Genomic DNA, 144,179 nt, shown 5'->3' with positions numbered 1-144,179 from the left:
GCTCGTACAGTGCGCCAAGCCATCGCGCCACTGTATGGACTGAGATATTAGCTGGATTAACTAATACTTACAGCTCCCCGTGTAGGCACTTGCTGTAAAAGATCGGCAAAAGACGTCATCACCCGGGGTTCGAACCACGGATGCAAAAGAGAGTCTCGATCATCAGCTCGTACAGTGCGCCAAGCCATCGCGCCACTGTATGGACTGAGATATTAGCTGGATTAACTAATACTTACAGCTCCCCGTGTAGGCACTTGCTGTAAAAGATCGGCAAAAGACGTCATCACCCGGGGTTCGAACCACGGATGCAAAAGAGAGTCTCGATCATCAGCTCGTACAACGCGCCAAGCCATCGCGCCACTGTATGGACTGAGATATTATCTGGATTAACTAATACTTACAGCTGCCAGTGTAGGCACTTGCTGTAAAAGATCGGCAAAAGAAGTCATCACCCGGGGTTCGAACCACGGATGCAAAAGAGAGTCTCGATCATCAGCTCGTACAGTGCGCCAAGCCATCGCGCCACTGTATGGACTGAGATATTAGCTGGATTAACTAATACTTACAGCTCCCCGTGTAGGCACTTGCTGTAAAAGATCGGCAAAAGACGTCATCACCCGGGGTTCGAACCACGGATGCAAAAGAGAGTCTCGATCATCAGCTCGTACAGTGCGCCAAGCCATCGCGCCACTGTATGGACTGAGATATTAGTTGGATTAACTAATACTTACAGCTCCCCGTGTAGGCACTTGCTGTAAAAGATCGGCAAAAGACGTCATCACCCGGGGATCGAACCACGGATGCAAAAGAGAGTCTCGATCATCAGCTCGTACAACGCGCCAAGCCGTCGCGCCACTGTATGGACTGAGATATTAGGTGGATTAACTAATACTTACAGCTGCCAGTGTAGGCACTTGCTGTAAAAGATCGGCAAAAGACGTCATCACCCGGGGTTCGAACCACGGATGCAAAAGAGAGTCTCGATCATCAGCTCGTACAGCGCGCCAAGCCATCGCGCCACTGTATGGACTGAGATATTAGGTGGATTAACTAATACTTACAGCTCCCCGTGTAGGCACTTGCTGTAAAAGATCGGCAAAAGACGTCATCACCCGGGGTTCGAACCACGGATGCAAAAGAGAGTCTCGATCATCAGCTCGTACAACGCGCCAAGCCATCGCGCCACTGTATGGACTGAGATATTAGGTGGATTAACTAATACTTACAGCTCCCCGTGTAGGCACTTGCTGTAAAAGATCGGCAAAAGACGTCATCACCCGGGGTTCGAACCACGGATGCAAAAGAGAGTCTCGATCATCAGCTCGTACAACGCGCCGAGCCATCGCGCCATTATATGGACTGAGATATTAGGTGGATTAACTAATACTTACAGCTCCCCGTGTAGGCACTTGCTGTAAAAGATCGGCAAAAGACGTCATCACCCGGGGTTCGAACCACGGATGCAAAAGAGAGTCTCGATCATCAGCTCGTACAGTGCGCCGAGCCATCGCGCCACTGTATGGACTGAGATATTAGGTGGATTAACTAATACTTACAGCTCCCCGTGTAGGCACTTGCTGTAAAAGATCGGCAAAAGACGTCATCACCCGGGGTTCGAACCACGGATGCAAAAGAGAGTCTCGATCATCAGCTCGTACAGTGCGCCAAGCCATCGCGCCACTGTATGGACTGAGATATTAGCTGGATTAACTAATACTTACAGCTCCCCGTGTAGGCACTTGCTGTAAAAGATCGGCAAAAGACGTCATCACCCGGGGTTCGAACCACGGATGCAAAAGAGAGTCTCGATCATCAGCTCGTACAGTGCGCCAAGCCATCGCGCCACTGTATGGACTGAGATATTAGCTGGATTAACTAATACTTACAGCTCCCCGTGTAGGCACTTGCTGTAAAAGATCGGCAAAAGACGTCATCACCCGGGGTTCGAACCACGGATGCAAAAGAGAGTCTCGATCATCAGCTCGTACAACGCGCCAAGCCATCGCGCCACTGTATGGACTGAGATATTAGGTGGATTAACTAATACTTACAGCTCCCCGTGTAGGCACTTGCTGTAAAAGATCGGCAAAAGACGTCATCACCCGGGGTTCGAACCACGGATGCAAAAGAGAGTCTCGATCATCAGCTCGTACAACGCGCCAAGCCATCGCGCCACTGTATGGACTGAGATATTAGGTGGATTAACTAATACTTACAGCTCCCCGTGTAGGCACTTGCTGTAAAAGATCGGCAAAAGACGTCATCACCCGGGGTTCGAACCACGGATGCAAAAGAGAGTCTCGATCATCAGCTCGTACAACGCGCCAAGCCATCGCGCCACTGTATGGACTGAGATATTAGGTGGATTAACTAATACTTACAGCTCCCCGTGTAGGCACTTGCTGTAAAAGATCGGCAAAAGACGTCATCACCCGGGGTTCGAACCACGGATGCAAAAGAGAGTCTCGATCATCAGCTCGTACAACGCGCCAAGCCATCGCGCCACTGTATGGACTGAGATATTAGGTGGATTAACTAATACTTACAGCTCCCCGTGTAGGCACTTGCTGTAAAAGATCGGCAAAAGACGTCATCACCCGGGGTTCGAACCACGGATGCAAAAGAGAGTCTCGATCATCAGCTCGTACAACGCGCCAAGCCATCGCGCCACTGTATGGACTGAGATATTAGGTGGATTAACTAATACTTACAGCTCCCCGTGTAGGCACTTGCTGTAAAAGATCGGCAAAAGACGTCATCACCCGGGGTTCGAACCACGGATGCAAAAGAGAGTCTCGATCATCAGCTCGTACAACGCGCCAAGCCATCGCGCCACTGTATGGACTGAGATATTAGGTGGATTAACTAATACTTACAGCTCCCCGTGTAGGCACTTGCTGTAAAAGATCGGCAAAAGACGTCATCACCCGGGGTTCGAACCACGGATGCAAAAGAGAGTCTCGATCATCAGCTCGTACAGTGCGCCAAGCCATCGCGCCACTGTATGGACTGAGATATTAGCTGGATTAACTAATACTTACAGCTGCCAGTGTAGGCACTTGCTGTAAAAGATCGGCAAAAGACGTCATCACCCGGGGTTCGAACCACGGATGCAAAAGAGAGTCTCGATCATCAGCTCGTACAACGCGCCAAGCCATCGCGCCACTGTATGGACTGAGATATTAGGTGGATTAACTAATACTTACAGCTGCCAGTGTAGGCACTTGCTGTAAAAGATCGGCAAAAGACGTCATCACCCGGGGTTCGAACCACGGATGCAAAAGAGAGTCTCGATCTTCAGCTCGTACAACGCGCCAAGCCATCGCGCCACTGTATGGACTGAGATATTAGGTGGATTAACTAATACTTAGAGCTGCCAGTGTAGGCACTTGCTGTAAAAGATCGGCAAAAGACGTCATCACCCGGGGTTCGAACCACGGATGCAAAAGAGAGTCTCGATCATCAGCTCGTACAGTGCGCCAAGCCATCGCGCCACTGTATGGACTGAGATATTAGGTGGATTAACTAATACTTACAGCTCCCCGTGTAGGCACTTGCTGTAAAAGATCGGCAAAAGACGTCATCACCCGGGGTTCGAACCACGGATGCAAAAGAGAGTCTCGATCATCAGCTCGTACAACGCGCCAAGCCATCGCGCCACTGTATGGACTGAGATATTAGGTGGATTAACTAATACTTACAGCTCCCCGTGTAGGCACTTGCTGTAAAAGATCGGCAAAAGACGTCATCACCCGGGGTTCGAACCACGGATGCAAAAGAGAGTCTCGATCATCAGCTCGTACAGTGCGCCAAGCCATCGCGCCACTGTATGGACTGAGATATTAGGTGGATTAACTAATACTTACAGCTCCCCGTGTAGGCACTTGCTGTAAAAGATCGGCAAAAGACGTCATCACCCGGGGTTCGAACCACGGATGCAAAAGAGAGTCTCGATCATCAGCTCGTACAGTGCGCCAAGCCATCGCGCCACTGTATGGACTGAGATATTAGGTGGATTAACTAATACTTACAGCTCCCCGTGTAGGCACTTGCTGTAAAAGATCGGCAAAAGACGTCATCACCCGGGGTTCGAACCACGGATGCAAAAGAGAGTCTCGATCATCAGCTCGTACAACGCGCCAAGCCATCGCGCCACTGTATGGACTGAGATATTAGGTGGATTAACTAATACTTACAGCTCCCCGTGTAGGCACTTGCTGTAAAAGATCGGCAAAAGACGTCATCACCCGGGGTTCGAACCACGGATGCAAAAGAGAGTCTCGATCATCAGCTCGTACAACGCGCCAAGCCATCGCGCCACTGTATGGACTGAGATATTAGGTGGATTAACTAATACTTACAGCTGCCAGTGTAGGCACTTGCTGTAAAAGATCGGCAAAAGACGTCATCACCCGGGGTTCGAACCACGGATGCAAAAGAGAGTCTCGATCATCAGCTCGTACAGTGCGCCAAGCCATCGCGCCACTGTATGGACTGAGATATTAGGTGGATTAACTAATACTTACAGCTCCCCGTGTAGGCACTTGCTGTAAAAGATCGGCAAAAGACGTCATCACCCGGGGTTCGAACCACGGATGCAAAAGAGAGTCTCGATCATCAGCTCGTACAACGCGCCAAGCCATCGCGCCACTGTATGGACTGAGATATTAGGTGGATTAACTAATACTTACAGCTCCCCGTGTAGGCACTTGCTGTAAAAGATCGGCAAAAGACGTCATCACCCGGGGTTCGAACCACGGATGCAAAAGAGAGTCTCGATCATCAGCTCGTACAACGCGCCAAGCCATCGCGCCACTGTATGGACTGAGATATTAGCTGGATTAACTAATACTTACAGCTCCCCGTGTAGGCACTTGCTGTAAAAGATCGGCAAAAGACGTCATCACCCGGGGTTCGAACCACGGATGCAAAAGAGAGTCTCGATCATCAGCTCGTACAGTGCGCCAAGCCATCGCGCCACTGTATGGACTGAGATATTAGCTGGATTAACTAATACTTACAGCTCCCCGTGTAGGCACTTGCTGTAAAAGATCGGCAAAAGACGTCATCACCCGGGGTTCGAACCACGGATGCAAAAGAGAGTCTCGATCATCAGCTCGTACAACGCGCCAAGCCATCGCGCCACTGTATGGACTGAGATATTAGCTGGATTAACTAATACTTACAGCTCCCCGTGTAGGCACTTGCTGTAAAAGATCGGCAAAAGACGTCATCACCCGGGGTTCGAACCACGGATGCAAAAGAGAGTCTCGATCATCAGCTCGTACAACGCGCCAAGCCATCGCGCCACTGTATGGACTGAGATATTAGGTGGATTAACTAATACTTACAGCTCCCCGTGTAGGCACTTGCTGTAAAAGATCGGCAAAAGACGTCATCACCCGGGGTTCGAACCACGGATGCAAAAGAGAGTCTCGATCATCAGCTCGTACAACGCGCCAAGCCATCGCGCCACTGTATGGACTGAGATATTAGCTGGATTAACTAATACTTACAGCTCCCCGTGTAGGCACTTGCTGTAAAAGATCGGCAAAAGACGTCATCACCCGGGGTTCGAACCACGGATGCAAAAGAGAGTCTCGATCATCAGCTCGTACAGTGCGCCAAGCCATCGCGCCACTGTATGGACTGAGATATTAGCTGGATTAACTAATACTTACAGCTCCCCGTGTAGGCACTTGCTGTAAAAGATCGGCAAAAGACGTCATCACCCGGGGTTCGAACCACGGATGCAAAAGAGAGTCTCGATCATCAGCTCGTACAACGCGCCAAGCCATCGCGCCACTGTATGGACTGAGATATTAGGTGGATTAACTAATACTTACAGCTCCCCGTGTAGGCACTTGCTGTAAAAGATCGGCAAAAGACGTCATCACCCGGGGTTCGAACCACGGATGCAAAAGAGAGTCTCGATCATCAGCTCGTACAGTGCGCCAAGCCATCGCGCCACTGTATGGACTGAGATATTAGCTGGATTAACTAATACTTACAGCTGCCAGTGTAGGCACTTGCTGTAAAAGATCGGCAAAAGACGTCATCACCCGGGGTTCGAACCACGGATGCAAAAGAGAGTCTCGATCATCAGCTCGTACAACGCGCCAAGCCATCGCGCCACTGTATGGACTGAGATATTAGGTGGATTAACTAATACTTACAGCTCCCCGTGTAGGCACTTGCTGTAAAAGATCGGCAAAAGACGTCATCACCCGGGGTTCGAACCACGGATGCAAAAGAGAGTCTCGATCATCAGCTCGTACAGTGCGCCAAGCCATCGCGCCACTGTATGGACTGAGATATTAGCTGGATTAACTAATACTTACAGCTGCCAGTGTAGGCACTTGCTGTAAAAGATCGGCAAAAGACGTCATCACCCGGGGTTCGAACCACGGATGCAAAAGAGAGTCTCGATCATCAGCTCGTACAACGCGCCAAGCCATCGCGCCACTGTATGGACTGAGATATTAGCTGGATTAACTAATACTTACAGCTGCCAGTGTAGGCACTTGCTGTAAAAGATCGGCAAAAGACGTCATCACCCGGGGTTCGAACCACGGATGCAAAAGAGAGTCTCGATCTTCAGCTCGTACAACGCGCCAAGCCATCGCGCCACTGTATGGACTGAGATATTAGCTGGATTAACTAATACTTACAGCTGCCAGTGTAGGCACTTGCTGTAAAAGATCGGCAAAAGACGTCATCACCCGGGGTTCGAACCACGGATGCAAAAGAGAGTCTCGATCATCAGCTCGTACAGTGCGCCAAGCCATCGCGCCACTGTATGGACTGAGATATTAGCTGGATTAACTAATACTTACAGCTCCCCGTGTAGGCACTTGCTGTAAAAGATCGGCAAAAGACGTCATCACCCGGGGTTCGAACCACGGATGCAAAAGAGAGTCTCGATCATCAGCTCGTACAACGCGCCAAGCCATCGCGCCACTGTATGGACTGAGATATTAGCTGGATTAACTAATACTTACAGCTCCCCGTGTAGGCACTTGCTGTAAAAGATCGGCAAAAGACGTCATCACCCGGGGTTCGAACCACGGATGCAAAAGAGAGTCTCGATCATCAGCTCGTACAGTGCGCCAAGCCATCGCGCCACTGTATGGACTGAGATATTAGCTGGATTAACTAATACTTACAGCTCCCCGTGTAGGCACTTGCTGTAAAAGATCGGCAAAAGACGTCATCACCCGGGGTTCGAACCACGGATGCAAAAGAGAGTCTCGATCATCAGCTCGTACAGTGCGCCAAGCCATCGCGCCACTGTATGGACTGAGATATTAGGTGGATTAACTAATACTTACAGCTCCCCGTGTAGGCACTTGCTGTAAAAGATCGGCAAAAGACGTCATCACCCGGGGTTCGAACCACGGATGCAAAAGAGAGTCTCGATCATCAGCTCGTACAACGCGCCAAGCCATCGCGCCACTGTATGGACTGAGATATTAGGTGGATTAACTAATACTTACAGCTGCCAGTGTAGGCACTTGCTGTAAAAGATCGGCAAAAGACGTCATCACCCGGGGTTCGAACCACGGATGCAAAAGAGAGTCTCGATCATCAGCTCGTACAGTGCGCCAAGCAATCGCGCCACTGTATGGACTGAGATATTAGGTGGATTAACTAATACTTACAGCTCCCCGTGTAGGCACTTGCTGTAAAAGATCGGCAAAAGACGTCATCACCCGGGCTTCGAACCACGGATGCAAAAGAGAGTCTCGATCATCAGCTCGTACAGTGCGCCAAGCAATCGCGCCACTGTATGGACTGAGATATTAGGTGGATTAACTAATACTTACAGCTCCCCGTGTAGGCACTTGCTGTAAAAGATCGGCAAAAGACGTCATCACCCGGGGTTCGAACCACGGATGCAAAAGAGAGTCTCGATCATCAGCTCGTACAGTGCGCCAAGCCATCGCGCCACTGTATGGACTGAGATATTAGGTGGATTAACTAATACTTACAGCTCCCTGTGTAGGCACTTGCTGTAAAAGATCGGCAAAAGACGTCATCACCCGGGGTTCGAACCACGGATGCAAAAGAGAGTCTCGATCATCAGCTCGTACAACGCGCCAAGCCATCGCGCCACTGTATGGACTGAGATATTAGGTGGATTAACTAATACTTACAGCTGCCAGTGTAGGCACTTGCTGTAAAAGATCGGCAAAAGACGTCATCACCCGGGGTTCGAACCACGGATGCAAAAGAGAGTCTCGATCATCAGCTCGTACAGTGCGCCAAGCCATCGCGCCACTGTATGGACTGAGATATTAGGTGGATTAACTAATACTTACAGCTGCCAGTGTAGGCACTTGCTGTAAAAGATCGGCAAAAGACGTCATCACCCGGGGTTCGAACCACGGATGCAAAAGAGAGTCTCGATCATCAGCTCGTACAGTGCGCCAAGCCATCGCGCCACTGTATGGACTGAGATATTAGGTGGATTAACTAATACTTACAGCTGCCCGTGTAGGCACTTGCTGTAAAAGATCGGCAAAAGACGTCATCACCCGGGGTTCGAACCACGGATGCAAAAGAGAGTCTCGATCATCAGCTCGTACAGTGCGCCAAGCCATCGCGCCACTGTATGGACTGAGATATTAGGTGGATTAACTAATACTTACAGCTGCCAGTGTAGGCACTTGCTGTAAAAGATCGGCAAAAGACGTCATCACCCGGGGTTCGAACCACGGATGCAAAAGAGAGTCTCGATCATCAGCTCGTACAACGCGCCAAGCCATCGCGCCACTGTATGGACTGAGATATTAGGTGGATTAACTAATACTTACAGCTGCCAGTGTAGGCACTTGCTGTAAAAGATCGGCAAAAGACGTCATCACCCGGGGTTCGAACCACGGATGCAAAAGAGAGTCTCGATCATCAGCTCGTACAGTGCGCCAAGCCATCGCGCCACTGTATGGACTGAGATATTAGGTGGATTAACTAATACTTACAGCTCCCCGTGTAGGCACTTGCTGTAAAAGATCGGCAAAAGACGTCATCACCCGGGGTTCGAACCACGGATGCAAAAGAGAGTCTCGATCATCAGCTCGTACAGTGCGCCAAGCCATCGCGCCACTGTATGGACTGAGATATTAGGTGGATTAACTAATACTTACAGCTGCCAGTGTAGGCACTTGCTGTAAAAGATCGGCAAAAGACGTCATCACCCGGGGTTCGAACCACGGATGCAAAAGAGAGTCTCGATCATCAGCTCGTACAACGCGCCAAGCCATCGCGCCACTGTATGGACTGAGATATTAGGTGGATTAACTAATACTTACAGCTCCCCGTGTAGGCACTTGCTGTAAAAGATCGGCAAAAGACGTCATCACCCGGGGTTCGAACCACGGATGCAAAAGAGAGTCTCGATCATCAACTCGTACAACGCGCCAAGCCATCGCGCCACTGTATGGACTGAGATATTAGGTGGATTAACTAATACTTACAGCTCCCCGTGTAGGCACTTGCTGTAAAAGATCGGCAAAAGACGTCATCACCCGGGGTTCGAACCACGGATGCAAAAGAGAGTCTCGATCATCAGCTCGTACAGTGCGCCAAGCCATCGCGCCACTGTATGGACTGAGATATTAGGTGGATTAACTAATACTTACAGCTCCCCGTGTAGGCACTTGCTGTAAAAGATCGGCAAAAGACGTCATCACCCGGGGTTCGAACCACGGATGCAAAAGAGAGTCTCGATCATCAGCTCGTACAACGCGCCAAGCCATCGCGCCACTGTATGGACTGAGATATTAGGTGGATTAACTAATACTTACAGCTCCCCGTGTAGGCACTTGCTGTAAAAGATCGGCAAAAGACGTCATCACCCGGGGTTCGAACCACGGATGCAAAAGAGAGTCTCGATCATCAGCTCGTACAACGCGCCAAGCCATCGCGCCACTGTATGGACTGAGATATTAGGTGGATTAACTAATACTTACAGCTCCCCGTGTAGGCACTTGCTGTAAAAGATCGGCAAAAGACGTCATCACCCGGGGTTCGAACCACGGATGCAAAAGAGAGTTTCGATCATCAGCTAGCACAGTGCGCCAAGCCATCGCGCCACTGTATGGACTGAGATATTAGGTGGATTAACTAATACTTACAGCTCCCCGTGTAGGCACTTGCTGTAAAAGATCGGCAAAAGACGTCATCACCCGGGGTTCGAACCACGGATGCAAAAGAGAGTCTCGATCATCAGCTCGTACAACGCGCCAAGCCATCGCGCCACTGTATGGACTGAGATATTAGGTGGATTAACTAATACTTACAGCTCCCCGTGTAGGCACTTGCTGTAAAAGATCGGCAAAAGACGTCATCACCCGGGGTTCGAACCACGGATGCAAAAGAGAGTCTCGATCATCAGCTCGTACAACGCGCCAAGCCATCGCGCCACTGTATGGACTGAGATATTAGGTGGATTAACTAATACTTACAGCTCCCCGTGTAGGCACTTGCTGTAAAAGATCGGCAAAAGACGTCATCACCCGGGGTTCGAACCACGGATGCAAAAGAGAGTCTCGATCATCAGCTCGTACAGTGCGCCAAGCCATCGCGCCACTGTATGGACTGAGATATTAGGTGGATTAACTAATACTTACAGCTCCCCGTGTAGGCACTTGCTGTAAAAGATCGGCAAAAGACGTCATCACCCGGGGTTCGAACCACGGATGCAAAAGAGAGTCTCGATCATCAGCTCGTACAGTGCGCCAAGCCATCGCGCCACTGTATGGACTGAGATATTAGGTGGATTAACTAATACTTACAGCTCCCCGTGTAGGCACTTGCTGTAAAAGATCGGCAAAAGACGTCATCACCCGGGGTTCGAACCACGGATGCAAAAGAGAGTCTCGATCATCAGCTCGTACAGTGCGCCAAGCCATCGCGCCACTGTATGGACTGAGATATTAGGTGGATTAACTAATACTTACAGCTCCCCGTGTAGGCACTTGCTGTAAAAGATCGGCAAAAGACGTCATCACCCGGGGTTCGAACCACGGATGCAAAAGAGAGTCTCGATCATCAGCTCGTACAACGCGCCAAGCCATCGCGCCACTGTATGGACTGAGATATTAGGTGGATTAACTAATACTTACAGCTCCCCGTGTAGGCACTTGTTGTAAAAGATCGGCAAAAGACGTCATCACCCTGGGTTCGAACCACGGATGCAAAAGAGAGTCTCGATCATCAGCTCGTACAACGCGCCAAGCCATCGCGCCACTGTATGGACTGAGATATTAGGTGGATTAACTAATACTTACAGCTCCCCGTGTAGGCACTTGCTGTAAAAGATCGGCAAAAGACGTCATCACCCGGGGTTCGAACCACGGATGCAAAAGAGAGTCTCGATCATCAGCTCGCACAGTGCGCCAAGCCATCGCGCCACTGTATGGACTGAGATATTAGGTGGATTAACTAATACTTACAGCTCCCCGTGTAGGCACTTGCTGTAAAAGATCGGCAAAAGACGTCATCACCCGGGGTTCGAACCACGGATGCAAAGGAGAGTCTCGATCATCAGCTCGCACAGTGCGCCAAGCCATCGCGCCACTGTATGGACTGAGATATTAGGTGGATTAACTAATACTTACAGCTCCCCGTGTAGGCACTTGCTGTAAAAGATCGGCAAAAGACGTCATCACCCGGGGTTCGAACCACGGATGCAAAAGAGAGTCTCGATCATCAGCTCGCACAGTGCGCCAAGCCATCGCGCCACTGTATGGACTGAGATATTAGGTGGATTAACTGATACTTACAGCTCCCCGTGTAGGCACTTGCTGTAAAAGATCGGCAAAAGACGTCATCACCCGGGGTTCGAACCACGGATGCAAAAGAGAGTCTCGATCATCAGCTCGTACAACGCGCCAAGCCATCGCGCCACTGTATGGACTGAGATATTAGGTGGATTAACTAATACTTACAGCTCCCCGTGTAGGCACTTGCTGTAAAAGATCGGCAAAAGACGTCATCACCCGGGGTTCGAACCACGGATGCAAAAGAGAGTCTCGATCATCAGCTCGTACAACGCGCCAAGCCATCGCGCCACTGTATGGACTGAGATATTAGGTGGATTAACTAATACTTACAGCTCCCCGTGTAGGCACTTGCTGTAAAAGATCGGCAAAAGACGTCATCACCCGGGGTTCGAACCACGGATGCAAAAGAGAGTCTCGATCATCAGCTCGCACAGTGCGCCAAGCCATCGCGCCACTGTATGGACTGAGATATTAGGTGGATTAACTAATACTTACAGCTCCCCGTGTAGGCACTTGCTGTAAAAGATCGGCAAAAGACGTCATCACCCGGGGTTCGAACCACGGATGCAAAAGAGAGTCTCGATCATCAGCTCGTACAGTGCGCCAAGCCATCGCGCCACTGTATGGACTGAGATATTAGGTGGATTAACTAATACTTACAGCTCCCCGTGTAGGCACTTGCTGTAAAAGATCGGCAAAAGACGTCATCACCCGGGGTTCGAACCACGGATGCAAAAGAGAGTCTCGATCGTCAGCTCGCACAGTGCGCCAAGCCATCGCGCCACCGTATGGACTGAGATATTAGGTGGATTAACTAATACTTACAGCTCCCCGTGTAGGCACTTGCTGTAAAAGATCGGCAAAAGACGTCATCACCCGGGCTTCGAACCACGGATGCAAAAGAGAGTCTCGATCATCAGCTCGCACAGTGCGCCAAGCCATCGCGCCACCGTATGGACTGAGATATTAGGTGGATTAACTAATACTTACAGCTCCCCGTGTAGGCACTTGCTGTAACAGATCGGCAAAAGACGTCATCACCCGGGGTTCGAACCACGGATGCAAAAGAGAGTCTCGATCATCAGCTCGCACAGTGCGCCAAGCCATCGCGCCACCGTATGGACTGAGATATTAGGTGGATTAACTAATACTTACAGCTCCCCGTGTAGGCACTTGCTGTAAAAGATCGGCAAAAGACGTCATCACCCGGGGTTCGAACCACGGATGCAAAAGAGAGTCTCGATCGTCAGCTCGCACAGTGCGCGGAGCCATCGCGCCACCGTATGGACTGAGATATTAGGTGGATTAACTAATACTTACAGCTCCCCGTGTAGGCACTTGCTGTAAAAGATCGGCAAAAGACGTCATCACCCGGGGTTCGAACCACGGATGCAAAAGAGAGTCTCGATCGTCAGCTCGCACAGTGCGCGGAGCCATCGCGCCACCGTATGGACTGAGATATTAGGTGGATTAACTAATACTTACAGCTCCCCGTGTAGGCACTTGCTGTAAAAGATCGGCAAAAGACGTCATCACCCGGGGTTCGAACCACGGATGCAAAAGAGAGTCTCGATCGTCAGCTCGCACAGTGCGCGGAGCCATCGCGCCACCGTATGGACTGAGATATTAGGTGGATTAACTAATACTTACAGCTCCCCGTGTAGGCACTTGCTGTAAAAGATCGGCAAAAGACGTCATCACCCGGGGTTCGAACCACGGATGCAAAAGAGAGTCTCGATCGTCAGCTCGCACAGTGCGCGGAGCCATCGCGCCACCGTATGGACTGAGATATTAGGTGGATTAACTAATACTTACAGCTCCCCGTGTAGGCACTTGCTGTAAAAGATCGGCAAAAGACGTCATCACCCGGGGTTCGAACCACGGATGCAAAAGAGAGTCTCGATCGTCAGCTCGCACAGTGCGCGGAGCCATCGCGCCACCGTATGGACTGAGATATTAGGTGGATTAACTAATACTTACAGCTCCCCGTGTAGGCACTTGCTGTAAAAGATCGGCAAAAGACGTCATCACCCGGGGTTCGAACCACGGATGCAAAAGAGAGTCTCGATCGTCAGCTCGCACAGTGCGCGGAGCCATCGCGCCACCGTATGGACTGAGATATTAGGTGGATTAACTAATACTTACAGCTCCCCGTGTAGGCACTTGCTGTAAAAGATCGGCAAAAGACGTCATCACCCGGGGTTCGAACCACGGATGCAAAAGAGAGTCTCGATCGTCAGCTCGTACAACGCGCCAAGCCATCGCGCCACTGTATGGACTGAGATATTAGGTGGATTAACTAATACTTACAGCTCCCCGTGTAGGCACTTGCTGTAAAAGATCGGCAAAAGACGTCATCACCCGGGGTTCGAACCACGGATGCAAAAGAGAGTCTCGATCATCAGCTCGCACAGTGCGCCAAGCCATCGCGCCACTGTATGGACTGAGATATTAGGTGGATTAACTAATACTTACAGCTCCCCGTGTAGGCACTTGCTGTAAAAGATCGGCAAAAGACGTCATCACCCGGGCTTCGAACCACGGATGCAAAAGAGAGTCTCGATCATCAGCTCGCACAGTGCGCCAAGCCATCGCGCCACTGTATGGACTGAGATATTAGGTGGATTAACTAATACTTACAGCTCCCCGTGTAGGCACTTGCTGTAAAAGATCGGCAAAAGACGTCATCACCCGGGCTTCGAACCACGGATGCAAAAGAGAGTCTCGATCATCAGCTCGCACAGTGCGCCAAGCCATCGCGCCACCGTATGGACTGAGATATTAGGTGGATTAACTAATACTTACAGCTCCCCGTGTAGGCACTTGCTGTAAAAGATCGGCAAAAGACGTCATCACCCGGGGTTCGAACCACGGATGCAAAAGCGAGTCTCGATCGTCAGCTCGCACAGTGCGCGGAGCCATCGCGCCACCGTATGGACTGAGATATTAGGTGGATTAACTAATACTTACAGCTCCCCGTGTAGGCACTTGCTGTAAAAGATCGGCAAAAGACGTCATCACCCGGGGTTCGAACCACGGATGCAAAAGCGAGTCTCGATCGTCAGCTCGCACAGTGCGCGGAGCCATCGCGCCACCGTATGGACTGAGATATTAGGTGGATTAACTAATACTTACAGCTCCCCGTGTAGGCACTTGCTGTAAAAGATCGGCAAAAGACGTCATCACCCGGGGTTCGAACCACGGATGCAAAAGCGAGTCTCGATCGTCAGCTCGCACAGTGCGCGGAGCCATCGCGCCACCGTATGGACTGAGATATTAGGTGGATTAACTAATACTTACAGCTCCCCGTGTAGGCACTTGCTGTAAAAGATCGGCAAAAGACGTCATCACCCGGGGTTCGAACCACGGATGCAAAAGAGAGTCTCGATCGTCAGCTCGCACAGTGCGCGGAGCCATCGCGCCACCGTATGGACTGAGATATTAGGTGGATTAACTAATACTTACAGCTCCCCGTGTAGGCACTTGCTGTAAAAGATCGGCAAAAGACGTCATCACCCGGGGTTCGAACCACGGATGCAAAAGAGAGTCTCGATCGTCAGCTCGCACAGTGCGCGGAGCCATCGCGCCACCGTATGGACTGAGATATTAGGTGGATTAACTAATACTTACAGCTCCCCGTGTAGGCACTTGCTGTAAAAGATCGGCAAAAGACGTCATCACCCGGGGTTCGAACCACGGATGCAAAAGAGAGTCTCGATCGTCAGCTCGCACATTGCGCGGAGCCATCGCGCCACCGTATGGACTGAGACATTAGGTGGATTAACTAATACTTACAGCTCCCCGTGTAGGCACTTGCTGTAAAAGATCGGCAAAAGACGTCATCACCCGGGGTTCGAACCACGGATGCAAAAGAGAGTCTCGGTCGTCAGCTCGCACAGTGCGCGGAGCCATCGCGCCACCGTATGGACTGAGACATTAGGTGGATTTACTAATACTTACAGCTCCCCGTGTAGGCACTTGCTGTAAAAGATCGGCAAAAGACGTCATCACCCGGGGTTCGAACCACGGATGCAAAAGCGAGTCTCGGTCGTCAGCTCGCACAGTGCGCGGAGCCATCGCGCCACCGTATGGACTGAGATATTAGGTGGATTTACTAATACTTACAGCTCCCCGTGTAGGCACTTGCTGAAAAAGATCGGCAAAAGACGTCATCACCCGGGGTTCGAACCACGGATGCAAAAGCGAGTCTCGGTCGTCAGCTCGCACAGTGCGCGGAGCCATCGCGCCACCGTATGGACTGAGATATTAGGTGGATTAACTAATACTTACAGCTCCCCGTGTAGGCACTTACTTTAAAAGATCGGCAAAAGACGTCATCACCCGGGGTTCGAACCACTGATGCAAAAGCGAGTCTCGGTCGTCAGCTCGCACAGTGCGCGGAGCCATCGCGCCACCGTATGGACTGAGACATTAGGTGGATTAACTAATACTTACAGCTCCCCGTGTAGGCACTTGCTGTAAAAGATCGGCAAAAGACGTCATCACCCGCGGTTCGAACCACGGATGCAAAAGCGAGTCTCGGTCGTCAGCTCGCACAGTGCGCGGAGCCATCGCGCCACCGTATGGACTGAGACATTAGGTGGATTTACTAATACTTACAGCTCCCCGTGTAGGCACTTGCTGTAAAAGATCGGCAAAAGACGTCATCACCCGCGGTTCGAACCACGGATGCAAAAGAGAGTCTCGGTCGTCAGCTCGCACAGTGCGCGGAGCCATCGCGCCACCGTATGGACTGAGATATTAGTTGGATTAACTAATACTTACAGCTCCCCGTGTAGGCACTTGCTGTAAAAGATCGGCAAAAGACGTCATCACCCGGGGTTCGAACCACGGATGCAAAAGCGAGTCTCGATCGTCAGCTCGCACAGTGCGCGGAGCCATCGCGCCACCGTATGGACTGAGATATTAGTTGGATTAACTAATACTTACAGCTCCCCGTGTAGGCACTTGCTGTAAAAGATCGGCAAAAGACGTCATCACCCGGGGTTCGAACCACGGATGCAAAAGCGAGTCTCGGTCGTCAGCTCGCACAGTGCGCGGAGCCATCGCGCCACCGTATGGACTGAGATATTAGGTGGATTTACTAATACTTACAGCTCCCCGTGTAGGCACTTGCTGTAAAAGATCGGCAAAAGACGTCATCACCCGGGGTTCGAACCACGGATGCAAAAGCGAGTCTCGGTCGTCAGCTCGCACAGTGCGCGGAGCCATCGCGCCACCGTACGGACTGAGATATTAGTTGGATTAACTAATACTTACAGCTCCCCGTGTAGGCACTTGCTGTAAAAGATCGGCAAAAGACGTAATCACCGGGGTTCGAACCACGGATGCAAAAGCGAGTCTCGGTCGTCAGCTCGCACAGTGCGCGGAGCCATCGCGCCACCGTATGGACTGAGATATTAGTTAGATTAACTAATACTTACAGCTCCCCGTGTAGGCACTTGCTGTAAAAGATCGGCAAAAGACGTCATCACCCGGGGTTCGAACCACGGATGCAAAAGCGATTCTCGATCGTCAGCTCGCACAGTGCGCGGAGCCATCGCGCCACCGTATGGACTGAGATATTAGTTAGATTAACTAATACTTACAGCTCCCCGTGTAGGCACTTGCTGTAAAAGATCGGCAAAAGACGTCATCACCCGGGGTTCGAACCACGGATGCAAAAGCGAGTCTCGATCGTCAGCTCGCACAGTGCGCGGAGCCATCGCGCCACCGTATGGACTGAGATATTAGTTGGATTAACTAATACTTACAGCTCCCCGTGTAGGCACTTGCTGTAAAAGATCGGCAAAAGACGTCATCACCCGGGGTTCGAACCACGGATGCAAAAGAGAGTCTCGATCGTCAGCTCGCACAGTGCGCGGAGCCATCGCGCCACCGTATGGACTGAGATATTAGGTGGATTAACTAATACTTACAGCTCCCCGTGTAGGCACTTGCTGTAAAAGATCGGCAAAAGACGTCATCACCCGGGGTTCGAACCTCGGATGCAAAAGAGAGTCTCGATCGTCAGCTCGCACAGTGCGCGGAGCCATCGCGCCACCGTATGGACTGAGGTATTAGGTGGATTAACTAATACTTACAGCTCCCCGTGTAGGCACTTGCTGTAAAAGATCGGCAAAAGACGTCATCACCCGGGGTTCGAACCACGGATGCAAAAGCGAGTCTCGATCGTCAGCTCGCACAGTGCGCGGAGCCATCGCGCCACCGTATGGACTGAGATATTAGGTGGATTAACTAATACTTACAGCTCCCCGTGTAGGCACTTGCTGTAAAAGATCGGCAAAAGACGTAATCACCGGGGTTCGAACCACGGATGCAAAAGAGAGTCTCGATCATCAGCTCGTACAGTGCGCGGAGCCATCGCGCCACCGTATGGACTGAGATATTAGTTGGATTAACTAATACTTACAGCTCCCCGTGTAGGCACGAGCTGTAAAAGTTCGGCAAAAGACGTAATCACCGGGGTTCGAATCACGGATGCAAAAGAGAGTCTCGATCATTAGCTCGTACAGTGCGCGGAGCCATCGCGCCACCGTATGGACTGAGATATTAGGTGGATTAACTGATACTTACAGCTCCCCGTGTAGGCACGAGCTGTAAAAGATCGGCAAAAGACGTCACCGGGGTTCGAACCACGAATGCAAAAGAGAGTCCCGATCATCAGCTCGTACAGTGAGCCACGCCATTTTTTTCCTCTTTTATTGGGAGATGAGCCCACTGGCTCACCCATTGACAATATTATTTTCAAGGGTAATTTTTACAGAATTTAAACTTAAGTATGATTTGATTCAACTAGAACATTAATTAATAATTACCTTAACATTTACCCATGTTTAGGTTAAGAGAAAACTAAAATACTAAACACCACAGACATAAGAAATTATATACAAAAGACAACAATGTCTAAAGCAAAGTCAAAAGACCAGACCCTGATTACGTCAACACGTATTGTATACAAATTAACCTCTATCCAGATAGTAAGTATAGCTGTTCGATTCTTTCTTAGAGAGCACAATATCGTTCTGTGTAAATATATTAAAAAACCGTGAGGTATTGTATTTGTGATAGTACACATCAAAAAGTAACCGAATTTTCTTCTTGAGTACATTGTGAAAAACTTTTTCAGTATTACAAAGATAGTTATTATTGAGGCGGGATATTCTGCAATTCCAAATTGTACACTTATATGTATTGAAGATGAAGTCACACAAAATTCCTACAATACAGTTGTTTTTACGGCCAAAAATGACCCAGAAGGGACAACCCCTTCCATTCATCAAAATTAACTACCGGTTGTAAAGTATGCAACTTATTAACCAAAAAGTGCCATACATTTTCGACTTCAGAACACTCAATAAAAAGATGAATAGTACTTTCGTGCGTGGCTTTGCAAAAGGTGCAGTAAGGAGAACCGGTTAATCCAAACTTGTACAATTTGTCGTTAGTGTAAAGAATATTATGTAATACTTTGAAGTCGATATCGGCGTCAAAAAAACACTTTGGAGAACGATATATGTTACTCCATCTATTAGAAAAATCAAGACTGGGAAAATGCTGCTTCCAGTATTCTTCGCCCTTGGGCGATGTGTTAAGATTGTCACGCAAAAGGCGTGAAGCTATTCTGCACGAAACTGAGGAGGCATCTATAATGTTTTTGCCATTTTGAAATTTTACAGTAGGATTATAGTCAATTTGCGTAGATACAATTGCATCAGAAGAAAATATATCACCTAACCAGTCAGAGGGGAAGGCGTGGAGAATGACATCGATATAATTTTGTTAAGCTGTTGTACGCTTTTTGGAAGACTTCCTTCACACTGTAAATTTACACGTGAAAAACAAATAAATCAAATCAAATCAAAATAATTCTGAACATCGGTTACTGTAAGGGGATTATCAGGATTAGCAAGCTCAATGCACTCATGCACGGCCTTGGCTGGCAGAGAAGTGGGTATAATCTCATACATCAGAACACTTACAGAAACGATACCACCTTTAATGAAGTGACGATTAAAAAGTGTTTGACTATCATTGTCAACAATCAGGGTATTACTAAAGATAGGTTGATTGAGGATGTCTTCTCTGGTCTCTTGGTAGCCAGAAACGGCCTTGAATTAGCCGATCCCATGCTAACATGAGTTCACATGTGTAATACGGGCTTAGCTTATGAACAGACTTGCGGTTAGGAGTAATTTGAAAGATACCACGCCCAAGGCTCATATCTTCATACATATTAAAAAAATACAACATTAATTTTTGTAATTTAATATTAATGTTATTGCTTAATATCTGACTACAAAATTTAATTCTAAGAGCATCGCTTGTTAATTCAATGTCGCTCAAACTGAATCCCCCTCTGTCGATTGGTAAAAGCAAGTTAAGATACTTAAAAGAAGGTTTTTTACCTCTCCAGATAAAATCGACTACACTCTGACGTAATGTGGTGATAAACCAATCAGGGACTGGTAAAACAGTGGTCAAATATACTAAGCGAGTTACGATGAGCGAATTTATAATGAGAGATTTACCCTTAAAAGATAATTTAAAAGGTATTTAAAAGGTAAAAAGGTATTTAGTAATTTACGGCAGGAGGTAACTTTTTTCTCCCAATTTTCGTTTTCGATTGATTTTTTATCGTTACCAATAGCAACACCTAATACTGTAATGAAATCTTTCCTCACAGGGAAGTCGAAATTGCTGGGATTAACATGGCTGCACCCAATGCTAAGTAATTTAGTTTTATCAATATTACAACTAGAGCCAGAAGCACGTTCATACAATTTAATGATGTTAAAAATAGAATAAATACTTGTGATACTAGACACGAAAAAGGTAGTGTCGTCCGCGTGCTGAAAAATTTTGGCTTCGACTTCACAAAATTTAATACCATGAATATATGGACAATTAATTATAGCTCCAAGAAACGGTTCGGCACAGAGAACATAGAGCATGGCTGAGAGTGGGCAGCCCTGCCGAACTCCCCTTTTGACAGGGAAGGGATCGGATATATAACCATTGTGCTTGATTCGGCCCTCGATATTGGTAAAAAACAGTTTGATCCATTTTAGGAGCTTAGGGCCAAAACCCAATTTTTCAGCGACTTCGAAGAGGTATTTATGGTCAACTCTGTCAAAGGCTTTATAGTGGTCTATTTTAAGAATAAAACCTGGTTTATTATATGAATTTACATACTCAATTACATTTTGCATACTAAGTACGTTTTCAGAAATATCTCTTGATTGAATACAACACGTTTGATCTTCTGAAATAATATTCTTACTGATACTTGTGATTCGTTTGGCAGGCTTTTGCAATCATTTTGTAATCGACATTTGAGAGGCTTATTGGCCTCCAATTATTTAAACTACGAAGATCTCCTTTCTTGGGTATAAGGGTAAGTATACTTATTTTCATGGATTCAAAGAGTTCGTTGTCATGGAATGATGTCTCAATGAGTCTAGTAAAAATATCGATAAAATCCCGCCAAAACACTTTGTAAAATTCAGCAGTTAGTCCATCTAGTCCTGGACTTTTGTTCGGTTCCATTGCTAACAGAGCGGCTTTCAACTCATCTAATGAAATATTTGCTTCACATGCTTCATCGTCCATTGGCGAGAGAAATCTTCTGAGTTCACAAAGTATCTGATTCCGCGATTCGTTGTCGGTTTCTCCGGCTTGGTAGAGGTTAGTATAAAACTTTACTTGTTCTTTCATAATTTCGTGTTGATCGGTGATGATTAAGCTCTGGTCAGTTAGCAGTTTCATTACCTTCATTTTTTTCGTTGATTTTTCAAGATTAAAGAAAAACTTTGTTGATTTTTCACCCTCCTCGTGCCACTGAATTTTAGACCTGAGGAAGGTTCCTTGTAATTCTCTTAATGAAAGTTGGTTCGACTCATCTTCTAGGTTTTTAAAATGGGTACAGTCGTAATCGGAGAATTTTTGAGCTTTGTATTTCTCGTAGTCAATTTGTTTTGTTGTATAATTGTATTGATTGTATAATTGAGGATTAGCTTCAGTTTTTAAAGTTACCATATGCGATTGAACACCACGAACTTCTGGGAGGGAAAATTATGTGATAATAATCCTGCATGAGAATGCATTACATGGGAGGGCAAGTAATCCCTTCGTTCGTGTAATGTCTCAGTAGAATCTCAATCAAACTTCAACCTATGGTCTCGTTTAATTTAACGATTCTACTTCCCCATTACACTTCACTACGGAACTACTTGAGATTTCAAAGCAGTGTTCAAGCGCATACGAACAGAAAGATTACAAACGAACACAAATTCAAAGTTTGTATCTTTTTTAATTTGCTTGCTGAGCAACAGAAACATTTCTTTTCTTTTTAAACAAGAACTGAGGTAATTTCATAACCACTTGGTACAAAGGATAACATAACATTCTTAATTTCCATACTTTGAAAATAAAAAAAGCCTGGATATAAATATCATCAATGTAGCTCAGGCAAGAAATACCCAATTTCCTGAGCTCAGCCAGAATAGGTTTGAGTAGTTTAGTAAAAATGCGAGGTGCTGAGGCCATCCCATTTTGTAGGCAAGTATACTGATAAAGTTTGTCTTTGAACGCAAGTCTCAAAAATTTTCGACTTAAAGAACTAATAGGTACTGAATAATAGGCGTATGCACTGCAGAAACACATGCACTTTTGGTATTAGCCTGGATATAAATATCATCAATGTAGCTCAGGCAAGAAATACCCAATTTCCTGAGCTCAGCCAGAATAGGTTTGAGTAGTTTTCTGAAGCTAATCCTCAATTATACAATCTCTCTTTTTAAAGTTACCAATAATTCAAAATTTGGAATTCACTGTCAATAACTTTAAAAACTAAGAAAACAAGCTCCACATTTAGTAAATGGCTTAATCATATTAACTAAAATATCATATAATTGATTTATTGTCGAAACGTTTAATTTGATTTTTAATTTTTTTCTTCTCTTTTCTTTCTTCAGGGAGTCTTCTATAAGCTATTGTATGCTTTATAGAAGACTTCCTTTCACCTTGTATATTTGCACGTGAAAAAAAAAAACAAAATAAACCAAATCAAATCAAACCAAATTCCTACCAAGAATAACAGACCAATGAACTTCATGTACAGGCGAAATTATAAACCAGATAAAATCAGGCGTTTTAACTATGAAATCGAAAACAAAAACTGGAACGATGTTTTAAGCCAAACTGATGTTAATCTGCTTAAGACACCTTTCTTTGAATCCTTTAATTATACCTATAATAATTGTTTTCCAATATGTTATGTAAGCAAAAGGAAACGACGTAAAAAGAAACATCCATGGATTACAACTGGAATGTTGACATCTATCAAAAGAAAGAACAAGCTCTTTAAAAGTTATTTAACAGCACCTACTGATGTTAACAAGGCTACGTATAAGCATTATCGCAATAAGCTTAACCATTTTATTAGATTTTCTAACAGATTGTATTTCTATGATAAATTCAAAAATAATAGAAATAATATAAGTGTAACTTGGAATACAATAAACGAAGTTCTAAACACCAACCGAAAAAAGGTGGATATCCTGCTGCTTTTAAAACTGGTGATCAAGAAATCAGCAACGAGAATGACATTGTCAGCTACTTTAACAAATATTTTGTAAACATTGGACCCTCACTTGCAAGAAATATTACAAATAAAGGTAGTACAGAATATCTTATTCATAATAATAACAGAAACAGTCACTCTATGTTCATTAATCCTGTCAGTGAGGAAGAACTTTCAATAGTTGCTATTTCCAGCCTGAAATCAAGAAAAGCAGCGGGATATGACGATTTTAAACCAGATATAATAAGAAATGTTATTCACTTTATCGCCAAACCATTGACTCATATTTGTAATTTATGTTTTACTTCTGGTACATTTCCAGATAAACTAAAGATTGCTAAGGTTATACCAATTTTTAAAAAAGGTGACCAAGATGTATATGAAAATTACCGTCCTATTTCTTTATTATCATGTTTTTCAAAAATTATTGAAAGGCTTATGTACAATCGTATCTTTAAGTTTCTAACCAAGTTTAATATCCTGTGCAATGATCAATACGGCTTCCGCCCAAAACATTCTACAGAACTTGCTTCGGCAAATGCTATTGAAAAAATATGTACTAGTCTTGATAATACCAAAATATGTATTGGAGTGTTCCTCGATCTCTCCAAGGCATTTGATACTATTGACCATACCATTTTGCTAAGTAAATTATCTTTGTATGGTGTAAGGGGAACAACCCTTGACTGGTTGAGCAGCTATTTATCCAATAGACATCAGTATACTTCATATAAAAACTCTAAATCCGAACACGCTGTAACCCGTTGTGGTGTTCCACAGGGCTCAATATTAGGACCACTGTTGTTCATAATATATGTCAATGACATTTGCCAGGTGTCAAAAATTGCCAAGACTATTTTGTTTGCTGATGATACCAATATTTTCTTCGAGTTCGAAAACGTACATAGAATACATGATACTGTCTCTACTGAATTAACTAAATTTACTAACTGGTTTGCTGCTAATAAGTTATCACTTAATGCAGACAAAACTAACTATATAGTATTTAATGGAAGAAGAACGCTTAACTGGAATAATGACATAATAATGGACGGTAAAGTAATGAAACAAGTATCAACTACTAAATTACTAGGGGTTAATATTGATAGTAAACTTTCATGGAGTGACCATATTACAAAAGTTTGCAAGAGGTGCAGGAATTTTAGCAAAGCTAAAACATTTCCTCCCCCAGAATATACTCAGAATGCTTTATCAAACTTTAATAGCACCACATCTGTATTACTGCTTGATTATCTGGTCTGGTACAAGTGTTTCTCATTTAAGTCACCTTAAAATACTTCAAAAGAGTGCAATACGTCATATATCTCACGCAGCACCCCGTGAACATACAAGCCCCCTCTTTAAGAAACTCAATTTATTGAAATTAGATGACATTATAAAAGTTAATATTGCAACATTTACATACAAGGCTTGGAATGGATCATTGCCAATCAGTTTTCGAAATTTTATAAATAGCAACACAGATTTCCATAATCATAATACCAGAACGGCTAGCAACGCACATTATAAATCATACAAAACACGCACTGGTATGTTAAGCCTCAGAAACCGTGCAACCAAAATTTGGAATTCGCTGTCAATAACTTTAAAAACTAAGAAAACAAACTCCACATTTAGTAAATGTCTTACTAAAGAAATTATCATGTCTTATTAATTATGATTTAGCTGCATAGTCGCATAGCAGCATATTCACATATTGAAGCGTATACGTATTGTTATTAACATTATTTTCACTATTTTCTATCTTTTCTTCATGGGAGTCTTCTGTTTTGTTAAGCCAGCATAGGCTTTTCAGAAGACTTCCATTCACATTGTAATATTTATGTGAAAAAAAAAACAACAAATAAATGAATGAATGAATGAATGAATATATATATATATATATATATATATATATATATATATATATATATATATATATATATATATATATATATATATATATATATATATATATATATATATATATATATATAAACATTAGTGAGAGAGGAAAAATGTCCATATCTTATGGATGAAAGAAATCTCTGTCTATCTAATATCCTCATCAATAAAAATACTGTTAAAAAGAGTTTCATCGTTCTCTTCGCGTAAGAGAGGGTTATGTTAAATTGGTTGGATAAGCATCTCCTCTCTTGGCATAAAGGGGACTTATAGGGTGCGAAGACTCGCGCAAAAAGAAACGTATAATGCCGGTAATCTGACCTAGTTTCGAATGAGATGTAACAAAAGTGTTGGACACCACCATCGATCCCAGAAAATACACACACACAGCTTGCTACCTTCGGTAATTAGACACTAGTGTACAGTCAGTGCATACAGCTGCGGTCAATAACCACAGCACAGTATACAGACAATACAGCGATGGACATCTTAGGTCCAGCTAAAATATAACAAGGTATCACGTTTCATTGCCGTACTGTACTGTCTGCACTTTGTAGCGACACGAACAAATCGTCACTTGCAAGCCACGGAAAGTTAACTTTTTCAGATCGCCGAACGTGGTTTTGGGCGACTCTCCAATGCCTTTAAATTAAACCAATTTTGGCTCAACTACAAAACTCCCCAGCCCCCTAGCTCCCATCCATGCACTTAAAAGCTTCTTGAAGGATCTTATTACTTAATTTCTGTTTTCATACGTTTTTAAAATAAACAATTAAGATGACAAGCAAGAAACATAACATATGTTAAGACATTCTAGCCATTCATGCTCTTCAACATGCAAGCCACAAAAAAAAAAAAAAAAAATATCAAGATTGATAACGGGTCAAAAAAAGATGTTCTCCTGATGCTTTTTGGAACATTTCCCGAGATAGAATAACAATCGGGCGGATCGATATCGACTCTTATAGGAGTATGCCACCCTAAATCAGAAAACTTTATTGAAATGTGCAGACGACACTGCCATACAATTTTACAAACACATATTTTGTATGAAACGTGCGTAGGCTAACAGTGGTTTTGTATCGTTTTAAAGAAAACATCTTGCCTTGCTGTGCGGCCTGATGTAGCCACCGAAATGGAGATGGAGTTCGTTTCTACAAAGACGAAAGATTTAGGAGACAAAATTTCAACTGCATGACGGTCTAGAGGCCTACCAAGCTGTTTGAGGTGGGGATAAGCATAGGACCATAGGCACTACTACTAATCGGTAATAGGCTAGGCTTCAACAACTAGTATTACGACAGTAAGAGTAGATCGGCATGTTTTGGTCATCAAGTCCAGGATGTCCTGTTTAGTTCCATTTTAGGCTTGGCTTACTACTTATTTGAGATCAAAGCAAACAAGCATAGGCCTATGGCTTCCTGTGTCTAGGCCTACGACTGAGTTATACGACTGAGTTATAACAAGCCTAGCCTAGACCTACAGTAGTTAATACCAGTGCAACCAATGTAACCAAGATTCTAAAGTCTGACTGTAGCTGGGCTGAGTTAGGCCTAATGGACCTATATGCAGACAATTAGCTGTGTATCTCAATCATAGGAATTGAAGTTGAATATGGCCATAAGAAGTAGCCTACTACTAGTACTACTATGGGCATAGCAATACATATTCAAAGTGGCTATTCTTACGACTAGTCGTAAGAATAATTTCCGATTACGCATGCGCAGTTGCTATTTTCACGACCAGAAGTACTATTTTTACGACGAGGAGTAACAATAATTTCAGGTTAGGGTTAGAGTAAGGGTTAGGATTGAGGTTTAGGGTTATGTTTAGGGTTAGGGTTACTGTACCCCTACTACATGCGCAGTTGCGTTATTTACTTTACTGCGCTTGAATTTGCCTTTGTCGTAAGAATAGTTTATAAATAATTGTTACAACTAGTCGTAAGAATAGCCACGGCCATACATATTACTAGGTCTAATGCTATGCATGAAGGCCGAGACTGTCTATAGATAAACAGTCCTTCTCAAATTCACTCGAGCATTAAGAATTTGTTACTTGATAAACTACCCCAAATACTGCCACTAGGATTCATCCTTGAGCGCACCTCATTAATTCACCAGTCAACATGTATGATTGTAAACATAAGTGCTCTAAATCTAATGGCCAGCACTACTTTCCTGTGCTTGAAGACATGTTTGGCTTGACCACTGAAATAATGCTGTGTGTGTTTAATCATGAATTTGTGCAGAGGAGCATTAAGTCTGCCTAGCATTACCAAATGGGGTAGATATTCAATATCCCCTTTTTTGGCCAACCACAAGTCGAGTCAGTTGGTATTGCAATAAGTATATGGAAGATGGTAATGGCTTAGCCTAAGATACTCCTAGGGTAAGCACCTAGCATGTTATGCAACAACGCTTTGAGTGAAGATTTGTTAACAGACTTATCAGCCATAAGGCTAGTTCTAAATTAGCTAGGCCTTACACAGTTACATTTTCAGCCAAAAACTCCATTAGGCCTATACAATTTGGCCTACTGCCACTGGCTGAAGTTTAAAACGATAGGGTTAAGACTTAGACTAGACTCAGTACATCAGCAAAAATCGTTTAAGTCGAAGACTATATTGCTAGGGTTTTGCAGGCCTGCCAACTCTCGCGGTTTACTGTACAACTCTCACTGCAAGTCTTCAAAATTTTACGAAAGTTTGTTATACTTTTGAGTTTGAAATCAGCGTCCTCGAAATTGGGTCTGTTCACGTTTCACGGTTGCCAAAGGTAGCAAATTTTCAAATTACAGTACAGAACTTCTATTCTAAATGAAAGAAATATAATTAATATCTGCAATTCATGAATTAGAATTGACCAGACCTTAAAACTATTCTGGAAATTATATTCACGATGGTAGAAAAGTGTGACAATCTATAAATTTTCTAAAAGTTGTTCTTTTCTTAATGGTGGTTCCACTCCACCATTAATCAAACATATGTTGTTCACTTAAAGGCAATAATAATGAGTAGACAAACATGTTATTAATTCATAACCTTACTAAAAAAGATATATAAACTCTTAATAGGTTCCAAGTTCGAAACAAAGAAAAGTGATCAACAAGACATAAATTTATTAAACACAAGCCATGCTTGTTATTATACTAAGCAATACATTTCAATGTGTAACGCGCAGGCACACAAAATTCTTAGTAGTTGCATATTTGCACGCACTGTTCTGGCCTTCGGTTAAGCATTAGGAGTTGAGACCGTTAACTTACTTAGCCCGATCTGATATTACAAGATGACTTCTCCTGAGCTGGATACCGATGAAGAGTACATTATCATTGGAAAATATCGTTCGTCAGGACTGTGCCCTGAAAATTCAACATTAAATCTAAGAAGATCGATACGGAAAAGATCAAAGAGTTTAGACTAACGGGAGCAATAAACAGCCACCGAGCTTTGTGCTGAAAAGTGTGAGCAGTAATAGTTTTAAATCAAGAAAAGCCAAAATCATGCAATTTAAGTCATTGAAAGTAAAAAAGCTTCACTGTCCAGTATCAAAAGTATTTGCAAACTTTGATACAGCATTCTGTTCTGTACAAGAATTGTTGATTGTACACACCTTATTAGCAGTGTAAGAATACCTGCTTTTAGCACATTCAGTCATCGAGAAATCTTTTGTCAACTTTCAATAAGTATATATCAGCATGATTGGAAATCCTTAATAGCAGTATATTGTCTACAAAACTCAGATATAAATCACTTGAACATCAGTTGGTATGATTGTGTATGGTTCTGAATGCTATTTTCCTTTTTTTTTTAGGTGGGTGTGGATATGATTGGACCCCTTGCAGAGACCATCAATGGAAATAAGTACATCATAACCCTATGTGACTATTTTTCAAAATGGCCAGAGGCTGTTGCTGTAAGAGACAAAACAGCATAAACCGTTGCAAACTTTCTGTTTGAAACCATGGCCAGGTATATATCCATCTACTTTGTTTTTACTTTACATAACATATTTTTGAAGTTAGTTATGCAGACCTGCATTTGTTCTCAGTTTTACCTGTGACCCAGAAAGCGGCCAAATGGTTACAGGAATTTCTTGAAGTTGTTTTATAAGTTAATGTTAATAAAATGTTAGTGGGATAACGGTCAGCGCATCCAAGACCAGGTGTTATGTCAGTGCTTAACTTACTTGTTTTGAAAGAAGTGCTAAAAGAATCTCCTGATTAAACCACACAGCCACTCTGAAGATGCCAATAGTTTACTGTATTACTCATAACCAGTTCTTTAACAACTTGTTTAATTTTTCATTTATTTAGATTTGGGTGCATGAAAGTTGTCATCTCAGACCAAAGAGGAGAATTTGTTAATTCTCTGAACAAGTCCCTGTTTGACATGACAGGGGTGGGCCACAGAGTATCCTTCAGCTACCACCCACAGACCAATGGGCTGGATGAAAGATTCAACCAAACTCTGCAAAATGCACATGTCACTCATCAAAGTTGTCAATCAAAACCAAGATGACTGGGATGAAACACTGTCTTCCATTCTCATGGGGTACCGTACAGCAAAACATGGTTCTACAGGACTTTCTCCTTTCGTTGTGATGTTTGGAAGGTTTGTAATAATTCAAACCTACCATTGCTGAATAGAGGTTTACATTTGTAAAGGTCATATACTGTACGGAGAAAAGCAATCAGGGAAAAGAGAGTTTGGAAAAATCCTGCATAGCTACACTGATCCTCTATAGGATAAAATCTCATTTGACACATCCCAGGTCCTGGGAAAAACTGCTAAATAGCAAGCACAAAAGATGAACATTCATTAAACTATAAAAGCATGCCAATTAATTTAGATACATGCAATTAATGCCACTGATATTGGTTTTGTTTTTCAGTTATATATCATATTTTGGGCTGGTATGCAATTTGGACCTATAACAGCACAGAATATACTTTTGTTTTATATTTCTGCTGGTTTGAGTATGTGATGTGACTCAGATTTATGGTTCCAGGGTCTTAAATGTGAAAATAAAATATATAAAAATTTATTTATTCTTCAGTCAACAAAGTGTTGTGAATAATTGATTGTTAATTATCTTCATATATCCAGAGAGCCGTTGTTACCAGTCGACATTGAAGACTCCATTGTCCAACCAGAATCTCCTGCTGCAGCGATGCACAGCGGGAGAGGGTTTTTCAACTCATGTCACAGTCGCAGGACATAATCAAAGGTTTTGTAAAAGAAAATATTGGCAAAGCCTAAGAACGGCAAAAAAAAAGAATTTTGATTAAAGGCAGCAATCAAAACAGGTAATTACATAATGCTATGTTGTGCATTGAAAACTGCACTGTAGTTAAATGAATGGCATCATATACATTGTATTATGATGTTTACGTATATATGCTGGATTTTGTTTTATTCAGAGCTTCAAAGTTGGTTCTATAAGTGTTCTCGTCCGGAATGCTAGAAAGGATGCCCGAAGAGGAGGGAAGCTCGAAAACTCTTGGCTTGGGCCGTATGGAGTCAAGGCTGTGAATGAGAAAGGGCTGTACACACATATTAACAGTTCCACAGGCCTTCCTTTGAAGAAGAAATTCAATCCATTTTACTTAAAGAATTTCACACAAGTAAGATGCCTTTACAGTCTTTTTATTTGGGAGGGGGGGGGGGGGGGGAGGTCGGCAGAGGGGGTTGATTGGCATGATTCTTAATTTTCTTAACAATAATCAGTAACTTGATGAGTTCTGTGCTGGCTTATGTGAGGGTAAGGGCTGTAGCTGTCTTCACACAATAAATCAATTTTGACTCAATGGCTTTAAAAAATGAAACATAATTGCCAACAATAAAAGAGAGAAGAATAAGTTAATTAGAAAACTCCAGTTTCCAGACAAATGTTTTCAAATATTTGATTTTATTTGCTTAGTTTCGAGAGGAGAATTTTATGTGATGTCAGTTTGAAACTCAGCAATTAAATGTTCAACTTCTAATTAGCTTCTTGCCAGATCAGCTTGGTAAAACCACATATAGTAACTATTTTCTTTGGTGTAGATATCATGCATGGTAATGAGTGGGTGGGGTTAACATGAAACTAGTATCAACATGTTGCTTGACCATTACAACATTTTTAATCTCTGGTTTATTCTGCTGATTGAATGTTTGTAACGGGCGGGACCAAAATAGATTTTAGCTGACGTTCTCTTGTTAGCTCCAATCTGAAGAATGGTAGGTTGCTTTGAGGTGATCCTTGCAGCAATGATGAGCTAAGGAGGGTCGTTATTGCTTTTGGTGCAGATATTGTGCAACAAAATGAGTGGGCAGGGCTTAACATTAATAACTGTTAGCTCCAATCTGAAGAATGGTAGGTTGGTTTGAGGTGATCCTTGCAGCAATGATGAGCTAAGGAGGGTCGTTATTGCTTTTGGTGCAGATATCGTGCAACGAAATGAGTGGGCAGGGCTCAACATTAAAACCTGATCTGCAATTGCTCACCAACCATATGAGGTATGACTAAATTTTATTGTGCTGAGCAGGTTGGTTCCACAATGCAATGTTTTCAGTGCTATTATTTTGCTGCATATTGATGAGATGTGTGACAAAATAAGGTTCAGCTGAAATTTCCTTATAAACACAGAATCGGAAGAATTTTATTCCATTTGAGTTGATACTTAACATAATGATACCTCATAGCCTGCAGGAATGGTCCGTCTCATTTTCTTGGCAGATATTTTCCACTTTCGCCCATGTTTGTTGCATCTCAATCATCATTTCCAGCTTTTTCTAATATTTGTAGAGCCTTAATTACTATTAAGTGTGTGCAAACCCCCTTCCCTCCCCCCACACGCAAACAAACACATACACAAATTACTCATGTTACATCATGGAAACCATAATGCATTTTACCTTGGTTGATTTTTCATATTGAACAAACTAAATATTAAGAAAATGTCCCTATCATATTACTTAATTCAAAAGGGAATTGCGATATAGCATCATTACGGTAATGTTGCTTTACCATTCCAATGTTGTTGTTATAGGAGAAATGATATACTGCTTAAATCTTCATGGTGGTGGCAGCAACCCAATGAGATTCCTGGCTTGCAGCCGACAATATCAGGAACTTGGCCAAAGTTGGTTGAGTTGATAATCTAACACACTGTCTAGACTGAGTTTGCAGCAAGAACAGCCATCAAATCACCATTTCCCCAAAGAGTGGTGTAGCTGGGAACCACATTGCACTTTGCATGTGTGGTTGGAGTATTAATTTTAAACAGGTTGTAAAACACTGCATGAAGTCACATTTATTCTTTCATCAACATTGATTCTATCATCACAGAAATCCTCATTGAGGCATAAACTTCCAGAATAGGGACTGATATTGACCGACTTAAATTTCATCTGATCTTGAATTTGGTATGACCTCTATGTATTAACATATTCCTTAATTAACAAAGAAAAAAATGCAAATTTGTATTCAATATCCAATAAATGTCTCGGAACGTTTAAATTTTTTATTGCAAGGAAGAATTTTTTAACAAAAGGAATCGATATACATATGAACATATCCACAGTGTACTAACACAAATAATTGCTGACCTGTGCTGTGATTGGTTGTTGAATATAGCTGTTGCATGTAATCCATAAATTTAATTATTCTATATTTCAGGAACTTGCAGCCAGTATCATCAGTACAAACACACCAGATGAGGTTAGCAGCCCAAGTTTGAATATGATTCAAATATCCAATAGAAGAAATTTGAATTAAAGGTAGTCTGTATAGGCAACAAATTATAGCATACTTTTCTGAAGATTTCAAAAATTACATTCCTTTAGAATCTTATTTCCAGATTGGTCTCAGACATTCTAAATGAACACACAAGATGACTGAATGTCTCAGTGAGGTAAATTTCCTCCAGGGTGGTAATGACAACAGTTTAAAATGTTGACCAAATGTGACCGTATTGGAACTTTTGGCATATTTGGGGCCAAACAAACCTCTGCCCCCTTGCACAATTTCCCACCCCAGCCTATGTTCTATATTTCTCTTTCACAATATATGTTACATTCTTACAGGGAGAAACATGATCAAGGTCAATACAGCCCCACAGTTATTGCATATATATCCAACTCTTGCAAAGAATACTGGTTTTTCTATTTCAAATTGAGTTTTCTGTTTCATTATTTTATGGATATAGATCCATGTTATTGTGAATTTCTTGATCGTGGAAAATCACCGGCCATGCTCGAAAAGTCACATTAAATATTGTTAAATGTTTTTATTTCAGGAACAAAGCAATCCTGTTACTGTAAAGGTAAGTAACCTAAGACAACCCATGCAGCTTTAGAAATAAATTCATTAAGGCAGGGATTGCAAGCTACGGAGGTGCAAGACTTCATGTGACTTGATCATCCCCACCTGGAAATGTTGAAAAATGGAAGACTTTTACTGTGCCAAGACCATACCCTTGACAAACTCCTATGCCTGGAGAAGGGAAAATCCCAACCTATATGGGCACAATTGCAAGGGGCATTTTGTGATGTTCCAACCCCATCCCAAGGATTGGCACTTATTGCAGAATATCATAATTTTCACTTCAACAATGAAGGTTTTAAGTTTTATTATCCCCCAAATATACTAGATTTCCAACATGGGCACTCTCTTTGTCAAGTTCATGATACCTCTACTCCTTTCTCCCAGTAGCAAATTCCAACAAATGGTTATTAAGATATGATGTGTTTATCATTTTACTTGATGAGAGTAACTTTTCAGTTTCAGAAGCTAGTGACAGACTTCCAAGAAAGTGCTTTGAAACATCAAGCAATCATAAAAAAATAGATACAAATGAATGCTGCAACCCTAGACTTTTCTACTTATATTGATGAGCCACCCATGTCAGATGTAGATTTCTAAAAATCTAAATTTTCCTTCTTTTATAGCTTCTTTGCAGCATCATTCAACACTATGATGGACATAGCTCTGAATTAATGGAAGTAATCAAAGCTCTCTTCCACGCAATTTCAACCTTAACTTTATGGGCCTCCTGTCTCACAAGGTTGAAACAGATTCTTCCAGAGTTTGATTCAACTGCACAGGAGGATGCATTAGAATTCCTTGGTGCAGTTTACACATCATCATGCACTTCCTGTAACCAAAGCCAGTGCAAACTTTTAGATGAGTAAGAGATATAGATCGTTCTGTGAAAAGCATCAAAGCAACCCCCCAAAAAATAAGTGAACTTTTCAATGTATTATTTAAATTTATGCCATGTTGGCCCAAATATTCAAATTTGGTCACCTTTGGTCAAAATTCTATAAACTGTTTTTTTTACAACTTTTGAGGAAATTTACCTCACGGGGACATTCAGTCATCTTGTGTGTTCATTAAGAATGTCTGAGAACAATTTGGACTAAGGGCCTACATGAAAGTAACTTGTTAAAATCTTCTAGCAATTATAGCATCCTATAATTTGGGGCATATACAGACTACCTTTAACATTGAAACTGATTGGGAATTTGCTTAGGTTTGCAGGGAATTAGTCATTTTTAAAAGAGGTATCATGGCACCAGTTAGATCTGACTGATAAACTTGCATCAATGCAATGAGGATGCACATTTTGTAAGGCTGGGTTTAGATGATAGTCTGTATCTGATTTATAAGTTTGTTGCTCTTAATAGTAATTCTGATAATTTTAAGTAAAAGCTGAATGAAAGTTTTCATTTATACCTGATAATCCAGAGGGTAAAGGAACAAATGGAAATTGCAATAGAAATGCAACATTGTTGTACCTGTAATGAGTAACTTATTTTTTCCTTTCCAGGTACTTCTTCTTACATACAACAAATGAGATGAAGTGGACTTCCTGCAATGAGACTTGGCACTGTCGGGCAAACTCATATCCAGTAATTCCAATATATCCTAGTAACAAGGGCTATATGTCATGCTTGAGTATGCAGGGGCACCTTCAGGTGTGTCTAGATTGCAAAGATCTTGAAGGCTTTTGTGAGTCCTGGTGAGTTCCTGCAAACTCCCTGTTTTTGTCATATTGTTTTCAATCCATGCTGTTTTGTGTTATGTAAAATTGTTACAATATGTAACACAATGCTTTTTTGTGAAGTAGCAGTATGTGTGTTTATGAGTGTAATGCTAAGAGCCTGTCATTACGATAACTCAATAAACTGACAAATGAACAGTAGTCAAATTCTGAAACTATTAGTGATGTAAGTTAATGGCCAGAATTCATACGTTGGAAATTTTCAGGTTTAGAATCCAGCTTGAGTTGAAATGATCCCATTGAGCAGTTCTAAATACTGTATACAGGCATCTTTTCATATTGACAGTAGATCTCTGGTGTTATGTCTTTCACAGTTTATTAATTTATTAAGTGTGGTGGAAAGAGTTAATTTCACATAGGGTGACATGCATATGTGAAATTAATTAACTAGTTAATTGTATTTAATCGTCCAGTGTGACGAAATTACACTAAATCACCATTGTCGCCCTAAGTGGTGAGTTTATGCTATGTCGTCCTAAGTGTTGTGAAAAGAGTTAAATTTACCTAGAGCAAAGATGTCGCCTTAGGAGCTTTATGTGCAATTCACTATTTTTTAATTAAATACTTTGGTATTTGTATTAGGCAGAGGGATTATTATAAATAGCACACCATCAGTCCGGTTCTCCTTCAATACTTCTCTCCAGAAAGGACACAATTTTCTGGCCAATGGTTCAAGAACGGGATTGATAAAGTATACCCTTTGTATTAGAAACCATTACTTCATCTAGCCAAGGATGTGAAGAATTATTAGTCTCCAGTAGTTCTTGATTCAGTGGTTCATATTCAATTCATGTTGAGTTTTCAGGAACTATTACCAGTTATGCAACGAGTCAGGGCTAGAGTCACTAAATTTCAGAGAAATAAAGTAACTCAAACACAAGTTCATGGACAGTCTTCCCATAGATCTAGATTATGCAGTGACCAAGACCAAGATTCAACTCAAACGTAGGTTTCATAAAAGTGATATCTTTATTAAGTATATTGATAGTCACTGACTTTTTCATGTTTGCTGATAGTGGTTGTACCAGATGTCATTGTCTTAAACTCCACAAGTCACAAAGTAGCATTAATATTCGACATAAATTTTTTTTTCTAATAGGGTCGTGAATGAGTGGAATGGTTTGCCTGAGAAAATTGTACTTGCAAGTACTGTAGTGTGAATGGGTTTAAGAATGCTTTGGACAAGCACTTTAAGCATTGTAATCGGGTCTGATCGTTTGTGTCATCAGTTTTCTTCCATCTCCTATAGGGTATTTGATGGGGACTTGAGTGTCCCTCCTGATCCTTTTTCTTTACTAAACTAATCTAAACTAATAAGGTCAAGCATAACGTATGTGTGCTGTAGGCCTACGCAATTGCAGAAGCCAACCTTCTTAACCTTTTTGAACTAGCACTTTTAAGGTTAACTTAACCTTTTAGAAGGTAAGCTTAACTTTTTCTTTGCAAATGTAACACAAACACGATTGAGCAAGAGTCGTGCCAGCAATGCCACTGCATGAGGGAATTTCACAGTGACAGAGTAAATAATTGCTTTCCCACCCACGGATGAACACATGTTAGGTATATTACTATCACTAATCTGGGGAAATTGCATTTAAAATATAAATATGTTTATCAGCTGGTCAACAGTTATTTAAGGTATCATTTAATTGTTTTCATTTACTCCATTAGTGGTCTTCCCTTTTCCAACAGCTTTACTGGAAAGACTCTTTCTCAGCCGCATTACACAAACACTTTACGAACAGAATACTGCAGATAGCTGATCGTTAACTATGTTAGGAATCCACATGCAGTTCTGGTTATAAAATAGTAAGAGACAAGATCTGTATTTCAATCTATGTTTATGGTTAACTACGATTAAGAATAATGAATTGTAATTTTAATAAATGAGCCCTTCAGTACTGATAACCAGGATTTTAGTTATCTATTTTTTCTTTCTTTACAGTACAGAAATGCAGGGTTGCACTACACCATTTCCCACAGAGGAAGTATGGCAGAAAACAGGTGGAATTTTACATATAAATGCCAAAAATGTGCTGGACAGAAAGGTTCAATAAACTTTTGGAACATTGACACCTCATTCACTTACATGAGGAAACCTTTTCTCATAGATGTTGAATAAACAGTTGTAAGAAGATTAACATGTAGAATTGGTTGTGAAACTAAATCAGTATTTATGAACTCCTCACATCTATGATCTCACCATAAAAGAACAGAAGCAAGTTGTTGAGTTTGAAGAGTTTAAGCAACTTAAAATTAGGAAAAAGTTTCATATTCAAGAAGAAATCAAATTTCAACTTTATGATAAAGAATGGGATGATTGCATGGATAGGTGTGAAAAACCTCTCAGCTACCTCAAAATGAAAAGTGAAAGTAATACCCATCACCTCAGAGCTTATACCATCACAGACTTACACTCACTAAGTAGTACATGTAGCTTATTTGATAGGGAAGTTGTAGATCTGGTGAGTAGCCTACTTCTGTGCAGTGTAGCAGAGCAAAAGCGACAGAAGTTTAAAAGCATATATTACTACACAATGTGGTGTAAGAATCAGCTGAACTGAGCCCCAAGCTGCATTCAGAATAAGCTTAGGCCTATATACATTTAGAAATATGTAACTGGAAAGCTCACACCTTTGCAATTTCAGACCAAGATTGGATGGCATGGGCTGATGACATAAATGAAAAGTTGGCAAAACATACATCAGCCCCAGCAAGTTACACAGAGGGATGCAGAATGTGGACAGGTGCCTACACCATCAGTAAGCCAGGGGCACCAGCATATGGCATTATTTTCACAATGCTAACCCTGGCAGCTAAGAGAAGAGGCAGCAGAGTCCACATTCTGACATGTATGCTCTTCAAAGTATTGTGCAAACTAAAGAAATCTTAAGGACCAAAACATTTGACATCTCCTACATATGCCACAACAGCCTACACAAGGGCGTAGGAACCGGGGGGGCTGGGGGGGGCGCCAGCCCCCCCCAGTGAAAAATGTGGAGGGGCGGAAGTATCATTCCGCCCCCCCGCTTCGCAAGTCAGAAAACCCCTTTTTCATTTCCAAATGAGAAAAAAATCTCATTTGGAGCACCAAATTGCATCTAAGGCCAGGTGAAAATACAAAATGAAGTTTACAAAATGGAGTGGGTGTTGAAGTGTGCTATATTGCACCAAATTGCATCTGAGGGCACCTGGAAATGCAAAAATTTCCAAAGGGGAGGGGGACACCCCCTCCCCTTAGACCCCTCCCCCAGACCGTCCATCAGTCTTCAGCCCCCCCACTCAAAAGTACCTTCCTACGCCACTGAGCCTACATGTGGAGAGAGGTGTCAAATCTCTCAACAGTATCTTTCAGTGCAACACAGCAGAAAGCCTTGAAAGTTTGATGGCACTTGCCAAGTTTATGGTCATCAGCTTGATTGCCTACTTCCCTGACTGAGTGATACTGTTTTAACTCATAACAGTGAGTGTGGATAGACTCAGTTTACAAATTACTGGCATCACTGATAAATATTGTCATCTTCATCATCAGTGTAGTTTTTCATCCTAGAGTAACTGGTCATGAATCAGTTGATCTTTCTTATAGATACTGGACTGGTTTTATGTTTTTAGTTCTACCATGTAGCTTGTACTTTCTCTCTCTGAGTTGTGCTCTCCTCCATCTGTATGCTCTGCCTCTCTTACGTAATTCATCACATTGCTGTTTTCTTTGCATCTATTTCAGAGTCTGGATACATGGACTATTTGAGCTCACTTTTAATACTGCAGCTTCCATCTTCCTGGCTATGGACTCTTCAGGCACATTATATGTTATGTGTATGGAACTGTAGTCCCTGTACTGACCAATGCACGAAAGTGTGGTACTATGTTTTGGATTGGTCACAGTGAAAGCCTTATTGATGACATCTGCTTTTGAGTGGAAGTCTCAAAACGAGTGGACCATAATCATTTGCTGCAGGTGGGTGTCTCAGATATTTTGTTTAGCTTCCTGCTGTCAGTGTGGGATATTAGCAGAGAACCCTTTGCAGCATTTGGCAAACATGGAAATGTGTACTTCCTGCCCCTCTTGCATACAAATGAATGTTTTTGGCAATATAAATGATTCCCACTGTAGTACTTTGCAAGGCATTCTAAACATGTTGATAAAGCGCTTTTGATATTTCAGATATAAGAAATTTATTGACCATAAAAGTTGGCATTCAGTCCATCTCAGTAAAACAGACAATAAAACAATCATAAATACATCGAAAATACATAAAAATCTGATTCCTAAAACGAAAAATTAAGATTACTATGTCCATGTTCTGACACATATATTTGGCCTATTTCCTACATAATTCATTGGCAAGATTGAGAATAGCCCTTTGCAAGAAAGAACGCCTGTATCTCTCGGTTCAGCATCTCATGACAATTAGTCTGCCTGTTTGATTGCTGTAATCTACCCGATGCCCCAGAGGATGTTGGGATGACATGATTGACCTCATATTACTCTGTGATACTCTGACAAGCAACTCATCTACTGAACTGAGGTCATGTGACCAACAAACTTTCCTTTTATTAGAAACTAGTCTACTTAACTTGGTCATGTCTCTAACAGTAGTATTTTCACCCCATGCGGCTAAACAGAATGTAATGGTGGTCTTGATTGCCGATTTTAATATAGAACAGAGAAATAAGAGTTGATCTAGTCCGAATAAATTAAGCTTCTGTAATAGGAACATACGCTGATTAGTTTTTGCTAGAATACGTTTTACATGTTCATCCCACTCCAATTTATCAGTGATGGTTTCTTCCAGGTATTTATAAGATTGTCAAGCGCTTCTTAGTCACAGTTTTTGCAGGAACATATCAGAGGAGAATACTGCTTTAATATAGTCAGTGCTCTGCGGAGTGACTTGAGTAGGTGAACTTGATCTAACAGGATAAGTTCACTTTCAGAATGAGTAGTTACAGCCATTGTACTACTGAACCTTTTACATGCCTTGCCATCAGCATCAGTTGTGAGACACTTGACCATTAGTGGATTCTTACCTGTAAGTAATTTGGATTCACAAATCTTTCCACCATTTTGTTCATCTCCGAAATAGGGCATCTTTGCTGAACAGCCCTCATTGCCTGGACTTTGTACCTTGTGATCCCTTCTTCTTTTCATTTCACCCATTAAGCACAACTTGTTACTGTGATGGTAACCAATAACAAATGTATCCATGGTGACATTCGCAACTATTACATCTCTGCATTGGCTTGCAGGAGCAAATGGAGTCTTACTTCTTGCATTATACTTAGAGGGTTGTGATATTGATGATCATATTCTGCCTGAATTGGAAAGTCTTTGGAGAGGCCATGCAGTTGCAGTGTCTTCTTAATTAGAACCCTCTTTTGTGCCATATTATTTTTGATTAATTTCTTTCATTACATGTAGGTACAAACTGGTTGTAGTGTACTGACCACAGGACTGGGAAGAGACATGCTGTTGAGCAATCTACGAGCTGCACTTGAACTGCCCACTACTCAGAGGCAGCGGGGGCTACCCGTTCATGGGAAAGGCATCCATACCTGGCGCTCATCCTGTAGTAAGTAATGTTTATATTTACATGCTATTGTGTCTGGGCTGGGTAAAATATAATTCCTTATCCTAGGTTGCCAGGGTCAGCTCTGTGCATCGTTGTCTTTGTAGAGAGTTTCAGAGTATGTTTGGTAGACCAAACCAACTGTGAATAGGAAATAACGGCTTTCAAACAGCATGTGTGTGTATTTGATTAGATGTGTGTGTGCGTGAAGCTATGGTGTTGGAATGGGATTTATTGTGATTGGTGATTACCCAGTATGTGAACATAGAGCATTCGATATTATTTATAATTCCTTTTGAAACAGGATTACTGGAGCATGAAGTTGATGGACAAATTTAGGAATGAGAGGAACACATGCAAGCAGTAAAGAGGAGAAGAAACAGTTAAGTGACACCTGTTCCACTGAAAAATAACCAAGTAGATGACCCAGCTAGCAAACAAAGGCATAAAATGTAAGTACAGGTATAACTTCTGAGAATGAAGCTCATCTTGAGGAAAATAGACATCATTAAATAATTAACATATTAGACTAAAATTGCATTATGCAGTCCTATTCACAAATTTGAGTTGATTTGTTTATCACGTGAATATATTCAATGTGATAGGAAGTCCTCTAAAAAACCTTCAGATGGCTTAACAAAGTAGAGGACTCCCTGTAAAGAAAAGGAAAAAGAAAACAAAATATATAAGAAAAAATGAACATGTTCAATTAATAAGATGCAATAATTTTTTGAATAAAGTTTCTTCTGAATGATTTTGCAGAAGGTTTATTTGTAATATAGTCTGATAGAGAATTCCATGTTTTGATTGTACGTGCCCTTAGTGATAACATCCCCATTGTAGAATTATACCTGTTATAATGTGCATTGCCTGAAGATCTGGTATTGTAATGATGAATATCACTGTTACATATTAAGTAGTCATTAAAAGCATTTGGTAACAGTCCATTCCATGCCTTACAAGCAAATGTAGCAAGATTAACCCTAATAATGTCATCAGCTTTTAACAACTTAGAACGCTTAAAAAGAGGATTTGTGTGGTCCCGTGGTTTGGCATGTGTTATATCGCGGACTGCTCTCTTCTGTGTAATACAAATGGGATTCAGATTGGTATATCTAGTACCAGACCATATGTTACAACAATACGTAATATGTGGCTGGACTAATGTCTGATAGAGAATCTTTAATATGTGTTGTGGCAGATAATGCTTAGGCTTAGCTAAAACACCAGTGTTTTTTGCAACTTTCTTACAGACAGTTGTAATGTGGTCACACCATTGAAGTTCTATGCCTAAAAATCTAGTACTATTGACTTGTTGTAGTCTTTTACTACCCATAGTAATATCAGCATTCCATGTAAAATTTTTAGAAGTATTAAAAACTATATAGTTTGTTTTATCAATATTCAATGATAATTTGTTGCCAGCGAACCAGTCGCTGAACTTGTCTAATTCAGTTGATACTTCCATATGAAATAAAGTTCTCGATTGTGATACGAAGAAAATATTTGTGTTGTCAGCAAAAAAAAACAACTTTAACTTTATCAGAAACATTGGTAATGTCATTACCATATAGGATAAAAAGCAATGGACCAAGTATAGAGCCTTGTGGCACACCACATTGAATTCTCTCCGGTTGGGAATGAGCATTTTTGTAGGATGTATATTGGTAGCGGTTTGCTAAGTAACTGTCGATCCAATTAAGAGGGGTTCCTTTTATGCCGTAACGGTGTAATTTATTAAGCAGAATTGTGTGGTCTATTGTGTCAAAGGCCTTTGAGAGGTCCAGGAAAACCCCGACACAGGTACTATTCTTGTCAAGATTACTATACAAATTGTCAATGGCATCAGCTAGTGCTAGCTCAGTGGAGTGTTCAGGACGGAATCCATACTGTTCCTGGCATAAAATGTTATATTTTGAAATAAAGTTAAAAATACGATTATACATAAGCCTTTCAACTATTTTGGAAAAACATGATAATAGTGATATAGGTCGATAATTTTTCTGAATCCCCTTTCTTAAAGACAGGGATGACCTTGGCAATTTTTAGCATATATATCAGGAAAAATACCGGTATTGAACGACAAATTACAAATGTGGGTTAATGGTTTGGTAATAAATAGGATAACTTGTCTTACAATACCAGGCTTAAAATCATCGTATCCATCTGCTTTATCGGGTTTCATGCAAGAGGCTGCTGTTTTTAACAACTCCTCCTCACTGACAGGATGAGAAAACATGGAGTGAGTGTTAACAACAATGTTCACAGATTCCTGTGATTTACGTTTGTGGTTGATTTTACTTGCCAGTGATGGCCCCAGATTGACGAAAAAGTCATTAAATTTATTAGCAATGTCATGGTCGGTGTTAATCTCTTTGTCACCATCCTTGAAAAAGAGACGGATACGATGATTGTTTACGACCTTTATGGAGTAGTTGGTTAATGGTATCCCATGTGCCTTTTGGGTTACTCCTCACATTATCAAATTTATTGTTGAAATATAATTTTCTAGAAAATTTGATAACATGATTGACCTTATTGCGATATTGAGAATAAATAGTTTTATTTACACCAGACAGGTTCTTAATATGTCTTTTAAATAGCTTACCTTTTCTTTTGATAGAAACTAGAATACCTGCAGTAATCCACAGGTGTCTCTTTCGACATCTCTTAGATTTGGTGACGCATTGCTCAGGAAAGCATTGATTATATATGGCATTGAAATTGTTATAAAACATAGAATAGGTAATGTTTGCATCAGTTTGGGATGAAACATTTTCCCAAGAAGCATCTCGGATTGTTGAGAAGAAATTCTGTACATTTGTTTTGCAGTAGTTCCTCACATACATAGGGCCCCTTTGCCTACTTTTGTGTATGGCAGTTTGGAGAAATAATGGATAATGGTCACTGAGATCGGTTACAAAGATACCAGTTATTAGTTTGCAGTCATCATTGGTTATAACATTATCTAAAAGAGTTGCAGAAGTGCAACCCACACGGGTAGGTTTGGTAATAGTAGGAAAAAATCCACTGGCATATAGTAAGTTTAAAAAGTCAGCAGATTTAATATTGTCAGCAAGATCAATATTATAATCACCCATAATGTACGCACTATGTCGTTCATTCGGGAGTTGGGTTAAAATTTTGTTTACGTGTGTCAGAAAAATATGCAGTGAACTTTTTGGAGGCCTATAAATTACGCCTATGGTATAATTTTTCATTGCTGATGTTATGTCAACCTCTATGAACATTGACAGAATCATTGAAAATGCTTATATCGTTTCTGAGTTTGCAATTTAAATCGTTGTTAACAAATAAACAAACACCGCCACCTCTCCTTTTGGGACGATGCCTTTCAACAAGCGTATAGTTATTGATATGGATTAGGGGGGATATATCTGCAGTAAGCCTGGTTTCGGTAAATCCAATGGCAGAGAAATCCTCCTTCAATAGAGACGTAAATGTAGTTATGTCGTCTAAGTTTTTGTTAAGGCTTCGACTATTATGGTGGAATAAAGACAATATGTGTTCGCTAGACATCTTGTTGTATGAAACAATATCGTAGTAATTGCATGCGATAGCTTCCTCCCCTGTTTCAAGGTATTTTGCAGCTTGCATCGCTATAAATAAATAAATGTATAACATGAACGTCATCATCTTTGCATAGGTTCTGCTGAAGAATCCTTTGTTCTGACATTTCTCACTCTGCTGAGATTAGGAATAAATGTTTTCTTCTTTAGTCTGATAGTTTGAAAGCCGTCTTCGTCTAGGGATATTTGCCTTTTGTGGGGTTGGATGTTTCCCCTTTGTGTGCTTGCCCCCTCCATCTGCTGAGATCCAGTTTCCGGTTGTGTTCTCCGTTGTTCTACTACTTTTTGTGTTGGCAATGTCGTCTTTTGTTCAGTTCGCTGTTGTTGTTGGGTTTTCTTTGACTCCTGGTTAGGATTACTTGGGTGTCTGGAGTTCGCGTTATTGTTCTTCTTTACTGTTGAATCTGTGTTTTGTTCGGATTTCTGTGCCCTGACCTCGTTAGCTTCTTGAATAGCGTGATCGTCCTGTTCAACTGACCCAGTGACTAATCCCTCAGACTGATATTGTGTTTCGTTTTCATGTGTATCTAGGGTCGAGCCAGCATCTGTGTTGTCATGGCGATACTCTTCAAATGTCTCAGGACAAAGCTTTTATGTCCAAGTTCTTGGCCTTTAAAGCATCTGACCTTTGGGCAATTAGCTTCCCGGTGCCCTTGGACATCGCAAACTTTACATTTGTAGTTAGGACAGTTTCTCCTGATGTGATCGCTTTCCAAACACAGATTGCATACTTTAGTTTGACCATTGTGCTTTAAGTTCATATTAATCCCGTTAATTCTAATTGCGTAAGGCAAGCTCTTGTGTTCTTCAGGTAGTTCTAACTGTACATATCGTATTCCGTTCTCGATATTTGGGAATCTGGGGAAGGTCTTTCGTTTCCATTCGCCTCTTATTTTACACCCATACTCACAAAGTTTTCCTGTTAGATCTTTGTCCTGTATGAATGAAGGTACTCCGAAAACACTAACAGTTAGGAACGTTCTGTTGACACCAGTAGAAACTGATTCCCATTCACGAGGAGTCCACTGTCCAAAATAAGATCAGCTTGTTCCTTTGCTTTTAATGTGATAATCCAGCATCCCAAAGATTTCACACAACTTGCAATTCCATCTCTACCAACATCATTCATGATAGCATACAAAATCTCAGTATCTTTATATGAAATGTCGGCAACACTGATGCTACACTCCTTTAATTTCTCCACTGTCGCAGAATCCGTACTAACAATCTTGTAGGCTAAGGAACGTTGCAAGACGTCATTGCCGAGATCTCCAGCGGAAAAAGTATTCCAAAATTGGAATAAAATGAAATTTTCTGCTAAATATTGTCTCAATTAGTGTCTCAAATAATACAATTTGCAATGATGTAGTGAAAACCACACTCTATTTAACCTCGGAGATCATTAGAAAGTAGAAAATATAAGAGCTCCTCAAGGAACAGTGTTAACAGGTTGACGGTTGTTTATCCAATAACGGTTGGTTATCCAATTTTTTGACTTCATGAAGTCAGACCAACTTAAAATTGATCTCAAGGATTGGGCTTTTTGATAGGTCTATTTATATGTAGAGATATGCACTAGTTAATTGCAATTTCAGCCCTCCAAACTAGTGTAGGGATATGCACTATTTAATTGCAATTTCAGCCCTCCAAACTAGTGTAGGGATATGCACTAGTTTATTTGCAATTTCAGCCCTCCAAACTAGTGTAGGGATATGCATTAATTTATTTGCAATGTGACCCTTCAAACTGGTGTAGGGATATGCACTAGTTTATTTGCAATTTCAGCCTTCAAAACTCCAGGAAGTTGCGGGTAAGGAACCTGAAAAAGTTTATGGTCAGGACCATTGACAACGTGGTTTATACACGAAATCTAAGATTTATGTATATATCCAAAAATATCAGTTATTTTTAATTAACTTTCCCTGCGTCAGTTTATCATCAAAAGCTCTATGAGGTAATGACATGTTTCATTTGTAACTTTTCTAAGATTTTGACTGATATGATGCTTTTTTTGTAGTTTGACGTGAAGTTAGGTGTTGCAGAAAATGTACATTTGCAGTGTATGCTGGGGGCAGCTATGGAGACCAGGTACAATCAGGTAAGTTCGTTCCTTACTTTTTAAACATCTTAGGTCCAAAGCATGTGTTATATTATGTGATATGCCTGCTACTACTGTACTAGATGGAATAATTATTTCAGTATGTGAACGAAGACGTTACAAGTATTCATATTTGCTTGCATTTCATTTTTATATTGTAGGTGATTTCTGTTGGTAGACAGCATAAGGCTAGATAGGTTGTACATATTCTGCGGTATTTGCCAGTAGCACCCTCAGTTTTATCACAAGTTTTTGTAGTATAAGATGGCAGTGTCCATGTGTTCGATAAAGGTAACTGTTGTGTACATATTGTTGTTGGCGTTGGTACATAATAGTATTCCATGGCATTGTGATTAGTTGGTCATATGTACACTTAGAGTTGTAATAAATAAGCTGTATTGATTCCCTTCAGCTATCATCTATTGACAAAGCAAATATTTTTTTAGATAGTTATGGATTTTGGACAAATTTAAGATTTTATATCTTATTTTTTGTTATCATATGTTGGTTATAGCCATGATTTTTAGAATAGAAGGTTAATTTTTGACATGAGATGCATTGTGGGTTGCATGGCATAAGCATTTAAAAGAGCCTTCTACTCCTTAATATTAAAGGAGCCATTCACTCTTTAATATTTTCTGAGCATTAAAGGAGTGTTCCAACATTTAAAAGCTAGTTTATGATTTTATGAAGCATTGTTTATTACACATTTGTTTTCCTTTTTCTCCTATTTTTTGATGTAGAGCTTGCTAGTGGGGAACAAAATACCAGCGCTTAAAGAGAAAAACTGAGTTCTGCCTTCCCTTGCCATACTATATCTCCCCCCACACCCCCCCCCCCTTGGATGTCGCAACCAGACTTCTCTAACCACCCAATCCTTTACATATAAACAATGTCCAATCAATTGCCAGGTAGTGTTTATAGAGTTATAGAACAACAGTGTTTGTTTCAATTATCAAGGAGACTTCTCTGCATATGCTGGTCTTCTCTACTGCTTTCAAATGCTAGCTAATGGCTAACTTGATCAATTGTCTTGCATTCTTTTCTTGATATAGTTTTGCCTTCTTTTGTGTAATCTAAATAATTACGTCACTCACTGTTTTATTTAAAGGCAACAATGAACTAAGGCATTTTTTTTGGATCAACAGATAACTTCTGGAGATGAGTGGAATAACCCCGATGTTGGATGCTTCTCGGCCAAAAGATGTTTTTCTCATCAACTTCAAAGCAGTTGCTACATATTGATAGATAGTGTTCAAAGTTAAAAGTCTGCCAAAGCAATAGTAATGATAATAATAAATCCAGACCAGGTACTAAATGCATTTAACATGTGCACACTTCGGCAGCCGCTGCTGTGAGTATCCACCTTTATAATTACTTTCATGATTCTTAGAGCAGGTTCCTTTTTTCTTTACTTCGATTTTGATCACTTTTTTTAAGATCTTTAGCTTGACTTGTCACATTTCGATTTGTTTTGATTAATACCTGGTTGACTTTATAAATTTGCTGACCACATTAAAGAAAAGAAAAAGAAGAAAAAAACTACCTTAAAAGCAATGATGTCATATATTATGGAGGATTTTAAATGTTCTTTGAATATTCAATATGTTTGCATAGCATTACCCTTCCTGCAAGTTGTTGACCAAAGCAAATCGTTAAAAGCAAAGATGTCATAGAATATGGAGGATTTTGGATTTTTATGCTTTGAATCTTGACAGGTCTCAACTATGAAGTGTGGCCTATTGCCGATCAGTCAAGATGCCTTGATTTGTGGTGAGATCTCTATACTATGACTACACGGAGATCGTGGTCGAGGAGGAACAGAAGGATCAAATCATCAGGGCCCCTGGACCCAAAAACAAGATCCTATTCTTGCGTAACCATGTATCGTCTGCTGTGGTGGGTCCATAGAGGAGGCGTACTTCCTAGTCCTCAACTGTGTAGCAGCATGTGAGATACAGGTAAAGAATTAGCTGGACTTGGTCCAACGTGGTCGGATTGCTTGTAAAACTTAGCAGTGTCAGAGGCCAAATGTTTTCTGGTTATGTTACAGTTTGTTCTTTCTCCTCTATTTCAGAATATTTTGGAGACCTGTGAAAGTTACAGAGTTTTCCTTTTTTAAGCTGTTTTTTAAAGAGCCGGGAATGGGGTAAGGGGGGGAGGGGGTTAGGGTTGAAAATGGACAAGATTAGTCAACTCGAAACACAAAGTAAATGGTATGGATTGAGTTAATCTTTGTTATGACCCTCTCCTCTGAGAAAAGTTATCTGAAATTTTCAAACTGTTTCCAAACAATATAATCAATTTGGAATTTTTATTGTCTTGGGAATGATTGTATCTCCTAGCCTACACGGAACTTGATTTTGCCATTAGCATAGTCTACTTCTGTATCAATATGTAGTCATTACACTCTCCTCAACTCTCTCCACCCCCGAAGATTCCGCTTCTGTACAAACTTTTGTTTGCTATTTCCTGAGTCAAACTAGGCTCTTAGTAACAGCAGAAAGCCACCCGCAATAGCAAAGCCTGCTCCATGAAATGAAAAGAAAATAACAGCGGTTGAAAAAGTATGTTTGACTGGAATAATTGCTAGTCTTGATGCGACTTGCCGACTCCAAATCGGATTTATGGATTTGGATTAAGGCATAGTAGGGGATGTTTGCTTTCTAACATGTATGGGTACTAATAATGTTGACATTCAGCGATAAAGTTCCCATAATATTCTTTTTGATGTCTGACCCCAAGGGCAAGGTTACCCACCTGGGAGATGTGTTTCATTATTGACCTTGGAAACCAGGGTCTTTTGGCAAATGTAAATCCTTAGATAAGCTACCAGTTGAAACTGTGGGAAAAATTTCCCTTAGAGATCATTCATGAAAGTCATAATTGAGTTTTCTATTTGTATGTCTTGAAGGTTCAGCAACACACTTTACTAGTGGGTTAGGATTTCAAGTGGTGGGGGAAGTGGGGGGTGTTGATTGGCAGGAATGGGAGTACTTGGTCCTCTCTTCTCCCTGCAGCATGAAGAGTTGGTTGTCTGGGATTTGTCAACCTACAATTTTATCAATCGGTGTGTGTGTGTGTGGTTTTTTTTGTCGAGTCTGGGTAACAAACAATGGTCGTTACAAAGCGGATTATCTGCTTTCTAATAAAGTTACCCTTACCTAACACGAATATAGTTGATAAGTATTCAAAGTATTCAAAGATTTCCTTAGTATTCAGAAAGTTTACCATATAACACACAGTACAAAATAAGTATTCCAATACTAATACGAATAACTATAAGCCTTCGTCAGAGCCAAAATATGTAAATGGGTGAAGTATTCGAATACCTGTTAGGTATTCAAATAGGTATTTGAATAGGTATTCGAGTAGATTTGGAATAGCTATTTGAATACTTAGCTCATTTACATATAAGTATTTGCTAATTTAAATAATTCGGCTCTGATGAATACTTATAGTTACTCGAATACTTTTTCGCTAGTATTCAAATACTTGTATGCTAATTAGTTATGTTATGAAGGCTTAACAGGTTTCTGAATACTTACTCGAATACTTATTGAATACTTGTATGCTAATCAGTTCCAAGTAAGGAGAGTTAGGAATTTGGCCAGCTTGTTGTCCTAGTTATTGATTAAAACTCTCCAAACAAATAATGAGAATAACCAGAATTCTGAAGTCTCCTTTTTTATTCAACAACTATAAAATTACAAAACAAAACAAAACAAAAATAAAATACAGCTTCTTCAATTTCATGTATCTTGGAGCATTCGTGCACTTGTATGCAAACCGTTTGTTCATCTCTTGTGGCTGTGGCTCTGTCCACTGGTTTCTGCCACACATACTGTGAATGTACTCTGAACATAAAACAAATAGAAATAATTAATAATGATAGGGCACAAATATACATTGGCACAATAACCACCCACCAGAAACGGAAAATATAATATATAATATTCAGTGCATAATACAGGGACGTCGCAACGCGGGGGAGAGATGGGTGGCTTTAGACCCCACTTTTTTTGCAAGCAAGCATGTTTACACATGTCTTATAACATGTCACAAAGTTTATATATAACCTTACTAGCCCTCCCCCCCCTGTAATAATTATTAAAATGATGAAAAATTTGGCTCATTGCATATAACCACATATGAAAAACAGAAATGTAATCACATTAAACCGTGCATGCCCAACACTTAAATGTTTTGCTTTTTTATAACGCTATTTCAATGGTAAGTAAAATCTCTGTAGTACGGTAAGAGAAACGTCAGACTTCAACGTGAAGTTTGACTAGGTAAAACTAGGAAAATCCAAGTACTGAATGTCCAAATAATTACCAAACATAGGCATTGCCCCATGCACCCATAAGAATAAGCTTAACTGTAGTAGTTAACCCTATAAGTTTAGGCCTAAACAAGAAATATACTACACATGTAGCCTTGTCTTATTTTAATTTGATTATTAATTTTATTAACTGCAAATATGCTGTTTATCGTGGCACAAGACAGGAGAAAATTAGAAGTTGAACTTGGTTATTGTGCCACTGTCAGAAAGTTTCAAATGATTACACATAGAAATGAAACAGAAAAAATGGTCAACATACCACTTCCTCTCCACTTTATCAAGCAGACTGCATTTTCAGTTGCATTTTCTTTGTCCATCACCGACTCTGAAGTAACTTGTTGATCTTTCATCCAATAAATAACACATTTTTGAGGCTTGGTCTTCTTCGATGGGTCAACAATATTTTCCATATTCTTGGATAACTGCAGCATTTAGTTCTGAACATTCATTATTGGATATTTAGGCCTATCGCTGTGGGATAAAATTTATTTTCTTCCAAGTTTCAGCCTAATGTTAATAAAGTTCAGTCGGGCTGCAAGGACTGGAATAAATTTAGTCCGACTCAAAAACTGAAACATTTATTTCTGCTAACTCAAATTCAATCTGCTAATTAAAGTTGAATAACATTCAAGAGGAATAAATATCTATTCAAAAGGGAGTATTAAGCACAGAATACTAAAACAGTAAGTCTATGAATATGATGGATGAGATTTTGGAAAGGCTTCAGTTTTCAATCCTCCGCGGTATATTCAAATACTGCCGCGCCTGTGCACTTCACCTTAGCCAGAAAGCGTATTATAAATACTAATGTGATGACACTAACATCATGAAAGGAAAGCTGGGATGCTCCTGAGGGTCTTTGTAAGTTTGATGAGCTCAGCTTGCGCCCGCAGGCGTCCACAGGATTCTGTACCAAATCGTTTGGAGAAGAGGCTTATAAACACAAAGTTCCGTTTTCCTGATAGTGTTGCAATGCTTCTATTGTACCTCATACATATTGTACATAATGCTTTTGCCTATTTGCTATCAAGGTGCCTTGCAGAATCCAGGCATTGGTTATATCCACCATAGAGAAGTTGACATCTTTTTGTTCATTAAAGAGCAAATTATCAAATACCCAAGTTTGGTCCAGTTTTGTTGACACACAAATTTTTTTTGTTGGATAGGAACAAATGAAGTATTATTGCGCAGACAGACAGTTGCTCAAATATTTGCCTGTTGAAGGAGAAGTGCATTTCTGTGTTTGTTCTGTAATGGCAGTATTTAGCTCTTTTGTCCTTTGACAGAGAGATGGAAGACAAAATGCTTCAATTGAGAAGGATTCAAAGGTTTCATCAAAAGGAAGAAAGTTCAAACCGGATTTAAGCTAAAAACGACTCTTTAGTGGGTCTTGTATTTTTGAAGCATGAACGCTAAACGGATGGTTTCTTCGGCAAATCATGTACGATGTTGTCGTCCTCTTATATGAAATTGTTGAGTTTCATTCCTCGGATGGCATATACAAGATGACAAATATACAAATCTCCTTTGTAGTGTTAGGACCAGCAGAGCAAAGTCAGCGACGAGAAACGACAAAGGAGGAATAAGAGAGATTAAAAGAGTCGCTCGTAAGACTTGTGTTCGATAATGTAACAACAATCTGCATTCAAACGCTTTACCGTATGCTAATTATTCGTGACAGATACATGCTGTAGGCCTGGATAATGACATCCACCTACCGGATGAAGTCAGAGACAAGGTCGGCGAAGGGACTGCCAAGGACGCAGGTGGGGTCAGTGAGACAGGACACAAACTGAAGGTCGGTGAACTGGAGTTCGAAGCCATGATGAGACATTTGGACAATATGGTAAGATTTCAAAATGCAAAAATTCCAACTCACTTGGCCTGCAACGTCTGTGCAGCAGACCTACTAGCCTTATTTGCATTTAAAGATCTGGGCAGACATAGCAAGCATTTACTATGCTAATTGCCAACCGATGGCGTCGCTAGTTAACGTATGAGGTTTTTGATCATATGTGTACCAAGCTAATACGCTTTATTAAGTGAGATAATTCAGTGAGAAGTGAGTTGTAGGAAGTCAGTGTGGATAAGCAGGTAGCTTCGTTCAGTCAAAGTAAACAGCTGTGACGTATCAGGATGGTTGGATACACCATTCGATTTGATTTGTGTCTTACTTGAAACTCTAATTGTTACAGCTTGATACTCTCTTAGATTCAATATATATATAGTATTGGCAAGCTCTTGACTTAATAATCAGAATGGTTTCATACGCTATTGAACATAATCCAAACTTTATCGGTTTGGGGAACTTCATGAAGCTCCCTACAAGTGATCTGTCGCACACCCCACCCATTTTGAAAATATTTTCAAGATCACCTGCATCCAAAATTGTGCAGTATTTCATGGAAATGGCATAGAAACGGAATGTTCCAATTAGTTTGTCCTGGATGCACCAAAGACAGCGAATGTGTGAGAATTTCAAAGAGATTCTTGTGGAAGACTTGATATGTAATCATTTCATAAGTAAAACAGCAAAGAAGACAAAGATGGAGGAATGTTGTGCTGCTGATGTTAGATGTAAGAGTGACTTAGATCTGCAACCAGCACAAAAATTTGATCACAGGAACTTTTTAATTTGTTACAGGGTTACATAACAGGCAACGTGTACGGGCAGCCGTTTGTGAGCGACGTCGCCTACCCAGCAGCCTCCACCAACTTCATCTACATCTACGACAACGAATTTGAGAAGAGCAGATAGGAGTCACCAATCAAGATGTTGAACAGGAGGCAGGCAGAGGAGAAGACGAAATGGCTGAACACGCCAAACACATAATCCAAGGTGGAGGTAGCTCAAAAGTACGCCAACTGGGGAGAGAAAGGGGAAGACGAGGGCTACAAGACAAAGATACACCTGAGTAGTAGTGACATGTAATTGGTGGTAGGCACATCATCCGTTTGACAGAATCACCCGACACAATCCTTAATTTTGGGCAATTTGGGAACTTTGACAATTCAAGACATCGAAGAGGCACTTGCCAAGGTGATGAAAATGTTTTGATTTTAGCACTTTCCAGAAACAAAAAAATCTAAATCTAAAATGTCCTACAGATGGAATTATCAGAAGTTAGTCATCCTTTGTTTGTTTGCTATTTATTTAGCAAATGTTTGATCTTTTCAGAGGGAGAACAGGGTTAGAAGGGTTTTTGGTGTCGAGGGGGAAGCGGGATTGTCACCATTCTGGACAATGTGATCCGGGGCGGTGATTTGTTTCAAATATTGATGGGGTACATTTGCTTGGGTGCAGGCGCGTAGCAACTTTCATCCACCAAATTGTTCTCGCGCTTTGTTATATTCTGTATATTACTATCTAAGCGGAGCGCCACCATCGGTTGGCACGCAGCGTACAAGAAAATTTCTGGTTTTGATACCCCCCAGATCACCGGAAATGGCACTTCTCGGGCTTGAAAATGACCAACCAGATGTACACTTTTGCCTGAGAACCAAGTTTTTTCCAAATAGTTTTTTTTTTCATCCAATACCTATTTAAAGATTGACACCAGTCACACATCATGTTGGACCTCATTGCATCTCCTGTGGATCATTGCTTTTGTAGGTAATACTACGTAACGGCCCACAATACCCGTCAGCCCCACTTTTCGAGGTTTTAAAGCCCATTATTTGTTCAGAATTTGAATAAACAAATTCACTTCAAACATGCCCATAATGTTGCACAAAATATCATGTATGGACAACCAATATAGAAAAAAAACCTTCAACCCCTAACAGACAGGTCAAAATTGCACGAGTAGAGGGAAGTATGATGAAGAATGTTGGTCAGGGAATTTTCGAAAATTCAGACACAGTTAATTTATTGGTGAACAAATATTAAAACCTCTTATAACAGCTACTATAAAACTTTGATATCATAAAAAAAAATACAAAAAAAAAATCAAGGGGGGGCGGTCTCCCCCTTTGCCCCCTGGCTACGCTCCTGCGGTTAGAAATCTTGTAGGAAACAGGCCAAATGGAAACCCAGTGATTATGCGTCATCCACAACTCTTCTCTCTGGTTACATTTTTTACAGTGGGTAGGTGACAAGGACCCCAAGAGTGGTGATGCAGTCGCTATCACCGATCCACAACAGTTTGCAAGACAGGGACAAGATCATAAGGAGTACAAGAAGAAGGTTTAAACTGTACGTTGATGATGTTATACACTGTTATTTCTAATTGATTGTTTTATTTTTGTTATTTGTCACCACTTTCTCCTTCCTCTCACTTCTTTCCCATTTTTTCGCCTTTCCCCTAATTCGGTCTTCCGAGGAGTGAATGATGTATCTGGTATGTTATAGAAAAAGTGGTAAAAAAAAAAAGATAATGTAAAAGTGTATCAGTGGGTGTTGCCCTGGATTCGTTGAAGCGGACTCCCCACGTAGGTAGGGTTCTCCCCTTGTAGGGAGCGGACTTCCCATTTAGGGAGCCATTTCCACATGTAGGGAGGGTTCACCCAAGAAAGTTTTTTAAGTTGTGCTATTTACTACTTTTGTATTTTTGTGGTAGGTTGAAGCGGATGGGTGTATATTTCCTCACGCCCCCGACCCCCTTCCCACCCAGGATCATTTTACACACAGCAGACCCTTAGCAAGCCTCAAAAATTTGCTGTGAGAACTTTAAACATTCTTAAATCTCTCCTCCTTAGTATCACTATTCAATGTCCTCTTAGTGTTATGTTATGTGTCTTCTTAGTGCTATGTTATGTGTTCTGTCATTCTGACATCTTTGATAGATGTCCCAAAGAGTGTCTGCTGGTGAAATTTCCGTAACCATATTACCCAGAAATGAAAAATTGATGAGATCACACCTGCATCCAACAGAACGAGGCATTTAGCACTCATGCCACATGCTCCTTGCAGCTGGTGCCAGGACCGCGGTGGCAAAAGGCATGAATTTTTAATGCCTCATCCTTAATGGCAGAGAGACTATGAATAGAAGTGTCATAATGTTACCAACGAGGATGTTGTCTACTCTTTGAATTTCAGATTAGGCAAGAGCGTTTTGGGGATAAGACGCACCCTGGACCCATCTCTGAAGTTCTGGCAGGTATAACTTATGGAGATGCTTGCAGAACACAGGTGCGTTGGAATTTTCCTTGTCTCTGGCCCCCTCTACCTTCCATTCTTCTCCCCACCCCCTCTGCATTTATCTATTAAGTCCACATTCTTAAAGGATATCTCTTGTTTTAGATTATGAAGAGCAGAGCCACCCACCTATTTCTGTTTATAGATTGTTTATGATTTGCATAGTAGTATAAAGTATACCGACTAAGTTCGGTAGTATGTCAGCTGATAAGGCTTTTTGTTTCATGGACAAGACCGTAATAAGTTGGTGTAGGGTTACACAGCAGTTGTACGGGTATGCTACTGTAGACAAGGACAGAATAAAGCGCCCTCGCTACCTGTTGTGTTCTAACGCGTCTCATACCAGCACAACAGTGTCCTGTTTCATTTAAGCTTTTACACTGGTTCGAGAGTAAACCACCTGTATCAGCCCGATGACCCTCTAGTAATATTGTAAACATTGATCAAGATCTAATAATATGGTAAAGTTTGATCAAGGTACCAGTTTACTTAAGAATAGAAAGTCTTGTTTTTTCTGTCTGTAGTTAGGTAATAGCCTATCCCCCAATCCCAACAATTATTTTTATGTTATTTGATTAAGCATTATCTTGACTGCACCTACCAATGGGCTGCCAAAAACTTAAGTATCCTTGCTTAGAAAAATTGTAAAAATCTTCATCATTAATCCAAAACAAGCACTAAGTAATAGAAAGAGAGAAAATAAAAGGGAGGGGATGGGGGGCAATCTTGTTTTATCAATGTGCCTGGTGTGACAGTTGTTAGGATACGATTCATGTGTACTTATTAAAGTGTGGTGAAAATGACGGATGGTCTCGACATTCCTTCCGTTAGGTTCTATGTAAGTAATATCAGTGAATGTACCACAAGAAAGTACATGAGCTACGGGGAAAAGTTGAGATATTAGCCACTCCCCCTCCTCCCCCCACCCCACTCCACCCCCCCACCCCACTCCACCCAGAAAATGTGTGGGTAAATTGACACTGAAGCTAGTACTTGGACATGCCACTGGAGTTGCACTTCATGTTAAAATCAATAGGTTGAACAAACTTATTGATAAGATCGAATTAATTGATCAATCTCAACTTACTAAAGCCAGCTTACTCGGAAACAAATATCTTTCAGTTATGGCTTGTTTTGATATTCTTCATTAATGATTACACAAAGTGATTGGTTTTAAGTGTAGAAATCATGTCACCTTTTATGTGAGTCATAAATCAATGCTTTGCTTTACTTTCGTTGGTGAACTCGGTTTGATCAGTGATGTTCTACCCAACTCCTACCCCCCACCTATCCTCACCCCCTAAATTGCAGTTGTTTTCGGATTGGTTTGACTAGACTCACATGTTTGAAAGACTTGCCTGCAGCTTTTGTTTACTTTTCAATTGAGTGTTTTGTTTTGAAATTATTTTTGAAGTGATATTGTTTTCGTAAGCTTCACTTTCACCCTTTTTTTACATGAAAAAATGTTTTTATAGTAATGTGTGTATCTTTGCAGAACATCAGAAAGAAAAAAAATACAAGAAGATAATTTCATAATGAAACTATAGTTTAGAGAATTAATACCCAGGAGATTCTCAAAGAATATTATGTTAGATTTGCCAGATTTTCTGAAAACATCGGTTCTGATCCTGCCAGACTCTATGTTTATTGTTCAGTTAAAGTAGCATTCAGCTTGAAAAATCTCAATAAAAAACCAAACCATGTATTCCATATCAAATACGAACATAATTCATGTTCAAATGATAGAAATTACACAAAGAGGAAGTTTTAACCTCCGACTATGTCCATATTAGCTGTTAGCGTTAGTCTTTACCAGGTTTTTACTGTTTCTAGCTTTAGTGTTTGGCTAACAAACAGTTTAAAACAAAAAAAATGGGGAAAAAAGTGCTCCTTCAATCTAAATTGCCTGCATGGAATATAGCTCCACTTTTAGTCAAATTACAGTAGTGCATGTCCCCTTTAAACCCTGTCTTTCTTCAATCTCCTTAAACTAGATCCCCCAAAATTGCTTGACTTTCTCTCCAAACTGGGATGTTCCCTCGACCAAAAAGAGGGGAGAAAGGAGAAACTGTTTTCTTTCTTAATTCAGCCATCTTTTTGGGCATTTGCTACAATGATGTGATTTTGCTGTGACATTGTCACAACTTGTCACAACGTGTCACAAGTCTGTATTTACTCTGTCGTTGTCGTTGATGTTGTTGCAAGTTTTGGTTTTCCTTCCTCACTCGGTCGACCAGGATGCGCCACTGTCGGATTCTCGTGACAGTATGTAACCAGGCCAACAGGAATAGGAAATAAATTTAATAACAAAACAAGAACAATAGCGCATCTTGGGAATAAAAGCAACCGAAATATCATCATTTTGTCACGGTGGATTTATATTGCAGACTTGAGGTTTCCGTATTATCTATGAGGACATTATTAGAACAAATATCAGTAGCAACTGAAGTTCTCTCTCACCCTGTTTACTTCATCCATTTTCATTTTTCTTGGTGGTGAAGGGTGATGGGTGTGGGGAAGTGGGGGGGTTAAATGCCACCCTGAATATTTAAAATATGCAAAATTCTTAAAACCACAGAAAGATCAAATGTAAAAGAGGATTAAGATGTCTTACTTTACTTTTCATATAGCAGAAGGGACAGAGGTGATCAGGCTAATTAGCCATGTGAAGTTGCACCTCTTTGGGCGTGGGTTGGAAGGGGAGAAATACACCAAGGGTTTCGTACAGAAATATTGCATAATATTGCCTTCACCTTGTGGTAATTAGAATTGAATGAAAAGTGTAGTACGTTAAATGCTACTTCACAAAATTGATTGATCTTTTAGCTTTCAATTCAGGCTTCGTCTCTGAAATGCTCTCTCAACCGATTCTCCATTCAGTGATAAAAGGACATCTGGATTCAACTTTAAGTCTCTGCTTGTTTGTTTGTTTCTGTCCTCTCTAAATATGAAAGTCTCAATATCTGTCCCATCCATGTTTTGCCATGCCAAGCATCATATATTTACGGACTAATTGCACCCATTTCGACGGTGCTGAAGTAAAACTCATTAAAGTGTTTTTAGGGAACTATCCAGTAGCTACTTGACCCGACTGTCAACTTATTTTCTATGGTTTCAATTTTTCTTTAAATCCATTGGGATATGGGTATTTTGAGATTTTCATATGACGTAAACACAAACAAAAATGTTGGTCATGAATAGCACACAGCTCCTCTGTTTTTACTTACATTTCAAAACTGAGTAAATTGGTTGGTTTTATAACTTGCCTCGTAGTTGTGTTCTGATGAATGTCCTTCATTGTTTGTACTTACTTTCATGTGATATTTAGGTATAAAGCCCCATTATGCCTTCCATTATAAACACGAACAAACTGTTCCCTAACCCTATTTTGGTACCATTGTGTAGTTAATAAGCAGACAATCTTGTAGGTGCATTGTTTGCCAAATATTTTGGCCGAATCTCAGAGAACGAGCGAGAATAGAAACCTCCAAAACATTATTATTCAGACCGTCCAGATGGAATGCATAGTGAGACTTTAACATCAAAGGACAAGATGTACAGTGACCTTTGAGTTAATGTTATATATTCTTTGATGGTATGATATTCCTTTTATTACCCTTATATTTCTTACATCATTGTGAAGCGTGTAAAACCTACCTTTATAATACCCACCGGTTTCATACACAGTGTATCAAAGACTGGAACAGTATGAACTATCTTTTTAACTGTTTCCATTCATTTAGAAGATAGTACAGTATTCAAATGGTGGCCTTTACTGTAGAGTTGTTTACTCTGTTGTTCACTCTGATAGTTGAGTATAATTAAGTTACATAATATATGCTGCAAGACACTTGGGGCGATATTTTATGAAGGAAGTACGTTCCTTTGTAGCTACTTGTTCTGTTTGCTATATGATCTAACTGTTAACAATGAATTATTTGACAACCTGTAGGCTTTATTTTCACACTCAAATGAGTAATTATTAATGATTACCCACATTGCTGATTATTATAGATGTGATTGAACACACAATATCACAACCTAATTAAAAGGCTTGTATTAGTATACATCTCTCTCCAGAGGCTCCAGTTCACTGTACTTTCATCAAGGGATGTCATTTTCTTGTCATGTTTTCAGTTTTAGTACTTTTATCTTTTATGTTACTGTTTAATTATAATTCAATTATGGTGTGTATGTATGCTGTTGATAAATAAAAAGGATTCCAGCTTCCACGGAGTGGTAAAATAAATGGCTGTCCTTTGAGTTTCTTATAAAGCTAAGATTTATATCAGAGCTGTAACATTATGTAAATGTGGTTTTCTGTTTCTTAATCTTGGCGTCCAATTGCACTACACATCCAACAGGTGCAGATACCCCCTCCCCCCACTCCAAAGATAAGAATGGGGTTACAAGGCCCTTGTAATAATAATAATGAGCAGTTATTTTTACAAAGCTTAACCAAACACAAATGTGGGAGAAGCCCGCACAGGCGTATGGATCACAACTTACACTACGGGTGGCTTCCAATTCAACATTTTATATAAAATTTAGAAACTCATTTCAGATGGGAAAACTGTAGACTGCTCTTGGATGATAAACCCACCTTACATAGAACCTCCTGATTGCCAAACCTCATTGCTTCAAATGCCATTGCCTTTATCCACTCGATCACAGCACCAGTGGATCATCCTAGATGAAACCTGGCAGAGGGAGGGGGGGCACCTAAGATACAGTTACAGCAACTGAAGTAGATATAACTATTGATTCTATTAAAATATAGCAAGCCTCTACTTTACCCAACCTCTACTTCAAGACATGCATAATTAGGAACAGATGCTCTAGAACTCTGCACAAAAAGGTAAGACTGTACTTTAAGAACAAAACCTCTACATGGATCACAGAAACAGTGAATTTCATTTAATATATACCTTCATTTATATTGGAGAATGGGTTAAAAATTCGGACAATTTATCTAAAAAATCCCAAATGTGACATTTTATCACAAAATTCAAGCAGTTTTTGCCAAAATTTGTTGTATCTGAAAATGTTCATGCAGCTAGCTAAACAATTTTAGGCTGACATTTTTATGTCAAGATTCGCCCCAAGAGTCCCCCTCAAAAAGTGTAAATTATTATCTTTAGAATGTCTGTCCCATGGATACGCCAGACCTACACCCTCGCCCCCCCCCCCCCGGGTTGATCATGCATGACAGTAGGCCTACTGTCCCGCCTAGGCCTAATGCCAGACCACCCATTCGGGTAATGATATATTGGTCATTAAAACAACTTTTCTGACGAGATTCGCAGCGAACTCAATAAATTATCTTGACCAACATGTTTAATGACCTTAGGCCTATGTTATGAGACCATTTGAATTGTTTCGTTGTAAATGTAATGATTGCAAATGGATATGCATCTAGCATGTCATTGCTAGTTTATTTTTTTTTTCAATTAATACGTTGATATATTATGCGGTGTTTGTCCCACATGGCTTGCCATAGACGCACACGGTCGTGGTCAAAGGTTAAGCAACGGAGCGCGAATTATGATCTGTACATTTCTATGGATCTGTATATAAAGCTCACTAAAGGTTACACGAGCAGTGCAGTTCGCTTCCTGGCAGCGGTTGGCTAACAATTCATACGTAATTGTAATTTGTAGCCTATTCTGTATGGGGGGTAACTGCCAAAGAATGTGAATGGCAGATATATTCGCCAGCTCGAAGGTTGTGTATTAGGTTTGTGGAGCAAGTTAGTACTTCACATTGTTTGAGTCAGCGAGCGTGAGAAATTACGCTAGCCTATCATATAATAGTATCGCTTAGGCCTAACGATAGGCTAGCTCACGTAGGCACTGGCGTCTATACTAGTTGGAATGCTAGTCTAGGCCTAATATGATATTCACTAGACAATTAACGTAAGTAAAGTAAGTCACTTTATATCTTCCGACAAAATACTAGACCTAGCTGGTTGGGCCTAGGCCTAATTACTTTCTGGTTAAGGCTAGTACAGCCTACCATACAGTAGCCTAGGCTATGCCATCTAGCACTTAACACTAACAGTAACACATCCTCAAGAAACTAACTCGCAGCCGGACAAATTAGCTTAGGATGAAAGCTCTCTCTCTTTGCTTTTTTTTTTCCATCATGACAGGCAAGGCCGTTGGTTTCTTCTCCAACTTTCAAGAATAAAAACAATAGTTTCCTCCCTGAAATTATTTTTAGGGGTTGAAACCAACGTTTTTCAGGGGAGGAAAGAAAGACGGCTTGGCTGTGGAAAGAATTAATTTAGGTAGTGAAGCAACTGTACGTAGTAAATGTGTCTTGTGATTTAGGAGAGTTTGGTGAAAGAAAGGAACATATTTCAAAGAGACACTTGTAGGATGGTGACTTCGAAGTTCGGCCACTTAAGACTTAAAACACCCCAAAACTAAATCTTCTGGTATAGGCTATTTGAAAATATACTTCATATGGTGGGAGAATTTTGTTATAGTACGATACACGGCCAAACTTTCTTTCCTGCAAACTGTTTTCACGTTGTTTTCCAAGAAGATTCTTTGTGATTGTGGAACTGGTATTTCTTGCTAGAGTACTGCGAAGTTGTGACACGCAACCCACAGTGTGGCGCTGGTGATAAAATTGGTGGCGCAGTTGCTTTTTCAGTAATTATAACAGACTTCATAGATCTTCGTCATTTTATTGACAAATATGTAAGTAATTTCTTGCACCTGGGTCATTTTGGAGAGAAAATAACTGTAGCTTCGTACTTTTTGGTGAAATTTGACTCTTCCTGTAGGTTTTCATGGTGAAATCGTGTATTTCTTAGGGTGGTCCGAACTTCGCAGTATGCCGAACTTCGCAATACTGACTATACTTGTAGTAATTGAAGAAACTGGTAAATAGGAAAACAAGGAGAGGAACCAAGGAGGGCATACCTACTGTATAGGCTAAATTGTCTATGTTATTTCATTCCCACAATGAATGCCATACAAGCAAACAACCCATTACCACTATGAATTCCACGCATGTAAATTACCCCATGTTCGCATACAATCCTATGCAAACAATCCGGCCTATTCACAAACATTGGTACTAATTTAGAATCCGTACCATCCGATATCCGACAGGCTAAAAGAGGGCGCTCTTTTTGATGGGGTGAGCGTTTTTAAATGGGGCTTGGATATTTTTGGGGGACTAAAAGAGTTTGGCGGTTTTCATGAACATAGTAAACTCGCTTCAGCGATTATGTCCCTTCATTGTACCCATTTCACATCCCCCATACCTTCAACCGTAGTTCTCTCTATTCTTTCTGTCTTCCTCAATCGTTTTCTCGGATGAGACCTACATATCTATGAAGAGAAGAGAGGCGAAAACATGATTAATAACATGAGTAACACATAGCAGTAATCGAACCTAGGATGTTAGGATGCGAATTAATAACAGCGCATACTCCTAACCGATCAGGCTGTGAGCCGGATGAAGCTTTGGCGTTTGGAAGAAAAATAGAAACCTTAACTTTTCCTTTATTACCATATTTGAATATTCATTACCATATAACAAAAGCAAAATAATGAATATGCAAGCTGTTTAAAGACACACCTTAGTGTTAAATGTGTAGCCAAGTTCCTAACTAATAAAATGGGTTAAGTTCCATGCCCTCTTGGAATCCAAGTTATAGTCGTTCAATAGCAAATACAACCAAGCCAATGAGATATGTCAGACTCCACGAAGGAGAAGCTGACGACTTTAGCTACGTTCTTATTATCTTAATTCCAGCGAGATAATGTCACCCTAGATAGTTATTTCTGTTAATCCATAGCCAGCTTACTATTTCATGTCAACACTCCGTATCTCCACCTCAACACTCCGTATCTCCACCTCCCGTTCTTCTATCTCCTAACACTATTCCCTACTTCCTAACCATATTTCCTAACCCTCTTCATGTATCTCTCTTCACGTACATCGATGGATTTAACTATTCCCTATTTCCCTATTTCCTAACCCTATACCGCTTTAACTCATTCAAGCGAATCATTCACGCGACGCACCTATTCACCGACTGTTATTCTATTGAACCAAGCCGGTGCGAGCACACACGTTCAGCCGGATTATACAGTTTTTCTTCGGCCGATTCGAAGTAAGCTTGCACATTCATATGGTACGGATTCTAAAGTCAGGCCCAAACATTTTTTATCTTCCAATCACTGAACAGTTACACAAGGAAGATACCTGGTCACATTTTCTATTTTCATACTATCACAACTTTCTTTAGCTTACTCTACAAGAATATGCAGTCAGAGCCTACAGAACAACAGTCTCCTCCCTTGAAAATAGTATGTTAGTTTCCTTAACCATGTTATTTTTCACCCTTAACTTTACCTTTCTCCCTTTAAATCTTTTCTTACAGTTATTCCACTTACAACATCTATTCTTTCCACATAGCGTAGCCAATATGCCTCCCATGAAAAACCTTAGTTAACTCCCCTGGAAATGTTAGTTTCCAGTGAAAATGTACTTGACTCCCCAATGATGTAGGGGAGGTAAGTTACTCAACTTTTAAGTGGGAGGAAAATAACGTTGTTAGGGGAGGGAACAAATGGCCCCAGGCTAGGCCTACCACCAAATGATAATGGGAAACCTAGGCTAGCCTACCAAAGTGAAGGCTAGATAGAGATGAGGACGAACTAGCCTATCCTAGGCTTCTTATACAAGCAACAGTACTTTGTAAAATGAAATTCTCAAGCAATTAGGCCTAGCTCTGTGGTCTAATTGATGTTAGTGATGGTTCAAGTATGGAGAAAACTCTCCGTGAAAGCTGATGTTACCTAGCATAGGCAACTAAATTGATATACATGTATTAATTTGATCAACTAGCATAATTTTGACCTGAAGCTAGGCTTAACAGTATTGGTCCAACTCTCGGCATATCTTTATCAGATCATAGCCTTCTTTTGATGCCTAAGGCATGATTTTATGGTCTGCAGAACTGTTTCACTGAAACTGATTATTATTAAACCGAATTCAAACTTTGCTAAGTCAACCTCTCATTGTTGAGTAATTGTCTTTAATTTGGTTTTTAGTTTGAAAACATTGATTGAAAGTTGTGAGGAACACAACTCATGGTAAACACATATTAAGAGTATTGAGAGATAAGTACAAGATATAGTATCTCTGTCCTTGTTGATATAGAATATTATTACACAGGTGCTAGAAGTCATGAAAGCACATGAGGGTTTACCATGAATATACTAATATGTTGTTGGTACTTGTGTATTGGCTGAAAAGCCAGTTTTCATCTTTGCTAAGTGTACATGTTGTAGCTTAAGTGTCGGTCCTTATTTCACTTGTCAAGTTTCTCGTTTCAAGAATGATGTTTATTTCAGACATTTTTCAATTTTCCAGTTCCTCATGAATGTGCTTGCTAAGTTTGTTTAAACTAGTACATGCTCTCCAAATTGTTTGGCTGATGAAATGTTCTCAAATTGTGTTGAATTCATTCCTTTCAATCAGCTTGACTATTATAGTGAACAATATACATGTATCAAAGGAAGTTTTGGCATTTTACGAAGTACTCCATAGGTTTGATAGCAATGTCTAGTAAGGTTCATTAAAGAGTCATATTGCAAGTATTAAAAATAAACAGGCACTAGTTCAAAAAGAGGTACAGTTTATTCATGTTTGTAAACATTCATCAAAAAGGTATCTGCATATGCAAACTGGAAGATGATCTTATGTAAAACTACTTTAAAAAAAATACTAAAATTTATTTCACACCAAAGGTATATATATACTGTACATATTGCTTTGATATTTGTCTTTACAGCATTGCATTGGCCACACTGATTCACAATGAGACTCCATGAACTGTGACTGTAACATCCTGCTGGAGGTCTGAGACATTGAAGATTCTGTAATGCTTCCGTTTGGGTATGCAGTTTACTATAGTAACACAGAAATATTTAAGCTCTGGTATTTGTTTCGTTTATTTCTGCCATTAAACCACAATCATATACATTTGTTTATACATAGTTATATCAATGAGGCAGCAGTCAGGGTTGTTTAGGTAGTCAGGGGGAGGGAGGGGAGGAAGGGAGGGAGTGTATAAAAATGAGTCTAGTTGCAATGTCTATCTGCTTTCCAATATATGAAATCTTCTTATCTTTTACAATACTATCTCAGGTGAAAGAAGAAAATTGAAGGAAAAATTGTGAGTCTTGGATGTCTGTAATAAAGCTGGATCAGGTTTAGAACAAGTGGTTGAAAGATCATAATCTCCACCAAATACGAGAAGATCCTTCAAGCCTGTCCTCTACAGAGAGATCTGGAAGTGTTATCTGGAGGTGATTTAACAGAAATTGGAGAAAAAGTAAGATTCAAGGAAAACATCAGTGTGAGCCAGTATCATGAACATCAGTCTTGTCCTCTCAACAGTTGATTGTTGTCAAGATCATTTCTAAATGTACGAGACACGGTGCCTTAGCTTGTTGGAACCAGTCGGTATTTGGTGTGGTCTGTTTTTGTGCTAACTGTACAAGACACAGTGCCTTAGCCTATTGAAAAAGGTAATTGGTGTGGTGTGTTTTTGTGCTAATTGTATCAGACACGGTGCCTTAGCCTGTTGGAACCAGTTGGTATTTGGTGTGGTCAGTTTTTGTGCTAAATGTACGAGACACGGTGCCTTAGCCTGTTGGAACAAGTTGGTATTTGGTGTGGTCAGTTTTTGTGCTAAATGTACGAGACACAGTGCCTTAGCCTGTTGGAACCAGTCGGTATTTGGTGTTGTCTGTTTTTGTGCTAAGTGTACGAGACACAGTGCCTTAGCCTGTTGGAACCAGTGGGTATTTGGTGTGTTCTTGTTTTTGTGCTAAATGTATGAGACATGGTGCCTTAGCCTGTTGGAACCAGTCGGTATTTGATGTTGTTTTTTTGTGCTAAACTACTATTCTTACAGAAAGGCTGAACAAGTTCCATGATATAGTTTGTACAGAGTGACACATTCCACTCATTCCAAGCAACCATGACAACATCAAAATGAAGCTAATTGGTTTCTTAGTGTATTGGCATGAGATGCTAATTAATGTAGTCTGTTTTTGTGCTAAATTATTGAGACATGGTGCCTAAGTTTATTGGTATTAGTTTTTAATTAGAAATGTAGGAGACATTTTTGTGCTAAATGTATAAGACCTCGGCCTTAGCCTATTGGAACCAGTCGGTAATTGGTGTGGTGTGTTTGTATTAAATTGATAAGTTCTGCCTTAGTTTATTGATATGAGTTGCTAATTAGTGTGGTCTGTTTTGTGCTAAATTAATGAAACCTGTTGCCTTAGTTTGTTGGAATGAATTTGTAATAAGTATTTTGGTTGTCTAAAATTAATAAGACATTGTACCTAGTTTGATGGAACGAGTTGGTATTTAGTGAGGTCTTTTTTGAGAGTTGTTCAAACCAGTGTCCAATAACTTTGATCTGACCATAAAATTCCATTTCTTTCACAAATTGCCCCTCTAGAAGAGTATACATGTTTTGTCTCACGGCTGACAGTTTGGTTGTTAACAGGGTTTGACTTTTTTACTTTTGCTGTTACTTTGAAGAAAAGTGACTAATTTGTTTTGTATTCCTCTCCTTTCATCAGAGATCTGTGGCCTATGTTGCTCAACAAGGTTGGATCCAAAATGATACTGTGAGAGGAAACGTTCTGTTTGGTAAAGATCTCAACTCCACCAAATACGAGAAGATCCTTCAAGCTTGTCCTCAACAGAGATATCTGGAAGTGTTATCTGGAGGTGATTTAACAGAAATTGGAGAAAAATTAAGTTTCAAGGGAAACATCAGTGTGAGCCAGTATCATGAACATCAGTCTTGTCCTCTCAACAGTTGCTTGTCAAGATCAGTGCTAAATGTACGAGACACGGTGCCTTAGCCTGTTGGAACCAGTCGGTACTTTGGTGTGGTCTGTTTCGTGATAAATTAAAGAGACATTGTGCCTTAGTTTGGTGGAATGAGTAGCTAATTAGTGTGGTCTGTTTGTGCTAAATTGAAGAGGAGTACTGTGATAATTTGTTGGTAGTTATTGTGGTGTGTTTGTATTAAATTTATAAGTTTTGCCTTAGTTTATTGTTATGATTTGCTAACTAGTCTGGTCTGTTTTGTGCTAAATTAATGAGACCCGGTGCCTTAGTTTGTTGGAATCATTTTGTAATTAGTAATTTGGTTGTCTTAAATTGATGATTGTTGCCTTAGATTGTTGGAAAGAGTTGCCAATTAGTGTGGTCTGGGTTGTGGTGAATTAAAAAGACAGTTGATTGTTGTCAAGATCAGAAAACTCAAAGATGAGCTGATTTGATGGAAAAACACCAGCTAAGCTGGAAAGCTGCAATATACAGTCAACGTTAGTCATAAGAAAGAAAGGTTCATAAAAATGTAATATATATTTAATTATGTTTCCACCAGTAAAGTTTCAATCACAGCCTAAAATTTGTTGGAATTAGTTACTAATTAGTGTTTAATGTTTTGTGCTAAATGTACGAGACTTACTTTGAAGAAAACTGGCTAAGTTCTTTTGCATTCCTCTCCTTTTCTTAGGGTTCTGTGGATTATGTTGGTCAACAGTTAGCTTTTTGACATAGCGCCACCCCATCATCCTTCCCTCTATGACTTATTCGCCATTTACAAAACGTACGCGTCCTTGGATACCAACACAACGCTGCCGAGTACACTTTCAATTCATTTGTGTGTCTCTTCAAAAGGAGTTCCTATTCTTTCCGTCCGCCGTCTTAGGTTGGAGACTAATTCTTTCTGGTAAGTGAAGTTTATGATCAATTTCATTGTATAGAAGCCATTTAAAACCCGTAGGGAGGGGCTGTTTTGCCAATATGACAACCCCTTACCCACCTACAGTACCGCTCACGTATAACTCGCGTAGACGTATACTCTACGTTTATCTACGCGATTATACGATGTTATACGTTTCTGTACGCGACTTTCTACGCGGTGTCTACGCCGTGTCTACGCGGCTTAAGGCTTCGCTTCAGTGCACCTGAATAGGGATTATACGCGCGTAAAGACGTACAATCTCGTATAATCTGTAAACGTAGCATATTCTCAGCCGCTTTATATAGCAGAGCTTCTATGGGTTAGAATAAACTGTGATGCACAAAAGAGTCGGTAAACTCAACATCAAGTAATGTCTTCTAAGCCTTTCCAAAATATTCAACCACAGAGTAAGCATATACTTAAGCCGTTAAGAATAAGAGTAACAAAGAAAACAGCGCTACTAGAAGTACAAACGATCGATACCATCAGTGCAGGAAAACTTCAGCAAGGAAACTTTATCAATTACAATGTGCACTAGTCTGTTAATATTTATACGAGTTCCTCCCGTTGGGCATTAAATTGAATGTAGGTAACAATTAATGAGAACAAGGTAGGCCTTAGCCTATCCTACCTTTTAGCCTTCATCGAAAGTTACGCCGTATATACCTCGCAAGAAAACCACGATAACCGTTTAACGAAAAAAAAAAAAAAATATTTGAACTTGAAGATCTGACTTCCCCCAAAAGCAATGACAAAGTTTTGGTTAGGCCTACTATTAAAAAATATTTTCAGAAAAAAACCCTTACGATTTTTTTCCCACAAATATTGAGGCTTATGTTGTATTAGTGCTTCCTCACAATCAAGGCGCCTCCACGAATTTCGCTCCGCTTACGTAAAACCATATATATATAACACGTGGAAAGACCCGATTTTTTACACACATAATTCCCATTGACATTAGTCACGGAACATAAATTGGTCATCGACATTCGGACTTGCCCAGGTTCACTTCACCATGGGAACGAAAGAAGTTTTATCAGTCGAAATTTATGATTGGTTGCTTTTAATAAAATGTTATCGTAAACACAAACATAAGCGACTTTGGATACTTTTCCTACTGTATATGTAGCGTTTCTATTTTGCACTCCTGGCACGATGCCAAACAAAATATTTCGAAATGCAGTGTATTGCTTTTTCCACAAGGGCCATTGCTGGTATGTTATATTGAAAGTACATAGGCCTGGCCATTCAGAAAGTGTTGAAAAATCGTGTAAGGTGAATTAATGATTTGAACAAAGTCAAAGGTGATACAACTTTGAACACAAAATTGCTGCGAAGAAATATATTGAAGTAACGTCATGTTTTGACAAAAGCATTCAATGTACAATAACTATTTACTAACCTTTTGAAACAAAAATTCAAGCAGAAGGAGTGGGGAACAGTAACACGAAATAAGAGAAATATCGACATATTGATGATAATGGCCATCGGTGTCGGGCGACAACCAACCATTCCCACTATATCTTATCCTGGTTCTAAGTGGCTTCCGTTCAACAAAAATATCGTTTTACCTAGGCTCAAAACGTCGCACAAAATATTTTCAAAACAACGGTACACATGAAGTAATCCAATAAATCCCAGACTGAACAATGAATATAAATACGGTACACTACAGCATCGTTACTTTAATGTTTACCTCCTGCCGACACAACCGAAAATGTTTAATGTTTAATATGTAACACGGAGATACGTATTGAACTTTTTTTTTTAAATAATTTCAATGTTTTAACATGTCACTCCCGTAGCTCCTTAAAAGTTGCTAAGCTTTTTATTGATAACGCCGAACGTACCGCCATTACCAGACACACAAGGCGCCACGAAATGTAACAGTTTAAAAAGTCGGAAACATCTGAAAGTACTAGTAATATGCAAATGTTACGAACGTTTTACCCCTACGTTAAGTGTATTTTTTCTCACCGTTCAATCGTCCAGTTATTTTCCTATTTTTATCTTCAATGGTTATCGAAGTTTGTTTTTGACAATGAGGAAATGTTATTCGCAAAATTTGAACATATTGAGAAACAAATCCCAGGGCGTAAAATCTCACGAACATACTTGTACTTCCAGGAATCCAGGGTAAAGCTCGTTGCTGCAAAGGTTGAGCTCACACGCGCTAAGCAAGGTACCTGGGAGACTGCTTGGGCCACCCCTCCTCTCTTACGAGACGGGTTAATATAGTGTTGCACGTTTTTGGCAGTTTGCCAGGATTGTAACAACTCCTTGTTAGGTCAGAATGGAATGCAAATTAACAGGTGTCAGGCTTGTGAGCAGAAACCAGGACATGACCTAGATTTCCAGGGTAGTCAATATTCCGCGCGCGCACCTGCAGTTGGGATATTTGGTGATCACGTTTTAGTACGCATGACATGGGAAAACGAAAACCTCAAATGAAACTTACTGTTGGAATACGTGGATTTTACTATTGTGATGTTCGGTTACAACTGGTTCTTATAATGTCAAGTTGAATGGAGCTGGTAAGCATCTTAGCGCCATTTTAAATTGTGCTCGAACACTTTTGTCATGGCCAATCAGTCTGTGGATCCTAAATGTTTTTTATTTGGCAAACGGACATTCAAGGGAAAAAGTCATGCAATTGGAAACTGTTTTCCTACATTGTAGGAAGTATAGCCTAAGTTTTTTACGTAACACCTCTTTTTTTGTTCAAAGTTTTATGTTTTATCATAGGCCTACTCAAATCAACTGAGGGAGAACAGGATGTTCAATGAAGGTTTACATATTTTCATATGAAAGGTTCGCCGTTTTGCGGCAAATTCTCTGCCTCTTTCAATACATATTTCCCAATTACACACTTCTTGCGACAAAGAATTACCATACGTTGAGTTGTTCTTTTTTTTCAAATAAAATAATGTTTCTCGTACGAAAGCTGAAAAAAAAAACGGGCGGCCATTATTTTTTCTTTTCATTGCTTTAATAGTAGTTCGGAATACGTGGCTTCCTTTACAAAATATTATTTAATGATAGTTTAGATTGCTTGTAATCCGAATAGACACCCGGGGATTCAGGAAAAAGGGGGCCCCTTGTGCGGGCGAAAAACATGTTTTGTTTTTAACCGGCCCTGCTTCAAGTTGTTCGGTGGAATTTTTTCTTTTCATTCCAACGAACCAACGGTAAATTAAATAAAAATTGACAAAGAAACGCTTAGTAATACTTTATTATTTCTTCAAAATGTTGACAACTATTCAAAGTAAACTAATCCTCCGTGGAACAGAACCTCTACAACTGAAAAATAAAGTCCGGGAAAGAAACACTGAATAGAAACCCAATCAACAAAAAACATTCTATGCCATCAAACACTTTACCTTCGTCCCCTTCGCTGCAAAGTGAATATCACCTCTTAAACTACGATGTAAGAAATGGCTGTTTTAAACATCTCACTAACTCTTTCGGCGACTTTAATCCCTATTCATTGAGCACAATAGCATTTCCTGCGTATAAACTCGTAGAGGGATTATACGCGGTGTCTACGCGGCCTCTACGCGGCAATTTCTTTGTCAACGAGTTTATACGCGAGTGTACGTGTTTATACGTGTTTATACGATTCTGTGCGCGTACACATGTCCAGTTATACGTGAGCGGTACTGTATAACCGCCCCCCTAGTCGAAAACCTAAACCTCTCTGATTTTGACATAGACATTAATGACTGGATCCCTGTACAAAAATAGCAGAAAAAGACAACGTCCAATCTGCGTTGAAATAAACCCATCTCCTAACTCCAAACCAACCACCAAAAAGTCCGCTCAAACAATCATTGTATCAGGAATCTTACCAGAACTATCAAAAAACCCAATAAACACTTGCTAAACTAATCAATGAAGAAAAACCAAATGCCATGATCTCAAATATAAACCGTCTTCGTAGTAACGACATCCTAATCACCCCCATGACCCTAAATCTGCAAATATCCTCCTGAAACCATGGACTCAAAAGACTAAACTAGGCAACCCCAAACCAAGAATCCCCCAAAAAGTATGACAAAGAAACTTCTCCGTAGTAGCCTGTGGCATAAACCCTGAAATTTAAATCAAAGATATTGAACAAGAAGTCAAAGACCAAGAATACACCCCAATACAAACTAAAAGACTCATTAGTCATGCCACAAACAATACAACTTGGAAAGTAAAAATGACGTTTGAAGAACAAGAGCCTCAACAATCCCTAATCAAACAAGGTTTCTACTTAGGATACTCTAAACACAAAACAGAAGAATACCACGAACCCCCCAAATCACTCAATGTTTCAAATGTCAACTCTTTGGACACACCCACCATACTTGCAAAAATCAAACCAGATGTCTCAGATGTGGCGAAAACCACAGAGTTAAAGACTGTCCCAAACCAAAAGAAAACCCAAAATGTGCCAATTGCTCAGGGACTCATGTCACCCTTTACAAAGGATGCCCAAAATTTAAAGAAGCTAAAACTGAAAATAATAACAAACAACAAGAACAAAGAACCAGCGAATGTAACCAATTTTACCCCTAAAATTGAAATAACAAATAAAATCGTCACTGAAAAAAAAATTAATATCGCAGCCTTTGTAATTGAATTAGTACAATACACTTTCCAAAAAGCCAACATTAATATTAAATCTGACGACCTTGCCAGTTACGCCACCGTGTTAGCACTAAAACACCTAAACTTAAATATCCCAGAAACTGTAATTATGGAACGTCTCCACCATCTTTCAATATTTAGCCCTCCTCAATCACCTACATGACAAGCACACTCCCTCCTTCGGTCAAGTTCCTCCACCTAAACATCAACAGTATCCTTCCAAAATTAAGCCTCCTACTTACTATATTCGCCAACCACTCCCCGGATATCATTTCGTTAAATGAAACTAAACTAAGTAAAAATTCCCACCTTAGCATCCCTGGTTACCAAACTTTCAGACACGATATCTCTCGCTCTATGGGAGGAGTACTTATTGCTGAAAAAAACAACCTCAAAGCCACCCTCCTCCCAAACAAACCCAAACAATTGAAATTGTACTCGAAAGAGACAATAAACCTCTCCACATTATTAGCTATTATAGTCCCCAAAGGAGCCCATATCCACAATCAAAAAAAGTTCTAATAAAAATACAATACTACTAGGAGATTTAAATGCCCACCACATCATTTTTGGTAGCACCAAAATATCTGAAAAAGGCATATCCCTCTTAGAAATATGTGATAAACACAACTTAACAATAATTAACCAAAATACCAAAACTAGGATGAACCCAATAAACAATATTACAGAACTACTTGACTACCCATATAACCTCAAATCACCTCGCAACTAAACTCATTCGATTCAAATCCTAGAAGATGACCTAATCAGTGACCATTTTCCACTCCTTTTTGAGCTAGACATAAACCTCAGTCGCATCCAAAATAACGAATTAACGTATAATTACAATAAAACAGACTGGACATCATTTAAAAAGGGATCATAACAAACAACACTATTGCCAATTACCACAACAACAAGCTAAATTACATCGGCATATATTGTGACAGCATTGCCCAACATATCTTTAATACCTTCAAACAACACTGCCCATTAAAAACAAAACAGAAATCCAAAACTAAATAGGAATATTCTTACACTAAATAACTCAGACGTCGCCTACATAGAACCTATATGATCTCCCCAGATCCAACTCTAAAAACCTAAATTAACCAACCTAAAAAAGAAATAAATAGACAAATGTCGGCGGTCGACCAAAACCGAATCCAAAACAAATGCGATTCAATCATTTAATGACAAAAACCCAAAACACTTTTGGAAAAATTAAAAAAATATCATAAACCCATTACAACCCAAACACAGGTAATACAGACGAATGCCTTAGATATAAAGTAGGTAACCTCATCACAAAAATTAAGACCAAATAAAGCTTAGTGAATCATACTTGAAAACTATATTCAATATCTTAGATGGCCCTCCATACGATAACAGATTCCAACACAAAATAGACCGTACAATTATCTGTAATGCAGCTTTATCCCCAACTTCTAAGGATGTCTCAACAAAAACATCCCTCTACTCAAAGAAATAGATATAAATGATTGGTATAGTGCCACTGAATATGCAAAAATGCCTCCTCCCCTGGTCTTGACAACATAAATGACCTAATGCTAAAAGATTCCTCTCCGTCGGCCTCCGATATTCATTAACTCTCATATTTTCCCATTATTTGACAAACTCCTTAGACTGGGTCATTTCCCAACCCTGTGGAAATCCACCAAAATGATTTTAATACCGAAACTAAGTAAAGACACACCAAAATTCAAAACTATCAACCAATTAGTCTCCTACCAGCCTTAGGTAAGATTTTCGAAAGAATTATAGATTACCGCACCATAAACCACCTTGAGCAAATTAATCACTTTGCCCGTATCAATCAGGCTAATTCCGCGCACACAAATCTACAATAAACCAAACTTTCCACCTTTCCAAAGAAATTCGCATCAGCTTCATAAAAAGACATGATACCACTGCCCTCTTCCTTGATGCCGAAAAGGCGTTCGACAAAACTTGGCACAACGGCATAAGAATTTAACTACTTAACTTTAATCTCCCCTCCAATTACACCAGACTTCTTTCCTCTTTCTTTAGTGAGCGCAATGCCAAAATATGCTACAAAAACCAACAATCAAAACCTATTCCACTTGGTGCAGGTACTCCACAGGGCGCTGTTCTCAGCCCCCTCCCCTGCACCCTATTTGTTAATGATTTGAACATCCCCCCTCTATCTGAATGCAACTATAGTCAGTACACTGACGACATAGCCATTTGGAGCACCAGTAAAAATATCTATATGATGGAACTAAATATTAAAAGAGCAATTACACATCTCGAAAATTGGTGCTCAATGTGGAGAACAAAAATATATCCCTCAAAATCTAACCTAGCCAATTTCTCCATAATAAACTCAAAATACCATAACCATATTTCCAAAGTTAATCTTTTCAACACCTCAATCACTGCTACTCCTAATGCAACCTTCCTTGGTACCACTTTCGATAGCAAATTATCGTTTAATCTACTTTGTAACAGAACTGCAGGACGCTGCTGGTTCCAACTTAAATCCATTCAAATCCTCTCACACAAATATAACTTCCCTCCGAAAACAATTATTCAAATCTATAAACCCAAAGTAAAACCGATTCTCAGTTACGGGAGAATCTCCCTGCTTACCATCTCTAATCCCAATAAACAAATTTTAAACAGAATCCACACCACGGCTTATCGACTCGCACTCAAGATCCCTACCTATATTGCTACTTTGTACGTTCTCCGTGCAGGAAACACAAAATCTACTTTCACCTCGAGAACGACCCTTTGATTGAAGACCTCCCCCTGAAAAACAAAGTCGCAACAACTCACTACCCAAAAATCAAACCCTTTCTGTATTCACAATTGTTACTACTTAAAGTCTCATTCCATTAAAAAAATCCTTTCCAAAATGGGTCTAGGCCCAAGTATACTTATATATACAGATTATATTGTTACCAAACAATAGAAAACACAACCACTCCCTACCCAACAATAGAAACCACTCCGTTTCCACAATTCTCAGTACTTAAAAAATTCCTCTCCTTTAGAAATCCCTCCCTAATTGACTCTTCGACTCTGACCTCGGGTATGATTATGGCTATCCTGTCCTATGTAAATATATAAGACTTCATTTACCAGCAATTCCCTGACTGAACATAAACAACCTCTCCAAGAAAAAAAAAAAAAAATGTCTATTCTATAAAAACAAACTTATTATCCCCCGTAGGACCTCTCGCCAGGTCGACCAGGGGTTAAACTCCTTTTGTTTTGATATCAACAACAACAAAAACAAAACTTTTACTCGAATTAAAAAAAAAGGTAACTAATTTCATTTATTGATTTTTGTTCTATTTTAACATAAGTATGACATATGACATAGAAGGAGATAAGAAACAAAACTTGTGAAAGGAAGTGTACTAAAAAACCCTATAGGGCTTGTCGGGTAGTGACACTCCCTAAAAACTTAATGTGGAAGACATCATGATTAGATTTTGGTTTCATTTAATCAATAGGTGGAGGTAGAGGAATTGGACACTCTTGCACAAGATACAGTATCAACGGCTTGAAGTACTCTGCTCAGGTGGCCTCCATTCTAGGTATGTACTTAATAATAATATAATAATAATAATAATATTCAATTTACTGTGTTTGGAAAGAAACTTTTTGCTGCTTTGGATGAAGATTAAGGATTCTTGTTTTTCAAAAGGCAAAATGCAAGATGGACTATATATGAAAGGATGAATACCAACAAATTAAGAAAAGAAATTGGGTGGGGGGAGGGGGAATCAGGCAGAGACCATCATGTTACTACCCTGTTAATTTTGTGTAAGACCCTGGTTAATTTAAAAGGAAGAAATCCCTTTAGTACCCTTGAGTTTCTGAAAGGTTTCTTCTTTGGGATAATGGTGGAGAGACATATCAATGTTCTCTTTTGGGTCTGATCGTCAGGAAAATGCAGATTAAACTGCCATGTCCATTTGGAACCTGGGAATTGAACCCTGCTACTGGAACAAATGTATTCCATCAGAGCATAGACAATGATTCAGAGAAATATGGCCTTTATATTAATAATCTGTTGTTTTCTTTCCCAAATTTTTCTCTTTGGTTAAACAATGAGTGAAAAGATTCATTTGGTTGGAAGCAGCACCGTCACTTTTCACACTTTTTTTTTTCTTGGGGGGGGGGGGGGGAAGAGACCTATTAGCCCTTAGGGTCTGAAAATATTACAATAGGATTATTGTGGTGGACAGGACAGACAACAGTTATTTTTGCTTGTAGCTGAATGTATGATGTCCAGGGATCACAAGGAAGTATCAAAAGCCCGATCAAAACTGCTGTTTTTTGTACTATCGAAATTTGTCAGAATAAAGAAATTGAAAGCCAAAATATAAAGAGTTTATCTGGCCTTGTAGACTGCGATTGAACCAGTCTCTGTCATCTACAAATAATAGAAAGTGGGTATCCATTTCTGTTTGTGACAGCAATAACAAAAAATGACTGCAAATTAACAAGTTTTGTAAACTTTCTCTATTCGGGGATTCGAATCCCAAATTCCACTCGAATATACCCCCCCTACTTATGAACTGTAACGTAGCTCAAGGTGACAAACTTACTACAAAGATGACAATAGGCCTTAGGTGGTTCCTAATTCAATGACGTTTCTCACAGTTAATTGAATTGACTTCCCCCACCCTCCGGATTATACTCACCCATAGAAAATACCCTCCACCCAAGAATACTTTAAAAAAAAAACCATGGCTTACCAAGAACCTCTCTGCGTTCATTTTTCAGATTCCAATGAACCTTCCATCAGCAAAGGAATGGCGCAACTCGGTCTGAAGGACAATCGACCGCTGGCGGAATGGCTTGACTGGTACAACGCCAACCAGCCGGACCTGGCCGCCAAGCCCAACTTCACCACATTTCCACTGGACTTTAAGCCGTCACCGTGCAAACCGCTCTTCTTTGACATAGCTCTGAACCATATAGAGTTACCCTCCTTGGACGAGAAACTGGAACAGAATAAATCGTCCCTGCAGGGGGGTCTGGGTGGGTTCCTGCGTGGATGGTGGAGCGGGGGTGAAAAGTAACTCTCGATTTGCCACGATGTCGGAAAAAGGATTTCGGAAGAAAGGTCTTTTGTATACATAAGCCGGTAGTATTTGGGAGGGCTCTCACTCTTCTCCTGCATGTGCTGTAATCATCTTTTATTTAAGTTTTATTTGATTTCATTTGTTTTTTTTAGTATAGAAAACTACACCTTTTTGCAATGCAAACACAAAGATGGGGGAAGGCCAAAAAGAATAACACTCACTTTTTTAACGTGGCTTGGCAAACAAAATTTGAAGAATATTCAAAATGGGAATTGGAATTTTATATATTTTGGATTTGGTGTTTGTGTGTTTATCTTGTTTAGAGAAAAAGAAGAAAAAAATAGCATCTTTATTTGATGGGGCTTTAAAGTTTTAAAAATGGGTTTCGGGTGTTGATTTCTTGGTCTACAAACATTGCGGTGCTTGACTGACTGACACTTTATGGGGGGATGTTAAGGTGACTGAATTTGATATTGGCAGGAGTTATGGATGATAGTTGGAAGGACCAGGGGTGGGGGGGGGGGGTGGTGAGGCGAAGGATAGAGAAGGAGAAATGAAAGTGTTGAAAGTGAAGAGGGAGAATCTTTGAATTGAATTTTCAGTTTGCAGCAGCACAGGTTTACTGCATGAAAAGGCTATATTTAAAGAAACTTTCAATAATGCACTCTTCGTGTATATAATGTGGGGTGTGGTAGTCGGAGCAGGGGGGGGGGTGTGTGATTGAGACAGCAATGAAAGGGAGCAACCTTTCCACATATATGTTGTTTGTGCTATGGTAGTATCGTTTCCTTTTTCAAACTGGAGGGCAAAAAATGTAAAAATTAAGTTATCTAAAATTAATTCAAAATCAGGTTTAGTTAGTAAATGAAAGTTAAAGAAAAATGTATTGATGGTGGCAGGGGTGCCATGGTATTGTAAACTGAATAATCAATCAGCCATGGAAGGTCAACTCCTTTGTTTTGTTGGGAACTTGTTGTCAAGCAAACCTATGGATTCAAGCCCTGTCTGGCTAAAGTAAGATGGGGTTATTATTTTTATCTAGGAGAAATCAATTCTTTTTCCCCTCATGTTGAAATGGTTTCCAAATGTTTAAAAAAAAAATGTCCAAAAAGAATGTACTGGTGTGAATTGGATAGCCACCTGGTGTGAAGTAAAAAGGCCATAGGCTTATCCCATATGTACATGTGACTGCTTAGTATCATTAAATAACTGCCCTCCAGGCTGATATTATAAATAATAGAAACATTATAGAAAATAACTGTCTGTTGTCACCCAACCATCTCAATAGTAGATGCAGGTATCACTAAGAATGTTTATGAAATATGTATTGCATGTTTTGATTAGTATTTGCATAATAATTTGATGAGGGATAACCTGTTTCTGGACAGGTAGTTGAAGGGTATTAACTGTGTGTGGTGGGAGGGATGAAGGTATATCCTGTCCATGAACTGATTTGTCATTAAAAAAAAGAAGTTATTTCAAAGTATCACTCTTTTTTCTTCCTTATTTTTCTCTTCCTTTTACATGAGTATTGTAAAAGGAAAAGCAGAGGTTGAGTTTGAGCCAGGGACCTTGAGATGCAAAAGCAAAAGTCTTTACCACTAGACCATTAGATGGGCCTCTGGTTTCTAAAGCTTTACAAATATTTAAAGATGCTGCTGTTTGGACTTATCGTTTTTATAAAACATTTTCTCCATTACTACTCCTTCCCCCCGACTACCGATTAGCTAGTCGGGGGGAGGGGTGGCGGCGAACTCCACTTGTCCGCGAGTGAACCTTGTCATGGGGGGGGTGGCGGCGAGCTCCACTTGTCCGCGCCTTTACCTTGTCAGGGAGAGGGGGCGGCGACCTCACCTTGTCCACACCTTGTCCACACCTTCACCCCCTCTCACCTTGGTACTCACCTTACCCACCTGTCAGGAGGAGGGGCTGCCCACCTTCGGGATTCACCTCATCCATTTGTCAGAACTCCTTTTGCAAATACTCACCTGGGACTTGAACCGATGCAATCCAAACCAATCGCTTACTGAACGATGGAATAACCAATTACACCATTTCGGTTCCCTCTGGAGAAACTTCGTTTCTTATATTTATACTTCCACTCCCTCCAGAGGGTAGAAAAGTAAAAGGCTCTGTCTGGACATGAACCGCAGACATGATGCTCTGTCTGGGAATCGAACCAGAGACATGGAGTTTGTCTGTCTCTCCAGTCCAGAGCACTACCAACTGCGCCACTAGAACTGTTGAGAATTAATGCTCGTTTCTAATATTTAAACTTCAGAGTCCAGAATAGAATCAGTAAAAGAGCAAAAATATAAAATGCTCTGTCTGGGGTTCGAACCGGAGACATGGAGTTTGTCTGTCTCTCCAGTCCAGAGCACTACCAACTGCACCACTAGAACTGTTGAGAATTAATGCTTGTTTCTAATATTTAAACTTCAAAGTCCAGAATGGAGTCAGTAAAAGAGCAAAAATATAAAATGCTCTGTCTGGGGGTCGAACCGGAGACATTGAGTTTGTCTGTCTCTCCAGTCCAGAGCACTACCAACTGCGCCACTAGAACTGTTGAGAATTAATGCTTGTTTCTAATATTTAAACTTCAAAGTCCAGAATGGAGTCAGTAAAAGAGCAAAAATATAAAATGCTCTGTCTGGGGGTCGAACCGGAGACATGGAGTTTGTCTGTCTCTCCAGTCCAGAGCACTACCAACTGCGCCACTAGAACTGCTGAGAATTAATGCTCGTTTCTAATATTTAAACTTCATAGTCCAGAATGAAATCAGTAAAAGAGCAAAATATAAAATGCTCTGTCTGGGGTTCGAACCGGAGACATGGAGTTTGTCTGTCTCTCCAGTCCAGAGCACTACCAACTGCGCCACTAGAACTGTTGAGAATTAATGCTCGTTTCTAATATTTAAACTTCAAAGTCCAGAATGGAGTCAGTAAAAGAGCAAAAATATAAAATGCTGTCTGGGGTTCGAACCGGAGACATGGAGTTTGTCTGTCTCTCCAGTCCAGAGCACTACCAACTGCGCCACTAGAACTGTTGAGATTGAATACTCGTTTCTAATATTTAATCTTCACAACATTAGAAGGCAAATAAATAGAAAATCAAATGCATCCTCTGGTGTTTGAATTCAAGACAAGGAGTATGTCTCATTTTTTCAGTTTATTGACAATTTCATTGTACAAAACAATAATAAATATGCAAAATTATACAACATAACAACTTTGCCACAGTATCTGTTAATTGAGAAATGATAGGCTTTTCTAATATTTTAGCTGCAAAATGAGGAAAAGAAATACCAAAACAATACATCCTCTGGGAGTTGAATTCTAGACAGAGAGTTTGTCTTACTTTCTAAGTACATAACACTAACCACCGTAACTGTTTAGAAATAATTATTAGTTATTTGATTTGATTTATTTTGTTTTTTCACGTGCAAATATACAATGTGAAAGGAAGTCTTCTATAAAGCATACAATAGCTTAACAATGTAGAAGACTGGTCAGAAAAGCAATATTTGGACAATTGCTTCCCATCTAGCAAAAACATATCCCTAACAAACAGTAAACCGGCGTCGTAAAAGCTTTTTGTCATAAACAATGGTATTATCAATTCTAATAAAATTATTAGGGATTTGCACACCCAATTTCCGATGGTTTCTTAAAGGTAGCTAAGCTTACTCAAAACCATACAAATTTGTCCAATGAAGGTATTTTTAAATACAGGAAATATCCTGGTCATGAAAATTATAATTAAAAAGCAACTCTTTACCGGACGGCGACAGAGAGGAATGAAATAAAAGAGCTTCCAATACCCCGTGTTGGCATTATTACAATAACGCTTGGCCCAATAGGTTTTGAGAGCACCAACAAAGCTGTGAACATACATTTTTTTAAACCCCCCTTTTCAATGGGGTTATACATAGTAATTTTCCTTACTTTATCAGTTTTCCCGTTCGAAATAAATCAAAAATAGTACTTTGGATCTTATCAATAAAATCTTTTGGAGGGCTATGCAGATTCCTTTGGGACCACGTATCTCCCGCACGGAAGCAGATATGGACCTGGGAGTTGCAAATTTGGGCTCCTGAGCATCGGTTACCCCCTGTTACGCCATTTGGGCGAAATCGATTGTGGATCGATTTTTGGTCAGTTTTGGCAAAACTGCAAATCAGGTTTTTTGCCCCCACGCCCAACACAGCACCTAATTCCAAAATAAACTTCAGATTCGTAATCAGCATGTCGCGAACTACCAGAAAAGATACACATTTATCGCTTTTGCGACAATTTTTTTTTTCACCTCAAAGAAAAGTAAGACCGAAAAACTTTTACGACGAACAAAGGTTATAAAACCTTTTGTTGTCCCTAAAAGTTTTTCGGTTTTCTATTGTTCCTCTGAAGTTGCAAACTGAGCGAAATAAGTGTCATAAGAGGGTGCTCGACGCATCTTGCCAGTGATACGTGATTTCAAAGCAGTCAAATCAAACCTTTGTTTGTCATCTTGAGTTTTATCTTGACATTTATGAATAAATGGGTCAATTTTGGCAAAAAACTGCAAGAGGTACGTACCCCTTACGGTTTTTTTAGGTGAAAAAACTTTTTGTCGCAAAGGCGATCAATGTGTATCTTTTCTGGTAGTTCGCGACACGCTGATTACGAATCTGAAGTTTATTTTGGAATTGGGTGTTGTGTGGGGGCGTGCGGGTGGGGGGGCAAAAAAACCTGATATATGATTTATGAAAAACTGTAGAAATCATAGGCCTATAAACAACAAGACTTTCCCGGTCAGATAATTACACGAAATTTGTGTATAACAAAGACAAGGGTGTCTTCTACTCCACGTCTTATTTCAATGTTGATGGGTGTTTCAGAGAGGACATGAGAGGGGGCTGAAAAGAGGGGTTTTTCAAAATTGTGCACTTATAAAGAATACGTATTTCTATCGGGTCTTCTGCAGTATCGGAGCTATAGGGGTATTGGTCGAGGGGGGCGAGGATGGTCTGTAGGGGCGCTTTCGACACTATCTAAGCGGAGCGCCACCACGGGTTGGCGCGGAGCGTAGAGAAATTTTTGAATAAAGATGCTCCCTAGATCGCCGGAAATGACCCTTTCCGGGCCTTGCTAATATGCAGATAAATGAAGAATAAATAGGTGTCATCGCCAAAAAAAATGTGACAAATGTCAATAGGTAGATGAGAGCGCATTAAAAACGTCAATAATCGCATATAAATAAAAAGTGGTATAAAGCTGAAAAGGGCGCCAGCAGTCCATTTGAGTCCGTCAGGGGGGCATCCGCCCCCTGACTGTATGGACGCTCCGCCACTGCCAGATAGACCACCCAACCCCCCCTCCCCCTTCCATGGTACGCCATTTGACGCAAGAATAACACACCCTCAATGCAACCTATAGCTAATGGACACTTTCGTGGTATGATTATAGTCCCCCAAATGAGCCCATATCCACCGATATAATAAAAAAAATGTTCTAATAAAAAATAAAAAAACTCCTAGTAAATGCCCACCACATTATTTTTTTCTGAAAAAGGCAAGTCTCTCTTAGAAATATGTGATAAATACAACTTAACGATAATTAACCAAAATACCAAACCTAGGATGAACCCAATAAACAATATTACAGAACTACTTGACTACCCATATAACCTCAAATCACCTCGCAACTAAAACACATTCGATACAAATCCTAGAAGATGACTAAATCAGTGACCATTTTCCACTCGTTTTTGAGCTAGACATAAACCTCAACTGCGTACCAAAAAACGAATTGACGTATAACTACAATAAAACAGACTCCCAAAATACAACAACCAAAACAACGAGCTAAATTACATCGACAATTACTGTGACAGCGTTGCCCATCATATTTTCTATACTTTCAAAAGACACTGTCCCTTAAAAACAAAACAGAAAACGAAAACTAAATAAGAATATTCTTACACTTATGAAACTCAGACGTCGCCTACGTAGAACTTATATCATCTCCCGAGACCCAACTCTAAAAACCCAAATTAACCAACTTAAATAGCAATAAACAGACAAATATTGGCGGATGAACAACCGCGTCCAAAACAACTGCGATTTCATCATTAATGATAAAAACCCGAAACACTTTTGGAAACTTTAAAAAAAAAATTATTAACCCCATTACAACACCAAACACAGGTAAAACAGACCAAGGCCTTAGAGATAACGTAGGTAACCTCATCACAAAAACTCAAGACCAAATAAAGCTAATTGAATCGTACTTTAAAAGTATATTCAATATCTACGATGGCCCCCATACGATATCAGCTGTAAACACGAAATAGACCGTACAATTATCAGTAATGCAACCAGCTTTAACACCAACCCATTAGGATGTCTCAACAAAAACATCCCTCTGCTCAATAAAATAGATATAAACAATTGGTATAGTGCCACTAAAACATGCATCCTCCACTGGTCCTGACAACATAAATGACCAAATGCCTAAAAACTCCCCTCCGATATTCATAACTCTCATATTTTCCCACTATTTGACGAACTCCTTACACTGGGTTATTTCCGAACCCCATGGAAATCCGCCAAAAAGATTTTAATACCGAAACTAAGTAAAGACCGCACCAAAATTCAAAACTATCGACCAGTTAGTCTCCTCCCAGCCTTAGGTAAGATTTTCGAAAGAATTATAGATAACCGCACCATAACCCACCTAGAGCAAATTAATCACCTTTCCCGTATCAATCGGGCTAATTCCGCGCACACAAATCTACAATAAACCAAACTTTCTGCTTATCTTATTTTCTTAGCCTCTGAAGAAGATCCTGCTAGGATCGAAACTTTTACACATTCTATTGCACAGGCTCTCTAGTGGATAAGCAGTTTGCTAACAGTTTTATTTTATTTTCATTCTGCTTATCTTTTAGGCAGAACAAAGGTTTGTGAATCCTTTGTTCGTTTTAAAAGTTTTTTCGGGTTTCTATTGTTCCTCTGAAGTTGCAAACTGACCAAAAACGAGGCCGATAGAGAGCGCTCGACGCATCTTGCCAGTCATACGTTATTTCAAAGCAGTCAAATCAAACCATTCTTATTCATAAATGTTCTCCAGTTTCACGGTGTTGTTTCCTCGGAAATTGTATGCTAAGCGATAGAAGTGTTCAATGTTTTAATCGTAATTTTTTCTTCAAAAATGGAACGGAGGGTGATAAAATACTGCCTGATACTGTTGTTTTAACTGGTTGTTGTATATTAATAGTTTTCAACCGCTCCGCGACATGAGCTATGCAGATTCAGGAAACGTTGCCTTGACCATTACTTTAGCAACAAGGCAATCAAAAGAATTAAGATCTTTTAAGGACTCAAAAATGTAGAATTTATATTCCAAAATGTTTCAATACCCAGAGAGAACAGTCTTCCTATGTGAAATAAAGACATACAGATGCTCTATGTATGAGCACATGGACATATTCTTTGATCAATTTAAGCAAGAAAAGCAGCTCTGCCACCCCTTTAATAATTAATGAGTTACATGACATTGTTTTATTTTCACTATGAAACATTTTCACAAGTCACTGCCAAACCTAAAGTCATGTAGTATTAATCACTGAAAATAATGCCAATTTTAAGACCATTTGAAATATGAAGTTCAATAAAGGTGAACGTGTTGAGTTATCCTGTTTACAAGTACAGCATTTTGAACATCTCCCTCCGTTCCATTTTGAAGGAAAAAAATAGCATTATTTCTCAACAGTTGCAGTGACGCAGTGGTTAGCAAGGGCGTAGGAACCGGGGGCTGGGCTGGATCTAACTGCGCCAAGGTTCAATACAGGGGAACTTGAAATGCAGCTATTGGTCAAGACAAATTGGTGGGGACACGGTATATCATGTCCCCACTACTGAAAAAGTTGATGGGGACGCGTCCCGCTGTCCGCACCAGGATCTGCGCCCATGGTTTAGAGGCTGTTCATCCTGGAACGCCATTTTCATGCTCACTTATATGATGTGATATCTGCTGTTTGCTTAACAAATTCGAATAATTGAAATGAGACTGAAATAAATAACTTTGATTTGTTTATTGTGCAATTCCCGACATTCTTTTCATTTCGAAAGACGCAGTTTCAAGTTCAGTACACTGAAGGTTTCGATTCTCTATCTGCCTTCAGTTTAGGTAAGATCTTGGGATATTCATCCCTATCGCTGGATATTGCTAGAAATCCATACAGCACAGTGTTCTTGGAATGTCTTGGGATTTTTCGGGCCTGATCTTGGGAAATTGCAAAATCGGGAGTGGTTACACTCCATTTAGGTCAGTGCACGTATGGCAAGCCGTTTTAACATTTACCTCGCAATTCGACTTAAGTCGAATACATTTCACTTAAGTGGAATTCAATATCACTTAAGCAGAATACTATTTAACTTACGTGGAATTCTATTTCATTTAAGTGGAATACCATTCCACTTAAGCTTAATTGTATTTTACTTAAGCTGAATTCATCAACTTGTCACTGCATCTTACTTAAGCTTAATCTATTTCACTTAAGGGGATTGTATTTCACTTAAGTGGAAATGCATTTCACTTAAGTGGAATTGTATTCTACTTAAGTGGATACAATTCCACTTAAGTGGAATTTCCTTTCTATTTCACTTAAGTGGAATACAATTCCACTTAAGTGAAATGTGATTGGATAGTCTATTTCACTTAAGTGGAATGTGATTGGCTAGTCTATTCCACTTAAGTGGAATGTGATTGGCTAGTACATTCAACGCCAAACTTTGCCCATGCCTTTGCGCGCCATTATAAACAACTTGCCGCGAAACGTGGTGTCGATATGTGCACAATGAATATCGGCTGTCCATCGGGATCCAGCTAGCACTTAACATCCGTGCAAGGTGAGTACGTACATACCTGACCTGGTACCAGATGAATACCATTACCAAAATAACATTACCGAACATTACCCTAAATTGTATTTATATATAAGCCACATATCAACACTTCCACTTAAGTGGAATTGTATTTTACTTTGGCAGAATAGAATTCCACTTAAGTGAAATTGACGAGCAAAAGATATTATTCCACTTAAGTGAAATTGTATTCCACTTCAGTGGAATACAATTCCACTTAAGTGGAAATGCATTCCACTAAAGTGGAATTGTGTTCCACTTAAGTGAAATAGATGGGCTATTTAGCTTAAGTGGAAATGTATTCCACTTAAGTGGAAATGTATTCCACTTAAGTGAAATACAATTCCACTTAAGTGGAATGCATTTCCACTAAAGTGAAATACAATTCCACTTAAGTGGGAGGCATATCCACTTAAGTGAAATAGAAATGTCCATTTCCACTTAAGAGAAATGGAATTCTACTGAAGGGATATTGAATTCCACTTAAGTGGAATACATTTTACTTAAGTGGAATAACATTTCACTTAAGTAGAATGTATTCCACTTAAGTGAAATGTATTCGACTTAAGTCTAATTGCGAGGTAAATGTTAAAGGGCTTGCCATATGCACGACCTCTAGCATCACTAATACACAGCCCGATCACTAGACTCGTTATCTATCGATGAAGTGGTGTGTTGCCGGATTTTGTCAAGGTTTTGGTACTACGGGCGAAGGTTATTGTTTAAGTTTTGTAACCCATCGGGAAGTGATAAGAGGGGTGGGGCGTAGGGGTTGTGGGGGGTGGGTGGTGGGGCATTTTCACGCAGATTGGAACAATCTCAAGAAGTGATAGGTGCATCCGCCTGCCCCCCCCCCACGTACTACATGATATTCACAGGAGATGTGCTCAATTCTCCAATCACATGCGGAATTTATTTTTAGATTCATTGTATGAGTTACGGATCATATAGATCCTGGTCTAATACCGAAACGCATCGTGTTCCCGATGACTCGGTCGAGTTCCAGACCAGCCACAGTTGGTTTCATAGCACAATTGTACAATTGTTTATATATATATATATATATATATATATATATATATATATATATATATATATATATATATATATATATATATATATATATATATATATATATATATATATATATATATATATATATATATATATAGCTTGTCATTTTGGATCGATGAAGCGTTCGGCACGTCGCTACCAGAATTGGAACAAACTTTTCTGTCTTCTTCTGCCTTCAGGAGGTTATCGTCTGGTAAGCCTTTCCTGATCTGGTAAGAGTTAGACTGTACTTAACTCGGAGGTGAGATGGAGGCTTTCATGTCCATAATGAGACTAGAGTATGGCTCTGAATCGGCTACAGGGGCTTGGGATTCCAATTTATTGTCTCTGTCTGATGTTTCGTCATCTTCCCAAGTCTCTTCCAAATTTAAGTCTTCTGGAGGTCTCTCGGTGAGCTGTTCCATGGTGGACACCATAGGTGGTTCTGTCCATAAAAAGAGTATGAAAGAAAATTACTAGATAGGAATACACAAGCCATGTAGACGTAAGAACTCTGCATAAAGTGTAGATCATGCATGTTACATTTGAAGACTCGAATGAGTCAACGATAGCCAGTAATTTTAAGGGCGAAAACGGATTGCTTTTGGTGATAGGAGGGGGTGGGGGATTAACACTTTCTTGGTGGGAGGGAGTCAGAGCCACAGACAGAGATCTAAGAACATTTAATGATTTCCCTAACTTATGTAATGTCAGAAATGTCAATTTTTTTTTATTATTATTATTTATAACCCATCTACTAGTGAAATGTCTAGTATTGTTGTATCAACTACAGTAGTTACAGAATATTATTATAAAATGTAAAAAAAAATGTAAAAGTTTTTGATTGCAATAGGTTTACAAGCTATATTACAATGGAAAGACATGAAGGAAAAATTCATAAAAAAGATGATTTTAGAAACAAAGTTTAACAAACCTCAGTTAATTTGTTGTGAATGGTTGGAAAACAGTGCTATCAGACCAGGCTAGATTTTTTATGCCACTTTTAATTTGTACGGGAACGACCCATTAATTTGCCGAGGTTCATCGGTTTAGAGTGAAAAGACTATTTAGTCTAATACTTTATCCATTTAGCTGAGTTCCTCAGATCCAGCACAAAATCACAAAAAGATATTTACCTGTCTCAAATGACATGTTTACAGTGGTAGTACAAATTTGTCAACTTTTGGATAGATGGTGTTTAATTTTCTTTCAATGGGTGCAAGGGTGTTGTTGTTTTAATATCAAGTTAAAGGAACATGCTTTGGTTGAGTGAGAATTTATGTAAAGCAATGGGTTAACAAAACTTAACATTAACGTTAAAGCCTGTTCTAGAAGAGCTGATAACATCATCAAGTTAGCCTTTAAAGGAACATATCGGAGGTTTAGCATATTTTAACAGTGAATAGCTTGGAACTGGATCAGCAGTGTGTGAGTGTAAAACCTCAAATTTAGTTTAGTTTAGTTTAGTAGAAAAAAGGATCAGGAGGGACACTTAAGTCCCCATCAAGGACCCTAGAAAGAGAGGGAAAAAACTGAAGACACAAACACTCAGACCCGATTACAATGCTTAAAGTGCTTGTCCAAAGCATTCTTAAACCCATTGACACTACTTGCAAGTACAACTTTCTCAGGCAAACTATTCCACTCATTCACAACCCTATTAGAAAAAAAGTTATGCCGAATATTAATCCTACTATGTGACTTCTGAAGTTTAAGACAATGACCTCTTGTACAACTACTGTTTGCCAACATGAAAAAGTCAGTAAAGGATAAATTGTCGAAACCATACACAATCTTGAAAACCTGGATCAAGTCCCCACGTAACCTCCTAAGCTCCAGTGTGGTGTGATTCAACAGTTGTAACCGCCTATAATAAGGAACCCTCTTTAAGGAACTAATCATCCTAGTAGCCCTCTTCTGGACATTTTCAAGTACTTCCTTATCCTTAGCAAAATATGGGTTCCAAGCCTGCACAGCATACTCCAGATGAGGCCTAACCAACTGCTTATAAAGCCTAACTACGATGTCCTCTTTCAGAAAACTGAAGTTCCTCTTGATCATACCTAACACCTTACATTTATCAATATTAAAAAGCATTTGCCACCCTTGAGACCAGGAAAAAACCTGATCCAAATCCATTTGAAACTTCTCATAATAGCTTTTGGAAGAGACCTCAGAATACAATTTAGTGTCATCAGCAAACTTCTTAGCTTTACACAAAATATCTCCGTCGAATTCACACCAATGTGTCAAAGGATGGATCATTCTTATCGTAATGGTGTAGGTTTGATATTTTTACGGATTTAAATATAAAATCATAGCCCTGCCCTTGTGAATGTAAATATGTTGCAATTACCATCAATTCTGTTTTAGCGCAATTTGTCTCAGATTATTTCACCTTCAAATTGTCCTGGATGTGAAAAAGTTCCAGGACACTGGACACTTAATAGGCATTAATTAATGGAAAATAGCATTCCAGTAACATAGACATGAACAACAACAAAAAACCAAAATGACATTTTATTCTCTTGCTCTCTCTCAATCACATTCATTGTGTTCTTCTCATCTAAAAAAAACTTCAATAGAGCATAAAGCTTATTAGAAAAAAAGTTCAATGTAACCAGTTGATACGAATGTCATCACGGTGTTTTAATGTAATTTCTAAGTAGACGGCATATGGTATATTCACTCAAACCTACACATCTCTCCTCCATCAGTTAACACAGTTTCCGACATTTTGTATGGTTTGACAATTTATCCTTCACTGACTTTTTCATGTTTGCTAATAGTAGTTGTACCAAAGGTCATTGACATTAACTCCAAAAGTTACAAAGTAGGATTAATATTCAGCATAACTTTTTTTTCTAATAGGGTTGTGAATGAGTGGAACGGTTTGCCTGAGAAAGTTGTACTTGCAAGAAGTAAAAATGGATTAAAGAAAACTTTTGGACAAGCACTTTAAGCATTGTAATCGGGTCTAAGTGTTTGTGTTTTCTGTTTTTTTTTTCTCTCCTATAGGGTTCTTGATGGGGACTTAAGTGTCCCTCCTGATCCTTTTTCTACTAACCTTAACTAGCCAAATATGCTGTTCAATTCAGGAGTAAGGACTGGAAAGGTAACTATATACGTAATATGTCTGACAATGATATGCAGCTCAATGCATAGTAAAGCCTTTAATATTGCTGCAGTAGCGACCGAATATGAAACACTGTTTAAGACACAGGATTATATGTAAAATGTTGCACTTACACAACATCACAAAGTACACTTTGAACAATTCAAATTTAAAGGCCTTATACATGTCAAAACAACAATTTTAACATATGCGTGCACAATTATATTTATGAATAAGCAGATGCTAATTGAGACTACAAGAACATCCAAAAATTCTGCTTTAACTGGTTTGTAAATTTGATAACAAAAACGTAAAAAGTGGTAAATTTGACATATCAAAGGGTGATATCATCAGTCATCTTCCCATTTGACTTCTTTAAATCTCATATTAATAAAATTTAAATAGTCATAGCTGTAATCATTCCTTTAATTGGATATTACTTTTCATCGAACATCGATATTTCATCACGACAGATCAAGAATTAACATCTTAAATTGCCTTTGTCTGTTCTTTCCCTTGTCCATCAAAGACATGAACAATCATAGACCACTGTCATCTGACGCTTCCAATGCATAAAGAGGCATTGGTACCGCCAAACCCAAAAGAGTTTGTGAGTCCAATCCGTCTACCATCTCCCAGCCAAACCTGAGATTTATTAGGCACATAATTCAGATCAAATTCATCGTCTGTCTCTTCTAGATTAATTGTTGGAGGCAGCTGACCCTGGAAGAGAGGAAAATTGGAGATGAAAATCAAAAAATACTTTAGGGAGGAGTAGAAATAGTTTAAATAACTTCACAGTGGTACTAAAGATTATGTATGTATGTATGTAGTTTAGATCCTCCTGCAAGCAGGAACTCGCGAAGAAGCCATCCGCAAGCTGACCGAAGTCAGTCTCTTACATTCATATTTAATGTCCATGATTATGAATTGTCAATTGTCAACAACTCTGTAACTGGACGACATAAATTAATCTTTGAGTGACTCGAACTCGGGATCTTATGATTGAAAGGCACCGGCGCTAACCACTGAGCTAACACTCCAACCAGCAATCGATGCTCAATGTGAAGTGTAGATTTAAATTATATTTTAACACGGAAGATAATTAAGCTTATTATCACTTACATGTTGACATGCTAGTACAGTGAATATTGCTTCTAATGCTCCAGCAGCACCTAACATATGACCCGTCGCTCCTTTGGTGGAAGACACAGCCAGGTTGTTGGCATGGGAACCAAAGACAGACTTGATTGCCCGATTCTCAATTTCATCGCCTGTAGGAGAAGTGATGAAATACTTGTTTATCACCCAGTGCCACATTAACAACCTCTGGTGATCCTACAGCACCATATTCTTTCCACATCCCCATTAAAGTGTGAATGCACAACCCAAAACTAGAAGTCTTTCTTGGCAGTGTTCACAGCAGTCTGTGACCTCAGGGGGATGCTTCACCTTTCAAGCCCCTTGAATTTGGGGGGCCTTAAGCACTGATCTGATCTTCCCATTGCATAATCTGGTACTGATCATACCCATTTGTACCATATTTTGACAGTTACCTGTCACAAATAATCAGCATGGCAAATTACACCTCAACAATTACCATGTGGCAGCCACTTTCTCCTTCTGTTAAATCTGCTCAGATACCTCATTCTTTTAGAAGAGATCAACAGTCATTTGGGGTCATTGGGTTAAAATTTTAAGCAATTATTTGTGAGCTACTCTTCTTCCTGGCCATCTCTTGTGAATTTGTTCTTTTGCTGATTGCGTTCTATCCCTTTCTTATTTCTTATTTCCTTTTTATTACTTTTCAGCTTATTCTCTGTCCTGTTTCTTTCTTTCCTTATATTTTGTAAATATCTTTTGTTGAATTGAGATTCTTATCATTCTTCACTATTTTTTTTTTGGTTCTATGGTCACTAGCCTTATTAACAGAATCACTATCTTCATACTATGTTATTTTATTACTGTGCCGTATGTTATGTTGTTTTTTTCTGTACAATAATATGAGATATAAATCTGAATGTAATTGTTAATGAACATGTTCTGGTCAATTTGTTTAGTATCCAGAGTTATAATCTTTCTCATCTGGTAATTCACAAAATCACCAAAAATTAATCTGCAAATGTAAAATGTCCCTTAAAAATGTATGACAACTTATTACTGTACCATCGGGAGCAATAAATATACAGTTAATGTTTCAAACTCTATAACCAATCATTGCCCCATTGGGTGCATAAAAAACTTAGTCTCTCATTAGAGTACTAGCAAATTTTCCAGGAAATGAATTGGACTTCTCAAATCTGTTAAATTTAATGGAGTACTTCAAAATATTAAGAAATCCATTCACCAAGTGCAGCCACTGGTTAAAGCAGTAAACAGTTTGGAGGGCGGGACAGGAGGGAAGAACTACTACTTGCAGCAAGCAAACAGGAAAATTGATCAAATAAAGGGCACAACTCTCTTTCCAACCAAACTACCCTAACTCAGTGCTGTGATTCTCTCCAACCCAATAACTCCATCCCCCCTCCATCTTTGTGATGTGATCAGATCTTGATGTTAACAATTGCAATGAATTTTAAACTTACTTCAACATTTCTAATATATTTGACATTTATTAATGACTACTCCCTTTAAATGGTAAACATCAAACTGGAATGTAACTGCTGTTTCATTGGGTGTCAAACCCACTACCTGAATGTTACAATACTTTCACCTTACCTAGAGGTGTTGAAGTTGCATGAGCATTAACATATCCAACATCCTCGACTCTGACACGTGCATCCCTCAGGGCAGCCTTCATGCATCGTTGTGCACCGAATCCATCTCCCCTAGGGGCGGTGATGTGACTGGCATCACCTGTCACTGGATGGGAAAAAGTTTAATTTACAAAACTAGCAGAGCTTGGGACAGTAGTAACTAGACTTCACAGGTCAATGTATCATAGGTTAACTCATTTGTTTACATTAAATGTAAAGTTGTAAGTGGTAAACCAATGTAGAACATGAAATACGGTCCTTTATTTACTGGTACCATTAGCATTGAATTTCACGCATCTGCATATATCAAACTAGACTTTTACAGGGAGAATACTGAAAATGAGTACTTTAGTTCTCAAAAGAAACAAGAAAACACATATAACAATAATTGTGCAATAAATTAATATACATGTGACCATCAAATAAATTTGTAAATATTCCAATAGAAAAAAGGAACCAGTAAAATTCTTTTGTACAAAAAATGGCAAAGTTGTAGATGAGTCTTTTGAGAAACTAAAGCTTTGTTGATATTAGACTCCCTTGTGATTTTGATTTTTTTATGTTTCTAGCAAAATATCCCATTTTCCTTGTTTATTCTGTTTGATTCACAGCACTTTGTTATCATCTATTATTCTAACAAGATTCCTTTTATTGCTACAAATGTTGTTCAACCTCACCTGAAAGACCGTAGCCGAGTATCTCTGCTAGAATGTTTGCCCCTCTACTCTCCGCATGATTCCACTCCTAAGTGAGAGAAAACATGACAAGTGTTAGCTTTAAAGAGTAAGATAAGAAAGGAAATTGATTGTTTATTTGTATCAATGGCTTTCCTATACCTGACATTCCAACACTCAGAGTCTTACTGGACTTTACAATAGTTTGTAAAATCTCCTGGTTTCAGGTACCAACCCCCTGGGTTTTGTCTTTTCAAATCTCTCCAGATTTACAAATTTAGGGGTTGACAGGTCTGTCAAATAACTTTCAATGGTTAAACTGTCAAACCAAGACACACCAGCTGTGAACAATTCAGCACGTTGCTGTCTGAGCATTACACAGCACCACATCTATGGGTCCTTTATAGAGTATCCCAAAGGATGCAGCCACAATCCAGTGCACACAACTATATACACAAGCTATATACATAAGTCCCTGTTTATACACCTGGCTGCTAAGAGGCAATTGAGCTAAAGTGCCTTGTACAAGTAAACAATACTTTGATCTAATCGATCATGGAATCCTGTCACTAAGCAACATCCATCCTCCCCTCCCCCACCCCCACTACAAACTGTCCCTACCCTTGATCTTGCAGACACACATACTACTAGTAGCTAAAATAAATCCATATTTCAACAGGCAAATTGTTGACTGACAATTGTAACCATCTAAATATGGGTATTTTTGATTGATCAGATCAACCTTAGCAGACCAAACCTCTAATATGAGAACTGCTGCCCCTTCAGCCATCACAAAACCATCTCTCCTTGCATCAAAAGGTCTGGAAGATTCTTGTGGTCTGTCATTATACTTGGTGCTGACAGCACGTGCCCTGGGAAATATAAATGATAAGGGATCAAAGTTTTTGACCAAGGATCCTAAATGTCTACTCATTCGGCAGCACATTTGTATTCTTTGCTGTCACATGTTTTTATATGTTAATCATCCAAAGAGCTGTTAAATATAGTTTACTGTAGAAGATTACTATAACATCCTAACATATGGGCACAACAAGTATATTCATAAATTCCATCGAATCTGTTTCCTTATTTCAGCATTTACTTCTGAGAATATAAAGACAGTTATTGTCTAGCTGAAACATTTGCTAAGGCATGCCACACAGACAAACTGTGATAAATAATAAATTATTATTTGATCCTTAACCATGACATGAATACATTGTTATTATCATGTAACACTTTCACTTAGTCATTTTTTTTCTGACAAAATAATAACAATATTTATGAATAGTTAAGGATAAAATTTGTTGGTAAAACAGATCACTTGTGAAGATATAACTATTTAACAGGTTTCAGCAAAGTAAAAGATGTTTTCCCATCTTCACATTTCTATCTGTTAGATTTTGTTTTCTTTCTTTTGACAGATACAGAAGAAGAAAAATCTGATACTAGTCTTGAGGAAAAAAACAATCACTTGCATTTCTTAATACCTTGAAAAGCCTGCCACTGCTACCGGACATATGCAGGCCTCCGCTCCTCCTGCTACCATGACCTTAGCATCACCATTACGGATAAACCTCATGGCATCACCAACTGCGTGACAGCCTGTGGTGCATGCAGTGGACACACAGTGGTTAGGTCCCTATGAGAAAAGGAATACAAAATAGTTAGAGAAAACTTCCAGATACTACCAGTGGTGTTAGCAGATGGGTCTCACCTGGTGGGGGTGCATGGAAGGAGCAGCTACGTTATGTAGAGGGGCAAGAGTTCTCATATAGGTCATGACAGATGTGTACATAACAGATCTATGCGATATATAGTTTACATAGTAATCTGGTGGGGAAGGGGCCCTGTTGAGGAGGGATAGGAGTAGTACCATTGTGGAGAGGTAAGGACGATGGGTACAACCTCTACCTGTCGATTTTGTATTATAGCAAAAATTGGCAACAAGTAATACGTGTCTTATTTTTTCTGAACGAAAACAGAAGATTTAATGAAGGGAGACATTCGATACATCTCAATCATGGATTCTTTATAGATCTGAATAGGAAAGAGGCCAAATAACCACATGGCAGAGCACAGCAGAAGGGATTATTTGATTGTCCCCTTCTGATTCCTTCCTTTTTCTGTGTACATCACTCTTACCTGGAATCCATACCTGATGCCAATGTGTCCAGCTGTGAGATTAGGTAAGATCCTTGGCACAAAGAAAGGACTGACTTTGCAGTACCCCTGTAGACAAATGGAAAACAAAAGGTTATATTAAAGGATGTCACTGGTTCTTTAAACTACTGTCACTGGTAATGATACAGTGACTTAATGGGGGACACTAATTGGTATCATGGAGAGAGAAGAGGAGAATAAAGTCTTTTCTTTCTGCACTATGTGCTGAACTTATTGTCACAGGTAATGATGATACAGTAATCTATAAAGAAATACAGACATTGTCAGGGATGGCATAAAGGGGGGTGGGGGGAGAGAACAAGAGAATGTCTCAACTTTTTGCAAGCTATGCTGCAAAAATGACTGCAGTTCTATAAGTTTATACAAACCAAAATGTCTCCCACAAGAAAAACCTGCAAATCCTTCCTTGTTCCCTTACACATGCTGATCCATTCAAGTTCTATCACATTGTAATGTGTGATTGAATTAATGTTGGCGTCAACTGTGCGTGTGTGACGGTGTTAACAATGTTTATGCGTGTGTCGGTTGTGCGTGTTGCTTGGGATGTGTGTGGTGCATGATTTGTTTGAATGGTGCGTGTTGCGCATGTTTTCTTTACATAGGGTTTGGAACGGATTAGGAGGCAGTTATTACTTAGAGTATATAAAGACAAGACGTGTCCTGTTATATTGGTATTACTTTGTTTGTAAAGATAAGATATCTTGGTAAGACTACTTTGAAGTTTGGTAACAAATACACTTTGACGTAGTGACAAATATTGCCCTCTGGTGACTGGACTCTTTATTTATTTGTTAAACACATAAACGTATAACTGACCAGTAAGTGTTGTTCACTGCATGTTCTAGATTGATGCAAATCAAAATCATTTCTTTTCATTAAGGAAAATGGAACAAAACAGATGACTTACCTTTGTCTCTAGTGTTCTACCAGTGTCAACAATTTCCTGGAGTCCTGGTAAACTGACACCAACAGCCATACCCTACAAAACAGAATCATTATTATAACCAATTGGACAAGATATTTAAAGATTCTTTCAGGTTATCCCTTGGACAAAAAATTCTTATTGTATTTCTTGATGGTCCAAACAAATATTGATGCCCAAAAAAGGTAGCAAAAACAACAACCAAGGTGTACATGGCAGGAGAGCTGTGTGGGTTTGGTGAATAGAACACCAGCTTTGGGCCATTAAAATTTAACTTTGAGTGGATCAACGGCCTACTACTATTTTTTGTTTAATTTCAGTTCCTCCAAGGTGATGGGGCGATGCCAATCTACTATTATGAAGGTACAGTATTTACTTACAATGCAATTTGTATATGATGTAAACAACAAGTCCTTCACCTGATGATCTCAAAAGCTTACGTGATTGTCCAAACAGAAATTTGGTCATTGCATACAATCAAAGTACTGGTCAAAAGCTTGCCCGAGAGATGGGCTCATTTAATTGAATTAAGACAGGTAAGAAAAAGCAACTAAAGAGTTTGCAGAACTACTCAGATTGAGTGCTTTTATTTTTTTCTCTCTTTTATATTGTTTATTTCTTCTATTTTATATTTTAATCTTTTTCTTTCTCATATTCAACATTTGTTCACTCAAAATCAATAGCTTACTGTGTCCAGTTTATCTTGATCTGATGTTGGTTTCCATTTGGCTTGACAGAGGGCTTCCTCTGAGGCAACAAGAGCGAACTGAGTCACATCTTCTGCTATCTTCAACTCCTACAGGATAAGTAAAAGCAAGAGATTTTCAGAATCTTCATCATCCTTCTTATAAACAGTTGTCTTTTTTACAATAACCAATTCCCACTCCACTCAAGAGTCACCCAGTTTATGACTTTGAAGTTCTGTAGTAAAACCTCGGCAGAGTGCTGTCTCCTGGTCCAAAGAGTTGCAATTAAAATACTGGTTGTTATCTGTATGCAATGTTAGCAAGGCTAGATACAACTGGACAACTACATAATTCAGAGCTGGAAGTAAACAAAGGCTGTTGTATTTCTCCACGATAGCCTACAAAAGCACCCATCGTGGAAGGTCACAACGGCTGTCTTGCCCAAATTCTTTGGCTGTAATTTGGCAGCTGTGCCCTTTCACTTGAATGCAATTCCAAGTAGATAAATAAAACCATTTTACAAAATGAAGTCCACGAAATAAACTTCCACAAGATAAAGATCAGTTAATATCAAACTATGAGTCACATATATGTGTTTGCATACTTAGTGATTTTTACATTATGTTAGCAGAGTTAAAACATGATTGAACCAACCAATAGTATGTGTTATGTGTTCTGCTTCATATTCATAATATCACATAAAGCTAATACTGATGTTTCTTTGACTGTCCAGCAACATAATTGTTTTTGGCCTTGGTGCCCTACTACCAAACAATGTTTGACCTTGGTGCCCTATTTGATGACCTTGGGGCCCTCCCAAATTTATAACAAAGAGGCCCAATGGCCTTGCCCTGACCAAGCCTTACTTTCAGCCTTGTAACTGGGCTACACTAATAGCTGATAGTTTTTTGGGTTTTTTAAATAATCTGCCTGGATTAAAACTATTATCTCATAAATTTAGTAAGAAAGACTCTTTCCAAAGTTCAAGAAAACTGGGTTGTAAATAAATATGTTGTAGATACAATCAATCATTGTTACTTTATCATTTAAAGCCACATTCTTGAATGGCTAAGTTTATTTGCAATGACATTTGTTTCCTTGTTGCCTACCAAAAAAATATGCCTGTACATGTATAGGTTGAATATAAATATTTTAAAAAGTAGATAATTTGATGGTTTTGATATTGTAAATGGTGATATCAGGAGCTAAACTGGGGGCACCTACTAGTAACCCCCCCCCCCAAAAAAAAATGTGACTTAAGATTGTACTATCTCAGTTCAACAAAAGGCTAAATTGGGATAAATTTTACACACTTTCACTCATACTGTACTCACAGCTTTCGTAAGGTGACTCGGAGCATGAAACTGGCCGTCGCCCTCGCCCCTTGGAACCAATCCAGCTGTTGGTAAGCATCAAATAATATTGATAAAAGCACATTAAATATAATTGAATAACAAATGCAGATTAAAAATGTAAATATAACAATTACGTATATAAACCACACCAAGCAATATTGGGTACAGAAATATTTTACTGTCCAGATGAATGATATCGAACGGATTAGTCATGCTCATTTTGCTGAGAGCATATATGTGGATCTAAGGTAATACTGATAAAACAATTATTGATTGATTGATTGATTTTATTTCATCAAGTGAATAGGATAGGAAGTCCTCTAAAAAACCTTCAGATGGCTTAACAAAGTAGAGGACTACCTGTAAAGAAAAGGAAAAAGAAAACAAAATATATAAGAAAAAATGAACATGTTCAATTAATAAGATGCAATAATTTTTGGAATAAAGTTTCTTCTGAATGATTTTGCAGAAGGTTTATTTGTAATATTGTCTGATAGAGAATTCCATGTTTTGATTGTACGTGCCCTTAGTGATAACATCCCCATTGTAGAATTATATCTGTTATAATGTGCATTGCCTGAAAATCTGGTATTGTAATGATGAACATCACTGTTACTTATTAAGTAGTCATTAAAAGCATTTGGTAACAGTCCATTCAATGCCTTATAAGCAAATGTAGCAAGATTAACCCGAATAATGTCATCAGTTTTTAACAACCTAGAATGATTTGTGTGGTCCCGTGGTTTGGCATGTGTTATATGGCAGACTGCTCTCTTCTGTGTAATACAAATGGGATTCAGATTGGTATATCTAGTACCAGACCATATGTTACAACAATACATAATATGTGGCAGGACTAATGTCTGGTAGAGAATCTTTAATATGTGTTGTGGCAGATAATGCTTAAGCTTAGCTAAAACACCAGTGTTTTTTGCAACTTTTTTACAGACAGTTGTAATGTCTTCACACCGTTTAAGTTTATGATCTATATAAACGCCTAAAAATCTAGTGCTTTTGACTTGTTGTAGTCGTTGACCGCCCATAGTTATATCAGCATTCCATGTAAAATTGTAAGAAGTATTAAAAACTATATAGTTTGTTTTATCAATATTCAATGATAATTTGTTGCCAGCAAACCAGTCGCTTAACTTGTCTTTATTCAGTTGATACTTCAATATGAAATAAAGTACTCGATTGTGGTACGAAGAAGATATTTGTGTCGTCAGCAAACAAAACAACTTTAACTTTACCAAAAACTTTGGTAATGTCATTGACATAAAGGATGAAAAACAATGGACCAAGAATAGAGCCTTGTGGCACACCACATTGTATTCTCTACGGTATTCTCTCCGGTATTATCATCACTGATTACAAAACGTTTTTTGTCGAAAAATTTACATTGAGTAGAAATGTAAATATTGACAAACATGATTTAATACTGATTATAGACATGAATTCTGATTAAACACGATTTGCAAACTATCGAGGATACTAATAACTCAGTGACCAGTGAAAAGATTTGCCAAAGTTGTTTTGGCTACCCACAAAAGACATGAAAACGAAATAAATGGTTCAGTTCTTACATCCTCAAACATCTTACCTACTTTACTTGGTATTCCTTCATATTTTTCTCCACTCAGCAATCCAATGCCACTCTTGCCTTGAAGTAATTTTGACCATACATTGCTGACACCAATCCCCAATGGTGTTACAACTCCTGGAAGATATAAATTATTCACAAGAGACTGTGATGGTATGAAAATAATGATTTCAGACAACAACAAAAAATGAACAAGTTCTGACAAGTTTGGTCATCTTCATAACATTCAGGTAAGTGATCACTTTGTACTGTAATTGGACACTGTAAGTTATCAGTGTTAACCTACTGTAAATTGCAGACTACCCTGCATTTTTATCTTTTTAGCTGTGACCATCTGATCATGGTTTGGTAAGAGATGTCTGACATTCTCCCTGAAGTTCCACCAAGATCATAAAGCTTCTTCTACCAGATAAAAACTTGTGCTGAAAGGGGGGGGGGTGTTGGAGGGGGGCTTTGATTTAAGTCCTTTTGATCCTTTGTGATGATTTCCACTTCCAGGGTCTGGTTACTAATATTAGTTTAGTTTAGTTTAGTAGAAAAAAAGGATCAGGAGGGATACTCAAGTCCCCATCAAGGACCCTATAGAGAGTGAAAAGAAAAACTGAAGACACAAACACTCAGACCCGATTACAATGCTTAAATTGCTTGTCCAAAGTATTCTTAAACCCATTGACACTACTTGCAAGTAAAACTTTCTCAGGCAAACCATTCCACTCATTCACAAACCTATTAGAAAAAAAAGTTATGTTGAATATTAATCCTACTATGTGACTTATGGAGTTTAAGACAATAACCTCTGGTACAACTACTGTTAGCAAACATGAAAAAGTCGGTAAAGGATAAATTGTCGAAACCATACACAATCTTGAAAACCTGGATCAAGTCCCCACGTAACCTCCTAAGCTCTAGTGTGGTGAGATTCAACAGTTGTAACCGCCTATAATAAGGAACACTCTTTAAGGAACTAATCATCCTAGTAGCCCTCTTCTGGACATTTTCAAGTACTTCCTTATCCTTAGCAAAATATGGGTTCCAAGCCTGCACAGCATTCTCCAGATGAGGCCTAACCAACTGCTTATAAAGCCTAACTACGATGTCCTCTTTCAGAAAACTGAAGTTCCTCTTGATCATACCTAAAACCCTATTATATACCTCTTTTAGCAGCTTCAAGACAATGTTTAGAAGGTTGTAGAGATGAGTCAATGTAGATACCTAGGTCTCTTTCAACAGAGACCTCCTGTAACTCCACACCGTTAAGATTGTATATAAACTTTTGGTTACTGTACTAGTACCAATGTGCACTACATTGCATTTATCAATATTAAAAAGCATTTGCCACCCCTGAGACCGGGAAAAAACCTGATCCAAATCCATTTGAAACTTCTTATCATAGTTTTTGGAAGAGACCTCAGAATACAATTTGGTGTCATCAGCAAACTTTTTAGCTGTACACAAAATATCTCCGTCGATGGCATTTATATAGCAACAAACAACAAGGGACCCACTACAGACCATTGTGGAACCCCACTAGTAACGTCCTGCCAAGAAGAAGCACAGCCTTTAATTACCACCCTCTGTTTCCTATTACCAAGCCAATTCTCGATCCAAGACAGTAAATTCCCGGTAGAAATACTAGATGATGGTAGGCCTATACTGTAAATTCGCTTTAGTAATAGCATTAAAGTTATTTTAAAAGATAACTGCGATCACGATCTATCATCTAGCTTACTTTGCTCGGTGGCTTGGTGCTTTCAATTCAGCTATGTGATTTCATCAATTAGTTGATCAGATTCCGCGGGAAATAGAAAATTTATACTTGTAAAGGTTGGGAGTCAAACTGCTCAAAGCAAGGAAAAATTTCCCTGACTCTGTGGAATAATCCATGAAAGTGTCTCAGATCACAAAATTGATGATGCCTTGTTTTGGCTGCATTTGTTCATGCTTTGTATATTGAAATTATGAATGAAAGTGGTTACAATTTGACTATTTGTGCAACTACATATGTCTAACACAGTAACGCGAATTTAGGGAACACGCGAAGTTACAGTACCGTACACCATGCTATTACTACACAGCAATCTAAGTAGGCTAGGCCTAGTCGCGAATCTAGTACATGCACAACTCTGTAACCTTCATAATTGAGATAATATGACAATCCACTTACCTATTCCTGTTACTCCAACCCTCACTCTACCACTTTCACTCACTATACCACTCGAGCTACCTTGGCTTCTAAATGGAATATTTAAAGTTCTTTTCGCGCTACAGAAGAGAAATATAGATGCAGGCCAGACTACGGTCTTCTTCAGTTTCTTCTCTTCGAGATCGAGTTGAAGTTCGAAAACCCACATCAAGCAAATTCGGTTCAGTTTTCGTCACAGAGAAATGGTAATCGATCATTGGGTGCTATGGAGGTATTTGTTTTTTTTTTTTTGGATGGACTTAAAGTTACTTCACACATCTCGCTTCTACAACCGTCTAAATGACTGATATTCATAGCGAGATTTCAAATAAACAAATAGGAGAGTTTGTTTTCACAGTGAGTTTTTCAAACCAACATGATTGAAAAGAGAAAGAGATGTCCTTGGCAATTATTATTTAGGCAAATACAAATAGCGCCACTAACTTTACAACAACATATTAATTTTCTATCAGGATGAATTTTCACGGGAAGGAACTGGATGAGTGGTAGAAAAAAAAACTTGAATATGGTTAATATTTCAGCGAATGTCCGGTAAATATTCGCAGCTTTTGAACATCGACTTTTCTGATACCCCAAATGTGGGATGCCGTTACAACCACATATATACTTACGTAGCCTACACAGGAGGGCAGAGAGGGCTACTGCCCCATTACATGCACCGACATACCTCCACTCACTTAGAAAAATGGGGGAAAGTACAACGCCTACGTTTCTATTTGTTACTCGTCAACGAGGGATTTACTACACGGCAGTACTAAATCATTCAACTGGATCCATTGTATTAGCAGAAGAGTGTTTGGCAAACAAATGATCAATGTTCGTTTCATTCACCACACAATACATCTAATTTCCGATCTTATTTCTTTTCTTCTATAGAAAGTCACACACTCAAAACTTGGACAGTTAAAAGAAGGTAATACATATGACATGAAACGTTCGAAAATTCCATGTCTCATCTGGGCCACCGTAATTTCTACAATAATTAAATAATGCTTGTGAAGGCCCAAAAACACCTCGGTCCTCCTGTCCCTCGCATAATGTTTATAGCATACTACCCAAGTATGGAGTATAAACCAGCATGCACGGTCACGTGAAACCTCTCAGGTATTATGAGCATGACTAAATAACTCATTTAAAGCAGGAGAAACATGCTCATTTCAACTATCCGCGGGTTAACGTAACACAGTTTGGGCAAATGTTACCATTTTTAAAATAACTAGATGTTAACCAAAACAGTCTCAGTACCGTGTTTTCATCGCAGGATAATGCACGAACGGGTGTATGGCGCAAGTAATGCACGAAGCCGTATAGAGTTACTGTACTGTAGTTCATCCAACAATAGCGTTGAGCCCCCGTTCCTGCATTATCCGTGTGATAAACGCACGGTAGAGTGTTGGTTGATCATGTTCATTCCTACAGAAAACAAAATCACTATCAATGTTCATGTTAGTTGTTAAACTTTAATAACAACGTAGAAAGGAAATAACCAACATTTGTCTCGAAACGGTACCCCGTATTTAACTTTTATTATAGTTAGGAGTATCAAAACAAACTGGTGTCAAGAAAATAAAAAGAATGACACTACTACGCAGTAAATTGAAAATAACGTTATACAATTAAGCTTGAACGATGCTACGTAAAGCATAGTCAACGAGGTAAATGAATCATTTAAATGAATCATTTACCTCGTTGAGCATAGTATACAGAGGGAGCACAGAGCTTCTCCCGTCCACTCGCTCAATGTCCAATCGCTCTTTGTTCAATCGATCCCCGTCCTATCGCTCCCCGTCCTATCGCTTCCCGTCCTATCAATCTCCGACCCGTCCAAATTTTTAGCATTAGGAAGCATCGCAATCGGTTTTTCCTGTTAAATTTAAATATATACATAATAATACATTACATCCTTGATTGAGTCATTTAGATAATTGACAAAATCTGTAACTATAGACATCGGATTGGAAATCAAATTTGCTCTATATAGGCCTACTTTTTCGACATTATATAAGTTTAGCACGTTTTAAATGATTATTGTGCCATGGCTTATTCGTTTGGATTTTACGTCATGAAACAAACATGCTGCTTTCGTCACGCCCGAGGAGCTGGAGAACAGCATAGCAGCCTGTATTGTCACGTGACATTATGATATACAAAAAAAAAACTTGCTAAGAAAAGCAGTGACTACATAGCACCTGTGCACGGAAACTAAACAACCAAACCAACCAAACTGTTTGTTAAGCTGTTGTACGCTTTTTGGAAGACTTCCTTCACACTGTAAATTTACACGTGAAAAACAAACAAATAAATCAAATCAAACTACTGCGTCAGAAGAAAGACGAGTGTACAGCATGTACACTAAACACCAATAAATTTAGAGATTCATTTTCTCTTTATTGTATATATATATATATATATATATATATATATATATATATATATTGATTTTTTTTTTTTTTTTGGTTATCAAATTTCATCACTAAGCCCAATTTAAGCGGGGAACAAAGTTTCGCTTTGTTTCGGTTTCAGGCGCGTAGCCAGGAATTTGTCAAGGGAGGGGCGAAACTGTAGGCAAACTATCAGAGCCGTAGATACGGCATTGAAAACTATCTAAGCTTAGCGCCACCATTTTTGGAGCGAAGCGTACAAGAAAATTTTGGCTGAAAATGCCTCCCAGATCGCTGTAAATGGCACTTCCCAGGCCTTGTAAATTGCATCTTCAGCATTTTCTCTTTTGAAATTACTAACAATATCGTAAAAACAGAAAAAAAAAAATTAAATAGGGAACCCATATCGATGTGGATCATATATATGAGTGTACGAACAGATACTTACTGTACACTCATACACAATAGATGTACAGACATGATAATAATGATGAGTGGCAACTATACGGTCACAGATCAAAGAAACAACCTCGAAGTGTCACTTACCTCATGCAGCATGTGTTGGATGAAGGTTTCGCCACCGCCAAATATGATTTGGATAAATAATGTCACGCATTATTTTCTATTCATAGCCACACAAAATAAACTATGCCACCAAATATTGGTGGGATATTATATACTATATCCCCTACCTAAAATATTGGGGGAGACTTGTACCCGTCCCTCCCCCCCCCTCCCTTATGATTGCCGCCCATGTGCGAAACTAACTGTTTCACTGTCGGTTATCGGTATATACATGTTTATGTCTTTGTATTCCTTCTTGAAACTGTATGGCTGAGTCATTTCTGTTGGTGGAATTGAACCACCTGCAAAATAAATTCTGCATCACCTGAACAGATTTGTGAAATTGCCAAAACAGTTAGCAAAAGAGAAATCAAGAGCAATAGAACCATGTAAACTGAAGCCGTTTAAATCATTCCCAAGTGTTAACCATTTTGTGAACACAAGTAACTTCAAATGCCAGTGTCCACACTGTAAGAATTTCACTTACAGTAACCACATACCGCACAACTTTCCCTAACACAGAGAACTAGGCTAGTGCAATTATACTACACATGCTATGAAAGTGACCCTTACAGAATTGAACACTCTTGAATTCCTGATATATAGGCCACAACTCTGGTTTTCAGCAGAAAGTTGATATTGGAGTTCACACTTACAGCTGTAAAGCTGGGTGCTTATCACTCTTGTGTACACAAATTGCATGGCCAGGCAAGACCACTTTTTAATTACGCTGGGATAACTTCAGAGTTGGCTTCTTTGCAGAGTGATTAAATATTAGGTATGTTACTGTCATTCCAAAGAAAGATTCATACCTTCTTAGTCAGATAAGACTCATAGCCAGGAAATCAGAGACAGTGGATTTGTTGACTCAAATGATTATCATTGGATGCAAGGCTGCATAATTTGTGTCAATTTCTGTAAGGGGCATTTCATGTCATGTCTGCCTAATTTTCTGCAACCCCAGTTTCTTGTGCCCTATTGCATTCCTTATTGTACCATTGCAAGTAACAAACATGTTAGCTAGCAGTGCTTCCTTTTTAAAACATTTTTGTAACAATTAATGATAAACATTATTTAGCCTAGGAAGCTGGCTTATGTAGTATGATTATATTTTGAAGTTGATCAACCAGACAACCACTTACCTAACATCATAATATGCTATTCAATTAGTATTAGGTAAAAACATCGTAAAATTAGAAAAACATTGAAACTCTTGGCAACAAATAGGTTGCTATATGATGTTGCTCACCGCTCAGGGAGTGACATTTAACGAGAAAATCAAAAGTTGTTCTACCATGTGCTATGACAGTGAACTTGCGAATTTGCTCTTCGGTTTGAGATGAAATTAACATGTAGCATTTCAAGGCGTTTTCATCTCCCGTAGGATCTAACTTGCAGGCTGGTTGTTGCTGTGAACGTCATGTCAGTTCATAAGGGGGTAATTAACACTGCAAATACTTTGTGCTCAATCTCTCATTTAATTATTTACCTAATCAGCCAAGAAACAACATTTATTGTTTTTTCTAAGTCTGCTTAAGTTTACTTTCTTAAGGCCACATAGCTAATGATGGTAAAACCAAGATATTTACACAAGAAGCAGTTCCTGCTGAATATGCCATTCTAAAACCATTGCCATGGAGTTTTGCATATTGTAATGTAGTATGTAGTCATATCCCCATCATATTACTTTAAACATTTGCTTCCATGCCTCTTTGTCTTAAGAGTAACTGCTTACTTCCTGTTCATGACTTATTCACCCTACACCCACATCATATTCGTAGAAGCCCCCTTTGTCTTAATTCCATGAAATACTCATGCTTAAACACAGATGACAACCTGTTGCATCTCATGTTTACTACAAATGAGGTTAGTCATAGTCATCTCCTATGTGCCTTAGTAATTATAAGTAAGACCAAGAGTTTATGTCACAGAGAGGTTATTGCCCCCTCACATGAAGTTGAAATGACTTAAATACTGTTGTTTTTTAATATGTAAAAGACTAAGATTCCAGACTTCAGAGACTGTACTTCAGATACACTCCAGCAATAAAGCTCATATTCTATACAATTATATCTATGTCTGGAGTTTCTCTTTATCTGTTGTTCATTATACTTATTTAATAACGGAGCCCAAACTAATTGAGCCGGAGCACACCCCAACGTAACAATATATACATTCACAAAGCGAAAGAACATATTAAAATTGGGGCCAACATAGTACAGTAGGTCTTTTAAAGGAATCTCTAACAAGATGAACAATCAAATATTTACTCTTTACTTCTTTAGCTTCCAAGGGCAAACTTGTTAATTGAGACAAATGTTATCAATCTGCGCAGTAGTAGCATGGTGGGCTCATAATTGACGCACCTAAAAGGCATTGAAGAGTCCCCCCAGACCGAGTGCAGCCATCTGAAAAAGTTAACTTTATGTTGCTTGCAAGTGACCTTTTGTTTGTGTAGCTACAAAATGCAGACAAAAATGAAACGTGATACCTTGTTATTTATTTTTTAGCCGGACCTAAGATGTCCATCGCTGTATCGTTTATACACTGTGCTGTGGGTATTGACCGCAGCTGTACATACTGACTGTACATTTGTGTCCAATTACCGATGGTAGCAAGCTGTGTGTGTGTTTTCTAGAATCAATAGTGGTGTCTAACACTTCTGTTACACCTCATTCGAAACTAGGTCAGATTACCGGCATTAGATGTTTCTTTTTGCATGAGTCTTCACACCCTTTAATGATTTGATTAATAATGTCTATCAACGAAAAGTACAAATCACTCAACTGTATGAGATTTTTATATGTGTAGTTCCTCAAAGTTGAAATGATCTCAAAGTATTTATTTTTTGTGACTACGCATCGTACACTGAAGCAGAATTAGGCCACAAAATGTATTCCGTGTCAAGTTCTTTCATACCCCCGCCTACACTGACGCATTCATCAATAAGCTAACTGTAATGTTGGCCTAAGTATACATTTATTGACTTTTGATGCTGTTTGCTTTGCTCTGAGCCGCTAAGCTCTGACAGGTCAGTCTCAGAGAGTAGTGGTATCATATTAAGGTAATTTTGGTTATTTTTAGGGAGTAACATTTTCAAATACCAAGAAACTTGCAAAACTGGGGGAAGGCTTTTAAAAAACACAATTTGATCAGCACATATCTGTAATGGATTCAAATTCATGGAATATATAACTCTGCTTCGCTGCAAAAAGTTTAGGTTCCCTTCTGTAACGCACTAGTAATCTATTTGGAGAGTGCGTCAATTGCGGGGGTGTGTCAATTATGAAACCTTCACTATATATCCTAGCAAAGTAATGAGTGCAAAGAAGACTGATTATAACTAGACGAAAACAAAGTATGTTAAAAGACTCTTTGGTTACTTAGTGGTTGGAAATAAATAAACAAAGTCATTCATCTTAATAATTCTTACCTACCACAGCAACTGCTGGGAAAGTTGGTTGAACCTCTGGAAGTATCAAGATCATGAGCCTACCAGCCTTATGCAATACAAAGTTTGATGATTCCAAATACTCCATAAATCGCCATATGGTACTATAAGTTTAAAGATAAGTCACCAAGAAAAAGTCTTTAGTTTTACCACGAAATGGAACTAAACGCTACATTGTTATAGCTGCAGTACACCAGTGTACAGAATGGAATTTCGTGGAACCAGTCCATGTATTATCCGATTAACGAAAACAATTGGCGAATTTTAGCCAAATTTCTCTTCAAAGGCCAAGTCATTCTGTTGTGATAAACTAATGAGTTGCTTCTGACAATTCCTCCTGGAGCTTCGGTGACTTAATTTTTCCATCCCCCCCCCCACCCCCCGATGTGCGTCACGAAATATGAAAATGAAAGAACTTTTCGACGAACATCCCGCTGCATTAATAACTCCGGTGAATGAATCTGGTGATAAATCTGAATCCTGGGATGAATTCTGGGATTAATCTGAATCCTGGGATGAATCCTGTGATGAATCCTGTGATGAATCCTGGGATAAATCTGAATCCTGGAACGAATCCTATGATGTATCCTGGGATGAATCCTGTGATGAATCTGAATCCTGGGATGAATCCTGTGATGAATCTATTATCTAAATCCTCTGATGAATCCTGGGATGAGTCCTGTGATAAATCTTAATCCTGGGATGAATCCTGTAATGAATCTCAATCCTGGGATGAATCCTGTGATGAATCCTGGGATGAATCATGTGATGAATCCTTGGATAGCTTCAGGTTGGTAACTTTGCGATCCCAACGAGGTAAATGAATCTGGAGGATTCATGTCAATTGGGTGCGCGCGTACCATGTATGGAGGGTCATGTGATGTGTTCCAGGGTGGTACTATACTGATATTTCTCTGTAGCAGTTCGAGAACAGTGTTAGTGACTTCGTGAAAGATTGGTCGGTTCGGACATGGGAAATAACGGCATAAGAAGGTACTGGTACTTCAGGCCTACGAAATAGTGCTAATATGCTAACGTTCAACCTTATTCTCTTGAATGAAGGCAGGCTTTCTACATAATCTTACTTATTAATACAGCTCTAGGGCAAGCTTTGTCTCATATGGCCTAACGTTATTAATACACGCTATAAGTTAATGTAGAAATGGGAAATGTTTAGTTCAGTGCAACCACGGAATTCTCCATGGAACAGAGCCTAATGCTGCTCGACGGGAATATAGCTATCACGTTAGGCTACAGGCACGGTTATTGCTAGGTAACGGGTGTCGTCTGCTGCTCTAAGCACGCAAACACATTTACGTACTAGTTGGGTGAAATAATCATGCGTAATAGGGAGAGAAGTATATTAGTACCACCCTGGAACACATCACATGACCCTACATACATGGTACGCGCGTACGCCCGTATTTACTGTGTGATAGTTTCTCCAGATTCATTTACCTCGTTGTGCGATCCGCGTTATGGTGGCTTACTCTTATTAGAGTCTATATCAATCCGCCCGATTGTTCGCCTTCAGGAAAAGTGCCAAAAAGCAGCGGGAGAACATCTTTTGTGACCTGTTATCAATCATAATCTAGTTTTTATGGCTTGCATGTTGAAAAGCATCAATGGAAGTACATATGGTGAGAAAAGTGGGTCAATTGAGGAAATTTTCGACCCCTTTAGGCCTCTCAGGAGCAGCGTAGGAAATTTGTTTACCAATGAGTGAAGAGGTCTGTTTACAAGTGACGGAAAGTTCCGGCTCGGAAAGCAAAAAATCTACATGGTCATGATACGGAAATTGATAGTGCCATGGAAGGCCAACTTGTCAGCTATGCGGTGATGGGTAGCGTTTAGCTAGTGAAAACTTCTATCTAGACTTAGAGACCACATGACTGGGCGTATACTACCATAGGAACATAGACTTGTCAAATCGTTTCCTATGGAACGCCTAAAGGGCTGGAATTTTTATGATAATTCACTATGTCGTCGAATATAATTTGACTGAAACTGAGATATAAGGCCGATTAAGCTCCCCGTGTAGGCACTTGCTGTAAAAGATCGGCAAAAGACGTCATCACCCGGGGTTCGAACCACGGATGCAAAAGAGAGTCTCGATCATCAGCTCGCACAGTGCGCCAAGCCATCGCGCCACTGTATGGACTGAGATATTAGGTGGATTAACTAATACTTACAGCTCCCCGTGTAGGCACTTGCTGTAAAAGACGTCATCACCCGGGGTTCGAACCACGGATGCAAAAGAGAGTCTCGATCATCAGCTCGCACAGTGCGCCAAGCCATCGCGCCACTGTATGGACTGAGATATTAGGTGGATTAACTAATACTTACAGCTCCCCGTGTAGGCACTTGCTGTAAAAGATCGGCAAAAGACGTCATCACCCGGGGTTCGAACCACGGATGCAAAAGAGAGTCTCGATCATCAGCTCGCACAGTGCGCCAAGCCATCGCGCCACTGTATGGACTGAGATATTAGGTGGATTAACTAATACTTACAGCTCCCCGTGTAGGCACTTGCTGTAAAAGACGTCATCACCCGGGGTTCGAACCACGGATGCAAAAGAGAGTCTCGATCATCAGCTCGCACAGTGCGCCAAGCCATCGCGCCACTGTATGGACTGAGATATTAGGTGGATTAACTAATACTTACAGCTCCCCGTGTAGGCACTTGCTGTAAAAGATCGGCAAAAGACGTCATCACCCGGGGTTCGAACCACGGATGCAAAAGAGAGTCTCGATCATCAGCTCGCACAGTGCGCCAAGCCATCACGCCACTGTATGGACTGAGATATTAGGTGGATTAACTAATACTTACAGCTCCCCGTGTAGGCACTTGCTGTAAAAGACGTCATCACCCGGGGTTCGAACCACGGATGCAAAAGAGAGTCTCGATCATCAGCTCGCACAGTGCGCCAAGCCATCGCGCCACTGTATGGACTGAGATATTAGGTGGATTAACTAATACTTACAGCTCCCCGTGTAGGCACTTGCTGTAAAAGATCGGCAAAAGACGTCATCACCCGGGGTTCGAACCACGGATGCAAAAGAGAGTCTCGATCATCAGCTCGCACAGTGCGCCAAGCCATCACGCCACTGTATGGACTGAGATATTAGGTGGATTAACTAATACTTACAGCTCCCCGTGTAGGCACTTGCTGTAAAAGACGTCATCACCCGGGGTTCGAACCACGGATGCAAAAGAGAGTCTCGATCATCAGCTCGCACAGTGCGCCAAGCCATCGCGCCACTGTATGGACTGAGATATTAGGTGGATTAACTAATACTTACAGCTCCCCGTGTAGGCACTTGCTGTAAAAGACGTCATCACCCGGGGTTCGAACCACGGATGCAAAAGAGAGTCTCGATCATCAGCTCGCACAGTGCGCCAAGCCATCGCGCCACTGTATGGACTGAGATATTAGGTGGATTAACTAATACTTACAGCTCCCCGTGTAGGCACTTGCTGTAAAAGATCGGCAAAAGACGTCATCACCCGGGGTTCGAACCACGGATGCAAAAGAGAGTCTCGATCATCAGCTCGCACAGTGCGCCAAGCCATCACGCCACTGTATGGACTGAGATATTAGGTGGATTAACTAATACTTACAGCTCCCCGTGTAGGCACTTGCTGTAAAAGACGTCATCACCCGGGGTTCGAACCACGGATGCAAAAGAGAGTCTCGATCATCAGCTCGCACAGTGCGCCAAGCCATCGCGCCACTGTATGGACTGAGATATTAGGTGGATTAACTAATACTTACAGCTCCCCGTGTAGGCACTTGCTGTAAAAGATCGGCAAAAGACGTCATCACCCGGGGTTCGAACCACGGATGCAAAAGAGAGTCTCGATCATCAGCTCGCACAGTGCGCCAAGCCATCACGCCACTGTATGGACTGAGATATTAGGTGGATTAACTAATACTTACAGCTCCCCGTGTAGGCACTTGCTGTAAAAGACGTCATCACCCGGGGTTCGAACCACGGATGCAAAAGAGAGTCTCGATCATCAGCTCGCACAGTGCGCCAAGCCATCGCGCCACTGTATGGACTGAGATATTAGGTGGATTAACTAATACTTACAGCTCCCCGTGTAGGCACTTGCTGTAAAAGACGTCATCACCCGGGGTTCGAACCACGGATGCAAAAGAGAGTCTCGATCATCAGCTCGCACAGTGCGCCAAGCCATCGCGCCACTGTATGGACTGAGATATTAGGTGGATTAACTAATACTTACAGCTCCCCGTGTAGGCACTTGCTGTAAAAGATCGGCAAAAGACGTCATCACCCGGGGTTCGAACCACGGATGCAAAAGAGAGTCTCGATCATCAGCTCGCACAGTGCGCCAAGCCATCGCGCCACTGTAGGCACTTGCTGTAAAAGATCGGCAAAAGACGTCATCACCCGGGGTTCGAACCACGGATGCAAAAGAGAGTCTCGATCATCAGCTCGCACAGTGCGCCAAGCCATCACGCCACTGTATGGACTGAGATATTAGGTGGATTAACTAATACTTACAGCTCCCCGTGTAGGCACTTGCTGTAAAAGACGTCATCACCCGGGGTTCGAACCACGGATGCAAAAGAGAGTCTCGATCATCAGCTCGCACAGTGCGCCAAGCCATCGCGCCACTGTATGGACTGAGATATTAGGTGGATTAACTAATACTTACAGCTCCCCGTGTAGGCACTTGCTGTAAAAGACGTCATCACCCGGGGTTCGAACCACGGATGCAAAAGAGAGTCTCGATCATCAGCTCGCACAGTGCGCCAAGCCATCGCGCCACTGTATGGACTGAGATATTAGGTGGATTAACTAATACTTACAGCTCCCCGTGTAGGCACTTGCTGTAAAAGATCGGCAAAAGACGTCATCACCCGGGGTTCGAACCACGGATGCAAAAGAGAGTCTCGATCATCAGCTCGCACAGTGCGCCAAGCCATCGCGCCACTGTATGGACTGAGATATTAGGTGGATTAACTAATACTTACAGCTCCCCGTGTAGGCACTTGCTGTAAAAGACGTCATCACCCGGGGTTCGAACCACGGATGCAAAAGAGAGTCTCGATCATCAGCTCGCACAGTGCGCCAAGCCATCGCGCCACTGTATGGACTGAGATATTAGGTGGATTAACTAATACTTACAGCTCCCCGTGTAGGCACTTGCTGTAAAAGACGTCATCACCCGGGGTTCGAACCACGGATGCAAAAGAGAGTCTCGATCATCAGCTCGCACAGTGCGCCAAGCCATCGCGCCACTGTATGGACTGAGATATTAGGTGGATTAACTAATACTTACAGCTCCCCGTGTAGGCACTTGCTGTAAAAGATCGGCAAAAGACGTCATCACCCGGGGTTCGAACCACGGATGCAAAAGAGAGTCTCGATCATCAGCTCGCACAGTGCGCCAAGCCATCACGCCACTGTATGGACTGAGATATTAGGTGGATTAACTAATACTTACAGCTCCCCGTGTAGGCACTTGCTGTAAAAGACGTCATCACCCGGGGTTCGAACCACGGATGCAAAAGAGAGTCTCGATCATCAGCTCGCACAGTGCGCCAAGCCATCGCGCCACTGTATGGACTGAGATATTAGGTGGATTAACTAATACTTACAGCTCCCCGTGTAGGCACTTGCTGTAAAAGATCGGCAAAAGACGTCATCACCCGGGGTTCGAACCACGGATGCAAAAGAGAGTCTCGATCATCAGCTCGCACAGTGCGCCAAGCCATCACGCCACTGTATGGACTGAGATATTAGGTGGATTAACTAATACTTACAGCTCCCCGTGTAGGCACTTGCTGTAAAAGACGTCATCACCCGGGGTTCGAACCACGGATGCAAAAGAGAGTCTCGATCATCAGCTCGCACAGTGCGCCAAGCCATCGCGCCACTGTATGGACTGAGATATTAGGTGGATTAACTAATACTTACAGCTCCCCGTGTAGGCACTTGCTGTAAAAGACGTCATCACCCGGGGTTCGAACCACGGATGCAAAAGAGAGTCTCGATCATCAGCTCGCACAGTGCGCCAAGCCATCGCGCCACTGTATGGACTGAGATATTAGGTGGATTAACTAATACTTACAGCTCCCCGTGTAGGCACTTGCTGTAAAAGATCGGCAAAAGACGTCATCACCCGGGGTTCGAACCACGGATGCAAAAGAGAGTCTCGATCATCAGCTCGCACAGTGCGCCAAGCCATCACGCCACTGTATGGACTGAGATATTAGGTGGATTAACTAATACTTACAGCTCCCCGTGTAGGCACTTGCTGTAAAAGACGTCATCACCCGGGGTTCGAACCACGGATGCAAAAGAGAGTCTCGATCATCAGCTCGCACAGTGCGCCAAGCCATCGCGCCACTGTATGGACTGAGATATTAGGTGGATTAACTAATACTTACAGCTCCCCGTGTAGGCACTTGCTGTAAAAGACGTCATCACCCGGGGTTCGAACCACGGATGCAAAAGAGAGTCTCGATCATCAGCTCGCACAGTGCGCCAAGCCATCGCGCCACTGTATGGACTGAGATATTAGGTGGATTAACTAATACTTACAGCTCCCCGTGTAGGCACTTGCTGTAAAAGATCGGCAAAAGACGTCATCACCCGGGGTTCGAACCACGGATGCAAAAGAGAGTCTCGATCATCAGCTCGCACAGTGCGCCAAGCCATCGCGCCACTGTAGGCACTTGCTGTAAAAGATCGGCAAAAGACGTCATCACCCGGGGTTCGAACCACGGATGCAAAAGAGAGTCTCGATCATCAGCTCGCACAGTGCGCCAAGCCATCACGCCACTGTATGGACTGAGATATTAGGTGGATTAACTAATACTTACAGCTCCCCGTGTAGGCACTTGCTGTAAAAGACGTCATCACCCGGGGTTCGAACCACGGATGCAAAAGAGAGTCTCGATCATCAGCTCGCACAGTGCGCCAAGCCATCGCGCCACTGTATGGACTGAGATATTAGGTGGATTAACTAATACTTACAGCTCCCCGTGTAGGCACTTGCTGTAAAAGACGTCATCACCCGGGGTTCGAACCACGGATGCAAAAGAGAGTCTCGATCATCAGCTCGCACAGTGCGCCAAGCCATCGCGCCACTGTATGGACTGAGATATTAGGTGGATTAACTAATACTTACAGCTCCCCGTGTAGGCACTTGCTGTAAAAGATCGGCAAAAGACGTCATCACCCGGGGTTCGAACCACGGATGCAAAAGAGAGTCTCGATCATCAGCTCGCACAGTGCGCCAAGCCATCGCGCCACTGTATGGACTGAGATATTAGGTGGATTAACTAATACTTACAGCTCCCCGTGTAGGCACTTGCTGTAAAAGACGTCATCACCCGGGGTTCGAACCACGGATGCAAAAGAGAGTCTCGATCATCAGCTCGCACAGTGCGCCAAGCCATCGCGCCACTGTATGGACTGAGATATTAGGTGGATTAACTAATACTTACAGCTCCCCGTGTAGGCACTTGCTGTAAAAGACGTCATCACCCGGGGTTCGAACCACGGATGCAAAAGAGAGTCTCGATCATCAGCTCGCACAGTGCGCCAAGCCATCGCGCCACTGTATGGACTGAGATATTAGGTGGATTAACTAATACTTACAGCTCCCCGTGTAGGCACTTGCTGTAAAAGATCGGCAAAAGACGTCATCACCCGGGGTTCGAACCACGGATGCAAAAGAGAGTCTCGATCATCAGCTCGCACAGTGCGCCAAGCCATCACGCCACTGTATGGACTGAGATATTAGGTGGATTAACTAATACTTACAGCTCCCCGTGTAGGCACTTGCTGTAAAAGACGTCATCACCCGGGGTTCGAACCACGGATGCAAAAGAGAGTCTCGATCATCAGCTCGCACAGTGCGCCAAGCCATCGCGCCACTGTATGGACTGAGATATTAGGTGGATTAACTAATACTTACAGCTCCCCGTGTAGGCACTTGCTGTAAAAGATCGGCAAAAGACGTCATCACCCGGGGTTCGAACCACGGATGCAAAAGAGAGTCTCGATCATCAGCTCGCACAGTGCGCCAAGCCATCACGCCACTGTATGGACTGAGATATTAGGTGGATTAACTAATACTTACAGCTCCCCGTGTAGGCACTTGCTGTAAAAGACGTCATCACCCGGGGTTCGAACCACGGATGCAAAAGAGAGTCTCGATCATCAGCTCGCACAGTGCGCCAAGCCATCGCGCCACTGTATGGACTGAGATATTAGGTGGATTAACTAATACTTACAGCTCCCCGTGTAGGCACTTGCTGTAAAAGACGTCATCACCCGGGGTTCGAACCACGGATGCAAAAGAGAGTCTCGATCATCAGCTCGCACAGTGCGCCAAGCCATCGCGCCACTGTATGGACTGAGATATTAGGTGGATTAACTAATACTTACAGCTCCCCGTGTAGGCACTTGCTGTAAAAGATCGGCAAAAGACGTCATCACCCGGGGTTCGAACCACGGATGCAAAAGAGAGTCTCGATCATCAGCTCGCACAGTGCGCCAAGCCATCACGCCACTGTATGGACTGAGATATTAGGTGGATTAACTAATACTTACAGCTCCCCGTGTAGGCACTTGCTGTAAAAGACGTCATCACCCGGGGTTCGAACCACGGATGCAAAAGAGAGTCTCGATCATCAGCTCGCACAGTGCGCCAAGCCATCGCGCCACTGTATGGACTGAGATATTAGGTGGATTAACTAATACTTACAGCTCCCCGTGTAGGCACTTGCTGTAAAAGATCGGCAAAAGACGTCATCACCCGGGGTTCGAACCACGGATGCAAAAGAGAGTCTCGATCATCAGCTCGCACAGTGCGCCAAGCCATCACGCCACTGTATGGACTGAGATATTAGGTGGATTAACTAATACTTACAGCTCCCCGTGTAGGCACTTGCTGTAAAAGACGTCATCACCCGGGGTTCGAACCACGGATGCAAAAGAGAGTCTCGATCATCAGCTCGCACAGTGCGCCAAGCCATCGCGCCACTGTATGGACTGAGATATTAGGTGGATTAACTAATACTTACAGCTCCCCGTGTAGGCACTTGCTGTAAAAGACGTCATCACCCGGGGTTCGAACCACGGATGCAAAAGAGAGTCTCGATCATCAGCTCGCACAGTGCGCCAAGCCATCGCGCCACTGTATGGACTGAGATATTAGGTGGATTAACTAATACTTACAGCTCCCCGTGTAGGCACTTGCTGTAAAAGATCGGCAAAAGACGTCATCACCCGGGGTTCGAACCACGGATGCAAAAGAGAGTCTCGATCATCAGCTCGCACAGTGCGCCAAGCCATCGCGCCACTGTAGGCACTTGCTGTAAAAGATCGGCAAAAGACGTCATCACCCGGGGTTCGAACCACGGATGCAAAAGAGAGTCTCGATCATCAGCTCGCACAGTGCGCCAAGCCATCACGCCACTGTATGGACTGAGATATTAGGTGGATTAACTAATACTTACAGCTCCCCGTGTAGGCACTTGCTGTAAAAGACGTCATCACCCGGGGTTCGAACCACGGATGCAAAAGAGAGTCTCGATCATCAGCTCGCACAGTGCGCCAAGCCATCGCGCCACTGTATGGACTGAGATATTAGGTGGATTAACTAATACTTACAGCTCCCCGTGTAGGCACTTGCTGTAAAAGACGTCATCACCCGGGGTTCGAACCACGGATGCAAAAGAGAGTCTCGATCATCAGCTCGCACAGTGCGCCAAGCCATCGCGCCACTGTATGGACTGAGATATTAGGTGGATTAACTAATACTTACAGCTCCCCGTGTAGGCACTTGCTGTAAAAGATCGGCAAAAGACGTCATCACCCGGGGTTCGAACCACGGATGCAAAAGAGAGTCTCGATCATCAGCTCGCACAGTGCGCCAAGCCATCGCGCCACTGTATGGACTGAGATATTAGGTGGATTAACTAATACTTACAGCTCCCCGTGTAGGCACTTGCTGTAAAAGACGTCATCACCCGGGGTTCGAACCACGGATGCAAAAGAGAGTCTCGATCATCAGCTCGCACAGTGCGCCAAGCCATCGCGCCACTGTATGGACTGAGATATTAGGTGGATTAACTAATACTTACAGCTCCCCGTGTAGGCACTTGCTGTAAAAGATCGGCAAAAGACGTCATCACCCGGGGTTCGAACCACGGATGCAAAAGAGAGTCTCGATCATCAGCTCGCACAGTGCGCCAAGCCATCACGCCACTGTATGGACTGAGATATTAGGTGGATTAACTAATACTTACAGCTCCCCGTGTAGGCACTTGCTGTAAAAGACGTCATCACCCGGGGTTCGAACCACGGATGCAAAAGAGAGTCTCGATCATCAGCTCGCACAGTGCGCCAAGCCATCGCGCCACTGTATGGACTGAGATATTAGGTGGATTAACTAATACTTACAGCTCCCCGTGTAGGCACTTGCTGTAAAAGATCGGCAAAAGACGTCATCACCCGGGGTTCGAACCACGGATGCAAAAGAGAGTCTCGATCATCAGCTCGCACAGTGCGCCAAGCCATCACGCCACTGTATGGACTGAGATATTAGGTGGATTAACTAATACTTACAGCTCCCCGTGTAGGCACTTGCTGTAAAAGACGTCATCACCCGGGGTTCGAACCACGGATGCAAAAGAGAGTCTCGATCATCAGCTCGCACAGTGCGCCAAGCCATCGCGCCACTGTATGGACTGAGATATTAGGTGGATTAACTAATACTTACAGCTCCCCGTGTAGGCACTTGCTGTAAAAGACGTCATCACCAGGGGTTCGAACCACGGATGCAAAAGAGAGTCTCGATCATCAGCTCGCACAGTGCGCCAAGCCATCGCGCCACTGTATGGACTGAGATATTAGGTGGATTAACTAATACTTACAGCTCCCCGTGTAGGCACTTGCTGTAAAAGATCGGCAAAAGACGTCATCACCCGGGGTTCGAACCACGGATGCAAAAGAGAGTCTCGATCATCAGCTCGCACAGTGCGCCAAGCCATCGCGCCACTGTATGGACTGAGATATTAGGTGGATTAACTAATACTTACAGCTCCCCGTGTAGGCACTTGCTGTAAAAGACGTCATCACCCGGGGTTCGAACCACGGATGCAAAAGAGAGTCTCGATCATCAGCTCGCACAGTGCGCCAAGCCATCGCGCCACTGTATGGACTGAGATATTAGGTGGATTAACTAATACTTACAGCTCCCCGTGTAGGCACTTGCTGTAAAAGATCGGCAAAAGACGTCATCACCCGGGGTTCGAACCACGGATGGAAAAGAGAGTCTCGATCATCAGCTCGCACAGTGCGCCAAGCCATCGCGCCACTGTATGGACTGAGATATTAGGTGGATTAACTAATACTTACAGCTCCCCGTGTAGGCACTTGCTGTAAAAGACGTCATCACCCGGGGTTCGAACCACGGATGCAAAAGAGAGTCTCGATCATCAGCTCGCACAGTGCGCCAAGCCATCGCGCCACTGTATGGACTGAGATATTAGGTGGATTAACTAATACTTACAGCTCCCCGTGTAGGCACTTGCTGTAAAAGATCGGCAAAAGACGTCATCACCCGGGGTTCGAACCACGGATGCAAAAGAGAGTCTCGATCATCAGCTCGCACAGTGCGCCAAGCCATCACGCCACTGTATGGACTGAGATATTAGGTGGATTAACTAATACTTACAGCTCCCCGTGTAGGCACTTGCTGTAAAAGACGTCATCACCCGGGGTTCGAACCACGGATGCAAAAGAGAGTCTCGATCATCAGCTCGCACAGTGCGCCAAGCCATCGCGCCACTGTATGGACTGAGATATTAGGTGGATTAACTAATACTTACAGCTCCCCGTGTAGGCACTTGCTGTAAAAGACGTCATCACCCGGGGTTCGAACCACGGATGCAAAAGAGAGTCTCGATCATCAGCTCGCACAGTGCGCCAAGCCATCGCGCCACTGTATGGACTGAGATATTAGGTGGATTAACTAATACTTACAGCTCCCCGTGTAGGCACTTGCTGTAAAAGATCGGCAAAAGACGTCATCACCCGGGGTTCGAACCACGGATGCAAAAGAGAGTCTCGATCATCAGCTCGCACAGTGCGCCAAGCCATCGCGCCACTGTATGGACTGAGATATTAGGTGGATTAACTAATACTTACAGCTCCCCGTGTAGGCACTTGCTGTAAAAGACGTCATCACCCGGGGTTCGAACCACGGATGCAAAAGAGAGTCTCGATCATCAGCTCGCACAGTGCGCCAAGCCATCGCGCCACTGTATGGACTGAGATATTAGGTGGATTAACTAATACTTACAGCTCCCCGTGTAGGCACTTGCTGTAAAAGATCGGCAAAAGACGTCATCACCCGGGGTTCGAACCACGGATGCAAAAGAGAGTCTCGATCATCAGCTCGCACAGTGCGCCAAGCCATCACGCCACTGTATGGACTGAGATATTAGGTGGATTAACTAATACTTACAGCTCCCCGTGTAGGCACTTGCTGTAAAAGACGTCATCACCCGGGGTTCGAACCACGGATGCAAAAGAGAGTCTCGATCATCAGCTCGCACAGTGCGCCAAGCCATCGCGCCACTGTATGGACTGAGATATTAGGTGGATTAACTAATACTTACAGCTCCCCGTGTAGGCACTTGCTGTAAAAGACGTCATCACCCGGGGTTCGAACCACGGATGCAAAAGAGAGTCTCGATCATCAGCTCGCACAGTGCGCCAAGCCATCGCGCCACTGTATGGACTGAGATATTAGGTGGATTAACTAATACTTACAGCTCCCCGTGTAGGCACTTGCTGTAAAAGATCGGCAAAAGACGTCATCACCCGGGGTTCGAACCACGGATGCAAAAGAGAGTCTCGATCATCAGCTCGCACAGTGCGCCAAGCCATCACGCCACTGTATGGACTGAGATATTAGGTGGATTAACTAATACTTACAGCTCCCCGTGTAGGCACTTGCTGTAAAAGACGTCATCACCCGGGGTTCGAACCACGGATGCAAAAGAGAGTTTCGATCATCAGCTCGCACAGTGCGCCAAGCCATCGCGCCACTGTATGGACTGAGATATTAGGTGGATTAACTAATACTTACAGCTCCCCGTGTAGGCACTTGCTGTAAAAGATCGGCAAAAGACGTCATCACCCGGGGTTCGAACCACGGATGCAAAAGAGAGTCTCGATCATCAGCTCGCACAGTGCGCCAAGCCATCGCGCCACTGTATGGACTGAGATATTAGGTGGATTAACTAATACTTACAGCTCCCCGTGTAGGCACTTGCTGTAAAAGATCGGCAAAAGACGTCATCACCCGGGGTTCGAACCACGGATGCAAAAGAGAGTCTCGATCATCAGCTCGCACAGTGCGCCAAGCCATCACGCCACTGTATGGACTGAGATATTAGGTGGATTAACTAATACTTACAGCTCCCCGTGTAGGCACTTGCTGTAAAAGACGTCATCACCCGGGGTTCGAACCACGGATGCAAAAGAGAGTCTCGATCATCAGCTCGCACAGTGCGCCAAGCCATCGCGCCACTGTATGGACTGAGATATTAGGTGGATTAACTAATACTTACAGCTCCCCGTGTAGGCACTTGCTGTAAAAGACGTCATCACCCGGGGTTCGAACCACGGATGCAAAAGAGAGTCTCGATCATCAGCTCGCACAGTGCGCCAAGCCATCGCGCCACTGTATGGACTGAGATATTAGGTGGATTAACTAATACTTACAGCTCCCCGTAGGCACTTGCTGTAAAAGATCGGCAAAAGACGTCATCACCCGGGGTTCGAACCACGGATGCAAAAGAGAGTCTCGATCATCAGCTCGCACAGTGCGCCAAGCCATCACGCCACTGTATGGACTGAGATATTAGGTGGATTAACTAATACTTACAGCTCCCCGTGTAGGCACTTGCTGTAAAAGACGTCATCACCCGGGGTTCGAACCACGGATGCAAAAGAGAGTCTCGATCATCAGCTCGCACAGTGCGCCAAGCCATCGCGCCACTGTATGGACTGAGATATTAGGTGGATTAACTAATACTTACAGCTCCCCGTGTAGGCACTTGCTGTAAAAGACGTCATCACCCGGGGTTCGAACCACGGATGCAAAAGAGAGTCTCGATCATCAGCTCGCACAGTGCGCCAAGCCATCGCGCCACTGTATGGACTGAGATATTAGGTGGATTAACTAATACTTACAGCTCCCCGTGTAGGCACTTGCTGTAAAAGACGTCATCACCCGGGGTTCGAACCACGGATGCAAAAGAGAGTCTCGATCATCAGCTCGCACAGTGCGCCAAGCCATCGCGCCACTGTATGGACTGAGATATTAGGTGGATTAACTAATACTTACAGCTCCCCGTGTAGGCACTTGCTGTAAAAGATCGGCAAAAGACGTCATCACCCGGGGTTCGAACCACGGATGCAAAAGAGAGTCTCGATCATCAGCTCGCACAGTGCGCCAAGCCATCACGCCACTGTATGGACTGAGATATTAGGTGGATTAACTAATACTTACAGCTCCCCGTGTAGGCACTTGCTGTAAAAGACGTCATCACCCGGGGTTCGAACCACGGATGCAAAAGAGAGTCTCGATCATCAGCTCGCACAGTGCGCCAAGCCATCGCGCCACTGTATGGACTGAGATATTAGGTGGATTAACTAATACTTACAGCTCCCCGTGTAGGCACTTGCTGTAAAAGACGTCATCACCCGGGGTTCGAACCACGGATGCAAAAGAGAGTCTCGATCATCAGCTCGCACAGTGCGCCAAGCCATCGCGCCACTGTATGGACTGAGATATTAGGTGGATTAACTAATACTTACAGCTCCCCGTGTAGGCACTTGCTGTAAAAGATCGGCAAAAGACGTCATCACCCGGGTTTCGAACCACGGATGCAAAAGAGAGTCTCGATCATCAGCTCGCACAGTGCGCCAAGCCATCACGCCACTGTATGGACTGAGATATTAGGTGGATTAACTAATACTTACAGCTCCCCGTGTAGGCACTTGCTGTAAAAGACGTCATCACCCGGGGTTCGAACCACGGATGCAAAAGAGAGTCTCGATCATCAGCTCGCACAGTGCGCCAAGCCATCGCGCCACTGTATGGACTGAGATATTAGGTGGATTAACTAATACTTACAGCTCCCCGTGTAGGCACTTGCTGTAAAAGATCGGCAAAAGACGTCATCACCCGGGGTTCGAACCACGGATGCAAAAGAGAGTCTCGATCATCAGCTCGCACAGTGCGCCAAGCCATCGCGCCACTGTATGGACTGAGATATTAGGTGGATTAACTAATACTTACAGCTCCCCGTGTAGGCACTTGCTGTAAAAGACGTCATCACCCGGGGTTCGAACCACGGATGCAAAAGAGAGTCTCGATCATCAGCTCGCACAGTGCGCCAAGCCATCACGCCACTGTATGGACTGAGATATTAGGTGGATTAACTAATACTTACAGCTCCCCGTGTAGGCACTTGCTGTAAAAGACGTCATCACCCGGGGTTCGAACCACGGATGCAAAAGAGAGTCTCGATCATCAGCTCGCACAGTGCGCCAAGCCATCGCGCCACTGTATGGACTGAGATATTAGGTGGATTAACTAATACTTACAGCTCCCCGTGTAGGCACTTGCTGTAAAAGACGTCATCACCCGGGGTTCGAACCACGGATGCAAAAGAGAGTCTCGATCATCAGCTCGCACAGTGCGCCAAGCCATCGCGCCACTGTATGGACTGAGATATTAGGTGGATTAACTAATACTTACAGCTCCCCGTGTAGGCACTTGCTGTAAAAGATCGGCAAAAGACGTCATCACCCGGGGTTCGAACCACGGATGCAAAAGAGAGTCTCGATCATCAGCTCGCACAGTGCGCCAAGCCATCGCGCCACTGTATGGACTGAGATATTAGGTGGATTAACTAATACTTACAGCTCCCCGTGTAGGCACTTGCTGTAAAAGACGTCATCACCCGGGGTTCGAACCACGGATGCAAAAGAGAGTCTCGATCATCAGCTCGCACAGTGCGCCAAGCCATCACGCCACTGTATGGACTGAGATATTAGGTGGATTAACTAATACTTACAGCTCCCCGTGTAGGCACTTGCTGTAAAAGACGTCATCACCCGGGGTTCGAACCACGGATGCAAAAGAGAGTCTCGATCATCAGCTCGCACAGTGCGCCAAGCCATCGCGCCACTGTATGGACTGAGATATTAGGTGGATTAACTAATACTTACAGCTCCCCGTGTAGGCACTTGCTGTAAAAGACGTCATCACCCGGGGTTCGAACCACGGATGCAAAAGAGAGTCTCGATCATCAGCTCGCACAGTGCGCCAAGCCATCGCGCCACTGTATGGACTGAGATATTAGGTGGATTAACTAATACTTACAGCTCCCCGTGTAGGCACTTGCTGTAAAAGATCGGCAAAAGACGTCATCACCCGGGGTTCGAACCACGGATGCAAAAGAGAGTCTCGATCATCAGCTCGCACAGTGCGCCAAGCCATCGCGCCACTGTATGGACTGAGATATTAGGTGGATTAACTAATACTTACAGCTCCCCGTGTAGGCACTTGCTGTAAAAGACGTCATCACCCGGGGTTCGAACCACGGATGCAAAAGAGAGTCTCGATCATCAGCTCGCACAGTGCGCCAAGCCATCGCGCCACTGTATGGACTGAGATATTAGGTGGATTAACTAATACTTACAGCTCCCCGTGTAGGCACTTGCTGTAAAAGATCGGCAAAAGACGTCGTCACCCGGGGTTCGAACCACGGATGCAAAAGAGAGTCTCGATCATCAGCTCGCACAGTGCGCCAAGCCATCACGGCACTGTATGGACTGAGATATTAGGTGGATTAACTAATACTTACAGCTCCCCGTGTAGGCACTTGCTGTAAAAGACGTCATCACCCGGGGTTCGAACCACGGATGCAAAAGAGAGTCTCGATCATCAGCTCGCACAGTGCGCCAAGCCATCGCGCCACTGTATGGACTGAGATATTAGGTGGATTAACTAATACTTACAGCTCCCCGTGTAGGCACTTGCTGTAAAAGACGTCATCACCCGGGGTTCGAACCACGGATGCAAAAGAGAGTCTCGATCATCAGCTCGCACAGTGCGCCAAGCCATCGCGCCACTGTATGGACTGAGATATTAGGTGGATTAACTAATACTTACAGCTCCCCGTGTAGGCACTTGCTGTAAAAGATCGGCAAAAGACGTCATCACCCGGGGTTCGAACCACGGATGCAAAAGAGAGTCTCGATCATCAGCTCGCACAGTGCGCCAAGCCATCGCGCCACTGTATGGACTGAGATATTAGGTGGATTAACTAATACTTACAGCTCCCCGTGTAGGCACTTGCTGTAAAAGACGTCATCACCCGGGGTTCGAACCACGGATGCAAAAGAGAGTCTCGATCATCAGCTCGCACAGTGCGCCAAGCCATCGCGCCACTGTATGGACTGAGATATTAGGTGGATTAACTAATACTTACAGCTCCCCGTGTAGGCACTTGCTGTAAAAGATCGGCAAAAGACGTCATCACCCGGGGTTCGAACCACGGATGCAAAAGAGAGTCTCGATCATCAGCTCGCACAGTGCGCCAAGCCATCACGCCACTGTATGGACTGAGATATTAGGTGGATTAACTAATACTTACAGCTCCCCGTGTAGGCACTTGCTGTAAAAGACGTCATCACCCGGGGTTCGAACCACGGATGCAAAAGAGAGTCTCGATCATCAGCTCGCACAGTGCGCCAAGCCATCACGCCACTGTATGGACTGAGATATTAGGTGGATTAACTAATACTTACAGCTCCCCGTGTAGGCACTTGCTGTAAAAGACGTCATCACCCGGGGTTCGAACCACGGATGCAAAAGAGAGTCTCGATCATCAGCTCGCACAGTGCGCCAAGCCATCGCGCCACTGTATGGACTGAGATATTAGGTGGATTAACTAATACTTACAGCTCCCCGTGTAGGCACTTGCTGTAAAAGACGTCATCACCCGGGGTTCGAACCACGGATGCAAAAGAGAGTCTCGATCATCAGCTCGCACAGTGCGCCAAGCCATCGCGCCACTGTATGGACTGAGATATTAGGTGGATTAACTAATACTTACAGCTCCCCGTGTAGGCACTTGCTGTAAAAGATCGGCAAAAGACGTCATCACCCGGGGTTCGAACCACGGATGCAAAAGAGAGTCTCGATCATCAGCTCGCACAGTGCGCCAAGCCATCGCGCCACTGTATGGACTGAGATATTAGGTGGATTAACTAATACTTACAGCTCCCCGTGTAGGCACTTGCTGTAAAAGACGTCATCACCCGGGGTTCGAACCACGGATGCAAAAGAGAGTCTCGATCATCAGCTCGCACAGTGCGCCAAGCCATCACGCCACTGTATGGACTGAGATATTAGGTGGATTAACTAATACTTACAGCTCCCCGTGTAGGCACTTGCTGTAAAAGACGTCATCACCCGGGGTTCGAACCACGGATGCAAAAGAGAGTCTCGATCATCAGCTCGCACAGTGCGCCAAGCCATCGCGCCACTGTATGGACTGAGATATTAGGTGGATTAACTAATACTTACAGCTCCCCGTGTAGGCACTTGCTGTAAAAGACGTCATCACCCGGGGTTCGAACCACGGATGCAAAAGAGAGTCTCGATCATCAGCTCGCACAGTGCGCCAAGCCATCGCGCCACTGTATGGACTGAGATATTAGGTGGATTAACTAATACTTACAGCTCCCCGTGTAGGCACTTGCTGTAAAAGATCGGCAAAAGACGTCATCACCCGGGGTTCGAACCACGGATGCAAAAGAGAGTCTCGATCATCAGCTCGCACAGTGCGCCAAGCCATCGCGCCACTGTATGGACTGAGATATTAGGTGGATTAACTAATACTTACAGCTCCCCGTGTAGGCACTTGCTGTAAAAGACGTCATCACCCGGGGTTCGAACCACGGATGCAAAAGAGAGTCTCGATCATCAGCTCGCACAGTGCGCCAAGCCATCGCGCCACTGTATGGACTGAGATATTAGGTGGATTAACTAATACTTACAGCTCCCCGTGTAGGCACTTGCTGTAAAAGATCGGCAAAAGACGTCATCACCCGGGGTTCGAACCACGGATGCAAAAGAGAGTCTCGATCATCAGCTCGCACAGTGCGCCAAGCCATCACGGCACTGTATGGACTGAGATATTAGGTGGATTAACTAATACTTACAGCTCCCCGTGTAGGCACTTGCTGTAAAAGACGTCATCACCCGGGGTTCGAACCACGGATGCAAAAGAGAGTCTCGATCATCAGCTCGCACAGTGCGCCAAGCCATCGCGCCACTGTATGGACTGAGATATTAGGTGGATTAACTAATACTTACAGCTCCCCGTGTAGGCACTTGCTGTAAAAGACGTCATCACCCGGGGTTCGAACCACGGATGCAAAAGAGAGTCTCGATCATCAGCTCGCACAGTGCGCCAAGCCATCGCGCCACTGTATGGACTGAGATATTAGGTGGATTAACTAATACTTACAGCTCCCCGTGTAGGCACTTGCTGTAAAAGATCGGCAAAAGACGTCATCACCCGGGGTTCGAACCACGGATGCAAAAGAGAGTCTCGATCATCAGCTCGCACAGTGCGCCAAGCCATCGCGCCACTGTATGGACTGAGATATTAGGTGGATTAACTAATACTTACAGCTCCCCGTGTAGGCACTTGCTGTAAAAGACGTCATCACCCGGGGTTCGAACCACGGATGCAAAAGAGAGTCTCGATCATCAGCTCGCACAGTGCGCCAAGCCATCGCGCCACTGTATGGACTGAGATATTAGGTGGATTAACTAATACTTACAGCTCCCCGTGTAGGCACTTGCTGTAAAAGATCGGCAAAAGACGTCATCACCCGGGGTTCGAACCACGGATGCAAAAGAGAGTCTCGATCATCAGCTCGCACAGTGCGCCAAGCCATCACGCCACTGTATGGACTGAGATATTAGGTGGATTAACTAATACTTACAGCTCCCCGTGTAGGCACTTGCTGTAAAAGACGTCATCACCCGGGGTTCGAACCACGGATGCAAAAGAGAGTCTCGATCATCAGCTCGCACAGTGCGCCAAGCCATCGCGCCACTGTATGGACTGAGATATTAGGTGGATTAACTAATACTTACAGCTCCCCGTGTAGGCACTTGCTGTAAAAGACGTCATCACCCGGGGTTCGAACCACGGATGCAAAAGAGAGTCTCGATCATCAGCTCGCACAGTGCGCCAAGCCATCGCGCCACTGTATGGACTGAGATATTAGGTGGATTAACTAATACTTACAGCTCCCCGTGTAGGCACTTGCTGTAAAAGATCGGCAAAAGACGTCATCACCCGGGGTTCGAACCACGGATGCAAAAGAGAGTCTCGATCATCAGCTCGCACAGTGCGCCAAGCCATCACGCCACTGTATGGACTGAGATATTAGGTGGATTAACTAATACTTACAGCTCCCCGTGTAGGCACTTGCTGTAAAAGACGTCATCACCCGGGGTTCGAACCACGGATGCAAAAGAGAGTCTCGATCATCAGCTCGCACAGTGCGCCAAGCCATCGCGCCACTGTATGGACTGAGATATTAGGTGGATTAACTAATACTTACAGCTCCCCGTGTAGGCACTTGCTGTAAAAGACGTCATCACCCGGGGTTCCAACCACGGATGCAAAAGAGAGTCTCGATCATCAGCTCGCACAGTGCGCCAAGCCATCGCGCCACTGTATGGACTGAGATATTAGGTGGATTAACTAATACTTACAGCTCCCCGTGTAGGCACTTGCTGTAAAAGATCGGCAAAAGACGTCATCACCCGGGGTTCGAACCACGGATGCAAAAGAGAGTCTCGATCATCAGCTCGCACAGTGCGCCAAGCCATCGCGCCACTGTATGGACTGAGATATTAGGTGGATTAACTAATACTTACAGCTCCCCGTGTAGGCACTTGCTGTAAAAGACGTCATCACCCGGGGTTCGAACCACGGATGCAAAAGAGAGTCTCGATCATCAGCTCGCACAGTGCGCCAAGCCATCGCGCCACTGTATGGACTGAGATATTAGGTGGATTAACTAATACTTACAGCTCCCCGTGTAGGCACTTGCTGTAAAAGATCGGCAAAAGACGTCATCACCCGGGGTTCGAACCACGGATGCAAAATAGAGTCTCGATCATCAGCTCGCACAGTGCGCCAAGCCATCGCGCCACTGTATGGACTGAGATATTAGGTGGATTAACTAATACTTACAGCTCCCCGTGTAGGCACTTGCTGTAAAAGACGTCATCACCCGGGGTTCGAACCACGGATGCAAAAGAGAGTCTCGATCATCAGCTCGCACAGTGCGCCAAGCCATCGCGCCACTGTATGGACTGAGATATTAGGTGGATTAACTAATACTTACAGCTCCCCGTGTAGGCACTTGCTGTAAAAGATCGGCAAAAGACGTCATCACCCGGGTTTCGAACCACGGATGCAAAAGAGAGTCTCGATCATCAGCTCGCACAGTGCGCCAAGCCATCACGCCACTGTATGGACTGAGATATTAGGTGGATTAACTAATACTTACAGCTCCCCGTGTAGGCACTTGCTGTAAAAGACGTCATCACCCGGGGTTCGAACCACGGATGCAAAAGAGAGTCTCGATCATCAGCTCGCACAGTGCGCCAAGCCATCGCGCCACTGTATGGACTGAGATATTAGGTGGATTAACTAATACTTACAGCTCCCCGTGTAGGCACTTGCTGTAAAAGATCGGCAAAAGACGTCATCACCCGGGGTTCGAACCACGGATGCAAAAGAGAGTCTCGATCATCAGCTCGCACAGTGCGCCAAGCCATCGCGCCACTGTATGGACTGAGATATTAGGTGGATTAACTAATACTTACAGCTCCCCGTGTAGGCACTTGCTGTAAAAGATCGGCAAAAGACGTCATCACCCGGGGTTCGAACCACGGATGCAAAAGAGAGTCTCGATCATCAGCTCGCACAGTGCGCCAAGCCATCGCGCCACTGTATGGACTGAGATATTAGGTGGATTAACTAATACTTACAGCTCCCCGTGTAGGCACTTGCTGTAAAAGACGTCATCACCCGGGGTTCGAACCACGGATGCAAAAGAGAGTCTCGATCATCAGCTCGCACAGTGCGCCAAGCCATCGCGCCACTGTATGGACTGAGATATTAGGTGGATTAACTAATACTTACAGCTCCCCGTGTAGGCACTTGCTGTAAAAGATCGGCAAAAGACGTCATCACCCGGGGTTCGAACCACGGATGCAAAAGAGAGTCTCGATCAACAGCTCGCACAGTGCGCCAAGCCATCACGCCACTGTATGGACTGAGATATTAGGTGGATTAACTAATACTTACAGCTCCCCGTGTAGGCACTTGCTGTAAAAGACGTCATCACCCGGGGTTCGAACCACGGATGCAAAAGAGAGTCTCGATCATCAGCTCGCACAGTGCGCCAAGCCATCGCGCCACTGTATGGACTGAGATATTAGGTGGATTAACTAATACTTACAGCTCCCCGTGTAGGCACTTGCTGTAAAAGACGTCATCACCCGGGGTTCGAACCACGGATGCAAAAGAGAGTCTCGATCATCAGCTCGCACAGTGCGCCAAGCCATCGCGCCACTGTATGGACTGAGATATTAGGTGGATTAACTAATACTTACAGCTCCCCGTGTAGGCACTTGCTGTAAAAGATCGGCAAAAGACGTCATCACCCGGGGTTCGAACCACGGATGCAAAAGAGAGTCTCGATCATCAGCTCGCACAGTGCGCCAAGCCATCGCGCCACTGTATGGACTGAGATATTAGGTGGATTAACTAATACTTACAGCTCCCCGTGTAGGCACTTGCTGTAAAAGACGTCATCACCCGGGGTTCGAACCACGGATGCAAAAGAGAGTCTCGATCATCAGCTCGCACAGTGCGCCAAGCCATCGCGCCACTGTATGGACTGAGATATTAGGTGGATTAACTAATACTTACAGCTCCCCGTGTAGGCACTTGCTGTAAAAGATCGGCAAAAGACGTCATCACCCGGGGTTCGAACCACGGATGCAAAAGAGAGTCTCGATCATCAGCTCGCACAGTGCGCCAAGCCATCGCGCCACTGTATGGACTGAGATATTAGGTGGATTAACTAATACTTACAGCTCCCCGTGTAGGCACTTGCTGTAAAAGACGTCATCACCCGGGGTTCGAACCACGGATGCAAAAGAGAGTCTCGATCATCAGCTCGCACAGTGCGCCAAGCCATCGCGCCACTGTATGGACTGAGATATTAGGTGGATTAACTAATACTTACAGCTCCCCGTGTAGGCACTTGCTGTAAAAGACGTCATCACCCGGGGTTCGAACCACGGATGCAAAAGAGAGTCTCGATCATCAGCTCGCACAGTGCGCCAAGCCATCGCGCCACTGTATGGACTGAGATATTAGGTGGATTAACTAATACTTACAGCTCCCCGTGTAGGCACTTGCTGTAAAAGATCGGCAAAAGACGTCATCACCCGGGGTTCGAACCACGGATGCAAAAGAGAGTCTCGATCATCAGCTCGCACAGTGCGCCAAGCCATCGCGCCACTGTATGGACTGAGATATTAGGTGGATTAACTAATACTTACAGCTCCCCGTGTAGGCACTTGCTGTAAAAGACGTCATCACCCGGGGTTCGAACCACGGATGCAAAAGAGAGTCTCGATCATCAGCTCGCACAGTGCGCCAAGCCATCGCGCCACTGTATGGACTGAGATATTAGGTGGATTAACTAATACTTACAGCTCCCCGTGTAGGCACTTGCTGTAAAAGACGTCATCACCCGGGGTTCGAACCACGGATGCAAAAGAGAGTCTCGATCATCAGCTCGCACAGTGCGCCAAGCCATCGCGCCACTGTATGGACTGAGATATTAGGTGGATTAACTAATACTTACAGCTCCCCGTGTAGGCACTTGCTGTAAAAGATCGGCAAAAGACGTCATCACCCGGGGTTCGAACCACGGATGCAAAAGAGAGTCTCGATCATCAGCTCGCACAGTGCGCCAAGCCATCGCGCCACTGTATGGACTGAGATATTAGGTGGATTAACTAATACTTACAGCTCCCCGTGTAGGCACTTGCTGTAAAAGACGTCATCACCCGGGGTTCGAACCACGGATGCAAAAGAGAGTCTCGATCATCAGCTCGCACAGTGCGCCAAGCCATCGCGCCACTGTATGGACTGAGATATTAGGTGGATTAACTAATACTTACAGCTCCCCGTGTAGGCACTTGCTGTAAAAGATCGGCAAAAGACGTCATCACCCGGGGTTCGAACCACGGATGCAAAAGAGAGTCTCGATCAACAGCTCGCACAGTGCGCCAAGCCATCACGCCACTGTATGGACTGAGATATTAGGTGGATTAACTAATACTTACAGCTCCCCGTGTAGGCACTTGCTGTAAAAGACGTCATCACCCGGGGTTCGAACCACGGATGCAAAAGAGAGTCTCGATCATCAGCTCGCACAGTGCGCCAAGCCATCGCGCCACTGTATGGACTGAGATATTAGGTGGATTAACTAATACTTACAGCTCCCCGTGTAGGCACTTGCTGTAAAAGATCGGCAAAAGACGTCATCACCCGGGGTTCGAACCACGGATGCAAAAGAGAGTCTCGATCATCAGCTCGCACAGTGCGCCAAGCCATCGCGCCACTGTATGGACTGAGATATTAGGTGGATTAACTAATACTTACAGCTCCCCGTGTAGGCACTTGCTGTAAAAGATCGGCAAAAGACGTCATCACCCGGGGTTCGAACCACGGATGCAAAAGAGAGTCTCGATCATCAGCTCGCACAGTGCGCCAAGCCATCGCGCCACTGTATGGACTGAGATATTAGGTGGATTAACTAATACTTACAGCTCCCCGTGTAGGCACTTGCTGTAAAAGACGTCATCACCCGGGGTTCGAACCACGGATGCAAAAGAGAGTCTCGATCATCAGCTCGCACAGTGCGCCAAGCCATCGCGCCACTGTATGGACTGAGATATTAGGTGGATTAACTAATACTTACAGCTCCCCGTGTAGGCACTTGCTGTAAAAGACGTCATCACCCGGGGTTCGAACCACGGATGCAAAAGAGAGTCTCGATCATCAGCTCGCACAGTGCGCCAAGCCATCGCGCCACTGTATGGACTGAGATATTAGGTGGATTAACTAATACTTACAGCTCCCCGTGTAGGCACTTGCTGTAAAAGATCGGCAAAAGACGTCATCACCCGGGGTTCGAACCACGGATGCAAAAGAGAGTCTCGATCATCAGCTCGCACAGTGCGCCAAGCCATCGCGCCACTGTATGGACTGAGATATTAGGTGGATTAACTAATACTTACAGCTCCCCGTGTAGGCACTTGCTGTAAAAGATCGGCAAAAGACGTCATCACCCGGGGTTCGAACCACGGATGCAAAAGAGAGTCTCGATCATCAGCTCGCACAGTGCGCCAAGCCATCGCGCCACTGTATGGACTGAGATATTAGGTGGATTAACTAATACTTACAGCTCCCCGTGTAGGCACTTGCTGTAAAAGATCGGCAAAAGACGTCATCACCCGGGGTTCGAACCACGGATGCAAAAGAGAGTCTCGATCATCAGCTCGCACAGTGCGCCAAGCCATCACGCCACTGTATGGACTGAGATATTAGGTGGATTAACTAATACTTACAGCTCCCCGTGTAGGCACTTGCTGTAAAAGACGTCATCACCCGGGGTTCGAACCACGGATGCAAAAGAGAGTCTCGATCATCAGCTCGCACAGTGCGCCAAGCCATCGCGCCACTGTATGGACTGAGATATTAGGTGGATTAACTAATACTTACAGCTCCCCGTGTAGGCACTTGCTGTAAAAGACGTCATCACCCGGGGTTCGAACCACGGATGCAAAAGAGAGTCTCGATCATCAGCTCGCACAGTGCGCCAAGCCATCGCGCCACTGTATGGACTGAGATATTAGGTGGATTAACTAATACTTACAGCTCCCCGTGTAGGCACTTGCTGTAAAAGATCGGCAAAAGACGTCATCACCCGGGGTTCGAACCACGGATGCAAAAGAGAGTCTCGATCATCAGCTCGCACAGTGCGCCAAGCCATCGCGCCACTGTATGGACTGAGATATTAGGTGGATTAACTAATACTTACAGCTCCCCGTGTAGGCACTTGCTGTAAAAGACGTCATCACCCGGGGTTCGAACCACGGATGCAAAAGAGAGTCTCGATCATCAGCTCGCACAGTGCGCCAAGCCATCGCGCCACTGTATGGACTGAGATATTAGGTGGATTAACTAATACTTACAGCTCCCCGTGTAGGCACTTGCTGTAAAAGATCGGCAAAAGACGTCATCACCCGGGGTTCGAACCACGGATGCAAAAGAGAGTCTCGATCATCAGCTCGCACAGTGCGCCAAGCCATCGCGCCACTGTATGGACTGAGATATTAGGTGGATTAACTAATACTTACAGCTCCCCGTGTAGGCACTTGCTGTAAAAGACGTCATCACCCGGGGTTCGAACCACGGATGCAAAAGAGAGTCTCGATCATCAGCTCGCACAGTGCGCCAAGCCATCGCGCCACTGTATGGACTGAGATATTAGGTGGATTAACTAATACTTACAGCTCCCCGTGTAGGCACTTGCTGTAAAAGACGTCATCACCCGGGGTTCGAACCACGGATGCAAAAGAGAGTCTCGATCATCAGCTCGCACAGTGCGCCAAGCCATCGCGCCACTGTATGGACTGAGATATTAGGTGGATTAACTAATACTTACAGCTCCCCGTGTAGGCACTTGCTGTAAAAGACGTCATCACCCGGGGTTCGAACCACGGATGCAAAAGAGAGTCTCGATCATCAGCTCGCACAGTGCGCCAAGCCATCGCGCCACTGTATGGACTGAGATATTAGGTGGATTAACTAATACTTACAGCTCCCCGTGTAGGCACTTGCTGTAAAAGACGTCATCACCCGGGGTTCGAACCACGGATGCAAAAGAGAGTCTCGATCATCAGCTCGCACAGTGCGCCAAGCCATCGCGCCACTGTATGGACTGAGATATTAGGTGGATTAACTAATACTTACAGCTCCCCGTGTAGGCACTTGCTGTAAAAGACGTCATCACCCGGGGTTCGAACCACGGATGCAAAAGAGAGTCTCGATCATCAGCTCGCACAGTGCGCCAAGCCATCGCGCCACTGTATGGACTGAGATATTAGGTGGATTAACTAATACTTACAGCTCCCCGTGTAGGCACTTGCTGTAAAAGATCGGCAAAAGACGTCATCACCCGGGGTTCGAACCACGGATGCAAAAGAGAGTCTCGATCATCAGCTCGCACAGTGCGCCAAGCCATCGCGCCACTGTATGGACTGAGATATTAGGTGGATTAACTAATACTTACAGCTCCCCGTGTAGGCACTTGCTGTAAAAGACGTCATCACCCGGGGTTCGAACCACGGATGCAAAAGAGAGTCTCGATCATCAGCTCGCACAGTGCGCCAAGCCATCGCGCCACTGTATGGACTGAGATATTAGGTGGATTAACTAATACTTACAGCTCCCCGTGTAGGCACTTGCTGTAAAAGATCGGCAAAAGACGTCATCACCCGGGGTTCGAACCACGGATGCAAAAGAGAGTCTCGATCATCAGCTCGCACAGTGCGCCAAGCCATCGCGCCACTGTATGGACTGAGATATTAGGTGGATTAACTAATACTTACAGCTCCCCGTGTAGGCACTTGCTGTAAAAGACGTCATCACCCGGGGTTCGAACCACGGATGCAAAAGAGAGTCTCGATCATCAGCTCGCACAGTGCGCCAAGCCATCGCGCCACTGTATGGACTGAGATATTAGGTGGATTAACTAATACTTACAGCTCCCCGTGTAGGCACTTGCTGTAAAAGACGTCATCACCCGGGGTTCGAACCACGGATGCAAAAGAGAGTCTCGATCATCAGCTCGCACAGTGCGCCAAGCCATCGCGCCACTGTATGGACTGAGATATTAGGTGGATTAACTAATACTTACAGCTCCCCGTGTAGGCACTTGCTGTAAAAGACGTCATCACCCGGGGTTCGAACCACGGATGCAAAAGAGAGTCTCGATCATCAGCTCGCACAGTGCGCCAAGCCATCGCGCCACTGTATGGACTGAGAAATTAGGTGGATTAACTAATACTTACAGCTCCCCGTGTAGGCACTTGCTGTAAAAGATCGGCAAAAGACGTCATCACCCGGGGTTCGAACCACGGATGCAAAAGAGAGTCTCGATCATCAGCTCGCACAGTGCGCCAAGCCATCGCGCCACTGTATGGACTGAGATATTAGGTGGATTAACTAATACTTACAGCTCCCCGTGTAGGCACTTGCTGTAAAAGACGTCATCACCCGGGGTTCGAACCACGGATGCAAAAGAGAGTCTCGATCATCAGCTCGCACAGTGCGCCAAGCCATCGCGCCACTGTATGGACTGAGATATTAGGTGGATTAACTAATACTTACAGCTCCCCGTGTAGGCACTTGCTGTAAAAGATCGGCAAAAGACGTCATCACCCGGGGTTCGAACCACGGATGCAAAAGAGAGTCTCGATCATCAGCTCGCACAGTGCGCCAAGCCATCGCGCCACTGTATGGACTGAGATATTAGGTGGATTAACTAATACTTACAGCTCCCCGTGTAGGCACTTGCTGTAAAAGACGTCATCACCCGGGGTTCGAACCACGGATGCAAAAGAGAGTCTCGATCATCAGCTCGCACAGTGCGCCAAGCCATCGCGCCACTGTATGGACTGAGATATTAGGTGGATTAACTAATACTTACAGCTCCCCGTGTAGGCACTTGCTGTAAAAGATCGGCAAAAGACGTCATCACCCGGGGTTCGAACCACGGATGCAAAAGAGAGTCTCGATCATCAGCTCGCACAGTGCGCCAAGCCATCACGCCACTGTATGGACTGAGATATTAGGTGGATTAACTAATACTTACAGCTCCCCGTGTAGGCACTTGCTGTAAAAGACGTCATCACCCGGGGTTCGAACCACGGATGCAAAAGAGAGTCTCGATCATCAGCTCGCACAGTGCGCCAAGCCATCGCGCCACTGTATGGACTGAGATATTAGGTGGATTAACTAATACTTACAGCTCCCCGTGTAGGCACTTGCTGTAAAAGACGTCATCACCCGGGGTTCGAACCACGGATGCAAAAGAGAGTCTCGATCATCAGCTCGCACAGTTCGCCAAGCCATCGCGCCACTGTATGGACTGAGATATTAGGTGGATTAACTAATACTTACAGCTCCCCGTGTAGGCACTTGCTGTAAAAGACGTCATCACCCGGGGTTCGAACCACGGATGCAAAAGAGAGTCTCGATCATCAGCTCGCACAGTGCGCCAAGCCATCGCGCCACTGTATGAACTGAGATATTAGGTGGATTAACTAATACTTACAGCTCCCCGTGTAGGCACTTGCTGTAAAAGACGTCATCACCCGGGGTTCGAACCACGGATGCAAAAGAGAGTCTCGATCATCAGCTCGCACAGTGCGCCAAGCCATCGCGCCACTGTATGGACTGAGATATTAGGTGGATTAACTAATACTTACAGCTCCCCGTGTAGGCACTTGCTGTAAAAGATCGGCAAAAGACGTCATCACCCGGGGTTCGAACCACGGATGCAAAAGAGTCTCGATCATCAGCTCGCACAGTGCGCCAAGCCATCGCGCCACTGTATGGACTGAGATATTAGGTGGATTAACTAATACTTACAGCTCCCCGTGTAGGCACTTGCTGTAAAAGACGTCATCACCCGGGGTTCGAACCACGGATGCAAAAGAGAGTCTCGATCATCAGCTCGCACAGTGCGCCAAGCCATCGCGCCACTGTATGGACTGAGATATTAGGTGGATTAACTAATACTTACAGCTCCCCGTGTAGGCACTTGCTGTAAAAGATCGGCAAAAGACGTCATCACCCGGGGTTCGAACCACGGATGCAAAAGAGAGTCTCGATCATCAGCTCGCACAGTGCGCCAAGCCATCGCGCCACTGTATGGACTGAGATATTAGGTGGATTAACTAATACTTACAGCTCCCCGTGTAGGCACTTGCTGTAAAAGACGTCATCACCCGGGGTTCGAACCACGGATGCAAAAGAGAGTCTCGATCATCAGCTCGCACAGTGCGCCAAGCCATCGCGCCACTGTATGGACTGAGATATTAGGTGGATTAACTAATACTTACAGCTCCCCGTGTAGGCACTTGCTGTAAAAGACGTCATCACCCGGGGTTCGAACCACGGATGCAAAAGAGAGTCTCGATCATCAGCTCGCACAGTGCGCCAAGCCATCGCGCCACTGTATGGACTGAGATATTAGGTGGATTAACTAATACTTACAGCTCCCCGTGTAGGCACTTGCTGTAAAAGATCGGCAAAAGACGTCATCACCCGGGGTTCGAACCACGGATGCAAAAGAGAGTCTCGATCATCAGCTCGCACAGTGCGCCAAGCCATCGCGCCACTGTATGGACTGAGATATTAGGTGGATTAACTAATACTTACAGCTCCCCGTGTAGGCACTTGCTGTAAAAGACGTCATCACCCGGGGTTCGAACCACGGATGCAAAAGAGAGTCTCGATCATCAGCTCGCACAGTGCGCCAAGCCATCGCGCCACTGTATGGACTGAGATATTAGGTGGATTAACTAATACTTACAGCTCCCCGTGTAGGCACTTGCTGTAAAAGACGTCATCACCCGGGGTTCGAACCACGGATGCAAAAGAGAGTCTCGATCATCAGCTCGCACAGTGCGCCAAGCCATCGCGCCACTGTATGGACTGAGATATTAGGTGGATTAACTAATACTTACAGCTCCCCGTGTAGGCACTTGCTGTAAAAGACGTCATCACCCGGGGTTCGAACCACGGATGCAAAAGAGAGTCTTGATCATCAGCTCGCACAGTGCGCCAAGCCATCGCGCCACTGTATGGACTGAGATATTAGGTGGATTAACTAATACTTACAGCTCCCCGTGTAGGCACTTGCTGTAAAAGATCGGCAAAAGACGTCATCACCCGGGGTTCGAACCACGGATGCAAAAGAGAGTCTCGATCATCAGCTCGCACAGTGCGCCAAGCCATCGCGCCACTGTATGGACTGAGATATTAGGTGGATTAACTAATACTTACAGCTCCCCGTGTAGGCACTTGCTGTAAAAGATCGGCAAAAGACGTCATCACCCGGGGTTCGAACCACGGATGCAAAAGAGAGTCTCGATCATCAGCTCGCACAGTGCGCCAAGCCATCGCGCCACTGTATGGACTGAGATATTAGGTGGATTAACTAATACTTACAGCTCCCCGTGTAGGCACTTGCTGTAAAAGACGTCATCACCCGGGGTTCGAACCACGGATGCAAAAGAGAGTCTCGATCATCAGCTCGCACAGTGCGCCAAGCCATCGCGCCACTGTATGGACTGAGATATTAGGTGGATTAACTAATACTTACAGCTCCCCGTGTAGGCACTTGCTGTAAAAGATCGGCAAAAGACGTCATCACCCGGGGTTCGAACCACGGATGCAAAAGAGAGTCTCGATCATCAGCTCGCACTGTGCGCCAAGCCATCGCGCCACTGTATGGACTGAGATATTAGGTGGATTAACTAATACTTACAGCTCCCCGTGTAGGCACTTGCTGTAAAAGACGTCATCACCCGGGGTTCGAACCACGGATGCAAAAGAGAGTCTCGATCATCAGCTCGCACAGTGCGCCAAGCCATCGCGCCACTGTATGGACTGAGATATTAGGTGGATTAACTAATACTTACAGCTCCCCGTGTAGGCACTTGCTGTAAAAGATCGGCAAAAGACGTCATCACCCGGGGTTCGAACCACGGATGCAAAAGAGAGTCTCGATCATCAGCTCGCACAGTGCGCCAAGCCATCACGCCACTGTATGGACTGAGATATTAGGTGGATTAACTAATACTTACAGCTCCCCGTGTAGGCACTTGCTGTAAAAGACGTCATCACCCGGGGTTCGAACCACGGATGCAAAAGAGAGTCTCGATCATCAGCTCGCACAGTGCGCCAAGCCATCGCGCCACTGTATGGACTGAGATATTAGGTGGATTAACTAATACTTACAGCTCCCCGTGTAGGCACTTGCTGTAAAAGACGTCATCACCCGGGGTTCGAACCACGGATGCAAAAGAGAGTCTCGATCATCAGCTCGCACAGTGCGCCAAGCCATCGCGCCACTGTATGGACTGAGATATTAGGTGGATTAACTAATACTTACAGCTCCCCGTGTAGGCACTTGCTGTAAAAGATCGGCAAAAGACGTCATCACCCGGGGTTCGAACCACGGATGCAAAAGAGAGTCTCGATCATCAGCTCGCACAGTGCGCCAAGCCATCGCGCCACTGTATGGACTGAGATATTAGGTGGATTAACTAATACTTACAGCTCCCCGTGTAGGCACTTGCTGTAAAAGACGTCATCACCCGGGGTTCGAACCACGGATGCAAAAGAGAGTCTCGATCATCAGCTCGCACAGTGCGCCAAGCCATCGCGCCACTGTATGGACTGAGATATTAGGTGGATTAACTAATACTTACAGCTCCCCGTGTAGGCACTTGCTGTAAAAGATCGGCAAAAGACGTCATCACCCGGGGTTCGAACCACGGATGCAAAAGAGAGTCTCGATCATCAGCTCGCACAGTGCGCCAAGCCATCGCGCCACTGTATGGACTGAGATATTAGGTGGATTAACTAATACTTACAGCTCCCCGTGTAGGCACTTGCTGTAAAAGACGTCATCACCCGGGGTTCGAACCACGGATGCAAAAGAGAGTCTCGATCATCAGCTCGCACAGTGCGCCAAGCCATCGCGCCACTGTATGGACTGAGATATTAGGTGGATTAACTAATACTTACAGCTCCCCGTGTAGGCACTTGCTGTAAAAGACGTCATCACCCGGGGTTCGAACCACGGATGCAAAAGAGAGTCTCGATCATCAGCTCGCACAGTGCGCCAAGCCATCGCGCCACTGTATGGACTGAGATATTAGGTGGATTAACTAATACTTACAGCTCCCCGTGTAGGCACTTGCTGTAAAAGATCGGCAAAAGACGTCATCACCCGGGGTTCGAACCACGGATGCAAAAGAGAGTCTCGATCATCAGCTCGCACAGTGCGCCAAGCCATCGCGCCACTGTATGGACTGAGATATTAGGTGGATTAACTAATACTTACAGCTCCCCGTGTAGGCACTTGCTGTAAAAGATCGGCAAAAGACGTCATCACCCGGGGTTCGAACCACGGATGCAAAAGAGAGTCTCGATCATCAGCTCGCACAGTGCGCCAAGCCATCGCGCCACTGTATGGACTGAGATATTAGGTGGATTAACTAATACTTACAGCTCCCCGTGTAGGCACTTGCTGTAAAAGACGTCATCACCCGGGGTTCGAACCACGGATGCAAAAGAGAGTCTCGATCATCAGCTCGCACAGTGCGCCAAGCCATCGCGCCACTGTATGGACTGAGATATTAGGTGGATTAACTAA

At 42.1% G+C, this 144,179-nt stretch overlaps 2 protein-coding genes across 4 annotated transcripts; one reads left to right on the top strand and one right to left on the bottom strand.

The window, feature by feature from the left end:
• Nucleotides 1-30,705: 30,705 nt before the first annotated feature.
• Nucleotides 30,706-80,320, top strand: LOC139976465 (uncharacterized). Its single transcript, XM_071985228.1, has 22 exons — nt 30,706-30,924; nt 32,961-33,002; nt 33,580-33,606; nt 34,232-34,470; nt 35,113-35,304; nt 37,292-37,394; nt 39,071-39,304; nt 40,769-40,919; nt 41,221-41,368; nt 46,524-46,604; nt 47,753-47,958; nt 48,323-48,565; nt 52,631-52,795; nt 53,594-53,989; nt 55,034-55,144; nt 55,988-56,080; nt 65,907-66,010; nt 66,263-66,449; nt 67,714-67,864; nt 68,664-68,879; nt 77,036-77,119; nt 78,315-80,320. Exons 4-7 carry the CDS (start codon nt 34,280-34,282, stop codon nt 39,092-39,094), a joined length of 510 nt encoding a protein of 169 aa, XP_071841329.1. The 5' UTR covers nt 30,706-30,924; nt 32,961-33,002; nt 33,580-33,606; nt 34,232-34,279; the 3' UTR covers nt 39,095-39,304; nt 40,769-40,919; nt 41,221-41,368; nt 46,524-46,604; nt 47,753-47,958; nt 48,323-48,565; nt 52,631-52,795; nt 53,594-53,989; nt 55,034-55,144; nt 55,988-56,080; nt 65,907-66,010; nt 66,263-66,449; nt 67,714-67,864; nt 68,664-68,879; nt 77,036-77,119; nt 78,315-80,320.
• A 6,354-nt stretch (nt 80,321-86,674) lies between these two features.
• On the bottom strand, nt 86,675-104,232 carry LOC139975834 (3-oxoacyl-[acyl-carrier-protein] synthase, mitochondrial-like). Of its 3 annotated transcripts, none has more exons than XR_011795895.1 (13): nt 104,031-104,232; nt 101,867-101,983; nt 100,246-100,310; nt 98,914-99,021; nt 98,211-98,282; nt 97,265-97,351; nt 96,610-96,761; nt 95,877-95,991; nt 95,123-95,189; nt 94,408-94,545; nt 92,815-92,963; nt 92,188-92,412; nt 86,675-89,019 (listed from the first exon to the last, which is right to left on the bottom strand). XR_011795895.1 is itself a non-coding variant. In XM_071984055.1 (12 exons), exons 1-12 carry the CDS (start codon nt 104,215-104,217, stop codon nt 92,242-92,244), a joined length of 1,428 nt encoding a protein of 475 aa, XP_071840156.1. In that variant the 5' UTR covers nt 104,218-104,232; the 3' UTR covers nt 91,093-92,241. The 3 variants fall into 3 exon arrangements, 1 of the variants encoding a protein (XP_071840156.1); XR_011795896.1 differs by having other exon boundaries at nt 92,192-92,412; XM_071984055.1 differs by lacking the exon at nt 86,675-89,019 and having other exon boundaries at nt 91,093-92,412.
• Between the last annotated feature and the right edge of the window lie 39,947 nt (nt 104,233-144,179).

The sequence above is a fragment of the Apostichopus japonicus genome, chromosome 11 (genome assembly GCF_037975245.1).
Source record: "Apostichopus japonicus isolate 1M-3 chromosome 11, ASM3797524v1, whole genome shotgun sequence".
Classification (NCBI taxonomy): Eukaryota; Metazoa; Echinodermata; class Holothuroidea; order Aspidochirotida; family Stichopodidae; genus Apostichopus; species Apostichopus japonicus.
Note: the sequence above shows the minus strand (reverse complement) of the source record. Positions and strands in the feature narration are given on the sequence as shown.

Bases quoted from the DNA above. Each gene is read 5' to 3' on its own strand.
- LOC139976465 (XM_071985228.1), top strand. From the start codon at position 34,280: ATGGAAGTAATCAAAGCTCTCTTCCACGCAATTTCAACCTTAACTTTA. The intron at 35,305-37,291 runs GTGAGTTCCTGC...CTTTCTTTACAG, and splicing joins GAAGGCTTTTGTGAGTCCTG to TACAGAAATGCAGGGTTGCA. The intron at 37,395-39,070 runs GTTCAATAAACT...CATCTATTTCAG, and splicing joins AAAATGTGCTGGACAGAAAG to AGTCTGGATACATGGACTAT.
- LOC139975834 (XM_071984055.1), bottom strand. From the start codon at position 104,217: ATGTGGGTTTTCGAACTTCAACTCGATCTCGAAGAGAAGAAACTGAAG. The intron at 98,283-98,913 runs GTAAGCTATTGA...TCTGTTTTGTAG, and splicing joins ATCAAGATAAACTGGACACA to GGTATGGCTGTTGGTGTCAG. The intron at 97,352-98,210 runs GTAAGTCATCTG...ATTTGTCTACAG, and splicing joins GTAGAACACTAGAGACAAAG to GGGTACTGCAAAGTCAGTCC.